Source organism: Solanum verrucosum, unplaced genomic scaffold (assembly GCF_900185275.1).
Source record: "Solanum verrucosum unplaced genomic scaffold, falcon-dt-bn FXZP01000027.1, whole genome shotgun sequence".
Classification (NCBI taxonomy): domain Eukaryota; kingdom Viridiplantae; phylum Streptophyta; class Magnoliopsida; order Solanales; family Solanaceae; genus Solanum; species Solanum verrucosum.
In genome coordinates, this window is record NW_026020214.1 from 624,606 (window position 1) to 768,784 (window position 144,179).

The 144,179-nt window shown below is 35.7% G+C and overlaps 2 protein-coding genes across 3 annotated transcripts; one reads left to right on the forward strand and one right to left on the reverse strand.

Annotated features, from left to right (window-relative positions):
- The first annotated feature begins 16,347 nt into the window (after window positions 1–16,347).
- On the forward strand, window positions 16,348–17,663 carry LOC125830618 (large ribosomal RNA subunit accumulation protein YCED homolog 2, chloroplastic). The gene is made up of 7 exons (XM_049509797.1): window positions 16,348–16,482; window positions 16,576–16,740; window positions 16,813–16,902; window positions 16,973–17,065; window positions 17,136–17,216; window positions 17,300–17,345; window positions 17,434–17,663. Exons 1-7 carry the CDS (start codon window positions 16,375–16,377, stop codon window positions 17,505–17,507), a joined length of 657 nt encoding a protein of 218 aa, XP_049365754.1. The 5' UTR covers window positions 16,348–16,374; the 3' UTR covers window positions 17,508–17,663.
- Window positions 17,664–17,894: 231 nt separating this feature from the next.
- LOC125830616 (uncharacterized) lies at window positions 17,895–67,590 on the reverse strand. Of its 2 annotated transcripts, XM_049509793.1 has the most exons (8): window positions 67,355–67,590; window positions 58,564–58,962; window positions 51,950–52,002; window positions 51,450–51,845; window positions 46,771–48,259; window positions 45,948–46,042; window positions 28,101–28,242; window positions 17,895–18,754 (listed from the first exon to the last, which is right to left on the reverse strand). In XM_049509793.1, the coding sequence occupies exons 1-8, from the start codon at window positions 67,536–67,538 to the stop codon at window positions 18,108–18,110; spliced, it is 3,405 nt and encodes a 1,134-aa protein (XP_049365750.1). In that variant the 5' UTR covers window positions 67,539–67,590; the 3' UTR covers window positions 17,895–18,107. The 2 variants fall into 2 exon arrangements, with proteins under 2 accessions (XP_049365750.1, XP_049365751.1); XM_049509794.1 differs by lacking the exon at window positions 67,355–67,590 and having other exon boundaries at window positions 51,940–52,002; window positions 58,564–58,838.
- Between the last annotated feature and the right edge of the window lie 76,589 nt (window positions 67,591–144,179).

Sequence of the window (144,179 nt, forward strand, 5' to 3'; positions counted from 1 at the left end):
GTGTATTCAATATTTTCATTGATGATCATTTGTTCCACTTCTTCTTGATCACATAGGACAATTGGTTCTCCATGCAAATAGGTTACTGGTTTAAGCTGAATTGGCTTAGTATTTAATGGAGCTGGTCGTAGGGTATTGGTGTATGATACAGTGAAGTTGAAAGATTTATCTGGTGTGTCGACCCTAAAGGCAGGCCACCATCCCTTCAGGAATTAAAATCCTCTCACGTTTCTTTATTACCTCTACTCTCAAACCCACTATCAACAAGCACTAATTCTTTCTCCTTTTGTTCTGTTGTTTTTTTCCATTAATCAACAGGGAAAGAAGAACAAGAAATACTTTGGGATGCATACAATTACTTTGTTTTGTAGTCCTCTTGAGGTTCTGTGAATTTATTTTTCATATTGAAAAATTATATGATAGTTCAAATTATGAGTTTTTTTATATATAATATATTATCATGGCTATCTATATATGATTAGTAACTAGCTTATATTCGATCTCTTATATATATATCAAAGTAAGACACATCCAATCCTCCATTAGTGAAGGAGATTTTCTATATCCAATCAAAGAATACAATACTGGTACAATTATTGGTCTGATGAAACTAACGGTAAGTTATGCTTCTTTGAAAGAATTCTTTTCACGAAAAGCTTACTTTTTATATTACAAATATTTTGAAATTCTAAAATGTTATGTTTCGGATGGTTATCAGTGAATTGAAAATGGGGTGTTGATAGAATGGGTGCGTCCACTATCAGTCAACGGACTAGGTCCCTTGACTCAGCAAGAACAATAATGAAGAGTAAACAATAAAAAGAACATAACACAAGCAGTTTACGTGGAAACCTCCTTGCTCAAGGGAATAAAACCACGACCTGTCTCACAAGATTTTCAACAGTTTCCACTAATCTCTTCAAGCAAAAGTGAAACACAGTTACAACCAAAGTGAGAAGAAGTTATTTTAATCTCACAACTAAGTAATAACTCTATTACTTACTGAGCCTAAGCAGATACCACACTGCCCACTAAGCTATCACCACTAGACAACTTAGAATTCAACTAATACCACACTGGCCACTAAATCAACTAACTCCTAGATGACTTAGAATTTGACTAAGAAGCAAACAATGCTGCCCACTAAATCAGTTATCCGTAACTGATTTAGACTTTTACAAACGAACACAAGATCTGAATCCTTTATAGATTAGGAACAGATTTACAATGTAAGTACAGAAGATATAATCCTAAGACAACTAGACAACTTCCAGCTCTATCAATCCCTGTTGTTCTTGAGGATGATACTTCTCTTGAGTGTTAGTCTTTGCAAGAGTTCTTGAGAGTTTTCAAGTTGCAAAAACTAAAGTTGTGTCTATTGGACATAATCTTTAGGAAGAATAGACTCTACCCTCGAGGCCATTCCATTGGCCGAGGTTTCTGCCACAGTTGGAGACTGTGCACTAACCAATTGTACTTTTTACAGCCTGACATTTGTGTGTATATTGTCACAAGGATCAGGTCCTTTTACAAGGTCCCATAGTTTGTCAAATCATCAAAACTACAAATAACAATTTCCCCTTTTATGATGATGACAAACTTCACGCAAATGCCTTCATTTTTCCATCCCCTCTGTTAATCAGACCCTTATTCATTTATTCATTCATTCAATCAGACCATTAATCATTCCCCCTGTCAATCATACCTTTCGTCAACCTAAGCAACTAATATTTTCCCCCTTTTGGCATCATAAAAAAGAAGTGCAGTAAACCAACAGAACAAATAAGACTAAATAAGACTGCTAAGTAAGATCATAGCCAAGGGAAACACCAACATGGTTATAACAACGCGATTAGACAGAAATTAGTCACAACAAAACAGGAATCAACTTCATTGCACAAAAATCAGCAGTCAATACATTAAATTTAAACTGAAATTGAGAACTCTGGACACTGTCCACACAAAGGAAAGACACAAAAAGGGACGGAGAAGGACTATGAGGAAGGAGGCTGATGAGAGAGGGGCTTTATAACAAGAGTAAGCCTAGCATTTACTTCATCATTATCTTTGATCAATTTCTCTTGTAGGGCAGCATTCTGAGCTAGTAGCGCATCATTTTTCTTCCTCAGCTCGTTGACCTCTGCAGTACCAGGTCCCTCAGACTGCGCTTTGAGTAACTCAGCCTTCAATAAGGCAATCTCCACATCTTTGTTGCTCACACGCACAATCATCTCTTTCAACTCGTGCTTCAACTGATCTTGTTCCATTACCATCTGAGATATCTTGCTTAGTGGACCCGCCTTTCCTTCAATGCACTCACATTCCACCAGAGTAGTCAGAGAGAAGGACTACTTGGCAGCTCCAATTTTACCCTTTCCCATTGGAATGTTCAGATGTTGGAACATCTTGATCAAGAAATAGCCATAACTCATGCCATGCTTACCCCTGTGTTCAATCATTGATTTGTACATATGCTCCATAATTAGGGCTGGAAGGTCTAAGGGTTCGAACTTACATAGTGATTCCATGATGAACAGATCAGTTGCAGAAGCGATTGTCCCCTTTTCTGTCCGAGGAAGAAACACTTTTGTTGACAAATTCAAACAACAACTGGTACTCTCCTTTCATGAGTTTCTTTTGAACCTCCGCATGACGCATGTCAGGGAGTTTGGAACATTCTTTCGTAAACTCCTTAGTGCAAGATTTTTCGACGACAGACCTGATCTCTTCTCTGGGTATTTCCAGTATTTGTCCCAGCAGTTCCTCATCCAGATGTAAACTTTTGTCTCCTACCCTGGTGTTGAGGCTACCATCCTCTGCAAATTCTACATTATAATAGAACTCTCAAAATTCCTCCTCATGTAGAACAAGAGATTTGATCTTGAACAAGTGAGTCCACGACTGAATCTCCACAAGATCATACAAAGAATCCATACCTGGCTTGGTAATGATATCAAGATCAAACACCCGTCCTCCTGGAACCTTCTGTAGATGCAGATTATTAACAATTGATTGTTTGCTTACTGCGTGGTCATCCTTATTCCTTTTGGGACTGGGTCCCTGTGTAGAGTCTTGCTGGAGAACATGAGAAGTTTATCTCTTTCTCATTGATGGCTCCCTCCTATTTTGTGAATTGTTTCCTTTTTCTTTTGTAGGGGTAACCTTCTTGACCGCATATGCCTTATATTTTCTTTTACTGGTCTTCTTCACTTGTTTTCCTTTTTCCTTTCTAACATCACCCAGGGGAGAGTCTTCTCCCACACATTCATGCTCAGAAACTTCAATAGACACATCCACCATATCATCAACAGGCATCTCAAAGATCGCATCACCAAATTTCCTTCTTTTTTGATTTTCTGTCGTAGTTGTTTCATTGGACTTCATAGCATCCCCCATGAGTTTTTGGGAGACGGCTATGATAAAGGGTCTCCTTCTAGGAGTTTCTTCTGTGACCTTTTATTTTCCCTTTGTGGTGACATGGACCATTCTCCTTTGCAAGGACCATTTGAGAGGGACATTGTCCTCATCAGTGTCACTGGAATCAGAAGATGGATAGACACCAACCTCTGGAGTTTGGTCAAATACTGGTTCAGACCTCCAAGTATTTCATCCATAAAACTTCCTCTCTCTTCATTCATTACCCCTTCTCTGATTTGTGCCAGACTCTCGATAACTAGGCTTTCACTGGCGGGAAGAATATTTGACTCAGAGGACTTACTCTTGGGAAGATCACCCTCAAACAGGTGGTCAGATAACATAGCTGAATAGGGACTAGGTTGATGTGAGGGTTCAAGGTTATTAAGATCTATTAGAGACTGGAGTAAGATGACTGGCTTCTGCAATGTTGACCGGAGAGATAGTTGGCATTTTCGACGGAGAAGGAGCATCAGATGATGTATAGAATGCCACTGGATCTATTTCATTTAAGGAGTCTAGCATTTTCTTCGAAGAAGACGGTGACTAAGACATGTTAGAGAAAGGAAAAGAAAGGTATTGGAGAGAGATAAAGATTAGGGCTTTTGGTGGACAACTTTGAGAGAGAGGGAGTTTGAAATGTGAAGAGATGGAGTGGAGGGAAGTTGTATAAAAAGAACTGAAACGATGTGTCAGGTCCCTGAGTAGACGCGTCACTTGGACTTAAAGCGATGGGACAACGGTCAGAATAGCCGATGACTGACACGTGGAGATCTCAATGGTTCTCATTCAACAGTTTAAACAAAATGTAGATAATGCTAACCTTTGAAGAGGACCAAGTCCCGATCTACAGGTGAAATTTGATTCTTGAATGGATCTGACCATTCTTTGCTCTTGTGATTTCCATGAGTGTATACCTGCAACAGGTACATAGTTGATCTCACTTAAACAACGCATTACCAGTAACGAGGATACCTGCCCTCCTGATCATAGCCAAACGAGGATTGGATGCCTTTGGATAGGGTTAGGTCAGGGCATGTGCATCATTCCCAGCTTCAGTCTATTACTCTCAAATTGATCCTTGTTGAGGGCCGTTGTGAAAATATATGCAATTTGATCTTCAGTTCTGCAATATTGCATGATGATGTTCCCTTTTTCAACATTGTCTCTCAAGAAGTGATGCCTGACATCAATGTGCTTTGTTCTCTTGTGCTGAGCCAGATTATTTCCCATGTTGACTGCACTGGTATTGTCACACATGAGAGGAATAGTATGGATGTGTACTCCAAAATCCTCAAGTTGTTGCTTAATCCATAGTAGTTGCACACAACAAGATGCAACAACTACATATTCAGCCTCAGCTGTAGAGAGAACTACTGAATTTTGTTTCTTGATTCCCCAAGATATGAGTGAGGATCCAAGGAAATATGCCATTCCAGAAGTACTCTTCCTGTCAACCTAAGATCCTGCAAAATCAGCATCTGCATACCCTACCAGTTTAAAGGAGTCACCTGCTGGATAGAAGAGGACCAGGTCCCCTATCTTTTTTAGATACCTCTGAATCCGTTTGGCTGCTTTCAGATGCGATTACCTGGGACATGCTTGAAATCTTGCACACATTCTTACATTAAAGACGATGTCAGGTCTACTCGTTGTTAGATACAACAATGATCCAATAATACCCATGTACATGATTTGATTCACTAATGGATCAACCTCATCTGCTCCCATCTTTGAGTTTGTACCTATGGGGGTATCAATAAGCTTAGAGTCAACCATATGAAACTTCTTTAGTAGCTCCTTTGTGTACTTCTCTTGACAAATTGAGGTGCCACTTGAGGTTTACTTGATCTGCAGTCCTAAGAAGAAGTTCAGCTCTCCCATCATGCTCATCTTGAATTCATTCCCTATTAGAGTAGCAAATTCTTCACACAGATATGCAGAGGTAGCTCCAAAAATGATATCATCCACATACACCTGGATGATGAGCAATTCCTGTTTCCTTTTCATTAGAAATAGGGTGTTGTTTATCTTACCCCTTTTGAATCCATTCTTTAGAAGAAACTTGGACAACCTTTCATACCAAGCTCTAGGAGCCTGTTTCAAACCATATAGGCCTTGTTGAGTTTGAACACATGGTTTGGGCAGTCAACATCCTCAAATCCAGGTGGCTATTTCACATACACTTCTTCCTTCAGATCTCCATTTAAGAAGACACTTTTGACATCTATTTGGAAGAGCTTGAATCCCATAAAGGCTGCAAAAGCTGTAAGGATTCTGATAGCCTTCATTCTGGCAACATGAGCAAAATTTTCATCATAATCGATGTTCCTCTTGATTATAACCTTGAACGACCAGTCTAGACTTTTTCCTCGTAATAACTCCATTTTCATCAAACTTATTTCTGAATACCCACCTGGTCCCTATAATGGTTCTGTCTGCAGGTCTAGGGACCAGGTACCACACTTTGCTCCGCTCAAACTGATGTAATTCCTCTTGCATTGAATTAACCCAGTCAGCATCTTTCAAGGCCTCCTTCACATTTTAGGCTCAATGGTTGATATGAATGCTTAGAATGCAACCAGATTTCTAGTCTTGGATCTGGTTTGCATTCCAGAATTCAATGGAGAAATGAGTTTTTCAAAGGGGTGTGATGATTTATGCTTCCTCCCTGATTTAGAGCTCAGGGACTGGGGTTGACCCGTCTGTTTTTCTTCATCTTAAGAATCATCATTTTCAGGGTGAAGAGATTCCTCCTGATCTGCATTGCTAGATGGGCCAGGTCGCTTGGTGGACTTGTCAGCTTCATTAATCTTCCCTGATGGACCAGGACCAACACCATCAGATTATTGACTTCTTTCAGCTTCTAGGCCGTTAACTTCATTACTCTGAATTTTAAACAGTTCTTCAAGATCATCATCATCCTTTGGCTCCAAGTTCTTCAGATCACCACCTTCATAAAAAATCACATGAACACTTTCCTCAATGTATAGTGTTTTTTTATTGAAGATTCTATAAGTTTTGCTGGAAGATGAGTAACCTACGAAAACACCTTCATCACTTCTGGGTCAAACTTTCCCAGATCATCCTTGCCATTGTTCAACACAAAACACTTGCAACCAAAATCCCTTAAATAATTTAGCTTGGGTTTTTGTTGTTGAGCAGCTCATATGGTGTTTTGTTCAGTAGAGACCTGATCAAGCACATGTTAGTCAGCCCAAAAATTTTGAGAAAGATTTGCCTCGATGAGCATGGTTCTGGCAATATCTACTAGAGTTCTGTTCTTCCTTTCAACGACACCATTTTGTTGAGGTGTTCTGGGTCTGAGAAGTTGTGATGAATATCGTTGTCCGCACAGAAGATGTCAAGATTCACATTTTCAAACTCAGTTCCATGGTCGGACCTGATCCCTGCAATTATGCAGTTAAGCTTTGTTTGAATCATTTTGAAGAATATCATCAGCACCTCAGTTGTCTCGATTTTGACTTGAGAAACATAGTTCACGTGAATCTTGAGTAGTCAGCCATCCACAATCACCAGGATGTACTTCTTTCCGCCTCTACTTTGGATTTTCACAAGGCCACACAAATCCATGTGTATCAACTCAAGAACTCTTTATGAGCTTACTTGCTTCTTTGGTTTGAATAAGGATCTGGTTTGTTTCCCTTTGACGCATGCATCACACACTTTGTTGTCACTAAACTTCAATTTTGGCCAACCACGGACCAGGTCCCTAGAGACAAGTTTGTTCAATAGAGAAGAGCTCACATGACCTAGTCTCCTATGCCATAAGTCGGCATTTTCACTTTGAGCACTGAGGCGTGTCAGATCGTCTCCATGGGTCGTGTTCAGGTTTGCCGCATACATATATTTTTGCCTTCTAGCCGTCAGGATGCTGGTGACAATGCATTTGTCTGATAAAAACTTGACCTCGTTTCCCTTATCACATATCTGGGAAACACTAAGAAGACTGTATTTTAACCCACTCACATAGTAGACATTTTCAATAGAGTCTTCAAGTGATTTCCCAATCCCGCCAACTCCAAGAATATACCCCTTCTTTCCATCGCCAAAAGAGACACCTCCACCTTGAAGTGCCTTGAGTGAAAGAAAGTTTTCGGAGTTCCAAGTCATGTGCTTCGAGCATTAACTGTCCATAAACCAACACTAATTGCTACTTCCTTCACTCCCCTGCAACAAAGATCACTTATTAGACTTTGGAATCCATTTTAATTTGAGTTCCCTAGTAGGCTGATAAGGGCGTAATAAGAATGTTTCTTGCCCAATGAGGTAGGTTAGTTATTTTCCTGTTCGAGGACTTAGGATTGGGAGAAGGTCCCTCTTTTTTGTGCTATTTTCTGTCTAGAGTAGACTGTAATTTTTTCTTGTGAGGCTTTCCAATCCATTTTCAGATGACCATTACAACCACAATGAAGACACAATAGATTATCTGACACAGATACATATTTACTGTGGGGATTGTAGGGAGGATTAATGTTCAAGCTACCTAATCCCTTTCTGTTGTAGTTGCTTTGAATGGTGATGTTGGAAAGCAGCTTGATGGAGTTGGTCCATTTTAGAGATTTTTTGAGTTCTTCTCTAAGTCGGACCAGGTCCCTCTCCATCTGATCATTTCTTTCCAAGGCTAGAGTAAGTATGGTCTCAGCAGTGTTTAGACTGGCTTCTAGCTCTATTTGCAGGCTAGTGGCCTCCCCCTTTCCTTTCCCAAATTTCCCATTCATTATTCTCAATTGTTCCTTGAGTTCTAGATTTTCATCTTCTAGAACCGTCACTTATTCCTCAATAACCGACATGTGGACAGTCATCACTGTCTTTTCTTCACTAAGATTATCTAGACTGTTGTTCATAGAGTCCTTTTCAGTCGTTAACTCTATGACATAATCTATCAAAACATTAGCTAGATTTCTCAACCTTCTAACAGAATAAGTATTCAAGTTTTGTTTATGGTCGAGGAGAGTTACCTTTTCTTCATCGTCCTCGTCATCTGATCTTGCCATGAGGGCGAACAGGCCATCAAATATGTTAGCATCATCTTGAACAACCAACATGGATGCATCATCAGGACATTCTGATTCTCCTGACTCACTTGAAGACTCCCCAAACAGCAAGAGCCTTTTTCACGCCATAGTCAACTGCAACTTTTCTTGCATTTTTCTCAGGTACCAGGTCCCTCCTCTTGTCTTTTTCACCTCCAGGTCTTTGATACTCTTTGGTTTCAACTTTCAGCATCGGGCAGTCTCTTATAAAGTGTCCCACCTTTCCGCACTTGTGACATAGGTCACTCGCAGTTGCAGCACGAAGAGGGTTCCCTCATTTTCAAAAACCTCCATGTTTTCTCACAATTTTTTGAAATCTCTTGGTGAGATAAGCCATGTCATCCTCTTCACTGGAGACTCCACCTGGTGAGATCTTGAGTGCTAGAGACTTGTCTTTCTTTGCTTCCTTCTTTGAAATGTCTTGATTTCTATTCATTTCATGAGTTTAAAGATTTCCAATGAGAGCATCCATCGTCAGAACCTTCAAGTACTTTGCTTCAGTGATGGCATCTACTTTACTTGCCCATGACTTGGGAAGAATTCGAAGAATCTTTATGACTTGCTTACTGGAGCTAATAGGTTCTCCCAAACATCGTAGCTCGTTGGTTATGTAGGAGAATCTTGTATGCATGTCATGAATAGTTTCCCCCCTCCCCTTCATTTTGAAGTTCTCATATTGGTGGTTAGTATATCCACCTTCGATTCCTTCACCTGCTCTGTGCCCTCATGAGCTATCCTCAAATAGTCCTAGATTTCCTTTGCTGACTCACACGCAGAGATGCGGTTGTATTCTTCAGCACCTATACCACACACTAGCAGCTTCTTAGCTTTGTAACTTTTCTCGATCTTCTTTCTGTCTGCCTCGTTATAATGTTGGCGATTCTTTGGAACGACTTTTGTGATTTCACCATCTTTCACTTCAGTGGTTGGAATAAAGGGTCCATCCAACACTATATCACATAACTCGCTGTCTTCAGCCATTAGATTGTCGTGCATCCTTTTTTCCACCAGCTATAGAACTGGCTGTTGAAACGAGGTGGCCTTGTTGATGATTGTCCTTCTTCTAGGTTCAACGGAGCAGCCATTCTTTTACATGAATATCTCTCTTTGTGTTAACTAGCTAGAGAGAACCTGCTCTGTTACCAATTGATAGAATGGGTACGTCCACTATCAGTCAACGGACCAGGTCCCTTGACTCAGCAAGAACAATAATGAAGAGTAAACAATAAAGAGAACACAACACAAGCAGTTTACGTGGAAACCTCCTTGCTCAAAGGAATAAAATCACGACCTGTCTCACAGGATTTTCAACTGTTTCCACTAATCTCTTCAAGCAAAAGTGAAACACAGTTACAACCAAAGTGAGAAGAAGTTATTAATCTCACAACTAAGTAATAACTCTATTACTTACTGATCCTAAGCAGATACCACACTGCCCAGTAAATCAACTAACTCTTATATGACTTAGAATTTGACTAAGAAGCAAACAATGTTGCCCACTAAATCAGTTAGCCTTAAGTGATTTAGACTTTTACAAATGAACACAAGATATGAATCCTTTATAGATTAAGAACAAATTTACAATGTAAGTACATAAGATATAATCCTAAGACAACTAGACAGCTTCCAGCTCTATCAGGTCCCTATTGTTCTTGAGGATGATACTTCTCTTGAGTGTTAGCCTTTGCAAGAGTTCTTGAGAGTTTTCAAGTTGCAAAAACTGAAGTTGTGTCTATTGGACATAATATTTATGAAGAATAGACGCAACCTTCGAGGCCATGCCATTGGCCGAGGTTTCTGCCACAGCTGGAGACTGTGCACCAACCAATTGTACTTTTTACAGCCTGACATTTGTGTGTATATTGTCATAAGGATCAGGTCCCTTTACTAGGTTCCATGGTTTTGCCAAATCATCAAAACTGCAAATAACAGGTGTTATTAGCAATGAAGAAGATAAAACAAGGATGTTGATGTCAGGGCCACAAATTCTATGTCAGGAAAGGAAAAAACTAATAAATGGCATCAAACTGCATTATTTCAAGTGAGATTATTTTTTATTTATTTAAATTGAAAAGATTACAGGTAATATTTTAATTGTTCCTTATAATTAACTATGTAAATTATAAGTTGTTTATTCCCAAAAAATTACATTATAGGAAAATTTAATAGGTACCAATTAAAATATGGATTACATTTACATAAATTTAAAAATATTACATATCATAAGTTTTAATTTTATGTAAAACTTCCCACGTTTTATATACATAACTATCCCAATAATGTTAATAAAATTTAGGAATTACAATTTATGTTTATGTTTATATTTACATAAATTTAAAACACAAATCAATTTAGCCTATTTGTCTGTAACTATATTTCCACAATATATCTGACAGAATTGCATTTTCAAATAATGATGCTATAATTTAGGAATTAAAATATTTTTCATGTACAAATAATGATGCTATAGTATAGAATTAAAATATATTTATATAAAATTAAATATATAATAGGAGAAATATTTATATAAAATAATTTAGTAAGGAAATACTTAAATTAAAATCAGAAAAGGAACAAAAAAAATATTTATAATAAAAAAAGGAACAAAAGAAATATTAACTAAGTAATCAACAAAATTAATTTAAAATCTGAGATAAAAAGTAAAAACAATTTAAATGTTAAAATCTTTTTAAAGGAGAAGAATACTTATGCACGATGGAGTTTTTTAAACACAATTCATATTCAATTAACAAAGTTAATTTATAATCTGAAATTAAAAATATTTTAAATCTGAAAAACTTTTTAAATCTTAAAATATTTTCATTTTAAACAACAAAAAAAAGATTTTTTTTTAAAAAAATCTTCCCACGTTTTAAAAAGTAAGACGAATCTCTTCTTCTTTTCCTATTATATATTTTTGTATCTATTGTTTTTAATTTTTTATCGACTTTTAATAATTATATTATAGCATCAGATTTTTGCTCGATGTTGAGATAAAGTAAAAATAGGAGTAACTGGCCTATGAAAGTGAAAAACATCCTTTAAGGTTATGTATCATGGTGAAATTTTTTAGAGAATTAGAAAAAATAAATGTAAGTTTTGATGCATTTGATATTTGTTATATTAGAAAGATAAAGTATAATGAATATTTTATTTAAGTTGAATATTTGAATAAAATAAGTATAATGCCTCTGATTATGATCCGTTAGCATCTCTGAAATAGTTGGAATTGTTACAAAAGATAATAGTTTTGCATCATTTTGGCCAAGAATGACATTCATATTATCTTTTTCCGTTTTCTGAGTGAAAGTTGGGAGGTTTAAATAAAAATATTTGTCAATTAAATTTGTGTTTTTTCAATAGTATTATACTAATTATCATTAAAATAAAAAATTAATTAAAAATCTACATGCATCACAAAAAACCACATGTCATTTTTAGGATAAAATTAGTTGTCATTGTAATTTTAAGTTATTGGTATTATTAAGTGCATAATACATTTTATTAGTTATTTTTAAGTATAAAATTATCATATTTTAATTAATGATCTGCGCAACGCGTGGACCCGTATACTAGTAATAAATAATATAATAAAAGTAAAAAATTAAAAACTGACTGTCAATGAAAAAATAAAAACTGTGGGTTTTCGAAGGGGAAATGGGTAGTGCTTTCTTTTCCTTTTTTAATTTATTAAATCTATCCGGATAACATGCCTATAATAGAAAGAGGAAACTTTCAATTCAAAATAAAATTAAAAACAATTAAATTGCTAATCAAAAAATAATAATCTAAAACTTATTGTCAAAAAAATTTAAAAAATTTAAAAACTGTGGATTTTCATAGGGGAATTGGGTAGTTTTTTCCTTCTTTTTTTTCTAAAAAAAGAGATTATTAAATTCTATCCGGATAGCATGCCTTATTTTTATTTTATTTTTAATAATAGAAAGAAAAAACTTTCAATCCGGATTAATAAACAAAGAACCCACGTCTTAAAAGAAAAGTTCGTCATGATAAGATATTTAAATAATTAATTTAAAATTTGAATTTCAAACAATAACTTACCTTGTCCTTTAAAAACATTTAAACATCGTAAACCTACATCTTTGGAAAATAATTACATATCCACATCTTCTTAAATCAACTCCTCAAAATATGAATCTAAACATGTGTAAAACAAAAGTCACACTCAAACAAAAATCTAATTGCACTTACATAAGATCATAAAAGCATATTTAGATCGTAAAAGTATATTGTGTGTAAATATGCCCTCTCTCTTAATTATTTGATCTGAAATCAGGGGCAGATCTATGGGTACCCGTGGGGTGCCACGGCACCCACTATTCTCGAAAAAAACTTTGTATATATATGTATAAGAAAATTAATATATATTGTCTTTGCCACCCACTAAATAATATAGTGAACAGTCCAATTGGCAAAGCAGGCAATTTGCCACATGGGCTTCGCAGGTTCGAACCTCGTCTGTAGCATTAACTTTTTGGAAGTTTTTTCTTTCTTTCTTTTTTCTTTTGTTTTTTTATCATTTTTATTAACGTGTGAAGGTTTTTTTTTTTCCTTCCTTCGGTTCATTCTTATTTATTTACTAATATTCTTTATTAATTCAAATTGAATCCTATTCACCATAATTAATTCTTAAGTTCTTTTGCTTTCTCTTTCATTAATTACAAATCTCTTGATATGAGTATCACATGTTTATTCTTTATCAATTATTGAGTACTGAATTATAAGCTTGACATAAATATTATATTAAGAATATATTTAAATAGTGGTTTTAAAAAAAAATAATAAGTTTTAAAAATGATGAATATTATTAATATAGTTCTTTTAATTTGAAGGTTCTTTCGATCTTCACCAACGTTCTTGCTAAGTAGGATGACTAGATTGAAACTAAAATTTGTACTCTCTTTGTTATATATTTGCAACAACACATAAAGTTAATGGAATATGAGTATATTAAGTTAACACTATTAGATAGTTTATACAAGCTCAAATTTTAGTGTGAAAAATCTCTTTTTTTCCTCAAAGTTTCAACGAATAAGGCCACTAATTCCTAAAAAGAAATAAAAATTGAATTGCTTAGTTAGCTGTAATCTCATAATATCTAAAAGAAAATATTACTAACATGCATGTTTAATCGATTTGTTTATAAAAATCGAAAAAAGATATATTACTCGATTGTACCGCAAAATTAAAGCTATCGACCCGCTTATCTTATTGAACAATGCGGCACCCAGGACCTCTGAATCCTAGCTCCGCCTCTGTCGAAATTTGATTGATTATGATTGAAGGAAAAGAAAGAAGAAATGTACTAACGACAAAGAAATGGAGGAATTCTGAAGAATTTCATGACAGTGGATCATGTACACCACCTTTTAATATATTTGGTACATAAATTACTACTATGATAATTGTTTCGTCGATTTGGTGGCTTTGCATGGCATTTTTTTTTTCTTCATAAATTAGTCTTTTTCTGTTCTTTTTAATAATAATATATTAAAATTGTCCCTTTTTATGTGATTTATAGGAGAAATACATAGTAATAACTTGGTTATTTGAACAAGATTTGGTTTTTACTATAATAGCAGTTTTGAAGGCGAAGGTGGAGCAACAAATGAAAAGCTTATAACGATAATTTTCTATGTTGGTAATTTGTATAACTCACACTTTTTATAGAAAAAAGTTTGTTTTTTTTTAAAAAAATAAATACATATTACATTACATATGATGCAAAAATAATAATATAGCCAAAATATTGATAAATTTATTATAAAATAATAGTAATGATCTTTTATTTTACAAGTCATGACAACTTCAAGCAATCAATGGGTCCAAACTCTATATAGCAATATTAAAAAGACATTGAATTTCAATGGATCCAAACTCTATATAGCAATACTAAAAAGATATTGAATTTTGATAACAAATCCAATATTTTACACACTCTCTCTCTAATTTGCATGAAATTTTATTTTATATAGTGATTGAAATTATATTTATTGAATTTAAATAATAAAAAATACTAATGTAATAAAAATACAACAAAAATTAAATAAATTTTTAAAAGTAAAAACTATATAATTATTAACATAATATCAAAAGATGTAATGGAAAGGACATAAGTGAAAAAATATATACTTCTAAGAAAACACATGTCCAAAGTTCAACACGATAATGACAGTTAAGAACAATTTTTTTTAAAAAAAACCATATAAATAAATAATTTCCACTGTGAAAATATATTTAAATACGAAATGAGAAAGCATGCTATAAGGAATATTATATTTCCTTTTTGACCAAATGCTATAAGGTATATCATTTGTTTTTTTGGATGCAGAAGGAAGATGTATTAGAGTAACATTTAATTGAGATATTTTTGGCACTTAATGTATATTACATAAACACATAAATAGATTATTAAGGAGGTTTAAATATAAAAGTAAACAGTAAACACACAAAGAAATTAAGAAGAGTCAACCCGTAATACATACATAAAGTTTAAATTTAAATTTATATATAGTTTATTTCTAGCTAAGAGATTAATTTTCTTAACTCTAAAACTATATTAGAGTAAGAACTTATAAGTATCAAAAGTTCATACCAAGTTATTAAATAAAACGTAGAGAAATTAAATTGAAAGCTATACAAATTTAGATAAAAATAATAGATCCTATAATCCCAAAAAATCTATTTCGTTATTTATTTAATTAGCATAAAGATTATGCTTTAAATATTTCTATTTCGCACTTGAATCTTAATCAACTTAAAACTCGAATTTAAAAGTATATCTGCATTTGAGTTTGGGTTTATCAACAAAAAATTTATATTGAAATGATTTTAAAAAGCCAATTAAAAGATTATGGTTTAACATTTAAATTTAATACTAAATAATTTTTGAGTGGATACAACTTTCCCGCTTCGAGACTTATATGCTAAATGAATAAAAAAGAGAGTAATATGCCTTTATTTGATGTGGCTATTAAATAAAATTATCTTTAAAATTCTAATACAACTTGATGCATAGAATTTTCAAAGAAATTGGTGCTATGAATAAACTAGAGTCAAGTGTTCTTTATTTTTACTTATAGGTGGAAGGACACATGAAACAACTGAAAAAACTTCAAAAAATGATTGATATAAAACAATTGTCATTAAATTCGTAGTTTAATTTTTATTATTATAAGAATTTATAAATATTATAATTATGCGACATATTTTTTAAAACCTTTGTAACATAGAAGGATTAAAAAATATTGAATTGAAGGTGGGGAAATATTTTTTCATAATTAAAATCACAAAAGTTATATTTATCTTTAGAATTGTTTAAGTTTCACTTACAAAATCATACTATAATTTGCTACTTGAAAATCTTAGCATTAAATTAATGAGTAGTTTACAAAATCAATTCTCGAAAACATCAAACGAATTCATTAATACACTTTGAATATTATTACTTAAAGCATAAGATTTGACATAATTTTCTATCGAGAAAATATTTTTGAATATTATTAATATACCATTAAGTTAATATGATCATATAAATAGTAATAATGTATTACTATAACTATTTTTAAAAAATTAACAAGTGAATAATGAATTTTATAAATTATTTTTAAATTAAAAATTATGACATTTTAAACATGAATACTAGCTATTATTATACACAAAAATGTATACGCCATAATTAATGTATTATAAAGTTGATATGTGATTTGATGATATATAATCATTAATTTTTAATTTTTAAAAATTCATATAAAGATAATTTAGATTCAATATCATATTTACAACTTTTTCCAATATTAAATATTACATTTTGGGAGGGGCCATATATATATATATATATGGTAAGCTGTAAGTGGTAGAAGATAAGGAGAGAGAGAGGGATATGGCAAGCAGAGGTGGAGGTTGGATATCATCAAGAAGCTGCATAAACACTAGTATTCCACAAAGAGAAAGTAGTAGAAGGGGAAGCAAAGGAAATCACTTGTCATTGGTAAATCACAATTATTATTGTTGTATGTACTTATATATATATATACTCCTAGCTACCAAATAACTCTAGACTACTACTACTACTGTGTTGAAGATAACAAAAAGAAGCAAAAAGCCTTTGGTGAGGATTTCAAGCTCAGATGGAAAATGGAATGGAGAATGGAATTGTGATTACATTTTCACTCTTGGAGACCTTCAACTTGAAGATTTAGCTGAAGAAACTGAAACTCCACTTTCTATTCAACTCTCTATCCACAAGGTACATACAATATATTCCTTTGACCAACTTTTAATTCATGTACTTTTAATTCATGTTCATGTTGATGAGCAGCACGCAGGCTTTGGGCTCTCAGTCGATGGAACAATTATCACATCTTTCACCACAAAATGTAGCAACTGTTCTTCCCCATACTGCAGAGAGGTACGCACATCACATACTTACTAATTTCTCCTCAATAGATATATATAATTTCTTAATTTCTTCCTCTCAGATTCATACAAGCTTTAAAGTTTGGGTATTACCATCAACCAGAGACAAAGGATGTACAGATCAACTTCCACTGCTTGGTTGGGATGATCCATCAGTAAGTAAGATTTCTTTTTATACAAATTAAACTATTTTCTTGTTAATGAACTAACAAGAATTATCCTCAGGTTATCTATGTCAAACCAGGATTTGAAGCTGACCTTGATTCCTTGATACAAGATACCGTTAGACTTGCTACCTCTGTAAAAGTACTTGTCCACTTTCTTTTCTTTATAGGGGAGAAAAAAAGTAGATTATGAACATTGCTTTTTTTTTTTTTTTTTTTTTGCAGGAGACTTGTTCAGAATCATGTGAGAAATCTGAACCTAAATTGCAGCGTAGGAAACTCTTCCTTATATATTTATATTTATAAAAAATATAAAGTATAATAGGAAAATCAATTCATATTTACTTGTTTAATTGCAGCTTTGGGTAAACAAAATGCTGCCTCCATTGATAGGAGGTGGTCCAGATTATTGGAGCTCAAGAAGGAAACTTAACTTTCATCAAAATCTCAATAGCTATGCACCTGGACAACTGTAAAACCAAACAACATATTACTTTCTCCCTCTGATCAAACTGTTATCTTTTCATACACTATATTTATAGCTCAAATGAAAATTAGTTGCAGTAAAGGAAATTCAACTGTTTGCTCATTTTGTTGCTCAAAACACTATTATACAGGATTTGTTTTTCACAGATAAAACTCCCACAACACAAAATTACTACTGTTAAGCTTTTATATCGTTCAGACTATCCAGATATTCCCAAAAAAGACCATATATAATCTATGTATAACTTTGTGTGCGAACCAAACAACCCCTTAACTTTATACGTGAAAAGGGGTACAGACTATAGAGGGGAGAGGGATGGAAGAACGGACAGACAGACTAGACTCATCAAGATGCCATAGGTAAATGAAGTGTATGATACATAAAACAGGCCGCGCTAGGATATTTGAATGTTATTTATCCAACAAAAATGTTACACACTGCCTATTAAAAATCAAATTATAATAATGTTTCTACTCTCACTGGCTCTTGAATGAAATAAATACCAATAATAAATTCAGCAATTTAATATAACGCACAAGATCTAGGTCATCTCCAAGCCCAATCTATTTGTTCCTCATCATGATTTCTTACCATCCAAGCTCCTTCAGCAATTTCGTCAAATAGCTGGCCCCAACCCCAGCTCGATAATCCCAAAAAGAACCACAAGTCATGGATAGACTGGTTTCCTAACCTTAGCTCTTCTATGGTAACTACTGTGGCCCTTTGGTCAAGAAAAAATACATTTGGCAGCACTTCCATTGACTGGTTAAATATATACTTTCTGGAAAACGCAACAAAAGGCATTCCACGTTTCATGACAGGGCCACCAAAAGAAAGAGGAGCCTCCTTCAGAAGCTGTACTCCATCTTCAAGATCATCAAGAGAGTCCCAACTGATATGTTTGTTGACAATCAGACCTTGAAATCCAGTGCTTTGATCCACTTTCACAATAAGTACTTTGGATCCATCAAACGGGTGGACATTTAGAAGCTTCTCTGTAGCAACAAGGATGGAACCAACAACAACACGAGGGGCTGATTTTGCCGAGCTACTAAGAGGAGCTCTAATTTGGTTGAACTGATCATCTAATGTTGATCCTTCTTGAAGTATAATTTCATGTGGTGAGTTCTTAAATGGAGCCTCTGAATTCATGTTATGATTTATCCCTGGTTCACCTCCAGTCCACAGTATACCTGATGTAGGAAAAGGGAAAGACAAACTTAGAAACATGTAAAATTAAAAAAAAGTGTACTATGCAGAGTATAAAAGATAGCTGCCCCAAGAAGCAAATCATCAGAAAAAATTATTGATGATAGGTTTCAACTGGATACAATAGAAATTTTCCTTTAAACAAGTACTCACCATATACTATATGAATAGACTTATTCTTTACTCATTTTACAGGAAGAGGGGAGGAGGGGTTGTTGATACTATGGAATTGGTAATAATTCTATCCTTCTGCCTTCATTGTAAAGCATTTACGTCTCTTCAATGTTTGACATGAAATGCAAACCAGTGACATATGGAATAAGAACAATAGAGGACTGAGTTCTATACTTTTCAAGCATAAGATAAAACAATCTCAAATTTACTACAGGTGCCATTAACTTCCTTTCCAAAACATGGTTGGGAATTTTTAATAAAATTCTTGAAGCTCTGGAAAGTGGTAGTTTTAATTATTCCAAGAATCCATTCCAGTATATGCCTTGGGGCTTAATTCAAGTGGCAAAGGTTGAGGGATTTATGACTTAGATTTCAAGTTCGAGCCCTGCGCCATGGTATGTTAGCACCCCTTAGTCTACCAACGGTTTACACATGGAAGATCTAAGGAAATTAGAAAGTAGAGTACTTTAGCTTATATGTTATTTACTTTTCCTATTTCTGTGTAGTAGTTGTTTGTTTGCTGTAGATTACTACAACTTTCAAGTATTTATTTTTCATTTTCTGTGTAGCAATTGTTGCACTAAGGAGGTTATTCCTCCAATTTCTCATTTCAGTTGTAGTAGGAAGTTATTTCCTTGTTTTCAGATGGGTGGTTAATCCACCAGTGTTGTATTTAGTGTATTTGAATTCAGTGAAATGTTATGCAGAAAATTATTAAGTTTTTGAGTACTTCAAACTCAAGAGATTGCAAGTTCTCTCTTCACGAACTAGCACTATAGGTCGTAGGACGTAAACATTCGATTTCATATTGCAGCTCCCCATAACTAGATCAGGGGACCATAACAACTTGGTATCAGAGACGGGTGTTATGAGAGGTCAAATTCAACATCAACTCGCACAATTGGTGAACTTGTATCAAGAAGAACGTGCAACCAACTTAGCAAGACAGGATGCAATAAATGCTCGCTTAGATACACTTAGCAAAGGATTTAGCGAATTCAAAGGTCGATTCTGAATCAACTGAACATACCAGCCAGAATCAGGGTTGGAAGGGTAAAAGTGGAGTGGCAGGAGGGTCAGGATCAGATGCAGGAGGAAGTTCCATCATTCCTCGGTATACAAAGTTGAATTTTCCATGGTTTACTGGCCAAGGGGACTCTTTGGGATGGCTGAACAAATGTGAACACTTCATTCGACACCAACAAACTCCAGAGGAAGAAGAAGTTGGACTTGCTTCTTTTTCATTTGGAGGGGAATGCACAACTTTGGATTGTACAAGTTTCTTATCCTACAGGTTCTTCGTAGTCAAAATGAAAACAATTTACACCCTCAGATTGTATAGGTTTCTTATCTTTTTTTTGAAACTGGTAACATGTATATATATATATATATATATATATATATATATATATGAATTAGATTTGCACCATGACAATGCTATCTACAATTACAAAAACCCAACCACTCTTATCCTACCAGGCATTAGGTCCAAGCGTAATTTAAGTTTGGATTCTTTATTCTCAAGTTAGAAAACTCAGAGAAATGAGCTAAAAGTAACTTTCAAGTCTTAAATTAAAAAAAGTTGACTTTGACTTGGTCAATCGATATCAAATAAAAATGGTGGTACATATGAACCTAATGACGTAGTAAATAAGGCTTTATTTGATTTACATGAATATGATGATGTTAAAAATTCGGCAGTTGTGAATCCTATACCAAACAAGATTTATGATGCAACTATTACTTTGGTCCGAGAAGGGGTTGTTGGTTTTACAGATGCAGGTCTACAAAGGGAGAAGGAAAAAACAAGCATTGGAATGGCGGCTATAGATAGTTGTGGTCATTTGCTTCATGCCGTTGGTACCCCTATTCAATTTGTAGGGAAGGCCATAACTGCTGAAGCACTAGCAATTCGGGAAGCTGTGGAAAGAGCACTACAAAAGGGTTGGTCAAAGGTTCACATACTGATGCAAAGCATGTCATACAAATGTTGCAAAAGAATTTGATAACATCTTGGGAAATAGAGACCATTTGCGAGGATGTGTTGATGAAGTCTTTTGAAGAAATCGAGATTATATATATTCCTCGAGCATGGAATGTATTAGCTCACAATCTAGCAAAAATTTCTATTTCGTGTATAAATAGGATTGCTTGGGATTCTGCCTTCCCAAGTTGTGTTCTAACGGATGCAATGGTGTCTTATGGACATCTGAAACATATTTTAAAGTAATGCAATAAAGTGTTTTCTTGAGAAAAAAAAATGAAAATGAGTCTGATTAGGGTGATTAAAAACTTTGGGATGAAGATTAAAATTTCGAATTTTTTAAAAAGGCTTCTGATAGACTTTACTGCTGAAATAGAAAATAAGGGAACAAATACTGCTGTTTCACACTAGATTCACTGATATTACAACAAGAAGTCTGAAAACAAAACAATCACACTACTGACATAATAAATCACATCCTAAGACAATAATGAACTTTAGTTATATAATTGTAAAGATCACAACCTTTCTAGACATTCGAGAGGCTAGAAACTCTCCCAGAATTCCCTTTTCTTAATTTTCTGAATGCCTTTGTTTTAACTGCCCTGCCCCTATTTCTACAGAAAAAACCACCCAATATATGTGTAATTGTCTCATGACAGTTACTAAGTTTCTTAATTGCTTATTTTGGCCTCCTGGAATAAGTTTTTATAACTTGAGGCACATCAGCTTCCCTCTTACTTTTGAATTTCAAAAATTAAATTCCTGCCTTCTCTTTACATTTTCATCTTATTTTTCCTTCTTCTCCTTCTTTCTGCCATTCTTCTTCTTTTCTTATTTTATGGACTGTTTGCGTTGGTCACGAGTGTGGAGAAAATTTGAAAATAACATAAAATTCAAACCATTGAAAAAAAACCCTGCAAATCCAACAAATTGTAGAAGTTGTTGTTGCAACAAATTTCAGTAATTACTGCAACTTCAGAATTTAATGCTACAATTACGAAATTTGTTGCAACTCAACAAATACTGAGTTGTTGCACCAACTTTCAATGTTATTAGAACAATTGATCAAAGTTGTTTGATTTTATGCAGAAGGTGCAGGGGTGAAAAGTGAGGCGAAAGAGGTGGAGGAGGATACAGTGCAGGTGGAGAGAGCAGACAATGTGGTGGCGGAGGAGGTAGTGGTGGTGGTGGTGGTGGAGGTTGAGGTGGTGATGATGACGGAGGAGGGGGTGAGGGGAAGGGGAGGGAGAGGGGGAGATAGGAGCTTTGTGTAAATAACAAAATCTGATGGCCTTTAAATTTAGTGCATTAACACTAATCTCAAGAGAGTCACCCCCATCTAATAAAAATAATTTGTGTCAACCTCGATTCTCAACATTAAAGCTTTTAAAGATTTTTAAAATCAGCACCAGAAATCCTATTACAATGCTGTAGTGATTTGCAGACCTTTTCATTTGATAGCCAAAATTATGTGATTGTTCTATCATATTCTAATATTATTTCCTTTTTTGACACATAATTTTGTAGTGATATAGCTGACAATTAAAAAGACAAACTTACAAGGTTCAGTCTAATTTTAGATGGTAATGATGAATTTAAATTAATTATAGGATATTTTTGTGTGCTAAGAGGTAGTTCAGTAAACCAGATAGGTGACTTTTTCAACCTTTCCTTTTTCTTTTATATTATCAAATTCTGTATAATTTTTGGGACCTTCCATCAAAAAATAATCTAATCAACAAAAAAAAAATTTGATAACCAAGAAACCCCCAAACTCAATGGCACACGGTGAAAACTGAATGGATAATGGGCTCATCACTCTACCCTTCTCCACTTGAATATCAGCCTTTTGTCTGTGGGAGGGTTCGAACCCCTGACATGCGCCTAATCCATCTATCAAAATCTATGCTCTTACCCCTAGACCACAGCCCTATGGGCATCTACAATTTTTGTTTTCTGTTACCTCTGTTATAACCATAATTCACTGTGAAGATCCAGTCTTCTGCATTTCCCACAACTAAACCATCTTATCTACAAATGATTTGTCTTGAACATTACTACCATCATGTCTATCGAGACCTTTCATTTTACTTCCCATGGTAAAAATGTTTGAGCTCCTTGTGGTATAAATGATTAAGTGGAGTTTGGAGAGAGTCATATTCTTGGGTGGATTCTTTAGCTTTTAGTATACCGCTTGTATATGGACAGCTTGGTCAAGTTTACAAAAGAAAACACATTTACATGGATCCGAATGTTAAAACTGAGTGACATTCCTATGGATCAGAATGTTAAAACTTAGTGACATTCCTATGGATCCGAATGTTAAAACTCCTTCAAGGATAGGGGGAGCCACTCAGTAGTCCTGAAAGGTATAGACGGTTGGTTGGGAAGTTGAATTATCTCATGGTGACTAGACCTGACATCTTTTTTCCTGTGAGTGTTGTAAGTTTATGACTTTTCCTTGTGATAGTCATTGGGATGCAGTTGTTCGTATTCTGCGACATATAAAGACAGCTCCTGACAAAGGTTTACTCTTCGAGGATCAAGGCCATGAGCATATTAACTGGATATATCGATGTTGATTGGGCAGGATCACCGTTTGACAGACGTTCTACATCCGGATATTCCATTTTAGTAGGAGGTAATTTGGTGTCGTGGAAGAGTAAGAAACAGAGTTTGGTTGCTCGATGTAGTGCAGAAGCAGAATATCGAGCAACAGTTGTAACAACTTGTGAGCTAGTTTGGATCAAACAGTTGTTGAGAGAACTAAAGTTTGGAGAAACCAGTCATATGGAACTTGTGTGTGATAATCAAACGACCCTTCATATCACATCAAATCTAGTGTTTCATGAGAGGACTAAGCTCATTGAGATTGATTGTCACTTTGTCAGAGAAAAATTATTCTCAGGAGATATTGTTACCACATTTGTGAAGTCAAGTGAACAACTTGCAGATATCTTCACCGAGTCCCTCACCGATCCTCGTATTAATTATATTTGTAACAAGCTACGTACATATGATTTGTATGCACTAGATTAAGGGGAAATATTAGAATATGAATAGGTATACACAATCCTACATAGAATAGGAATAGGAATAGGAATAGATATAGTATATTGTATCCTATTTGGAAAAGGATTATAATGTAGTATCCGAGTAGGAAAAGCAGTCTAGTTTAGTGTCAATAAATAGGGTTTCAATGTAATAATGAAGACATACAGTCAATAATATTTCTCTCTCAGCTCTCACAACAACCAAACAAGGAATTAAAGGGTACTCAAAATTTATGTCGGGACTAACTCCTCTTATCCATCACACTGTAACACCCCGGATTCATAAGAGGTAAAATTGCAGCTTTTGGAGAACTGCAGGTGTCATCCACAACCGGCCACCCACGGCCCGTGGACTGACCCACGGACCGTAAGTAAGGTCCGTGGTTGGTCACCCAGCCAAGAGTCAGACTTTAGGTGGTCCTGACCAACGGATCGTCGTTCAGACCACGGTCCGTGGTCGAGGGTCCGTAGGTCCAAGGCCTAGAAAACCCGTCTCTGATCATCGAACCACGACTGACCAGAATAGACCGTAGGTCAGTTGACGGTCTATCGGTCGGAGTTCCGTGGATCGAGAGCTGGCATTGATTTTAGGGGCACATGGCTCTTTTTCGGTTTTAATTAAATTAATGTGGTGTCATTTTGCCTAAACCTAGACTACCTATATAAGTATTTTAGACCCCTAAATTCACTCAATTAAGTCATTCTCTCAATCCCAAAAAGAAAACCCAAAACTCTCTCTCAAATATTCTCTCTCTAGAAAGTGGAAAAAGGAAGAGATTGAAGTTAGGTCAAGTTCAACCCTCCAATCTTCAAGCTTTTTGTGGGCTTTGTGAGGGTATGATGGCTTTTCATCCATGGGATCTTTTATCCCATGGAGTCCCATTAGATTCCCCAATTGTGAAGTCTAAATCTCCAATTCTAGTTAAGGTTTCTTTCAATGTTGTGGGTTATGATGAATGTTGATCCAATTGAGTGGATTATGATTGAATTGATAGAATTACATGTTTTTAGGATGAAATTACGTGTACCCATGCCTATCCTATGATGTTAGGCTAGAATTGATATGTTGGGTTTGATACCATGAGAGGGAAACTCTATGGGTTAGATATCTCCATATAAGATTGATGAATCATGACTAGAATTGCTTGAGATTGAAGCATATATGATGAATATGATGTTAATTGCTTGAGAGTAAAGTATAAATGATGATCATGAGATGTAGTGCTTTAAGAGTAAAGCCTAGACTATGAATTGTTGATTGTAGATGTTGTAGTATGGAAGGGATACTTCCTACAATGAATTGATAAGCATGATTGAATGAATGTGAAAGGTTTACTCACATGAATGATTCTAGGTTGACAACATTGCTCACCTAAATGAATCTAGACTAAAATGCTTAATGAATGATGAGGCTAAAGGCGACTACCCTTGACCCCTATATGTTAAGGATATGGAGTGATTCCCCACGTTCTTATTATGATGAATGGACATAGAGGCGAGTACCCATGATCCTTGTGAAATGATGTGGAGGCGAGTACCCATGATCTTAAAGTAAGTAAGGCAAGAGGCGAATACCCATTAGCCTTTATAAGTTAGACAAAGAGGCGAATCCCAGTCTTTAAAAGTAAGTATGAATGATGTGGATTATGTTATGCATTTGATTAGCTTGGGGTGTTGCTAGATATGTCTTCCATGATGTATGCTTGACTAGAGGCGGATGACCTAAGTCTTGGCAAGGGATGAGCGAGGTTACTTAAGGAAGTAATCCTCTTTCATTATGATGCCTTATGTGGATTGATTATGCTTATGCCCTATGTCTTATGTCGACTAACACTTATGTTTATGTCGATTATGCAAGCTATCATATTTAGTACATGTTTGTACTAACGCATACTCTTGCCTACATTTCTTATCAAAATGTAGGGTCCGACGCTCTTGATTCAAACACTTGTGGCTAGGTTCATATTTGATCAAGCAAGTGAAGATATGGTGAGTCCTCATAACATTCGAGGATTGGATCACCCCTTTCTCTTCCATGTCTTTCTTTTCATGTTGGACTATTGTACGGGCTGCGTCCTAAGATTTTATTCTCTTATGTTAGATGGTTTGAGACAATGTTGTTAGACTTCCGCTCGTTTTATGAAAGACTCTGATTGTTTGAAATGTTTTAAATTTTTGCACTTTTTCTATTACTTTATGTTATGATATGCTAAGTGGCTTGTATGGGGCCTCTCAGGGTCTCATACGCCTTGTTACATCTAGGGGGTACCGCTGGGTCGTGACACACACCACACGACCCCTAAAAGTTTAATTGGTCCCTTTCCCATCCCCCCCTTCACACTCAACAACAAGAAGATATCTAGACCTAGTTTAGTCCCCCTCACATTATAAAGTATAACCCCTCCTCCACCTCAATAGTGCTTAAAAGATATCTCTAGGTGTTACCCCTACAGGTATTTTGAAGGAAACTCACATAAATATACTATATTAAGAAAATATTTACCATTTATAGCAATAACATTTTCTTTTCACTTGATCACTTTTAATACATTTTTAATACATATTACAGAGAACAATTTATAAAACACATATAATACACATTTTATTGATAAATAATATATTTATCACACATTCTAATATACATTTATAATACAATGTGTCAATTTCTTATCAAACAAGCATAATATATTTTAGAACAGTTATAATACATATATATTGCATACATAATTCACTTTTAAGCCTCCAAGGCCTAGCTCGAGTGGCAAAAGGTGGAAGATTTGTGGCTTAGGTCGCAGGTTCAAGCCCACACCATATGAAAAGCGAAGCCCGGTATTTAAGTGGAGAAGGGTAGAGGGGCGGGCCCATTATCCACCGAGTTTAGAAGGTTGTGATTGGTCCAAAGGGGGGGTCACAAACGGATTTCTCGGTTATCAAAAAAATAATAATTCACTTTTAAAATATATTGCAGATTTATCATAGTATTGCTATATATAGCTACAAATGGTAATAAATAAAAAGTATCGCTAAAATCAGTAATTATTTATTAAAAGGTACCTTTTTAAGTAATTTTTCCTATTTTTTGAATATACTTGAGCACGTCAGAAAAATATGAACGAATATTGTATTCTAATCATTTATTTAATTGCGAAGGTATTATACTCAGTTCATTTTCATCCCCCCTAAGCACTTCTTTATGCATCTTACCTCCTTCCTCCCCCCTCCCCCAACCTCTTTTCCTCGTTTAGTTGGGTGATCATTTATGAAGCATGCTCACTTTTTTCTGTTTTCCTAAACGGAATGATATTTTATGATTATGTACTTTGTTGAGCCAAGGGTTCCTCGGAAATAGCCTCTCTACCTCCATGAAATAGGGGTAAGGTCTATGCACACTCTACCTTCCCCAAAACATACTTTGTGGGAGGATTTCACTGCATATCTTGTTTTTGCTCCCAGAAATGCCTCCTGCCTCTAAATAATTGGCATGTATGTCTTATTACTAAATTTACTGCCATTCACTTTACATCACAGTTTCATTTTCCTCACCACTGTTTCATTAATTTAAACCAGTCTTACATTCCAATATAGAAACTAGATTCCATTATAGAAACTATCCCTCGTCATACATTCCAATATAGAAACTAGATTCCATTATAGAAACTATCCCTAGTCATACATTCCAATATAGAAACTAGATTCCATTATAGAAACTATCAAGTGAGATATTTCTAATGAGCAAGGCACATAACATCTAAAATGATATTGACCGATTGAGACAACAGCGATCTATGTAGGTTATCAAACTAGCAAATATGGAAGATAAAGAAAAGAAAATGTATATCAGTGAATCTTGACTATCAACAATTTTCTTTTTTCAAAAGAAAAAATAAAATAAAACAAGAACAACATCCTGGACATATGAAACCTCCATAAAAGATATGTTTAGTTAATCAGATTGACAGCTAAGTGTGAATATACCAATGATAGAAAACATGCACCAAATTTTTTATGAATAATATGGAAAATTAATGATATTTTCCTTCCCGCATCCTCTTTTTTTTCTGCTTCACTCAGATGGGTGGTGTGCAACCACAAATATTTTAAAATCAGGAAACTCACCTTTCTCCTGAGGAAGATCGTAAAAGTGGCTCCCGTGGTGAGCAAGAAAGTTAATGATATTAGATACTGCCATATCTCCACCATAAGGGACAGCTTTCTTCCTCCCAGCTGGAAATAAGAGTAGAGATGGATATAGTTCCCTCTGCAAAATTGCAATGGATAGGCTGGCGGTTTAACACTCACACATATGGACTGCTTAAGTTTAGTCAGGAAGCATTAGAGTTTAGAGACTATAGAAGCTTTTAATTCTCCCACCTGCATTTCACATGCCAGGAAGAAACTTGTAACAAGATTCCGGCACAGAAGTGCATGATTTTCAGCCATTAAATTTTATTTGATTAACAGGATCACCCAACAGCAATGCTCTTTTGAATTGGTCAATTAGTTAAATTTCATTCAAAACATCTGAGCATGAGAAGCACTTATCTTTTTTTTTTATGACCGTAGTGTACGGGGCCAGCTTTCGCACACCTCAACTAATTCCACAGGACACCTCCCACCAACAATAGGTACCAGGTAACTCTGTCCACCAAGGCAATGACAGTTGGGAAGAAATCACCTAGTGTTTTTTTTTTTTTTTTGTCTCTGCTGGGTTTTGAACCCAAGACCTAATGGTTCTCAACCTACTTCATTTGACCACTAGGCCACACCCTTGGACGCAACATGGGAAGCACTTATCTTGGCAGATCCCTAACTATACAAAGAGGATCTCAGCCCAAGCGTGTGAAATAGTAAAAGTAGTGGGATCTCTTTGCAAAAGGGTGAAAAGAAGGATCAGAAACGAGATTGCAGATAGTTGCTGCGTGCCTTTGAGCCCAACCATTTGGCAACCATCTAAGTATGCTAAGTTGCTAATGGAATCTAATACTTCTACAAGTAATCAGCTGAAAAGGCTGTCTTGGGAAGTCAAAGTGTATTGCATACAGGAAAAGTTCTTCGATCATGGGAATCCGTTTTTCCCCTTTTCTAGGTCCATGAATTCTAAGAGAAGTACTTATCAACTCGCATTAAAGTAACTTGTAAAAGTTGGTCGTTAATAGGACGGAAATGTTTTTTCACATGGCGACTAATTGGCTATCAACACTACAAAAGCCAAACCTTTTGTCTCATAAAAAATTTGCAGATCATTCTCCAAAAAAAAATAAAAATTGCAGATCAATGTAAGAGTTTAACCAAGTGAATGGGGCAACCAGAAACCGTAGAAATTTCAAGAAAAATCATCAGTTCCTAGATTTCCTTGTCTAATGAGGATCCCTTCAAGATTTTTTTTTAATCAAGTAAATGTATTTTCATTCATAAACATGGTATATAGCCGGAAGAAGTAAGAACCCCAACCCAAATTAAAACTTGAGCGAATAATCCAATGTCATTCATCTCCACAACAGGAAAATCTCACACTTCCTGAAATTAATTTTAAGGCCTAAAATCAAATGAGAACTTGGCCTAAATAATCCAGTTTGGTCTCAACTACATAAAAAAACAAACAAAGATATCATCCGTGAACAACACTGAAAGGCCAATGGAAGTGGAAAAGCCTAGGTTTTAACCTAAGATGGTGGAGTATGGTGCTGAGATGCCTTCCAAACACCATGAAAATCAAAGAAACTTGGATCAAAGTCGTGGGTGTTCCTATACACCTTTGGAAGCACCAAGTTTTCGAGGAAATTGGACAACTCTGTGGTGGAGAAAGAGTTGAAGAACCACATGAAGTGGGTGAGGATTTCAGTTGCAAATGATGCAGAAGCATACCACAAGAGGGTAATACAAAGTAATGCCAATCTCTGTGGCTCAGTACAAAAATCCCTATGAACATGTGGGGAAGGTACAGATGGAACCTGGAAAGGGGGATTTAAATAAGTCATGTGAAAGCCACATGGCTTCTTCAATGAAGAGCTCTGGATTGGGCTTAGAGAGGCCCTGGGGAAGGTAATTAATTGAAGTGGAAAATGGGCCTGATCAGGCTAGCGTAGTTATTTTTAACAAAATAACAAATTCATCTCGGTCCATACTCAATAGAGATATACTTCATGAAGACATGGAATCCCGCATCTCTCTTCCAGTCAAGCAAGACACATAATAACAGAACACTGTGCAGGAGATGATAGTGGTAAATCTAAGTGAGGAATTGGTGGAAGATTCTATGCAACTCGCGGAAGAGACAGTTACATAAGAAGTTTTTGAGGGGGGAGATGAGGAGGGGAGGGGGGGGGAGGGGTGGAAGAAGCCCATGCACAATTGCTGGTACAGATCATTGACCTCTAACAAAGAATGGGAGATCGAAGAGGCAGAGCCTTTGCACACACAACAACAATTAATTACGGAAAAGGAGAAGGAGGTGTCTATGTGGGTGAAGCAGAACATGCTGAAACTGGGAAAATTATTGGGGGCTGATTTTTTTTTGGGGAGGGGGGTGGAAGAAGCCCATGCACAATTGCTGGTACAGATCATTGACCTCTAACAAAGAATGGGAGATCGAAGAGGCAGAGCCTTTGCACACACAACAACAATTAATTACTGAAAAGGAGAAGGAGGTGTCTATGTGGGTGAAGCAGAACACGCTGAAACTGGGAAAATTATTGGGGGCTGACTTGGGGGGGGGGGGGGGGGGGCGGGTGTGTGCAGATAAGGGAAGGAACATCCTAACTATTACATGATGCAATTCAAACTAGTATCATGGAATGTAAGGGGTTTAAATAGCAGGGATAAAAGGAGGGTAGTCAAGAACATTATGGGGGATTGGAAAGCTGATATTATCTGTCTACAATAAACTAAATTAGAGGGGGTTATCACAGGATTGATAATGCAACTATGGGGGCGTAGATGGATTAAAATGGCATGTTTGGAGGCAAGTGGAACTAGAAGAGGGATAATGATGCTATGGGATAATAGAATCTGGAAAGGAGGAATACTAGAGATATGTACATACACACTAACTTGTAAATTTCAAGCACAACTGTAGGACTTCACCTGCCATATAAAAAGGGGTGTATGCTCCTAATTGCTATTTGGAAAGAAGATTAGTATGAGAGGAAAATGGCTCTATCAGAAGATTAATAGAAGGTCCCTAAGCAGTCTTTGGAGACTTCAACGTGGCCAGATATGTCTCAGGGAAAGGGAACTATGTCAGAAGAACAAAGGGCATGAGGAGGTTTTCTGATTTGATTGAAGATATGAATCTAATTGACCTCCATTTTGGGAAATGCTAATTTCACTTTGTTTAAAGGGGATAAGGGGGAGATAGCCTCGAGAATTGACAGGATTTTGGTGTCTCAAGAATGGGATGACTGTTTCATTAATCTGAAACAAATTGCAATCCAAAGAATAATGTCAGACCGTTCTCTATTTTTTTCATTTTTTTTAGGGAAAAAGGACAAATATACCCCCGAACTATCATAAAAGGTATGTCAATACCCTCCGTTATACTTTAAGGATGTATATGCCCTTACTGTCATTCTTTTGGGTTGTATACTTAGTTGCGCGGACTCTTCACTTTTGATGCCGCACCCGTCTCGGATTCTTCAAAAATACACTACTTTTGGCGAATCCGACACGCACCAGTTGGCATTTTTGAAGAGTCCGAGCAACATAGGTTGTATATATCCTTGAAACTAACGGACGGACACGTGGCATCATCTAAATGATTTACCCTATTTTATTTATCTTTTTACCCAAAAATTAAAAATCCACCCGACCCACAACCAAAATGGGTGGTGCCAAAATCCACTCTTCATTTTCATCAAAAACCATCCCTTTATTCTTCTCAACCCACCATAACCATGGAATCAAGAACTCATTTTTCAAGGAAGAAGATGTCTTGTTCACAAAAACTACTCTTTTCTTCACTTTCACTTCAAACATTGTACCTTCCATATTCCATTCAGCTTCAATATGAAACATCCCCTGCAAGTTATGTCAATCGTGTGTCTTTCGAATTCTTCAAATTTGTAGCTTTATGCTTGCTAGGAAAAAGAAAAATAAAAAATCTTCATCTTCATTTAGCACAGTAGGAATCTAGGTTATTGGGTGTTTTGTACATCATCTATTTCAAAATTATTTTCAACACCTTTCAATAATAACAAATCGATTTGAGCTTGAAATTTTTGATTTGATTATAGACCCACTTTAAAGCTTGAAGCTTTGTCCATCAATGGTGGTAGTTTTTCTCAAATCCTTTCAACAATAACAAATCGATGAGCTTGAAATTTTCGATTTGAATGTAGACCTACTTTAAAGCTTGAAGTCCATCAATGGTGGTAGTATTTTCTAAACCCCTTTCAACAAATAATAAATTGATTTGAAAAAAAAATGAAATTGGTTTTCTTGATTTTGATTGAAATAATATGCTTCTGGGTTTTTGTTTGTGAGATTTGGAAAATGAATTGAAGAACATTTTTCCTTTTATTTGATTTTTAATGAAGATGAAAAGCTATGTTTTTTTTTTAATTTTTAGTTTTAAATGTCATGGTATTTTAATTTGGGCCATAGGTGGGTTAATTATAGAAAATGGGTGGGTTTTCAATTTTTTTGGATAAATAAATAAATAAATAAATCAGGTTAATTATTTAGATGATGTCATGTGTCAATCTGTTAGTCTTACGGGTATATACAACCTTAAAGTATAACGGAGAGCATACCATTTATGATAGTTCGGGGGTATATTGTCCTTTTTCCCTTTTTTTTTATAACCGAGAAATCCGTCTGTGACCCGCCCTTTGGACCAATCAAAGCCTTCTAAACTCGGTGTATAATGGACCCGCCCCTCTACCCTTCTCCACTTAAATATCGAGCTTCGCTTTGCATGGCGTGGGGCTTGAACCTGTGACCTAAGCCACAAATCCTCCACCTTTTGCCACTCAAGCTAGGCCTTGGGGGGCAGACTGTTCTCTAATTGCAATTGAAGAAACCAGGGGCTTTGTTATGGATCTGCTAGAGAAGATGGGATTTGGTCACAAATGGAATGAGTGGATTAAATTTTGCATTTCAAAAGTGAACTTCTCTATACTTATTAATAGTTTAACATCAGGTTACTTTAATTCACAGAGGGGCCTAAGACAATGTGATCCGTTATCACCTTTTTTGTTCCTCTTACTCATGGAGGGACTGACTGAACAACATGACTAAGATAGCATACAGAGAAGGTTGGTTAAGAGGATTTGAGGTTGCCAAAGCTACAAGAGATACTTGATAATAACTCAACTTCAATATGCAGATGACACACTTCTATTATAAGATGCTGAAGAGGAGCATCTCAAAATACTGAGATTCATCTTGGTAATGTTTGAAGGAATGTTAGGTTTACATTGTTAATTGGAGGTAAAGCTTCCTATACCCAATTAATGAAGTGCCAAATAAGGAAATCTTAAAAGACAATCTTAGGGGGTGAAGTGGCTTGGATTGGCTTTGGGGGTAACTCTTAAGTCTATGGAAATTTAGAATGGGTGATTTAGAAATGTGAGAAAAAGTTAGAAAGGTGGAAGCCGATACTCATTGGGCAGAAGATTGACTTTGATAAACTTTGTGATTGATGCACTCCCATTCTCCCAATATATCTGACATCATTATTTCTTGTCCCAATAAGAATCATCGATAGATTGGATAGCATGAGGAGGAAAATTCTATGGCAGGGGAACAAAGATAGAAAGGGTTACCACCTAGTCAAATGGAAGACAGTGATCAATGAGAAGAGATTTAGGGAAATAGAAATGTTCAAATGAAAAATAGAATCTATGGGGCATAGTAATCAAAGCTGAATATGAGGAGATTGATAACTGGATGACAAAGGAGGTCAGTACGCACTGCTCCTTATGGTGTTAGCTAAAGGAAATCAATCAAAAAAAATTGTGGAATGAATTCAAAGATAACACCATAATCAAAGTGGCAGATGGAGTTAAAACTATATCCTGGAAAGATGATTGACATTAAGCAAGCTACAGAGAGACACTATTCCTAAATATTTGCAGAGTACAATATCAAAACTGTGGACACCACAAGGGTGGAATTTTGTGTTCAGGAGACACCTCAATGAATGGGAGATACCAAGAGTAACAGAATTCTTCAACACCATTGACCAATTTAGTGGTTTGAAGTCAAGACTAGACATCTTACTGTGGCAGTGAAATAGTAAAGGGACTTTTAAAGTAAATGCAACCTATAGGAAGATGAACCAACCAAATCAGCAAATACTCCAATGACCTTGGAAACACATTTGGAAAGCCAAAATCACACACAAAGTAGCTTGATTTGTTTGGTTATTGGCTAAGGAAACTGTGCTGACACAAGATAACTTGATGAAGAGGGGGATCCCTTTATGTCTCAAATCTTTTTTGAATGTAGAGTTAGTGGTCCATCTATTCTTACATTGCAAGGTCACAAGTTAACTGCGGAGATTATTCTAAGTCTCAAAAACATATCTTGGTCCATGCCTGGGAAAATCACAGAAGCATTACATAGTTGGGAAGAAGCAGAGTACAGGAACAATTGGAGAACTGTACCTACAACTATATGGTGGACAATATGGAAGGAGAGGAACATTATGGGTAACCAGTAGAGTGTATTAGCAAAAATAACTCTATGTATTAGTAATATCTTGTTAGGTACACCTTTTTATGCTGAATTAGTTATGCACTCTATCGTGTGTTAAGGTGTGCATTACTAATACCATGGATTTCTAGGTATTAGTAAGGCTTAACCCATCGGTAACCCCCTAAAGTTGGCACCATGTTTCACTTAGACACCTCAATTGGTCGATATTCATTTTAGACACTTTATGTAGGGTTCCGCTGTGTCATTTTGACAGTTTTGGCTTACATGGCATAATGAGTGTGATACACTCATTGACCGGCACGTGAATGGTTCTTTAGTTAATTTTTAATTATTTATTTTCTTCTTCTTCCCCATTTTTCGGCCACCATTTTGCCCAAGTTAAATTTCATCCATTGTGAATGAAGGTTTCAGCAAAATGACGGAGCTAAAAAATTTCTTTGAACTAACAAATATCTCCCATTCTCTATCAAGCTATGTTTTAGGCAGAAAAAAAAGGGAGAAAGTGATCTTAATTTTTTTGTAAGGGCAAAAACATTACAATGGTGCGCAAATTTAGTATTTGGAGAAGACAAGGGGGAGCGTCTGTATGAGGATTGGGAGGGGGGACCCTACATGAGGTGTCTAAAATGAACATTGTCCAATTAAGGTGTCTAAGTGAAACATTGTGTCAATTTCAGGAGGCCACTGGTGGTTAGGCTTATTAGTAATGCAAAGGTTTTAATGCATGCATTAGCATGGTTAAAGACCTCATTGCCCTCAAAATGTTTTTTACATCTTTTCCACTATAATTGATGGATATCTTTGAAATAAATATTTTTATGCAACATGCTATTTTTAATAGGCCAAACCCATCGGTAGGCCCCTAAAGTTGGCACCAATTTTCACTTAGACACCTTAACTAGACTTTGTTCATTTTAGACACCTCACATAAGTTTTCGTTGTGTCATTTTGACACTTTTGGCAGACTCGTCATAGAGAGTGATCCACTCGTTTATTGCGCATGAAAAGCTTTTTAAATCAATTTTTAATTTTTTTTCTTCTTCTTCTTCCCCATTTTTAGCCTCTATTTTTCAAGCTCAACTCCATCCATGGCGAAAGTTTTAAAATTTTAAGAAAAGACCTATTTCAAGATTTAAATATTAAAATAATCATGAAATTCTTTTTTGGAGGAATTTACTATTGTAATATGGAAGTGGATTTGATTTTTCCTCTTCCTTCAATGACCTTCAAAGTTTGCTTTCACGGTAAGTGCTTTCTTATTTTTGTTCCAGTTAATTTTAATTATTTCTATTCAATTTTACTATTTTGTTATTGATTAAGAAGAATGTGCGTTTCTGCAAAATAGTTATTTTGGAGAAGATAATGAGAAGGTTGCAAAATATTTTTTGTTAATTGGTTAAATGTTTTTTTAAAATTATGTGGCCAAAAATGCCACATGTCATCGATTCATTGGCTACATTTTGTTTTTCTCAAAATTCATTATTTAAGAATGATTTTAGGCACAAATGTCGTCATTTAATTGAACACTTTACACGTTATTCGCGAGTGCATTACACACACATCACATATTTTTGTTGATTGTAAAGAAAGTGTCAAAATGACACAACAAGACCTTACCCACCGATGGGCCTACCTTTTTAATACACTAAATCAAACAATGTTGTTAGAACAACATATGTGTATATATAGTTGGTAGTTTGATTTACTCCTATTTTAATTAGGTATTGATTTGTATTGATTGGATATGATTTCTTTAGGACATGCATACTTGGTTATATAAACTCCAATAGCTTGTGAAAAGAATCAAAGCTTAGTTCTCTCTCAAACTCGTTTTCTCTCACGTGGTATAAAAACTTTCTTTAGTGAGAAAACAAGAATAAAAGAAGAGAACAAAATTGCTACGCATTTTTCTAGCAAAAGCTCCATGTTCCACGATTTTGACACTCTCAGGGGTATAGTGCATATACCAATACCACCATTACGATCGGAATCCTTGTATGGTGTTTTTCGAAAGATTTTTTTCGTTAACTTTTCCAACGAGACAGCAAGCAGTTTTTCCGATTTATTCTTCAGGTTTTTCCCGAATTTATTTTAATTTTGGACACTAATAGATCTGTTTTCATGTCCCTCGGATCCGATATGTTTAGCACTAAATCTGTGGGCTCCAACACCAATCAACTATTCTTTTTGTTTGAGGTAGACTTTCTGTAGTATCAAGAGAGTAAGCAGACAACTTCATCAATAGCTTTGGTTGCCAAGATTCGTAATCTTTTTGCTTGTATCTCATAGTTCACCACACTTGGCCCTTGGATCATGGACTCGGGTGCTTCTGACCACATTTCTGCTAACAAATCTTTTGACTAATATTACTGACTTTCAATCCCTTCCCACTGTTACATTAGCAAATGGCTCTCAGACCATGGCAACTGGAGTTAGTTAAGCCAATCCCTTACCTTCCTGGACTCTAAATAATGTTCTTTTGTCCCTAATTGTCCCTTTAGCCTCCTATCAATAAGGCGTTTGGCTAAGGCTTTAAATTGTTTCGTCTCATTCCTTAGTGACTTCTTTGTTATACATGACCTCCATACGAGAAGGATAATTGGCAATGGGCAAGAGTCAAATAGACTTTTTCATCTCATTTCTCACAAATCCAGTATGGTTTGTTTAATCTCCGACATTCCAGATTTAATCCACAAATGATTGGGACACCTTAGTTTATCCAAACTTCAACCCTTCAGGGTGGCCCAGTGGTTTGGGCTTGGGACTTCCATGTTGGAGGTCTCAAGTTCGAAACCCCTTGCCAGCGAAAGCAAGAGGTTTGTCTTCTGGGTCGAGCTCGTCGTACCGGGCTTGCCTAGTGCAGGTTACTTCTCCTATGTGGTTTGCGAGTTATTGCATAGGAGTGGGGGTTTTATCCTGTGTGCACCCAAAGGGTAGCGGCTACGGGTTACCCTTGTCATCAAAAAAAAAGTTTATCCAAACTTCAAAAGATAGTACCTAGCTTGTCCAAATTGTCTAAGTTAGATTGTGTCAATTAGGGAAGCACACCCGAGATACTTTTCCACTTAGTCCCAATAATCGTGCAAAGTCTCTCTTTCATTTAGTTCATTCTGATATTTGGGGTCCTAGTAGAGTTAATTCTACATTGGGTTTTAAGTATTTTGTTACTTTCATTGATGATCACTCAAGGTGCAATTGGATGTTCTTAATGAAAGATCGTTTTGAATTTTTTTTTTTTTTTGATAATGCTAACTGTATATTCACACCAAAAGACCCATTAGGTGAAAACTGATGGGGTGCGATTTACAAACCCGGGGGTATCATCAAGACCAAAAACTAGACATGAGACTCTACAATTGTCCTATGAAATCGACTAAACTATCTATCTCTCCCACTATATCCTGTTTACACCAAAAATACAAAAGACTAAGGTACCTCATCTTGATATTCTAGAAACTGCTGGCTATTCCATCATGACCTCTTTCATTTCTTTCTCTCCATAATGTCCACCAAATACATGCTGGAATGCTCCCCCACCAGTCTTCCTGTGACCCTCTTCTCCCCATTCCTTCCCAATTTTTCAGCAAATCAAAGGAGGTTCTGGGCATCACCCAATTTATGCCTAGTACACAAAAGAACATGTTCCACAGATTCGCAGCTGTCCGGCATTACAAGAACAAGTGACTATTTATCTCTGCCTTTTTCTCACACATAAAACACCTTGAGCAAATTTGTATACCTCTTCTCTATAGTACTTCGTGGGTTAAGCAGGCTCTCCTGATCGCCAGCCAGATGAAGCATGAAAATTGAGAGGGATTTTGACCTTCCAGACCAGTTTCCAAGGCCAGATAGTTGTCGTTGTGCGACTGTAATTCAGTCTCCAGTAGCATGATTTCACAGTAAAGGACCCCTTGTTGTGCAATTTCCAGACTGGCAAATCAGGACCTGCATTTACTCCTGGGGAAACATTTAGGACCTGCAGCAATTCAGCCACTCTGTCTATCTCCCAGTCATTTAAGGCCCTCCTAAAAATCAAGTTCCACCCTTGAGGACTCCATACTTGTGCCACTTTGTCCATCTGTTACAAGCTCAAAATATACATATCTGGGAAGGTAGTCTTCAGGTTTTCTTCCCCAATCCACAATTCATTTAAGAAATTAGGCTTTTCCCCATTACCAATTTTGTACTTCAGATTATTAGTGAAAGAGAGCCACAGTCTTCTAATTGTTTTCCACACAGAACATTCAAATGTCCCCGTCACCTCCTCAGTAATCCAGCTATTCAAGAGCCCATAATTCTGTGAAATGAATCTCCGTGCCATATCTTCACAGCAAAATCTCCACAACCATTTCTTCAATAAACTTTCTTTGTGTGCACGTAGCTTCTTTATGCCTAGACCACCCTACTCTTTGCTAAGGATCACCTTATCCCATTTGACTAGATTGTACCCCTTCTTCTCTTTGTTGCCCTGCCATAGAAATACTCTTCTTACCTTGTTAAGTTTTTTCTCTATGCTGACTGGTGGAGGGAACAAACTCATCATATAGGTAGGTTGGCCATACATGACTGATTTTATAAGAGTTAGTCTACCGCCCAAAGACAGATATTGACTTTTCCATCTTGCTAGCTCACTTCGTTGCAGAATCTCATTCCACACTTCCAGCTCCTTATTCTTTGCTCTGAGAGGCATACCTAGGTATTTAGTAGGTAGGGAAGCCACTTGACACCCTAGGTTCTCTGCTAGGATCTGCATATTAGGCACTTGGTTGACTGGGTAGAGACAACTTTTCTGCCAGTTAACATGGATCCCTGAAACGCCTTCAAAAATGGTTAGGATAGCTCTCAAATGTCTTATTTGTGTAACTTCAGCTTCATAAAATACTAGGGAATCATATGCATAAAGTAGATGAGATATCTCCATAGCATTGCCCATAATTCATTTTAAATTATTTTTCATATTTCAAAATTTTGTGTTAAAATAAAAAATCAATTCTTGTGTTTCTGTTCCCACTTTTCGTAGTGATAATGCACTTGAATATTTATCATCTCAATTTAAACAATTTATGTTTTCCCATGAAATTCTTCAGCAAACATCTTGTCCTTGCACTACACAACAAAATGGTACTGTAGAGAGAAAAAATAGGCATATTGTTAAGGCTGCACGCACTCTTCTCATACAAGCAAATGTTCCATTGAGTTTTTGGGGGGATGCAGTCCTTCCTCTACTATTCAAAATCAAGTACCGCACTCTGTTTTGTTTCCCCGTCAACCATATTCTCTCTTCCACCACTCGTCTTTAGAAGAACATGCTTTGTCCATATACTCACTACGAGAAAAGACAAATTCACTCCTCGTGCTCTTAAATGTGTCTTTTTCAGTTATTCAAGGATACAAAAGGGATAGAGATGCTTCTCACTTGACCTCTAGTGATACCTTATGTCCATTGATGTTACCTTTTTTTGAAGGTCAGACCTACTTTACATCCTCTTCTGTTGAACAATTAGGCATTTTTCTGAGGTTCTACCAGTTCCATCTTTTGGGGATCCCGCCATAGTCTATCCTTCCACATCATCTCCTACGACTACATCTTCCTCCTCTGCATCTCCACTACTATTAACCTATCATCGTCGTCCTCATCCAAATGATTCACCCCCTCCATCGGAATCCTTTCCTGATGAGGACTTGTCTACACAGTGTCCTTCCATTGCCACTCGGAAATGCAATCACTCTACTCGTAACCTCATCCTATCTATACTTGTTTGAGCTATCATTGTTTGTCACAAGCCCATTCTGCCTTTGTATCATCACTATCATCTATGTATATTCTTAAGACTGGAGTGAAGCTCTTTCTCATCCAGGCTGGCAACAAGTTATGATTATGAAGAGATGTTTGCCTTACACTCTAGTACTTGGGAGCTTGTTCCTCTACCACTAGATAAATCTACATTTAGTTGTCGATGGGTATAACAGTGAAGGTTGGCCCCCGATGGATAGATTTTTGGTCTTGACTATGGTGATACTTTCTATCCTGTGGCCAAGATTGCTTCACTCCGTCTCTTTTTATCCATGGTTGCGGTTTGCTATTGACCTCTCTGTCAATTAGTTATTATTAAAAATGTATTTCTTCATGGAGATCTCGAACATGAGGTATATATAGAGCAACCACCTGGTTTTATTGCTCAAGGGGAGTTTAGTAACATGATGTACAGACTACGACAAACACTCTATGGCTTGAAGCAGTCTCCTAGAGCATGGTTATTCAAGAGTTTGGCATGGTACAAAGTGAAGCTAATCATTATGTGTTCTATTGTCACTCTGCTCCAGGTTTGTGCATGCATTTGGTAGTGTATGTTGATGACATAGTTATCAAAAGCAATGATGATGAGGGAATTACCGAATTGAAACATCATCTTTTCCAACACTTTCAGACTAAGGATCTTGATCGATTGAGGTATTTCTTGGGCATTGAGGTTTCTCAATCCAAAACAGGATTTGTCATTTCGCAAAGGAAGTATGCAGTTGATATTCTTGAAAAGACAGGGATGACAAATTGTAGGCCTATTGACAATGGATTCAAATGTTAAGCTCATATCAAGTCAAGGGGAGCCTCTTAGCAATTCAGGAGGATATAGAAGGTTAGTAGGGAAGTTGAATTATCTCACAGTGACTCGACCTGATATTACCTTACCGATTAGTGTTGTAAGTTCGTTCATGAATTCTCCTTGTGATCAGTGTTGTCAAAGGCGCGCTTTAAGCGCACTTAAGCCCTGAAGTGAGGCTCAAAACGTGTTGAGGGCTTCGACTCACTTTATGTGCGCTTCAGTATCATCATCAAGGTTCTAAGGTAAACTTTTCTTTGCAAATGAGCCTCTTCGGAAAAAGTGACACTAAGCAATTGATATTTCACTTTATCATAAAAAAAAAATTCAATTTCTATGGTCATATATTTGTCATACATGTTTATGATTGTTAGCCTTAGACTAAACATATATATTTGTATATTTTGTCCCCTTGTGCTTTTTTTAATTAAAGCCACACTTTATTTGCGCTTAAAGCCCCAACAGACCTTAGAGCTTTTTTGCGCTTTTCGCCTTTGATAGCATTGTTTGTGATAGTCATTGGAATGTAGTTATTTACATTCTTCGATACATGAAAACATGGTTGGATATTCAGATGCAGATTGGGCAAGGTCACTCTAACAAACAATGCACTTCTGGATATTGTGTTCTAGTTGGGAGAAATTTGGTGTCTTGGAAATGTAAGAAACAAAATGTGGTTGCTAGATCTAGTGCAGATACAGAATATCGGGTTATGGCAATGGCAACATGCGAACTCATGGATCAAGCAACTACTAAAGGAGTTGAAATTTGGAGATACTAAAGGAATGGAACTTGTGTTTTTCAAATTAAGTTGCACTTCACATTGCATCAAATCCAGTATTTCACGAGAGGACCAAGCACATAGAGAGATTATCATTTTGTCAAAGAAAGATATTGTCAGGAGACATCGTCACAAGGTTCGTGCAGTCAAGTGATCAGTTTGCGTACATATTCACAAAGTCCCAGCTAGTCCCAAAACAAGTTATGTATGTAACAAGCTTAATGAATATAATTTGTATGCACCAGTTTGAGGGGGAGTGTTAGAATCCTAGGAATATTCTATAGCATATGTGTAAATATAGTAGATAGCTTTATTTACTCTTAGATTTACTCCTATTTTAGTTGGGTATTAATTTGAAATGATTAGATATTGATTTCCTTTCCTTTTTAGGGCATGTACACTTAGGGGTCGTTTGGTAGAGTGTATAAAAATAATACCCAATAGAGTGTATTAGTAATGCAAGCATTAGTAATGCATGTATTAGTTATACTTGTATTAGTTATGCATAAATTATTTGTTATGCATTGTTTGGTTTGGTGTATTAAAATTAGTGTGCATTGTATAAAAATATTTATTTACAAAAGTATCCTTCAATTATGGTGGAAACTGTGTAAAAGTACTTTTGAGGGGGTAATTGGGTCTTTAATCATATTAATACATGTATTAAATCCTTTGCATTGCTAATACCTAGAAATCCATGGTATTAGTAATACACTCCTCAATACACAATAGAGTGTATAACCAATGCAAGCATTAGTTATACATAGCATGAAAAAATGCACCAAACAAGGGATTACCTAATACATAAAATTAATGCATGCATTATTTTTGCTAATACACTCTACCAAACGACCCCTTGGTTATTTAAACCCAATAGCTTGTGGGAATAATCAAGTTGAGTTCTCTCTCAAACTCTTGCCCTCTCACAAATGCATAAGAAATAATCTACGTATAATTAATGAGCATATTAATACAAGCATTACTAAGTAATACACTCTATTTAGCATTATTCTTATATACTCTGCCAAACGACCCCTTAGAGTTCTTGAGAATAGTATACAACAAGTCAATGTGAATATGTATTTTGACTTTATGCTTTTGGTGTAACCAGATATACTCTAGTGATATTATCTCTATCATTGATGTCTTAGACCCATTATAGGGTAATTTTTTGAGATCTTTTGTAAACATGGATTCAGTTCAACCCATGTACTGTGTTACAAAAATAGAAGTAGCTACCAATGTCAAAAAAAGAAGAAGATGAGTTGGCATCAGAATTCCAAATCAAAGACTTGGGACCTTTGAGATACTTTCTTGGCATGAAAGTGGCTAGATCAAAGGAGGGCATGATGGTGTCTCAAAGAAAATGTGTATTGGACCAGTCAAAAGAAACAGGGATGAGTGGGCGCCGACCAGCAGAAATTCCTCTTGATACAAAAATTAAGTTTGAGAATAATGAAGATCAAAAATCCAATATCAGATATTGGTAGGGAAGTTAATCTACCTATCATACACTAATCCTGACATTACTCTTGCAGTAAGTTAGATCAGTCAGTTTATGCTTCTCCCCAAAGAGAACATCAAGAAGTTGTTCACCGAATTTTGAGATACTTGTAAGGCTCACTTGAAAAGGGTTGTTATTCAAAAACAGTGATCAAAGGAGTGTCGAGGCATACACACATGCAGATAGGGCAGGGTCCTCTATTGACAGAAAGTCTACTTCTTGGTATTGTACAGTTATTTGGGAAAATCTAGTGACAGGAAGAATAAAAATCTTAGGGGAAGTTTGGTACAAAGATTAATAATGCAGGGATTAGTAATGTTGGGATTAATAGTGCAGGGATTAATATTATTTTTACCAAGTGTTTGGTTCATTGTTTAACACCTCATCTTGTGTTTGGATTAAAACTTGATAAAAAACTTCTTTCCAATTATACCCTTGAATTATTATGTAATTGGATTGAGGTAAATAATTGTCAAACAATATTATTTTTTTATGGCCTTCTAACTAGCTAATTTTGTTGTCATGTTTACCTTTTATTTTCACTTAAATGATTTGAGGATAAATAATTGTCATCTTAGTAAATTGATCACTTACAAAATGTCAATTTTCAATTTAAAAAACAAAGAAGATAAACTATCAACTTTTAAAATTGAAAAGCCGGTAAACAATAGTAAAATTGAATAAAACATCTACATTTACACATAAAAATTGCAATTGCAAGTTGTAATTTTAATATGTATGCAATTTTATAAATTGTTCAAAATACAAATAATTAGAGAACCACACAAATATATATATATATATATATACATACATATCAACAAATTATACATTCAATTAAGATCACAACCGTTATGTGGTGATATATTTGCCCTTTTAATTAGTTAATGTTAAACAACTCACATTTCAAATATTGTATTAATTTGTATTGGATTTATTTAGCAACAAACAACTCTCTCTAAACAATTTGTAAGCTAATTTATTTAAATAAATTTACTAGTACAAATATAAAACATAAAATGAAGAAAATAAACAAAATAATCAAAATGATTTGAGGGATATTTTGTCTTTACATAGACTTATCCCATGGTATTATATCCATGTATTACTAATACCTCCAAATGGAAGGTATTAGTAATACATCCTATAATACCATGTAGGAGGTTATACATAGGCTCAAATTCCTACCATAGTACTAAATAATACCATACATAATACATGGACTATTTGTTTTAATGCGGCCTATTAAAAGACCCCTAAGTGTTGTGACACAAAGCAGTGCAAAAGCAGAGTACGGATCTATGGCTCATGGAATCTGTGAGATGATTTGGCTTAAGAAAATAGAGGAACTAAGAAGACCTATGACTCCACTGATGAAGCTATATTGCGCCAATAAAGCTGTCATAAGCATTGCCCACAATCCAATTCAATACGATAGAACAAAATATATTGAAGTGGATAGACATTTCATCAAGGAGAAGCTCAAAGAAGGAAGCCTGGGTTTTCCATTTGTGCTGACTGATCAGCAAACAGCCGATGATTTTATTGTGTGGTTGTTTGAACCGAGATTTGAAGGTCTTGTAGGTAAGTTAGGCATGTTAGATATCTACATGCCAACTTGAGGGGGAGTGTTGAGTTGTATTATCTGATTATGATCACATGGAATCAAATCAGATCAGATCAGATAAGTTGAAAAGTTTCAGATCTTTTAGGGATTACTTTAGATTAGAATTGTCCCTTAGTTCTGGACTACCTAGAATCGAGGATTATTTCATTTTTTATTGATTTATTTTCTCCTATAATTTGTACACTCTTCGAATGAATAGAATGTACTATTCTGATGCCAAAACGTTCAGTATTTCAAATGTACAAATCAATTTTTAATACCCTCAAACACTCTCCTATTTCTCTGCCTCCATCCCATTCCCTTTGTCTGGCCTCTGCATCTCCTTGATATCTTCTTATCAAATACTCCCTCCATATCAAAATAAGTGGTGTTTTTACTTTTCACTATGTTTCAAAATAGTGGTGTCTCACAATATCAAGATGGCATTGATTTTTTTCTTCCAATTTTACCGTTACTTAAATAAATGCAATTTTACATTACCAAGAAACCAGTAAAGAGATACTCTTTTTCAATACAATTGATTAAGAGTAAATTAGTAAAAACACTTCTTATATTCTAGGAGTGAGTAATTTTCTTAAGGGTGTGCCTGAACTAAAAACACCAGCTATTACGAAACGGAGGGAGTACTGCCTCTTGTTTACTGTTCAAGAGAAATAAGAATGTTCAAGAAATGAAGCATGACATAATTACTCTAAATATGATCTTAGAATGATATACTTGGTAATTACTAGGAGTACAAACATAACAAGCAAACACTGCCAAAATGACAATTTCAATTCGTAATTAGTCACACCTGAAGCACTGATTTCAGGATTAAGCCGCAGTCATTTAATGTACAATCCATCAAGTAAATCACTGGAAACTTCAGGATCGCATTTCTCACCTCATCTGCCATAAATTTAACCACTCATCAATAAAACAAAGGATACTTAAGTAAAGCAAACCCAAGCATGTTGCCACAATAATTAATCAACATTGCTTTTTACCGCAACCAAGATTTCGGCAAAGATGTGCACAATAACACTGAAAGGATGAGATATAGCCAAGCTTTTGCACTAACTTGATTAATTTGTAATGCAGGATATCACCTGAACAAACTAAAATTGGTTTGTTCCGATTTTATGTTTATTATTTTCTTTCATCTGGCCTAAGAGCGAGGATAGACATGGATACAAATAGCTTCTCAACTTTAAAGAAGTATGTATCACACTAGTTTAGTAACTTCTAGTAGAAAATAGGTCTTTTCTACGATGAGACGAAATCATGCGGATTTTATGTTTTTTTTTTTTTTTTGATGACAAGGGAAACCCGCAGCCGCTACCCTTTGGGTGCGCACAGGGTAAAACCACCGCTCCTATGCAATAGCTCGCAAACCACATAGGAGAGGCAACCCGCACTAGGCAAGCCCGGTGCGACGAGCTCGTTTATGTTTTAAATGATATGATAAGTTAAAACAACTTCTTTTTTGATAAAAGTGTTTAGAACTTTAACATTATACATGCTTACAATCATAATCTTAGACCTAGTTTTATATAAAAATAGAGCATCTTATAAAAAATTAGATTATAAGTTGGCTGGAAACCCAAAGAAGAGCAGATATGGGCTGAACTTCTTACCCCCATTCAACGACGGTTTCTGAGTCTTAAACCTATTCCTCAGGGTTCTATTATACCCCTTGATTGCACGGTATACTTCACGAACAACCAGTTCCATCCTCTGGCAAAAACCACACCACCTATTGCTGAAAAGAACTAAAATATCCCTATCTCGAGAACTACCAGAATTTTTGGAAGCAGACTGATTATAAAGGACCAGCTCATTGAACATATGCCCCGTCACTCGAGGGATAGAATCAGCCTCATGAAAATCCAGATTAACAAATGGTGGAATTGGAGCCTCCCTAATGGTTGGAACTACATGCTCAGACTGTTTATATGGGTTAAGACTTCCATTGAGAAAGCTATCAAGAAATTCAGATAGCAAAGTGCAGCTGAAATCTTCTTGCTCACTTAAAACATAGTGTTGTGGTGAAGCGGGATCAATAAGTACCACAGATGGTATTTTTGAACCTGATGTCAGAGCTATAAGACGTCTATAGTGACCATCGAGATAGAAGAAGGAACCTCTGAAGTTTTTATTTTCCTTCTGCTCATTCAGCTCCTTGATTGTTTCCTCTATAGTAGGGCTATTAGCAACCTTCTTCATATCATCATAACCAAATTTTACAGATATTTGTGAACTTTCATATTCAAGGAAATTCTTCTCGTCATGTTGCTGAGGCAATTCAGTATTAATAGGGTTTGATTGTTTGATGTGCTTCTCGTCCTCAACATGCAGCATCCGATCCGTACCTGAATCAGTAGGTTCTTCTGGAATACCTTCTAAAGGACAATGTTGATCTGACTGAAGTTCTGTGAGCACCAATATAGTCTCAGAATACTTTGGGCAAACATGAGAAGACTTGGCTTCATTTGATTCAGATTGTTCATTGTATTGCTTCCCCAAAAAGGTATCTCCAAGCAACATTATTTTTCTATCTGGATCAATGATACCTTCAGAAACACCTTCCATAAGGATCTCTGAAACCTTGTTTGACTGAAATTCTGTTTGACCTGGTAAAGCTTCAGCAGTTTTGATGTCAAAATCTTCAGATAAAAGTTGAAATCCTGCTTCTTTCGCAAGAGAGCTCAATTTCACTTCCTTCTTTTGCTGAAGTGCATATGTCAAGATTTCATGCAATGTACTGCCTTCTAAACCTGAAACCAGATCTTTTAGGATGACTTGTTTCCCCTGATTCACTACAACAATAGACATCTTGTCTTTGATATTTATCTTTTGAGATGCTGTCAACATCCCCACTTTAGGGTGTCTGGAGGTACTACTTGATGCTTGAAAAGCCTTAAGAGATGTCTTTTGTGATCTGAATGCTTTTGGTTCACTCATTTCATTTGACATCTGAACTTTCAGGGCAAACTCTCTAAAAGAATCAAGAGCCTTCCTGCTTTTTTCTCTAATCTTCAACGAGTCAGATAATCTATCAATAAAAAGAACAACAGATGGCTTATTTGCTGGAAGAGCATTCTCAAGATCATCATCATCCTCCAGCTGCATAGTAGGATATCAATGAATCAATATAGAATGATAGATAAATGAACTGACAGAGCAACCACATCAGCACAAAGAAAATTATCTGATCATCTATACATATAAAAAAACTGATGCCAAGCATTATCTGCTTGGACCATGACTTAAGTAGTTTCTCCTTACATTAATTTGTTAGCTGTGATGATTGACTAGAATTCAACAGATCATTAATACCCATAGTTCTATCCAAAAGAAAGTTAATATCCATAGTTCTATAGTTTCTAGTTTTTCGTTGGGCTTCCCTCAATCTTCCTTTCCAACTATAGCCTTGCTAGTCAAAACTTCATCTCTCTGCAACACTGTCCTCCGTTCTTTCCCAGAATTGTCTCCTCCTCCTTTTTCTTTTTCTTTTTTTGAGAAGGTAACATATTATAAAAACAAGAAACTACACCAAAGGTGTATTCCAGTAATTATTACAATAGCAGTCAATAAAGCAAAACCTACCACCTATCTACTCATAAGTAATTTAAAACACAAGGAGTGTCCTCAGCTTCTAAAGGATATTCATTTTTACACCTAAAGTAGAAAAGCCCTAGACTGTTCATCTTTAAGATCTGAAAAGTACAACTCTTATCCTCAAAACACCTCTGATTCCACTCCCTCCAATTAGTCCACCATATGCAATCTGGGACGATCTTCATCTATTAGATAAATAATTTGTTTCCTTCTCCTATTAGGTAAATAATTAGTTGATTATGGGAAGATCTCTACATACAAGCAATATATCAAAAAGTAAACAATCTACAACATAATATGATTTTCTACGAATGACATTCAATCTTCTGTACAAACCGAGTGCTACTGTACATAGACGTTCTCTATTCCGTCGAAGTTCTCCTATTTCTTTCCTTCCACAAGATCCACATGAGTGCCAATGGTGCAAGATCCCACAGTCTTCGACTACTCTTCCTTCTTCTAAATTCTAACTAGAGATTGCCTCCTTCACTGAGCCTGGCATTGCCCATTGCAACCCAAACCATCTCAAATCTCACATCACAAACAAGTTGCTACCTGACAATGTAGGAGGAGGGTGATCCAAATATTCACCAAAACATCTGCACACAAAGCACCAGCTAACATGTGTAATCTTCCTTTTTGTCAAATTCTCAGCTATCAAGATTGCTCCTTTGCTCTAGTCAAGTGAAAAAGCTCTGGGATCCAAACCGATAAGTCAGGGAAAGTCATTTCTTCCCTCACCAAGAGCTTATGATAATATGATTGTACTAATAATGATCCATATCTTCCCATCCCATCATCCTCTCCTCCCATCAATTTTCATCTTATAGTCTTTGGAGTTGTTTCAAGTATTGGAACACCAACTTGTGATTATAATTTATATCTAACTGATTTGCTCTTCTTTTTTCTTATGAATCCCCAAGTGGAGAAGCTTAAACACCAAGACAACATATTCCAAGCTGCTTGTGTCCTGAAAATTAAGGCATGTTGATTACACAAAATGAAACACTCTATCTTCTAACTCAAGGTTCTATCCAATTTATTAGCCGAGCGTTTTTTGATGTTTGGGACTACTTTTAGCCACATTTTTTCAGTCTTCTCCTTGATACAGAGTGATAAAGGATGCACTTATAAGACAACTCACACGTCCACAACTTAGCCTTCTCTTAAACTGTTGAAGCTTTTCTAACAAAACTAACAAAAAGGTAGCATACAGCCCCCTGTACTTTCAAGAATAAGTGTTTTACATGTGCAAATGTTACATAGACATAATTGGGCTCCAACAAAGTTGTCTCCATGCCCACCTACAACGGTACTAAATAATAAGTATATGATTGGAAAATAGATTTTTTAGCTGTTCAGGAAATGAATGAAAAAGCACTTTTTTCTTACATTACATATATATGTGTATTTTTTTCTTCTTTGCACCTTTTTTAACTAAAGTCCGGTTCTTTGTGGTTAAAGCCCAATAGATTTGGAGCACTTTTTAATGTTTTTCACTTTAACAACACTGTTTTCAAACCCCACATCCTCTACCCACCTCCCCAAGCGATTCTCTAGGAAATTCCAAGTCACCCACATTCGTAGTAGTTCAAGTCACATATTCCCATAATCCATTTTCTCTTCACAAAATTCCCTTCGAGCTGGCACAAAAGCAAGAAATCGGCTTTTATGTTATCAATATCTCTACGTGTGATTCGGTGAGACCTAAAATCTCTCCATATTCTTTTCTTTCTAGAAACAAGGATAAAAAGATTTGATTGACTATATATATTTTAATTTTTCTTCAGCATTTGAGTTGATGAACTAAACCAGATTAATGGAAATTCCGTAACTATTCCGAAAATGGAAAGTTCCACAAAACTGCTATTTATTTTTTTGGACATTGGAAGCAGTTACTAATTCATGATCTGGCATGTACATAAGAAAGGAAATTTGTGATTCGACTTTTCTAAATGAGAACTGTTGAAGATATAACTAACTAAATAAGTGTGTCCTCTGTAGCCACTTAAACTTTTAGAGAAGATGGTAGAGGTCCTGCAATCAAATCTGATTGCCAACTTTCATTGATAGAATTTTAATGTGCTTGGTTCAACAAACAATTAGGCCCGCACATGTGAGGACATGTTAGAGATATATTTAAGTAAATAAAAGTATATCCTCTAAAACAACTTAAGCTTTTAAATGAGATGGTCACACATTTCCACAAAAAACACATTAATTGATTAAAAAGAGATTTCCCAAACATAGGAAGTAGACGAATCAATCTCACTAAAGTACGAGTAAAAGGCTACCAATGTAGCTCGGCGTTGTGTAAAATTTGAACATAAAGGACAAAAGTAGAGAGGAAATTTTTATGCCAAATTTCAGAGAAAAAAAATACTTCCCCAATTAAAAGAAAAAAAATCAAATGAGATCTTGAAGATTTAATAGTTTGACAGGAAACCTCTTCATAAAGGATGTACAAGTATGGTAGAGAATCCACATGGGAAAAGCGAACAATTAACTAGAGTATCATGAGTAATACCCCCACTAAAGGAAAATTCAAATGTGTAACTAGGAAAATCTAGAGAGTGCGATTTTATAAAAAGTAATCAAGAATCCAAAACACAATTTTCCAATCATTTACGCAAAGCCAAATGATCCATTAAATTGCTGGATCAACATAAGGACAAAGGAAACAACAAAAACTTGCCTCTGCAACTGGCCAAGCTTGAATCTTGGCAAAAGCTTTGACATCATCACCTTCTTTGAGAACCTTCAAACAACTGGGGCATCCAGCAAAATGCAATGTCACCAACCATGATCCAGAATCCTTAACGTTCAATGATGAAAGCAACACTCTATCAGGAACCACACCAAATTTTAGCCTTTCAGGAGGAAGAAATAAGTCTCTCGAAACTGTCAAAAACTTTGATAAGAATGATTCAAAACGTTGGAATTCATCAATTTTACAGGAATCCCCACTATTAAGACTTGTATTATCAGCCCCAAGGAAAGCACTACGGTTTACTGAGGTAAACTCACTAAGCCAAGGCATGTCACTACACAGATTGTCAACACCACAATCCATCTTCGCATTTTCCATCCCCTATTATTAGAAACAAAAAAGGCAAAGTCATTAAGTAATATGTATTTCACCAAGTCAAACAACAGTTTTGTAGTCATAAGCAATAAGAAGCTACCATCTGCCACCTGATTTTCAGTCTCTTTAGCTGCAATTGTTCCATTAAACTGTTCGTGAAATCCTGTTTCAGAATAAGAGTGTTATGTTATTGATGCATTCATCAGGAGACAATATTACAGATACGAGAATTAATACGACAGATAATGATTAATATTTTCTGAATTATTTTGTTAGTCGAATAGAACTTCCCCCAGTGGATTAGGGATTCATATTATTTCAGTTTTATAGGACTTTTGTTATTTCTGAATTAATTCTTGCTACTGTAGACCTCCATTTAAGAGAGTTGACGTTACTAATTGTGAGAAATATAGGAGAAGAATATTATTGAATTGTTGTCGTGTCTACATTATTACATTGAGATCCTATTTATAGACACTAGAATACAATCATTTACCAAGTAGGATACTATTTACTATTCTTATTCCTATTTGTATTCCTATTCCTATTCTAAATAGGATTGTATAAAACTATTCCTATTCTAATAGGATTGTGTAAACCTATTCCTATTCTAATAGGATTGTGGGTATTCATGTTCTAATAGGATTGTATAAACCTATTCATGTTCTAACACTCCCCCTAAAGTGCATACAATTCATGTACCTAGCTTGTTACATATGTAATTAACACGAGGACCAACGAGGGGCTTGGTGCGATATCTGCAAGTTGATCAGTCGACTTCACAAAATTGACAGTCAATCTCAATGTGCTTGTCTTCTCATTAAATACTGGATTTGATGCATAATGTCAGTCAATCTCAATGTGCTTAATCTTCTCATGAAATATTGAATTTGATGCATAATGTCAGTCAATCTCAATGTGCTTAATCTTCTCATGAAATACCGAATTTGATGCATAATGTCGATAAAACACCGAGTGATAAAATTACAGTGTTGGAACTTCCCAAACCAAGCTTGCAAAGACTATTTCAAACCATACAGTGACTTACGTAATCAACATACAAGGCTACTAAACTCCCCCCGAGCAACAAAATTAGGTGGTTGCTTCATATAGACTTCTTCACAATGCACCGGTGGTTGTAAGTGCTCAAAATCTAGTATAAAGTATATGGATCATGTTGGAATCAATAGATGAGTCGATATTAAACAAGTCACTGAAAAACAGGCGTAAACTATGCACTCTACTAATAGTTGTAAATTGTAATTTGTAATACAAATTTAAATAAATTGGAATATTGGATTTATATTTTTTTAATTTGTGACTTTGTGTCATTGTTTTATCCTTATTTTTATTTAATTTTTTAAAATTACAAACTTAAGCTATTTAAATTATAAGTTATAAATATAACTTATAAGTTATAACATATTAATAAGTAATAACTTATAAACTTCAAAAGATTCAAATCTTGAAAACTTAAGCTCAAAAACATTTTTTTTTAAAAAAAACTTTATTAAACTTAACTTGCATACTTCAAAAGATTCAAATATTTAAAACTAAGCTCAAAAACATTTTTTTTTTAAAAACTTTATTAAACTTAACTTGCAAACTTAATAAGTAAAAATTAAAAAAAATATCTTTAAAATAAACTTAAGTAAAACTACATTATAAATTTCAAAACTATTAATTTAAACTTAGAAAAATAAAAAAATATTAATATTTTTTTATTTCAAAAAATTAAAATAACTAAATTTTTTTTTATCATTTTTTGAAATAGCTAGATGTGTCGTTCCGTTTATCCTATCCCGTTCCATTCCGGTTCCATCCCGGTATATAGTGGGACGGGATGGAACCGTGTATCCGTACCGGTAATTCCGGTCCGGTTCATCCCGGTACCGGTCAACAAACCGGTCAACCCATCCCGTTCCGGTCCGATACCGGTTCATTCCGGTCCGGTGCCCAGTCTTAGCTGCGTAGAAAGGCAATGTGGAGGAGGGGGAATCATCAGAGATCAAGAAGGGAACTTCATTTTTGCCTACACTATATCCCTAGGGGCAAGAACTAGCAACATTGCAGAAGCTGAGGCAATGATTTTTAGACTGAAATGGTGTGATAGGCAAAGGTTTTGATATGGCTATGGGTGAAACTGATTCCCTGCTACTAGCCAAGTGTTCCAGAAAAGAGTAGAAACCTCCTTGGAATATCTACAACCAAATAAAAGAGATCCAAAAGATGATTGAAGATCATGACTTCAATATCAACCATTGTTCCAGAGAAGCTAATAGATCGGCGGACAGTCTAGCAACGCTAAGTCATAAAGTTGTAGGAGTGAAGACCTTCAATCTCTTCTTTGAACTTCCCAGTAACATAAGGGGTCTGGTCCATACGGACAAATGGAGCTTACCAACATTTAGGAGTAAATCGGCAAAACTTGCCAACATCATATATGATCCTCTTTGATCTCTAAATCCATTATTACCTTTTTTTCTGTAGGAACAAAGTGTTAGTCTCATCTCAATGATCATATACAAAGTTTGGTATGTCAAGCTCAAATTGTAACTTTTTGCACATCAATGATCAATGGAGACTTTTTTTTTTTAAAAAAAAAGGCCTGCAATTCCCTGAATGAATTGCAAAATTGAGCAATCATAGGCAAGTCAAGGAACAAGAACAAGGGCTTAGACAATTAGACCTAAGTGTTGGGACTTGGGCCTGACTTTCCAGTTAATCGTCCAACAACTCGATGCAAAACTTGAGACCTTAACAGTCTATTTAGAACTTTCCAAGCTATCCTTCAAGAGCTAAATAGAAAAAAGAAAAATTGCAAAGAGAAATAACCATATTAGTAAATGTTTATCCACACAATTGTTCAATCCCCGCTTAATCGTATATTATTTGCATTTCACAGGAGCAATTTCTAGTTACTAAGCAAGAATGATACAAACAATCACATACAAACATCTACAATATTCTAGAAACAATGGATTCTGCAAAGTGTTATACCACCCCAGACAAAGACATCTTTTCACTTCAAGGCACACAAAGACTTACCATACTAGGAAATTGAAGGAATGGAGCAAGAATAGTAGGAGCAACTGGAAACAACAAAAGGAAGCAATCCTTGACAATTTGGCCAAATGGGAGATCCTTCAGGAGCAAGGAGCAAAGAGCACTTACAGATGATGAATTAATGCAAAAACAAATTTGGCAATGTCTTTTGAAGAAGTTGCCAAAAATGAAGAGATAAGGTGGAGACAAAGATCCAGAATACAATGGTTGAAGCAGGGGGATAAGAACACAGTTTTTTCATAAAATAGCTACATCTCGCAAAAGATACAACACCATAGAATCTTTAAAGGTGGAGGGGAAGCAATGTCACTGATCCTACTGTTATCAAGGAGGCCATCAAGAATTTCTACGAAAATTTGTACAAGGAGACAGAAGTTCGGAGGCCAGAATCACAATTGTAGGGGATTACTTGTATTAATGAGGATGAAAAGGAAGAGTTACAGAAACAAATTGAGGAGGAGGAGATTCTATAATGCATTAAACTTTGTGCGATGGAGAAAGCTCCTGGGCCCGATGGTTTCCCCGTGTCCTTTTATCTTATATGCTGGGAAGTACTGGAAGAAGACATCAAAGGTATGATGCACAAGTTCTATAATAATCAGAAGACTGAGAGGAGTTTCAATGCAACTTTTGTGGCTCTCATCCCCAAGAAAGTAGGTGTTTCTGAATTGAAGGACTTCAGACCTATAAGTCTAATCACAGGCATATACAAAGTGTTAGCAAAGATACTAGATGAGAGACTGAAAAAGGTGGTGGATAAGTTGGTCAACAAGCATTGATCTAGAGTTGGCTGTTGTGGTGTTCGCTTTGAAAAAATGGCTGGAGACGGATAATGGATGCTGCACTTATAGCTAGTGAATGTGTGGATTCAAGATTGAAAGGTGTTGAGCCTGGTGTAATGTGCAAATTGGACATTGAAAAGCCATATGATCATGTAAATTGGAAGTTCTTGCTGAACACCCTTAGACAAATGGGCTTTGGAGAAAAGTGGTTGGGTTGGATGCATTTTTGCATCAGCACTGTCCTTTTTCCTGTTCTGGTGAATGGTGAACCAGTGGGTTCTTCCCTTCAGAAAGGGGACTTAGACAAGGTGAACCCACTGGGTTCTTCCCTTCAGAAAGGGGACTTAGACAAGGTGACCCCTTAACCCTCCTATTTATCTTGCCAATGGAAGGTTTTGATAGTTTGATGAGAATAGCAATACAAAACAGATGGATCAAAGGTTTTCAGATACATGGTAGCAATGGACAAGTTAAAGAAATTTGTCATTTGCTATATGCATCTGACACTATCATTTTTTGTGAACCTCAAGAGGACCTAATAAGATTCTACAATCTTACTGTTTTTTGAAGCTTCCTCGGGTCTGAATGTGACTTGGGGGAAAAGTAATTTATTTCCAATCAAGGAGGTGGCCAACATTTTGAATTTGGCAGATATTTTGGGGTGCAAAGTGGAGAATACGCCAACAGTTTACTTAGGTATGCCTTTGGGCAATGAACACGAGCATAAAAATTTGGGATGGCATTGTGGAGATAGAAAGGAGATTAGCAAGATGGAAGGCTCAATATTTGTCTATGGGAGGCGGACACACTCTCATCAATTCAGTGCTAGACTCCCTTCCTACTTATGCAATGTCACTATTTCCATTACCCCCTAAAGTTTTGAAGAAGCTGGACAAACTAAGGAGGGACTTCCTTTGGAATGGATGCAAAGAAATTGAAGGCTATAACCTAGTCAAATGGGAGATAACCTTGAAAAGCAGAGACAAAGGGGGTATGGGTAATAGAGATTTAAGGAAACAAAACAATAGTCTTTTGATGAAGTGGTTATGGAAGTATAATGGAGAGGAGCAAGCCTTATGGAAGGATGTCATTGGATCCAAGTATGGTGAGTACAATCCTTGGTGCAGTAATGTTAGTGTTGATGCCTATAGGGTGGTGGTCTGGAGAACTATCAGAAACTTATGGCAAAAACTTGAAGCTACTACGTACATTGAAGTGGGAGATGGCAGGAGAACTAAGTTTTGGACAGATGCATGGAACAAACAGATTCCTCTAAAAGAATCCTTTCCAGATCTCTTCTTACTATGTAGTAATCTAGATGCAAATATCAATGAATGTTGGACAGCACAAGGGTGGGGTGGGATCTGATCTTCAGAAGGTTTTTGAATGACTGGGAAGTGGAGAGAGTGGCCAAATTGCTAGAGCTATTAGAAAAATTCTCTGGCATCACCAATGCTCTTGATTCTTTGAGATGGAAACATAGTAAAGATCGGGTTTTCATGGTTAGCAGGGAATACAAAATGGAAAGTCCCCAGCAACGCAACTCTAAGCAGAGTTTGTGGAGAAAGGTATGGAGAACCTTAGCACCAACTAAGATAAAATGCTTTACATGGTTGGTTGCTAGAAGGGCTTGCCTGACACATGAAGTGCTGAGGAGAAAAGGAAAGATTATAGTATCTTGGTGTTCACTATGCGGGAACACAGCGGAGACCAACCAGCATCTATTCTTGCATTGCAACTTTACAACACAAATTTGGGCCATCTTCCTTAGTCTCACAAAGACAAACTGGACCATGCCCGAGCATACTGCAAACTTGTTGAGTTGTTGAATAAGAAGAGGGGGGAGCAAGAGGCAAAAGGCATGGTGGAGGATAATTCCACATTGCATTTGGTGGACAGTATGGAAAGAAAGAAATAGTAGAAACTTTGAAGATAGGTCCAATTCCATTCAGAAGGTTAGATGGGATTGATTTGTATCCTTTTATTTTTGGTGCAAAGAGGAAGGTTTAGAGGAAACAGAACAGAATGTAGAATTATTAGGATCCTTGTAAGTATTTTTTTTTTCTTCCTCTTCTTTTGTTCCCCTCTGTTTGCAGGTCACCAGCATATCCTTAATGCTGAAGAATACAACATTACCATTTTCAAAAAAAAAAAAAGACTTACCATACTAAAAGCTATAAGAAGATGATCCCTTCTGGTGTCCCCCATCCAATAGTTCTAGATGCAGGAGATTTTAGCATGTTCATAAGTAGGTGGTAGATATAGAGGATGCAATAGGATAGCAACTTCAATCACAACATTGCAGGAAATCAAATTATTTCCCAAATTTAGAACACCCCGGCAAGGACACATGTCCTTTCAGAACCTAAATACTTAGACATAGAAATGTGTACACTTGAGAATGTTACTTTATTGCTCCCCTGACCAACTAAGCTCCCATTGAGATGTAAATATGTAATGACTACTAGACTTTTAAACTATAACAATATATTAATAATGATGACAGAAGAATCTTTTACATTAGGATGTCAATGACTCCCCCACCTTTATTAAAGTATAACTAGGACCTGTCAATCATACTATGTCATTGTAGAACAGTTTTCTGTGGATGCTCAACTATGGACAGAACCAATCGTTCAGTTGAAATTTCAGAGAACACGGTTTGCTAAATGCTACACATTGTTAAGTCAAGTAAGAACTTTGAAATTATTAGAAAGGACAATAAAATCATTTCAGACTATGACTCTACTACTTATCTTCGATGAGGAAATTTCACTTTTGTGTTTTTTCTTCTATTTTTAAATATTAAAACATTATTCACCTTTCATTTACTGGAAATAAAGCAACAAAAACCTGTACTGAAGTTCATAAGTTACCAAAATCACATTCGCTGCTGTTATTGCCACCTTTTGCAAGCAATTTCTGGGTCCATCCACAAAATTCAGAAAGAATCAAAGCCTTGTCGGTTGAACCAAGGAAACTTTTCAAGTCTTCAGGTGTTTTTAGAATTTTGAAGGGAAGCTCTTCTGGCAACAGAGACATAACATAATGGACAGATGACAATATATTCTGCACACGAAGTCTTCCCATATACTTGTAGGAGTGTGAGTGATGATAATAAAATATTGTTATTCCCTCATCAGCTCCAACTGCATCTGCCAGCATTCTCTCACTGCTTCTATATAAAACCATCAGCTTCAGTGAAGCAAATCTTCCTTGATCATGAGAAACTGCGCCAGTCAACTCCTTCATAAGGGACCGAGACTCACCCGACCCTAATCAATAAGCAAACTCATCAGACAATATATAGAAGTGCATAAGAATCTAATGGAATATGGTTGCACCCACGTGTCCCAATTACCATGTCTCCAACAAAATAAACCCTAATCAGCTTTCTGTATTATTAGAGCTAAAGGATGGGATAGAGGAGCAACGCATTAAACTAAAAAAAATAGAAAAAGGAAAATTGTACAATTGTAACAAAAATAGTCTAACATGGAAGCAATCACTAATTTTAAATCAACTCAAAACAAATAGTAGCAGAATGGTGACAACCAACTGAACCATGGGTGTTAAGCTGGAAGGTAATAAAGTCATACGTAGCTAATGAAAAATCGGGTGCCCCCCTTTAGAACCTTAAATTGTCTAGTGATGACAGATTAAACCTAAAAAGGATATTAAGGATTCGACAGGTTATCGTGTTATACTCCGGCCCACATTTGATACTGATAGATGATTCAAATGGTTTGTAGCTCTTAAGGTCCTTTTCTGTGACAACTTGAGCTTAAGTTTCACTTTTTAGGTATACTCTAGCCCACATTTGATACTGATAGATGATTCAAATGGTTTGTAGCTCCTCAGGTCCTTTTGTCTGACAACTTGAGATTAAGTTTCACTTTTTAGGAAATAGAGGATGAAAGCATATCTTAAGCCGAGGGTCTATCGCAAACAAACTCTCTACCTCCAAAGGCAGGGGTAAGGTATGCATACACACTACCCTCCCCAGACCCTATTTGTGAGATAACACTGGGTATGTTGTTATTATTGTTGTTGTTGTTGTTGTTGTATAGGATGAAAGCATACAAGATTTTTGCACCTATAGCTGGACCCAAGTGACAACCAGAAGGCCATTAAAGAAATTAAAAATAAGGAACAATGACAACCTGATTTCTAGCACTATACTCAATTTCATCGCAAAGTAGCCACCCTGCACACCTCTCAAAACTTCTTATCTTTACTGAACCAAAAGCATAAAGCTTGAGTAGACAAAGTCCCTTATAATGTCCAGAAGTAAAGCTGAATAGCATTCTGCACAATCCTTTTCGAATAATTTTTTTATTAAAGAATAGCATCTAGACTGTGCAATAGATGAGTAGTACAACCCCAGTAATATGCACCTTAGTACACTAGCTACACGTGAAAAGAACTATAGAAATTAACCATCCTATCTACTTGCTGTACATTCTACTTCTTAAACCAAAAGGCTATGAGAGCTAAATATCTATGTTTTGAGGTACAAATATTTTATTTTATTTTTAAAAAATTGGTAACTTGTGTGTATAATAGACAAACCAGTACATAGGTTGTATTGATACCATATTTAGTTATTTACAAATGCACTTCAGGTATTCAAAGCTAAGTTGTAACATGGGTGCTTTTTTTTGTTTTCACCACTGCAGGGCAGTCACGCAACTCTGCACAACTTCGGCCACACACACACAATCTTCTAGGAACTTGGAAAAATTCAAAGGCATGAGCGAACAGCAAGAACACAAAGTTTACAGGATGAATCCCAACCTTTTTATTATCTCTCTGATATATACAAGTGGAATTTCGAAATTTAGAAGGCTTACAACTGAATAATGCCTTAGCCAAATTTCTGCCAACAAAAAAAATCTGCCTGGTGACAATTACAAAGGGGAGGAGCGTGCCTGGCACATGTCAGCTACACAAAATCAGGAACAATATTCTAATACTAAAAATCTTCCTACACCAATAATTACACATATTTGAATTTTGGCTCACCTGCCCCATGTGCCGTGCACACTAATGTAACCAATGCACATGCCGCGAAAATGGCCAGCCGACCCCATGCCATGCACATGTTCTTTGCTCAGTTGAATTTCCTCTTCCAACACTTAAAATAGTTTCCACATATCTTCCAGCCCATGCCATGCCCATTGCCTACGAGCTTTGCCTTGCACCCGTCTAGCTCATGCCAACACACCTGCCTAGCCGAGTCATCCAACTACTTGCACGCATGCTAAACTCATTCAAGGTTGCCTTGACTTAGCCGTGTACCATGTCATAGGCATAAAACCTCTGACATTGCTTACGAAGCTCACAAATGCCCGTGCAAAGGGGCAATGCACAAGCCCTTGACAAGTATCTACCGACATCAGTCATGTTCGAACCTTGGGGTCTAACAAACCACCGCCACCAGTTGAACTCGCCGTCCTCATCGATGTTGTTTTAAGATAGACCCCAACCTACTCTTTGAACTGCCAAAGCTTTGTACTCTTACTCCCAAATCAAATCTCCCTCGAACTTGCCATTCCTTGTGTGTGCACCTATATTGCTCGAACTCTTCAAAAAGGTCGACGGGTGCAAGTTAGATCCTCCAAAAATGGTGTATTTTAAGGAATCGAAACAAGTGCAACAGCATTTTTGGAAAGTACGAGTACCTTAGGTATGCACCACAGGAGGAGCCCTCTTCATTTTATGCCTACCCGAATCCTCAGCATCTTCAATATAAGGCTCAAGAAAACTAACATGAAAACTATGGTGTACCTTCATCCTTTCCGACAACTTCAATTCACAGGCCGTAAGATATGGCACCTAGGTCTAACTCAACCTCTAAAGCTAGCTCACGATGGCAGGATTGCCCAAGTCCGTATAGGCAAATCACCCGTCAATTCCCCAACCAAAATGGGACTATAACCCACTCTAATATAAGCAACTTCACCTATCCTCTCAACGACTTCAAACGGTCCATCATACTTGGGAATCAATCCACTATGCCTCTATTTACTCACAACTTGTTTCCACTTCTTCATGCATTTTTTGAGCCTTATGCAAATTGTCTTACACCTCAACAAGCATCTCATGCTTGTCCTTTGCATAACAGTAAGTAGTTCGACACTTCTCTTGCCTCTTTTGATTAGCGACATCTAGTGTCTAATAGATTGTCTGCCTAAGACTAACTCAAACGGACTCATCTTTGTTGCCGATGAATTATGTAGATTGTACCAAAATTGTGCCATATCTAACAAGTCCACCTAGATTTGTTGACTTGCTATCACAAATGCCTCAAGTATTCCTTCAACAAGTGATTAATTCTTTCTGTTTGGCAATTAATTTAGGGATGATTGGTCATTGAAAACTTCAAATGAGTTCCCATCAAGTTGAACAATGTTGTTTGAAACAGACCCGTGAACTGCACATCCCTATCACTCACAATATCACTTGGCACCCTAAATAACTTGACTACATGTTTATAGAACAAATATGCAGAAACTTTCAATGAGTATACAATTGATAACAATGAAGATAGATTACTTTGAGAATCTGTCTACTACCACCATTATAGATGACTTACCGTCAACCTTCGGAGACCCACTAATAAAGTCCATGAAAACGGACATCCATGACCTTTCTGGAATAGGAAGAGGCTGCAACAAACCTGCCTCCTTCTTACATTCAGTCTTGTCCATTTGACACACAAGACAAGTCTTCACATAAGCTTCAATGTTGTCCTCCATCTTTGGCCAGAAATAAACACAAGATAGCAAGACTAGCATCCGTTCTACACCCAGTGCCCAGCCCAAGTTGTATTTCTGAAACTGACAAGTTAAACATCACTATAATGTACTTGACGGGTGATGCAAAACTGTGGTGGGGGATCAGGAACGCAGACGCTGAGATGGCTGGCAATTTTTTAGCATTTGGATAGTGTTCTTGATTTCCTGTAGCTGACATGTGCCAGGAACGCCCCTCCCCTTTGTAACTGCCGATAGGCAGATTCCTTTCTGTAGGCGAAAAAATTGGCCAAGGCATTATTTATTTTTTTGAGACGGTTTGGCCAAGGCATTATTTAGTTGTAAGCCTTCCAAATTTTTAAAATCCCTTTGTATATATTTGAGAGATAATAAAAAATTTGAGATTCATCGTAAACATTGTATTCTTGTTGTTCATTGTTGCCTTTAAATTATTCTAAGTCCCTTGACGATTGTGTGTGTGGCTGAAGTTGTGCAGAGTTGCGTGACCTCCATCCTAAATACAACTCAGAACATCTATAATATTAACTGAATCTTTTGAGTAGGTTTGTATACACCAAAAAATAAAAATTCAAAAGATAATTCAGCTTGATCGTTAAAGGAGTTGCCAACATCCTCAAAGCATCTGGAATTTATTTCCTTCGAATTGTCCACCAAATACTTACTAGGACAGTTCTCCATCTATCCCTATATATTGCCTGAGAACCTGATTCCTCCCAGCTGTTTAGAACATCAATAATCCTTTCGGGCATTGTCCAAAATATCCCTCTAAGGTCGATGAACATTCTCCAAAGTTATTATGTAATGTTTTTGCAATGTAAGAATAGATGATTAATTATCCCTGCTTTCTCACCACATAGATAGCATCGGGAGCATAAAGAGATCTTTCTTTTCGCCAAATTCTGAAAAGACTCTCTGGCCAGCAGCCAAAAAAAACAAGAAACTTTGTGTGGGATTTAGTCTTCCAAATGTGTTTCCATGGCTAGTTTGTCACCTGATGGATGGTCTGATTCATTAAGCTATATGCAATGCCACCTTAAATGAGGCCCTGTTGTGTCCCAGCCACCATGATTTATCAGACTCCTCCAGTAGGCCACTGAAGAGTTCTAGTGCCTTGTAAAATTTTGTCATCTTCTGAATCTTCCATTCGTTTAGCAATTTTCTTAAGGTAAGAAGATCCCATCCTTGGTCTGGACTAAGTTCTGCAATATTCTTCTACTAGTGAAAAAATTAGGACGGAGCTCTCTTGTAAGCTACCATTCCCAAGCCTGATGTCCTTCCAGATTTATACTCTAACAGATATATTGTTCTTCAATTCAGGATATAGAGCCCTTATGGATCTCCATTCTCCACAGACTAACTCCATGAGGTGTATTTACATCTTTGGTCATCCATATCTTCCTCCCCATACTTTGCTTCAATGACTCTTCCCCATAGTTCTGAATCTCATAGTCACTTCATTTTAAGAATTTTGTTCTGAATTTTCACAATTCTAATACCCAATCCTCTCGGATTTTTGCCAATGATAACAACTTTCCACTTAAGCAGGTGAAAGCCTCTCTTTTCCTTATTTCCTAGCCATAGAAATGTCCTGATTTTATCAAGTCTATTGATGCCACAAAAATGTGGAAGTGCATCTAACACAAAATTGATAAGAGTGAGCCTACCTCCCACAAATAGGTATTGTGACTTCCATCTAGTCAGCTTACTTTCACATTTTTCTATAACATTGTTCCAAATCACCTTCGATTTTGACTTAGCTCCCAATGGCATTTCCAAGTAGATAGCAGGTATAGAGTCAACATCACCACCTAGGATTGTGGCCAGTTGGGCAATATCAGGCACTTCATTGATAGGATAAATGCAACTCTTCCTCTAGTTAATGTGAAGCACAGATATTCCTTCAAATAACACTAAAATTACTCTCAAGTACTCTAATTGCTTTCTATTAGCATCACAAAAGATTAGCATATTATCAACATGTTGTAGATGAGTGACTCCTAACTTGCTACTGTTATTCCCGTTCATCTCAAATCCTTTTATCCAACCATAGGAGCTTGTAGTCTTAATCGAATTCTTAAGACTCTCCATTGCCAAAATAAATAGTAAGGGAGACAAGACCTTACCTAAGATCTCTAGGAGCTCCACGTGATGAGAACGAGAAAATGACATAAATAGTCCCTTAACTATAGGAGTAGGTCTAAAATGTCCCTTAATTATACACTTAACGGATATAGTCCTTTAACTATTCAAAAATTTATCAGCTTTGGTCCCTTAACTATACACTTACCAGTTTTAGTCCCTTAACTATAAACTTGCCGATTTTAGTCCTTTAAGTATTCAAAAACTTATCAGCTTTGGTCTTTGTCAATTTTTTTTAATACAAATAGCTTAGGTTTATATTAACAGAATCCATGTCTCAAGAATTTAAATCCTTTAGCAGTTTTTTCTATTGTTTCTCTCTCTCCGCTACTTTTCTTCAAATTAACCTTATGCAAAGAACCTTAACCTCAACGATTTAAAATAAAATTCACGAGGAAAGAAAATATAAGTCATAATTTTATTCAACGGACGATAAAATGAAGCATATTATTGCTACTAATGACTTGAATATGCTAAACTTTATTATAAGAAGAAAAACATTATTACCCGTTAAATCCAAAGTTTGTACTCTAACGACTTCATTGAATAATTTTTTCAGAAATTGAAATTTATAAAATGATAGATTTGTAATTTTTTTATTTTTTTTTAAATTGATCAATTTTATTTCTCTATTCATTTTATTTTACGTATGGAAATTTGAGTAAATTAAATAAAATCCGCACTGATCAGCATATTCAAGTGCGGATTCAAGTCATTAACAACAATTATATGCTTAATTTTATCCTTGTTGAATAAAATTAGAACTTATATCTTCTTTCCGCATTTATTTTATTTTGAATCGTTTACGTTATTGTTCTTTTCATAAGAATAGTTTGAAGAAAAAATGGTGGGGATTAGAAACAACTTAAAAAATGGGTTAAAGATTTAATTTCACGAATATTTCTGTTAATATAAACCTAAGTTATTTGTATTTAAAAAATGGGCAAAGACCAAACTTGATAAGTCTTTGAATACTTAAAGGACAAAAATCGGTAAGTTTATAATTAAGGGACTAAAACCGGTAAGTGTATAGTTAAGGGACCAAAATTGATAAGTTTTTGAATAGTTAGGGGACTAAATCTGTTAAGTGTATAATTTTGGGACCATTTTAGACCTACCCCTATAGTTAAGGGACTATTTATGTCATTTTCTCTGATGAGAACAGAGAAGCTCAAAATTGAGATACAAGGTTCAACCTATTTGATCCATTTGGATCCAAAACCCATCCTTTCCATCATATAAACTAGGAAAAATACAACTAAAATGATCATATGCTTTTTCAATATCCAGTTTGCAAAGGAATCCAGGCTTATTTAGTGTGATCCTAGAGTCAACTGCTTCTTTTTTTTGAAACTGGTAAGGTTGAATTCTTCAGCATTAAGGGTATGCTGGCTACCTCCAAAAAGGGATAATTACAGGTTTCCTATCAAATCTATAAGCTGGTCTATATCATCTATACAAAGTTGTTTACACCAAAAAAGTAGAGATACTATACAATTCCATTTAACTTTGTGAACGGAATTGGATCTATCTTCAAAACATCTTCCATTTCTTTCTTTCCAGATTGACCACCATACACATGCTGGTATTAGCTTCCACCATCTCTTTTAACTCTTACTGCCTCCCCTCCTAATCCAGCAGCTCAACAGATCTAATGTATGTTCTGGCATTGTCCAGTTCATGCTTGTGATGTTGAGAAACAAGTTCCAAATTTGAGCAGTAAACTTACAATGCAGGAAGAGATGGTTATTTGTTTCCCCTGTCAAGTTGCACAAAAAACACCTAGGAACCAGTTGTCTGCCTTTCTTTTGTAGAACTTCTTCTGTTAAACATGCTCTCTTTATCACTAACCAGGTGAAACATTTTACTGTTGTAGGAATGTCACTCTTCCAAAAGTAGTTCCAATTATATTTTGGGGACCACCAAGACAACATCCAGGACCTTTCATCCTTAAATGAAAGTCATTTGTTGAGAATCCACAAGCTTTGATGCTACCCCTTCTAATCTTTCGGTTAGTGCTTTTGCAAATAGCTTGTAAACACTACCTATCAGATTGATAAGCCTAAAATCTCCCAATTCCTTGGCACCTTTCTTCTTTGGAATTCATGCTATGAATGTTGCATTAAACTTCTTTCGAAAAATTTCCTTATTGGCTTCAAAGTATCTCTTTCTTCTCTTCCACATAATCCACCATTAGGATTGGTGTAGGGTTCCCGTTCCACAAATTTCTTTCCTTCTAACTCATGACATAGGCCCTACCCACACATGGCATGACGCATCCTTATTACTGAACCAAAGCTTTGAGGAATCACCTCACAAACTTACTATCTTTTTTTCCAAAAGAATATGACAAATCTATCTATCACTACTTTAAAAGCTCACTTGAGTATAATATTTATAAGAATAAAGCTTCAATTTGCTTACTATCCATGTGGTCCACTAGTTCATTAGTAACACAAAGAACATTTAACATTGCAGCACTATATGTTCACAAAGTACATTTAACAAAATATCTTAAGCGAATGGACGCTAAATCACTTCTAAAGAACCTTTGTGTCAGCGCCTCTTTTAACCATAACAACTATACAAACATCTAAGCATAAATGATATCAATTTTGATTTGATTCAAAATAGAGGTGGGTCTGTCTTGTAGAAAAATCCTCAATTTTCAGAACAGTTCTATTTCAGGAGACAAGTAAGGTAAAAAATAATTTCAATGTAAAAGAAGATTAAAGGGAAGTGGGATTACAAGGGACAGTAACCAAAAGAAGAAGATAGGGATGGAGGCGAATCTGGGAAGAGTAGTTTAGCTTCGAGATGATCTGCCATTGGACTAACGAGTTGCTGCTGCCGGCTTCAGCACCATCGGCAAGAAGAAACGCCGCCGACGCCAATATTAGCAGTAGAAGCAGGATTCTAATATTCGTCCTCATTTTCCGACGAGAAATATCTCAGGTTTCCAACCACCTCATTTTTACTTACATTCACTAGGTGACCTTCGGATCGGCCCACCAATTTTTGAGCTACATAAATTTTAGGTAAATTACATAAATTTCATAGTTTTAATATGAAATTACAATCTATCCCTAATAAGTTTCTAATTATATTAATTCTTAAAAATTAAAAAAATCGGATACAATAATTGAAGCTCGAATACATTAAATATGTACTTCGGATACACTAAATAGTCTATGATACATTAATATGTAGCTCGAAATACATAATAGGTAGCTCGAATACATTAAATACTGGCTCGGATACATTAATATATAGCTCGGATAGATTAAAGAAATAAGGGATTTTGGAGATTTTTAAAAGTAATAGGGGATAATGGAAATAAGTGAAACAAAAGGTGTGTATTTCTGTAATTTGTCCTAAATTTTATTCATACTTTTTTCTATTTTACAAAAATTCCTTAAAATACAAGTCATTTAGATATATAAGTTTTATTTGGATACATTAGGTTTGACACATTGTGAAAGCTGGTTGTTGCGCATAATAAGGAAAATAGATGGATGTTGCGCTTAATAAGGAAAATTAATCTAAAATTGATTCTAATTTCCACAATTCACGCATAAGTAATTGTTATTAATTCATCTCAATCTGTAACAGATTCACAAATTTCAAAATTTAAATTTTCATCATTTTTATCAAGCTGTCATCGCAGCCCAAATCGTGAAGAATTCAAATTACTCGACAAAATTGGTTGATACAATATAAATATATCGATTTTGTTGAGACATTCAGAAATATGGGTAAGCGAGATGAGTTATGAAGGTTACAAAATACATTATGTATTGGAGTGGTACTAAAATGTGATTATTATTGTGAGAACCTCCATATTTATGTTTCACCCTTTTCTTCCTATATGAAGGCATTCACATATAAATATGTACACTCAGTTTCATGAATCTGTCAGTCTAGTTGCACGACCAACAACTATTTGATGCAGTTTGGTCTTGTGGTTTGTTAATTATGTGGTAGGGATTGATGCTAAATGAGAAGTGGTTTTGTCTTTGAAAAGATTGCATGAGTATTAAGTTGATACATCGTGAATATCTCTATTTGTTGAGACATTCAAGAATACGGAAAAGTGAGGTGAGATATAAACAATATAGAAGTGATGAAATAGTTGTTGGACAAAATATTTCTTTTGTGAATGTTGCATCAACCATTGCAGCTTGGAGATCGATGAGTTGAGGAAAATCTGGAGATCTGATACATTACAGAGACTAGTGTTGTTTTATCCCTATACAATTATTTGAAGATTTTTTATTCAAAATTGTCAAAAAAAATTGAGATTCAAAATTCTTCTCGTAGTTCATCGAAGATCCTTTTAATTTTGATTCAAAATTATCGAAAAAAATTGAGATTCAAAAATTTTCTCCAGTTCATCGAAGATCCTTTCGATTTTGATTCAAAATTATCGGAAAAAATTTGAGATTCAAAATTCTTCTTCCAGTTCATCCAAGATCCTTTCAATTTTGATTCATAATTATCGAAATTTTTGAGAAGATACATCATGAATATCTTCGTGAGTCTGTACTTGGTGGTGAAGAAACATGAGCCGAAATTTGCGATGTATGTACTATGCATTGACATGACACACAGAAAGGTGGAGAAATATTGTGTAGACGATTTTTTTATTTCTGATCTCCAGATGGATATATTACTCATGATACATTGCTATTTTTTAAAATATTTAGTAAATTGTTAAGTATTGTAATCCTACATGATACATTCAAGTAGTAAAGGTTGCCTATAAGGTGTTTGGTTTTAGATTGATACATTACCATGTGGTAGTTACTACGTATCAGATACATGTAGTGTTAATTTTTATGAATGAATCATGACCAAAGTTTTTTTGATTTGTTTTTTCGAGATAGATATATTACTCATGATACATTATTATTCCTAAAATATTTAGTATTTTGCTAAGTATTGCAATCGTACAGATACATTAGAGAAGTAAAGATTGTTTGTAAAGTGTTTGGTATTATATCGAAACATTACTATGTGATAGATATTAAGTATCAAATACATGTAGTGTTAGTTTATATGAATGTATCATTGCAAAATAATGGGTATTTAATAGTAATATGTATAAATGTATCATGGCAATTAATGTGTATCAGATACATGTGATTGAAAAATTGTATATCCTATACAACCAAATTGCATATCTTGTACGAAGGAAATCAAATTAAAGATCACTTAATAGAATTGGAAAATATTACTGATACATTATAGAGCTTGATATATGGCAAATGATACATTATGCATTACTACGTATCAAGTACGTTTGAATTGAACATGAAACCTACTAGTCGAATTATCAACAACATTAGGTTATGTATCAGTAAAATAAATATAAATATGATACATTGCATAAAAATCACTAGTCGAATTATCACCAACATTAGGTTATGTATCGGTATAATAACTTTAAACATGATATATTGCATAAAATTCACTAATCGAAGTATCAACAATATTATGTTATGTATCAGTATAATAAGTATAAACTTGATACATTGCATAAAACTCACTAGTCAAAGTACTAGCAATATTAGGTTATATATAAGTATAATTAATATAAACATGTTACATTGCATAAAACACACTTATTGTATCAGAAAGCTAAATTACGAAACAAAATAAATTAGATACATTGAGACTATGAACATTTGGTAACGATGTGCGTGATAATCCAGATCCAATCGTTTTCTATTTTTTTTGGAAGTTTTTTCCACAATCGATTTAGAGGCCGAAGATAAATCCTTCTTCGTTTTTAACTTCTCTAATCTAAGAGTATTCATGAATAATGGATTGTCTGATACAATGAGAACTTGTACCTTTAAGAATCAATATAAATGAGATACATTGAAATTTTTTGTCTTTGCTAGAGACGAACGCGACAAGGCAGATCCGACTTTTTTTTCCTTTTTGAGCATTTTTTCACACTAGATTTAGAAGTCGAAATTCTTCTTCAACTTTGATTTCTCCAACTCCGGATTCTTCATGAATAATGGACCGTTTATTTGTTTAGATCTATTTTCAACAAAATATTCATCGTCACAATCAAAGATACAACATACATTATCTTGAGTAGTTGAAACTAATTGGGTGATCCCAATGCTGAAAGAGGGAACATCATTTATATGTATCCGAATTTTGTAGACCAAAAAACAAACTTTTTTTAATAAAAACGATGATGATGATGAAATGGAAAGAAAAAATGAATTAAGAAGAACTATCTCTTGCTTGAAATCAATTAATTGGAAAAAGAAAATATTTGAAATTCAAAAATGTAGTGATAAAAGGTAACTAGTGATATAGTGGAGTGATTATAGGCGTGAAAAAGGAAAGAAAATCGTGGAGTTGGAAAATTGGAAATTATGTATCCGAAAAAGAGAGAATTTGAGAAAAGGAAGGGTTTTTTGTAATTTTTTTGAATGATAGGGAATAATAGAAAATAAGGAAAAAAGATGTGTAGTTAGGTAGTTTATCCAATTTTGCGGTTCGTTTCACTATGAATTTGCTGGTATGTTAATACCAACACCAAATTCTATTTAGGCCTCATTTGTTATCATTACATGTCTGAATCGTCCAATCTATGCTCTTGGGTTATTGAACAAAATTCTTTCAATTACTCCATCTCCCACTAGAAGAGAAAGTAGTATTCAAACTCCCTAGGACTTGAGAATTGAAAAAACTAAGTTCTAGCTATGTTTCTTACATGTATGATTAATATGTTATCTTTAGATTTGAATAATGAATGATTAAAATGATTTATTTTAAACATATGAATATGTATAACTGTCACGACCCAAAATCTCATTAGGTACATACCCCTCCCTGTAGGCGAAGCCCCTTCCTTTATTAACCATTTAATAATTTAAATAATGCGGAAATTATATAGATAAGTCAACTCAAACTATCCCAAGACCTGGTGACACTAGTACACATGCAATTATGAATACAAAACAAATTTGAAAACTAAAATAACTGTCTAGAAGGAAATAAGACAGAAAATAATAGTCTCTAGAATTCAGTACTACTGCAACATATAGGGTGTCAAAAGAATATGAAAAACCGACTGAACCAAATTGATTTATGTCATTTTTTCAATAATCTGTGTAATTTTATTTAAGTGTATAACCGTCCCGAACAATTGAAATAGTCTTTTTAATTTATGAAAAAATTTAAAAACTCCCGAACCAAACCGAATAATCTTACTTGTGTATCTAAATATATTTTATATATTAACAATATGTTAAATTCAATATATAAATATATTTTATATATTAACCATATGTTAAATTTAATATATAAATATATTTTATAACATTTTTCAAATATAAATATAACCTAGGTCCTAGGCATCTAGTGACTGGACGACTTTGGGCCTTTACTCTTTAATTAGTCTTTAAATAATGAAATTTAAAATTAAAAGATACTATAATAGATACTCTATCAAACATTACAACAATACCTATGCAAGAACAACTATTAAATGTTTAAGATCAAACAATATGGCAACAATGATTTACATTCTTGACTTCTCGGTGAAGAATTGAAGTGTTTCTTCAAAAACATATTTGCAAACGATTTTTTTATAGTAATAGTATATTTGTGGTGATATTATAAAAGTAAAAAAAAACAAAAATTAATTGCACTGTGCTGATATCAGAAAGAAACTGATATGATTGGGATGATTTTTAAAAAAAAATCTAATTTTGGTTAACATTGTAAAATATGTGTAGTCAACAAGCTTTGATTAATAACCCTTCTTAGAAGTGATAACGAGGTGTATTCTCAAAAATTATTTTTTTAAAGTATAATTACTTCATAAAATAAATCACCTCAATATATGAATTAAAACGTATATTGTTCTAAAACTATTAGTTACACTACATATGATAACAAAAGATGTCTCAGATGTATCAAGTCAAATCATCTCAACAACTCGACACCAAATCAATATAAAATGCAATGTAGATGAAAGATAATACAATGCAGTCACTAGCCAAAAATAGGTGTACGGGTGCTTCCTCTGTCAGATAGTTGGGACCCAAGGGGACTCATGAGATCCATAAATTTGTCGGAACCATTTCCCATTAGAACTACAAGACTTACAGGAACCACGCATTTTCCATCGGCACAATAACACTCACCAAAATTATTTTCCATCGACACCATACCACTTACTGAAACCATTTCCCATCGACTTTGCATGATGTCACTTGACGAAACCATTTCCCATTTGCATAATAAGAATACGAATCTCACAAATAACTTAATGAACAATATCAACCAATAATTATCATGCAACAATAAGAGTGGTATGAATATGTGTGAACAAATATATAATATTAGTTCATCAATCGACCCTACCACTAAGGATCATCAATCACAATCAAGTTTACATAATTCACATGTCTCAACGATTCAATCATATCACAACTTACGGGATACTATCAACCAATATTTAATTTCATGTACATTAACTCATATTATAACACTGGTACCCGTATAAATGCTCGTTATCTTATTTATATGGGACCCCTTATTTGTTACCATTATATAAATTTATTTCATAAAACTAACTAACACTTCAAAGAAGAAATAGATCTCTACTTGCCTCAAACCGAAGCTCAAATATTAATTATGAATTTTCCCTTCCATAACACTTAGGAACGATCAAATATTTTTCAAATGCGTAATCTCCATAAGAATACAAATCCAATGACACCCATATTGCTATATTTATTTTTAGCTCAAAAATCGGGTAAAAAAAGGCATCTTGAACTCCCAAATTTGAATATGAATTTCTCTTTCAGAATATGTTCATCCATAATAAAACAAACTCGCATGTCAAATTTTAGCTAAAATAGATCGTTATTCGACCCACAATTCAAGATTTTGTTCTAAGAACCCTAGGGTTATGTTTTCTAGTTTAGTATAATTTCTACACATTATTACCCTAAAAATATGTTCATAAACTTATAAAACTTTAATGGAAAGGATGAGAGTTATTACCTTAACGCTTTATAATGAAATTCCTATTTTCCTCTTCTCTTTTTCCTTTTTTTCTCCCTTTCTTTTTTTTCTTCACTACGTTTTTGTTTTTTGTTTGTGCAATTTTTTTGTGTTTTTTTTCCTTTTTTGCCGCTAGCTGCTAGGCAGTGTTCCTTTTCTAATTTTCCTCATTTACTTTCAATTGGGCTTTGCCCTTTATTTTCTTTTCTATTTTCTATTTAATTTTTTCTTATAGTTTTTAATAAAAATAAAATAAAATCACATTTAAATAAATTTGAAAATTGTGTCACTTTTTCCCGCAAGTCATAAATCACATATAAAAGCTAAGAGATTGATCAAAATGGATAAAACAAGTAAAATTTACAAGATTTCTAGAAGGGTCATTACATCATCTACCACTAAAATACACGTCCATCCTTGAACATAAAAATAAAGAAAGCGCTTGAACTGTCTAATAAATTATGATATTTACTCCAGACGTTGGACTCAACTTCCCAAGTGGCTTTTTCCATAAGGCAATGCCTTCGCTACACGTTTACAAATGTTATGCCTTTGGATATCAATTTAATCTTCATATACAACATAATTGTAGACTCTTCCTCAAATGACAAATTTTGGTCTAACTACACTGAGTCCTATTGAATCACATGAGAACTGTGACCATGATACTTCTTCAACATCAGAACATGAAATACTGGATGAATATCTAATAAATCTTGTGGCTTATACAATATAAAAAGGTGACCTCACCAATATGTCGAAGGATCAAACAAACCAATGAACCTACTAATAAACTTGTCCTTCTTCCCTAACTTCAAAACACCCTTCATAGGTAGTACTTTCAACAAAACTTTCTCCCCAACCATGAACTCTAGATCACGAACCTTCTAATCAATATAACTTCTTTTTCAACTCTAGACTGTGAGAAGTTATCTAATGAATCTCATAACATATCATTACTCAAAGGTCTGACCTCGAAGGCATCAAACTATTTCAGCAAAGAACGACATATCCTACCAAACAAATCTCAAAAGGAACTGACCAAGTGTTAACTATTATTATAAGGAACTCCAATACTAACAATAATTAGGACTATGAACTCCCAAATCGATCACACACATCTATAACATATCCTCTAACACTTGAATAGTCCACTTGGATTGATCATCAATCTGTGGATGAAAAGTTGTACTAAAATTTATCCTTGTACCCAATTTCTTCTACATAGGCTTTCAAAAATTGAATGTGAACTAATTGCCCCGATTTGAAATGATGGGATATGGACACACCATGCAAACATACTATCTCCCGGATATCAATCAATCTCTCTACATGTTTGAAGTCTGAATTAACACAAGGTGAGAAGATTTAGTCAATCCATCTAAATAACATCAAAATTCTCAAAAGTTTGTGGGAATGCTACCAAAAAATCCATGAAAATCCGCCCCCTCTTTCATTCACAAACATGCATCATACCATATAATCTCTAGTGTCCATACTTCTCATGCTAGCAATTCAAACATCGAGACACATATTTTACAATGTTTCTCTTCATTCGACATCACCAATAAGGCTTCAAACTGTAACATATTTTCTCTCTTTATCGATGAATACTGTTTAGAGCTATAAGTCTCTTTCATATTCGACTAGATCGAATAATCAATTCCTACAACACAAATATGATCCTTAAATTTAAAAACACCCTTGAAATCCAATATTTCTTCCTTATATTCGTTGAGCGGGGATAGACATGCCCAATTGGCGAGCATTTAAATTACATCCTATTTTGTAACCAAGCTTGGTGTTTGTCCGGGTGTCGATTCTAAACACGAATCTAGTCAACTAATATGCAAGAAAGGTCAAGCTTTTTTTATTCTTTGGCCTATCTATCTCTTCGTCTCCCAAGTCCAAGACTAGACAATATATTTATTTCTATGGTGACCAAGTATAAAATACTAAAAAAAGAATACAATAGTAATTTAAGCGATAATCAATATTAATTCAAAACAATTGATGTTCGACAATTAACCGTAGCCACAACCTAGAACAAGGGTCTTTTGCTACTAATGTCTAAGAAAAGAAGAAGAAGAATCCTAAAAAGTATTGAAGACTTTTTTTTACGAAGTATCTTCCAGTTTTCTAATAAATATTCTCATGAGCTATTTATAAATCTTAAGAAAAACCCCAAGCAACATAATTGAGTCCAAAACAAACTGGAAAACCAAAACCAAACAGAATTGAATTTCCTAATTATACGCGTATTCTGTAACCACCTCAACATTTCATTAGTTGCCACGTGGCAGAAGTCATATTCTCACTTCAATTTCCAAGTGAATGTGTGTATTATATATTATTATATTCAATTTAATCTATTAAGTTGTTTGCTTGATTTCCTTCAATAATTTTCCATCATTAATTCGTTTTAGCTCCAAACTTCTTCATCCTTACACCAATTTACTCTTACAAATAAAATACACTATTAAACACAATTAATAAAATTTATGCTCAAAAAGGACAAATACAAATAATAAATGTGAGAAAAATAATAATTAACAATATATATTTTTGACCTCACATCAACACCCCACAGTTAAAACTTTTTCTCGTCCTCGAGCAAGCATTAAAGCTCATCTCAAAAATTTAAACTAGGAATGCCCTCACTTTGGTTGATATAATCAATTAGGCCATATACAAATTTCAAAACATCAAGTACAATTTCCGATTATTATGCAAGATATAAATAATCAACAAACCTCTAACCACCTAACCTCAAAGGAGGACTTTGAACTCATCAAATTTAAATTTGCTCACCTATTCTTATCAAAGAAAACTAATAACATCACCTATCTATCATGAAACAAGATCCCTCACAAAAAGAAATAGTTCACACACTCAATTCAAAAGATTGAATATATATTAAGGAGTTCACATCAAAGAACAACTCTCACACTCACAAATAAATTTCACATGTATGCACAAAGAATCATAGGCTTGCCCATGATGTACATCTTCACTAATTAAGCATGCTTGAATATAATTAAATAGTACTTTAACAGGTTGCAATGTAGGCTAGGGGACGAGCAGGAAAACTATATAATAGTGACTTACACTTCCCTAAACACTTTGCACTTTTAGACTTCATCAGCCATTATTTTTTTTCCTTTTTATTTTCAGCCCTTTCTAATTATTTCACAAGTAATTATCATCATATCAAGAATGCTTCAACCATTTTATTTTATTTTTCAAAGAATTTTATTTTTTTCTCTTTTTTTTTCTCTTTCACTTCTCATTCTTTCAAAGAGAGCTTTTTCATCACTTTGTAGCTATCATTGATGACCTTTTTTACTCAACTATCCCTTTTCTTGAGATTTAATAATTATAATAATTTTATGTTATAGTGCTCAAGGAAGCAAGGTGCAAAAACTAGGGATTCAACATAATAGTTAAGGGCAAAATATGGCTACCAACAAAAGGTTACTAGCTCAAGAGGGCTAACTAGTGATATAATATCTGAAAAAGCTAAAACTTACCAGACAAATCAAAGAAAGCCTATTATCATCTTCTAAACAGAGCAACACTTTTTATTTCGCTTCAATAACATGCATGACAAGTTCTAAACTAAGATGCAAAACACGGAATTAACAAATTCTCACCACACATGACACAAGTATCAATCAAGATGGATCAATTCCACTACTAAGAGAGACATGATTATAACAAACTATAAAATAAAATAAGTTATATACAAAGCCACAACCATGAGCCAAGGTGTCAAAGCGTCTGCAATTTCCTTATCAATCAAGCATTCACAAGAAAGTACTACTCAAAATCAGGCCTAAATAGCAAGTATCATTCAACTAAAAAATGGACTTTTCTTTTCTATAAAATAATAATAAATAAATAAAAATACTCGATTCAGAGGGACTATCCTCAGGTGAAGAAACTAAAAAGTCAAGGAACCCATCCTAAAACAAGAATAGACCCAATAAAATAGTAAAAACTAGGAATTCATTCCTCCACCCCACACTTAAAAAGATGCTATGTCCCCAAAGCATCAAATAAAATTTAAAACAAGGGTTAGGAAAACTTCCTGAGACCTTTTAGGCCTAGCTACTATCATGTTCTCTCAATTTTCATCAAGGGTCGTACACACCCACACTTAAGCTCAAATGTGCAACTTTGCTTCAAATTGTTGGGTACTCAAACTTTCCCTAATCTGCAAAAATAACAAACAATGACACTAAAAAAAAATTTAAAAAAACAGGAGCTACACTATAAATTGGGTTGTCTCCCAATAAGCGCCTAATTTAATGTCACGGCACGACACAAGTAAATTCACTACTTTTCTTTCCACTTTGAACTTATGAATCAACATTTCTTCTCCTCTCAAGGGGCGGTGGTATAAAGATAAATGAACCAAGTAATAGATGTCACATCTTGCATTTCTTGGCACTTAAGTGAGGAATATCATTTTGTCTACGTGGACGATTTTTTTTTGGGATGTAGGGGCCTTGTTCCTCATCTTTACACTCATCCATTAATTCAGATGACTTTGAATTTCATGTCGCCATCTAAGCATAATATAGAAAAGTGTTTTGAATGAGATTCAAGATGCCTCAACTCCAAAGCAACATTTTTTACAACATTCTCACTTTTATACTCTTTCTCAACATTGACATTAAGGACTTATAACACCCCGGATTCAAAAGAGGGAAGCCTAGCAAAATTTCAAAACTTACAGGTGCAATCCACGCAGGCTAGCCACGACCCGTGGGTTGAACCATAGACCGTAGGTAGGCCCATTGAAAGGCCACCAATAAGTTGTCCAGGCCATGGACCACGACTGGACTTACAGACTGTTGATGGGACCACAATTTGTGGTCCAGGGACCGTAGGTCAGGACAAAAGTCTCTGACCACCACCAACGAGTGTGCAGGATGGACCATTGGTCAGTCCACTGTCCATCAATGGTGGGTTGTGGGTCAGGGTTCGACAGTTAATGTCAGGGGCAGCTGGGTCTTTTCCTAATTAGATAGTTCCTATACTACGTCATTTTACCCTTTACTGAGACCCATATATAAGATTTTTTCAACCCCCAAATTAACCCATTCACTTCATTCTTCCAAATTCACAAAAGAAAATCAAATCTCCTCTCCAAATATTTCTCTCTCTAGAAACTTGAAGAAGAAGATTCAACCTAGGGTTTCAAGTCAAGGTCTCAATTCCTCCATTGAAGGCTAGCTTCTGGATTCAAGGTATGATAGTTTTCATCTATGGAGTTCCCAAATTCTTATATTTCGAAAGGTAGAATTCCCCAATTGAGTTAGGATTTTCTTCAATTATCATGGGTTCTTTTCATTATTTTTAAATGATTGAATTATGATTTCCTATACATGAATTTATTAAATATGATGATTTTATGATGATTTCCCCATGAACCTATGTAATCCCTATGTTTTCAAGTTATGAATCATATGATGTGGGATTTTGGTCTTCAAGGAATAATTTTATGAAATTAAGTATATATTGAAAGCTTTACATGTATTTATGATGAAATCCATATCTAACCCATGTTTTCTAAGTATCGATGTTTGAAAGTGGGTTTTGACCTCAAGAGGTAAATTATGGACTTGTGCATTTTCTTATGAAATCTATGCAAATGTTTTAAGGGTGCTTTAAGAGTAAAGTACCAATGATGATGTTGTGTTGTGAAAGGATATTCTCATAAACACATAATAGCATGATGTGAAAGGTTTTCTCACATAGAAAGTATTCCTAGGTTGAAAGTCTTTCTTACCTAATTGAATCAAAGAGTAGGAGTTATCTTAATGAAACTATCTTGGTTTGGTTGTCCAAGGGCACCTTTCCATGAATAATGAAGTCAAGTAAGAAATGTTTAATCCACGGGATTTATGCTTAGCGCCGAGTGGATATTGATGATGGGATGGAAGCTCTATCCTATATGATGTATGAATATCAAGAAAATAGGGTTGAATCTTGAAGAAAACCTTGATGGCTATGAATGAAGGTTTTCAATTGGTGAGTAGTCTTCTATTGAATTGTTGATCCACTTATGGTGGAGATGTTTACTTATCATGTATCCTTTGTATGAATAGTTTGATCCACTTATGGTGGAGGTGCTTACTTGTTAGTATGAATTGTAGTTTTGAGACAAGATCCCTCTTCCCTACAACCCAAGATATGACTAAGTATGATATGTTATGAATATGAATGAGATGTTATGTACATGGTATGGTCTATATGTTGAATTGTATGAGGTTCTATTGTGGAAGGACCCTACCCACATAACCCCCTTTATGAATGTATGATTCTATACATGCCATGAATGGCTTACTTGAATTATGAATGTATCCATGTTTATTATAATGAAGGTTAGGAATGTGGTTTAGGATCCTTAAATGCAATATATGTGAATTGTGCATGACTTGGGATATTATGAATGTGTTGTGATCCCTTTTGAAGGGAAGTTCCTATGATGACAATGTTGTTGTTATTGTGCCATTGTGAGGACAATTATGTACACACACACACTCCATGCATAAACATGAATATGATGTGTCTATGGTGTCAATTGAAAGGCTAGTTCTCATATGCACCTTTACATACTATTATGCATGAAATGTACATGACCATGATGATGTAACTAAGTGTGTTATTCTATGAATAAATAGGATATGATTGTGTTGATTGGAAGGGTATTCTTATGAAATCACTATGAATGTATGTGAAAGGATTTGTCACATGTATATTAGGATTCAGAAGGGTGAAAGGTAGTTCTCACCTTATTGAATCAATGAGCTATGTTATGAGTAGTGTTGAATGATAGGAAAAGTACTCCTACATATATGTAAATGCAATTCACACTAGCTATGTATAAGTTTGGGAATAATGCTTAGCACCGAGCGGATATGGCAATGAGGTAGTGACTCTCCCAATAGTTAGGCCGGGTTTTCTACATATGCTCTCATGGGATGGAAACTCTCCCACTAGTTAGGCCAGGTTTCTAGAAGCAATCTCTCTATCCCATAACTACGTGCCCCCGTAGGCCTTAGCTAGTGGATCCACATAGATGCTATTATGTATGTTCTACCTTGGCAAGTAGGACACTCTCTTTTCGGTGTGAGAGTAGTACACCGGATTCCATGTAGCTCACATGGTCTATGTCGGTTATGGCTAATGTCCCTATATGTTAAGAAAATGAATCAAGATATGAATATGAACTATGAATTATGATTTTTGCATGTGAACTACACTTTTGACCTCTTGTTGGGTTTGCTTAATATATGTGGGGGTATGGATCTTGATGTGTACATTGAACAAGTGAACTTGTGAAGGGGTTATGAGGGTGGTTTATTTATGATATGAACTATATAAAATATGACTAATATGTATGATATGAATATGTTGCATGAATTATGACTAATGACTTCTCAAGGATATCTACTTAGTATGAGGCGTATTATGGATGCCACTCATACATGGCACAAGTAGACTTCTAAAGTAGCCATGGTGTAGTTCCATTCTATCATGAGGGTTATGAGTAATGTATGCTTCAATTTAATTAGCGTTATGATTGACTTTACTTATTACAAGTTATGATCATGAATGCCTCCCTTCTTATGTACATTGGCTATGAATAAGTTAAATTTAAGATATGTATTATGTTGGTGATCTAAATGTAATACTTAGCATTTGGTAGAGTTATGGGGCTTCACATTTGCATTGCACTAGTATGATTTTGGGTTGCTTACGTGTTAGTATGAACTTATGTCAAGTATGATCATGGTGACACTTAGTGTAGGTAGGACTATGGACCCTACCTATGCATTGCACAAGTAGAAGCTTAAGGTTACGTATATAGTTGTTCTATTATGATGTTATGATTTGATATGTGACTATGCAAGTGTATTATGCTTTGTACTAGATGGTATGTGCATTATGACTATGTTTTGAGACTATGCCTTGGTGATGTTGTTATCCTTGTGCTCTGATGAACTATATGTGAGATGTCTATGGCTTATGTTCTCCAACTCTTTTAAACAATGATGTTCAAAAAGTGCATAAGCATGGTTTCAACTAAATGTCCCTTTTAAAGCATGTTTTAATGGTTTTTATGCATGGCTTCCATATTTAGTACTTTTTGTGCTAACCCCTTTTTCTACATTTTCTACAAAGTGTAGGGTTTGGAGGTGTGGCGTCTTATTCTTGGAAGATAGGTTTCTAAGGAGCTTGGAGTTGAAGACTTGGGGAGTCCTCATAGTTTCAAGGACAAACCCACCTTGTACACTTATGTCTTTACTTTATGTTTTTAGATTTATGTAAGGGTCGTGTCCCTAAGTTTGTATTAAAAGAGATTTAAGTCTTAATGTTATAGATGGTTTGAGACATAGTGTCATATATACTCTCTCATTTTATAAAGACTTCGATTGTAAAGAAAAGTTTTAAATTTTCCACATTTTCCTATGTTCTTTTGTCATGATATGCTTAGGGCTTGTATGAGACCCCTTCAGGGTCAAGTACGACGTGTCACATCTAGGGAGTAGTCTCGGGTCGTGACAAATATGGTATCAGAGCATAAGTTGTTGGGATGGTTTTAGGATCTCTCAAACCACGTCTAGTAGAGTCTTGTTCATCGGTGTGAGTCGCAACACATTTATGAGTGAGAGGCTATTATCATTAGGAAACTTCACTTCTTCATTCTCTAGTCGGTGGTCTTCCAGATGTGACTACTGGAAGGGCTCTTGTTACAAGAAGCAAGGGAGAAGATGTTTGTTGAAATGCCAATTATGGCAATGTGACTTGATAGGACTTGATATGTTAGATTTAGGTGTCATCCTTAGGATGGATTGGTAGAGTTATTGTTATGCTCCTATGTGATGTTAGAACCTGTATAGTCAAGTTGTTAGTCCCCAAATGAGCTTATCCGAGAGTGTAAGGGGGAAAGATCTATGCCGTAAGTTTGGATTGTGTTTTGTCTTAAAGTTGACCTTGAGGGTTGCATGTACCACTTAGTTAAGGTTAAGAAGAAGAAGTGTAAGTGTTGACCAACTTCAAAGAGTTAGTTATTTTATGGTCATTTTGAGTAGGGTGTTTAAAAAATACCTAGGTTTAATTGGTGGGTAGATCCCACCAAAGGTGAGGACATGAGTTTCTTGATAGGTTTTGCCTTCAGAAAATGAGAGATTGCCCGGTGCCTAAGGCTAGAGGAAGAGAGGATAAGGAAGTTCCTCCTAATGGTTTCGGTATGCGTTATGCTTTATTAGGTTTTGGTATTACTTGTCTTTTGTGACTTGATAAGCTAGACCTTGATGTTGTCCTTAGTGTGAATAGGCTTTATAGTTGTTTCATGATATTGTGGGTAGAACTCTACTTGACCATTTTTGAGTTTTAGTAGGTTGTAAAGTTTGATGAAAGAGGGTGTTTGAGTAATGCCTATATGTGTTGAGTAAATAGAATCCCCTAAAAAGGATAGAAGTATAATTCACTATGGTCTAGAATCACCTTGTATGATGGATGTGAATACTTAGTGATGGCTTGCCCGACCTTAGAGTTGAAGGAAATGGTGCTTAGAAAAGTCCGTATAAGTTTACTCCCATGCGTAAGATGATGTTCTTAGATGGTAAGGTCATTGAGTGTCCTTGAGGTCCATGATTTAGATTGTCTTGGAATGCTCACCTTGAGAAGTGCATTGAGTTTGGGAATTTTAGTCCCGGTATTGTAGGCTCATATGAAATCTTGAGTGAAGTTGGTAAAGCTGGGATGCATTGTTGATAGACTTCTATTGATTTTGAAGCCAACTTGGCCATTATGAGTTTGTGATGGGTTGGAGGATTTGATGAATAATGGTATATAAGTGGTGCTTAGAGAATGTTGAGGGTGGTATTTTAGTAAGGGTTATAGTTGAAGGTGCTTATTTGGGAGGCCAACGGCCAATGAGATGTCCCAATAACCTTATGTTCCCTTTTCTTCCTCTTCTAGCTCCTTATGATAAGTCCTCCTTGACTCATTTTATGATAATGGAGTCTTGCATGTTATGTGTGTCCTATGATTCCCTTGTCCCTTAGAGTTACTCTTGTTAACCTTGGTAGGGTTTGGAAGAATGATCATTAGACCTCTATTATTTTTAGAACCTGGTAAGGTTATAATGAATCTTGGTAATGCTTTGGGTTTGTTGAAAGGAGTAGTATTTGAGGTTTTAGTAAAGGAGCTTACTCCCAAGGGGGAGATCATGTGCTTGGATAGAAAAGTTTATTGAGAAGTTCCGATATCCTCATCCCTTTCTTCTATTCCTATTCAAGCTTGAGACCAAGAGTTTCTTTTTGAACTTGTTCCATGTCTAGGAGTCATGAGTAATTTAGAGATTTCCACGATCTCTTTATAATATGCATGTTTTTGAAAGATTCTTATTTCATATAAAGTTAGTTTTTCATGATTTACATATTTCTCATGTTGTTGTGCATCTTAGTATGGTGATTGCATATTTGACTTTATGAGATGATGAGATGAACATGCTTGTTAATTTTTTGTGAAAATGGCACATTGGCTCCATAATGTTGTATTGATCTTGCTTATAGTGGGGGAAATGATAGTTCCTCCTATGAGTATGTGATTGGTATTGTTTGGAAGTGTTGGTGATGGCTCATTCCCAAGGAGGAGATGGTGTGCTTAGCTAACATTGTGTTATGTGCTTATGTGTTGCCTTGACTTCCTTATATAATGCATGTTCATGGAAACTTGTGTTTTGAAAGTAAATGAGTTCATGGGAATTGCTTTCCTAAAAATCATAATGCATTGAGTATGAATTGCCTATTGAACTTCATGAGAATGAGAAGATGAATGAGCATGTTTTGTTAGGAGTTGAGAATTCTTCCTTAAATGAAATGCTCTTTGTGAAGTATATGCATATGAGCTCCATGAGAGCATGTTGAAGAATGTTATGACTAGGAGAAGGTAGTTCCTCCTTGAACATAACTAAACACGATAATGTCATGCAAATGGAATGATAAATGTAGTTCCTACTTCTTTATATTTGCATTGACTATGATGAATTGGAGTTTAAGTCCCTCCTTTTGAAATGATGCTCATTGTGTGTGGTGTATTTTTGAGTTGTACATCACTTTGATGATTATATGCTTGTTAGGCTACTAGTTTGAGTTTTTGATTTCTTTATGATGTTTTAAGTGTCATTCGAGGACGAATGTTCCCAAGGAAGGGATATTGTTACACCCCGTACGAAATAGTAAGACCTAGCTAAGGCTTGACTAAATCTAGTAGGTTGAACTAGAGACTCACATGTTAGTTTATAGTTGAAAACTTGTTTAAATGATGAAAAATGGCTATTGAAGTTAGTTTGGTGATTTAGAGGTCAAACGTCAAGAAATAACCATCACATCCGGAAACTAGTAGACTAAACGAGGGCTATGTTTGAGGGTTAGAGCCAAGGAAGAGGACTAAGGAAGTCCACTCTTTCATGGACACTTCCTCACCTTCCACAACCACCACCACGGCTCGTGGTAGGCTAGGCAGTGGCTAAACAAAGGCTGCCCAAAAACAGCCCGTCCACACGAGCCACTTCCGGCTCTTGGTGATGACCACGGCTCATGGGAAGGCTCGTGGTGGTGCCCTAGATTTTTAGGGGTTAAGGGGAAGGTTTCCTAGATACTGTATCATGACCACGAGAGGCACCACGGCTCGTGGAGCCTCACGTGAAGGGCTTTCCATCAGACTTAGAGTATAGGATCAACTTCAAATGGTCATATCCCTTAGCTCAAAACGAATTAGGTGTTCCATCACCTATAGAATCAAAGGTCTCTGAGTCCTCTTTCCAACGCCACCAAGTTTTCCCAATTCCGATCTTGGAGTAAAAAGTTATGCCCGAAATAGTGAAGCACTGTCAGGCTGAAAAATCTTCACGACCAGTTTCACGGGCCGTGGTGATGATCACGGTCTGTGAAGGCTTCAGTGATGCCATTTCGGCAGTTTCCAGCAAGTAACTTACTGGGTCTTTTCCCAATTGTTTTAACTCAAGGATATCTCATTTTTCCCAAACCTAGGACCCCTATTTAAGTCATTTTAACCCCAAAACTCACCCTCCCAAAAATCTTCTCTCTCAAAAACTTCCATTGAAGAACATAGAAGGAGATCAACTAGGGCTAGGAGATGGAAGCTTTTCATCACGAAAATTTTGGGATTCTAACGCTAAGGTATGGGAGTTCTTTATTCTTGGTTAGCTATCACCAAGAAGCCCTTTCAACTATGTTTTCAAAGTTCCCCAATTTCTAGGTTTTCAATCAAATTCGTGGGTCTCTTTCTAAAATCGATTCCATTGATCTATAATGGTTATTTATGATTACACATGAATGTTTGTGGATGAATTCATGTAATTGTTATGGTTTCTGAACAATTTCCCACAAGATCCATGATTTCCCTTCTTTCTCAAAGCTAAACCCTAGTATGTCTTGAATGATGAATGAAGGATGAGAATCTAGTATGTTTTCATATATTTAATTATTGTATTGTGATTTTATCCTATATGATGTATGAATATCAAGAAAATAGGGTTGAATCTTGAAGAAAGACTTGATGGTTATGAATGAAGGTTTTCAATTGGTGAGTAGTCTTCTATTGAAATGTTGATCCACTTATGGTGGAGATGTTTACTTATCATGTATCCTTTGTATGAATAGTTTGATCCACTTTTGGTGGAGGTGCTTACTTGTTAGTATGAATTGTAGTTTTGAGACAAGATCCCTCTTCCCTACAACCCAAGATATGACTAAGTATGGTATGTTATGAATATGAATGAGATGTTATGTACATGGTATGGTCTATATGTTGAATTGTATGAGGTTCTATTGTGGAAGGACCCTACCCACATAACCCCCTATATGAATGTATGATTCTATACATGCCATGAATGGCCTACTTGAATGATGAATGTATCCATGTCTATTATAATGAAGGTTAGGAATGTGGTTTAGGATCCTTAAATGCAATATATGTGAATTGTGCATGACTTGGGATATTATGAATGTGTTGTGATCCCTTTTGAAGGGAAGTTCCTATGATGACAATGTTGTTGTTATTGTGCCATTGTGAGGACAATTATGTACACACACACTCCATGCATAAACATGAATATGATGTGTCTATGGTGTCAATTGAAAGGCTAGTTCTCATATGCACCTTTACATACTATTATGCATGAAATGTACATGACCATGATGATGTAACTAAGTGTGTTATTCTATGAATAAATAGGATATGATTGTGTTGATTGAAAGGGTATTCTTATGAAATCACTATGAATGTATGTGAAAGGATTTGTCACATGTATATTAGGATTCAGAAGGGTGAAAGGTAGTTCTCACCTTATTGAATCAATGAGCTATGTTATGAGTAGTGTTGAATGATAGGAAAAGTACTCCTGTATATGTAAATGCAATTCACACTAACTATGTATAAGTTTGGGAATAATGCTTAGCACCGAGCGGATATGGCAATGAGGTAGTGACTCTCCCAATAGTTAGGCCGGGTTTTCTACATATGCTCTCATGGGATGGAAACTCTCCCACTAGTTAGGCCAGGTTTCTAGAAGCAATCTCTCTATCCCATAACTACGTGCCCCCGTAGGTCTTAGCTAGTGGATCCACATAGATGCTATTATGTATGTTCTACCTTGGCAAGTAGGACACTCTCTTTTCGGTGTGGGAGTAGTACACCGGATTTCATGTAGCTCACATGGTCTCATTACAACAAATTAGATTATGAGGGACAAATAATTTCGTCATCTATAAATCATGTTTCGTCACTAAAAATTTTGTGTGACGAAAAAAATTTCGTCAATCAGTCATCACTAAACGTGTGTCACTAAAAGTATACAAAGACGATTTAGTGCCTCGTCACTAAAACTAATATATTAACTACAAAAAGAAAAATCGTCCCCAAATGCATAAACATTTGTGACGAATTTATTTGTCATAAAAATTGTAACTTTTTTTTGTAGTTAATAGTATGTTTTGTCACTAAAAAGGTTATTACTACCGACAAAACTATATCGTCGCTAATTATTTAGTTCTCAGGGACGACATCAATTGTCTCTAAAGTTATATGTATTTCGTAGTTGAAAAAATATAATATCGTCACTAAAGACTATTTTTTATATACAAAAAAATATTTTGTCCTTAAATGTATAAATTAGGGACAAATTTATTATTATAAAAAAGGTTAATAATTTTGTGATTAAATCTATCATTTTGTCACTAAAAGTGTTGCTTTTACCGACGGCATATATTGTCACTAAATATTACCATAAGTAGTGACATTTACAATTGTCACAAAATAAAAAAGTTTATTCCTATTCAACAAAAAAGGGTACTATGACAATACATTTTTTGTCACTGAAAGTAATCAAGTTGTGATGAATTAATTTATTTAATGACAAAAATATTTGTATCAAAATTCACCCATGATCATATAATAAAATAACTAAAATTATACCAAAGAATGATATCTCATTACAAACTCCTTAAATAAAAGTAAAATATGTCCAATGACAAGAAAATCTAACTAAAATATATCAAATATTAAACAAAGACATATAAGTAAAAATTCCTTCCAAAGTATCAATAATGTGGTGACACATAGCTTGCAATCAATCTTGCTTCAATTCTCACCTTTTATACCTGTAAAAAGAAAGAGAAAATAAAACAAAGATTTAAATTGAGCTATTCATATTAGAGTCAAAAGTAAAATATGTAACATAATTTGTCTTTCATATGTTGTAATGCCCAATTTTATAAGTAATTTTTAATTTACAATATAAATTTTATCATTACAAATTTAACACAAGTGAAAGGTTATGAAGTATATCATCACAAACTACTTTATATGGCAACATAAACTTCATCATTCATGAAACTGCTAACTATTAAAACATAATGTAAAACTACAATCCAGTAAAATTGTAAGTGCAAAATGAACAAAAAAACATAAAAACCACATAAAACCATAAAAATAGTACCAAGTTCATACCTTTAACAATTGGTCTCCTAAATAAATAAAAAATAAAAAAGAAGACTAAGTTGTGATTAGGCCTTATATGGTATAGTCTCCGGTCAATTACTAAACCACAGAGTGTGAAAAATGATAATAAAACATAGTAAATAAAAGTTAGATCTACATATTCATTAAAGATTAACCAGTGATTATGTAAATATAGGGTTAAAGAATATGGAATACAAAGAAAAGACCTTTCTTGTTGATTTCTTTTCAATTTTTGTTTTCATTTCTCTCTATATATTTGTTTTAAAGTTGAACGTGGGAGATGAGAAAGGAAAGGAAGATGAAGAAGATAAAGAAGAAAAAGAAGATTTTTTTCTCTTTTCTGTATCAGTGTGATTGAACCACCTGAATAGAAAGTTTTTTTTTTATGTTTCCTATTTTGATTCTTTTAATTTTTTTCCTTTTTAAAATTAATTAATTGTCTTTGAAGATTAAAAAAAAAAAAGAACCATCAAAATCGATGACTGAAAACCAGCAATGCAAATTGTCATGGGGTCCACCTTATAAGATACTAGAAAAAATATATATAAAAACAATTACACTTCCACTATTTATTGACAAGTGATACTCTATTGTTAAAGTAAATTTAAGCAAGTGTAAAACCTATAATGTAGCAATACTTTTCATTTCAAATTGATAGTCTTACTTTTAAAAAAAATATTTCTCACTTTTTAGCAACCTTTTAACTTTTTAAAGTCACAAAAATTAAAGATTTATCTATATATCTTATCGAAATGAGAATCATATATACGTAACTTATGAAGCTTTAAATATGAAATAAGTGGGTCTTTTTTGGTGTTTTTCATATAAAGAAAAAATATTTTCAAAAATTTTAAGTTAGGGCAAACTTTCTAACTCTTAGGCATATTTTGTGAAAATACAATTTAAAAAATATAGAATCTAAATCATTCAAGAATGTGTGTAACTTTCTTTTAAGACTGAAATGGTTATGAGATTTTGAATTATAATAGATTTTCTATTTAGTTATTTCTTGATTATTTAAAATTTAATTTTATTCTATTAATATCAAAATAAGATAGTAGAGATATTGGTTTGGGTGGGGGTGGGGGAGGGTTTGGGCAAGGGCGTGTGTGGTTTCCCCCCTATCCCCCCCCCCCCCCCCTTTTTTAATTTCTCTTCTTCTTTTATTCTTTTTATTTTTTAACAAAATTAATATAATGAAAAAAAATATGTTTTGATTCAATAAGAACACAAAATAAAAATAAATTAAAATAATATTTCTTCCCATACAAATTTTACACATCTTACATTAGTATAAACATGTTATGAATTATGGACACCTAAATTTTTTATTTTTTTTTAGTTATTAAAATGAAAAGAAAAATCTACTAATTAAAATTAATATCTTACATAATAAATATTTGTTATTAATTATTCTCATCATTTCAGTTTGTTAAGCCATAAATACATGTATCATCTTAAGAGAATCAAAATATAAAAGCAAGAATAAACGTAGACAATAGTTTTACTTAAACTTGAAATAAATCATGGGTTGTTTAAACCTGAAATAAAATAAGGTTTGTTATAACAATTTCGCACTAAGTCTAATGATATAAAATATCTAAACATAAAGTTGATATGAAAGATTTGAACATTCTTCATATTATAACATCAACGAATATTAATGGTTTAAACACATATAAAATTTAACAATTTCAATATATTGCAACCAATGATTGTATAATCATGACATTAAATTATATAAAAAGGATTAAGTGTTACCTCTTGTGAAAATTAATTCACAAAGAAAAGATCACAACTGGAACCACAAATTAGAAATCACGAATAAAAACCCCAAACTCAACTTTTCTTTTGTCGCTGAACGATTTTTGTTTTTGTTTTTGTTAGTATTGCTGGAAGGAAAGAGTGTGTGTTTTGGAATTTGGGTGCGTGAGTTTTTGTATGTTTTTTTGATTGTTTTCTCTTTTTTTTTTTTAATCTTTCTATAATTGTGTTTTGTGCATGTGTCGTGTGTGTATAGTGTGAGGGGGTAATGGGAGAAGTGGGGTGAGATGTGGGTGAGTGGGGTAGTGTAGGATAGTATTAGCTTCTTTTTTCTATATATTTTTTTTATTAATATAATATAGAAAAAAAACATTTAGTAACAGTGGGTCCCATATGTTTCCTTAACAGTGTATCTACTGTTGATGAACAATGTTTCTACTGTTGGTGTCGGGTTATGACGGCTCTACTGTAGAGGCGGCTTCACTGTTTGTCTTTTTCTTTTAATTTGTGGAGGAAATCTTCTGCATTTTCAAAGTATCTTCTGATATAGTCTGGACGATCCCTGGGATGATCTTCCCCTTGTATTATTACTTTTACCTCTGCCCTTGGTAATCAAAGGAGGGTCTATCCTGCACACATAACATTTTGCTTTATTCGGATATATCGTAATAATCACTATAATAATTATCACTATCGATATCCTTGGGGCTATCTTATTCATAATCATATATAGAGAAATCTTCTCTAATAATATCATTAATAATTTTACATATTATAAATTCCTGCAAGTGTCCACTGTGGCATATGGTCCTGTATATTTTAATACTCAGCCTAATTTGCAATTATTTTAACTAATGTTAATATTCTTGATGCTTTAACATTAAATGTTAAAACGCATGGTTATAATTATGCACTTGGATCTTAATTAATATGTTTATCATATAGAATTTATTTTAAATTGCTATCTACGTGACAGGCCCCTTGCTTGGATAAAAGGATACATCCTTCCATACAATCATAAAACTATATAAATTTGTATATATTTCGATTCGGATTTATAATATAATATAATATAATATAATATAATATAATATAATATAATGATAAGAATATTATTTAAATATTTTTAAACTAACAAGAATTAAGTATCTAATAATAAATTATAATTAAGAAATGCTAGTTTATTTATTAAAACTTAAATAAAAATAAACATTTTTTTATAAATTTCTTTTCTTTAAAATTAATCTACATTAAAATGTGACTCTATTTTTTTGTCATTTTCAAATATTTTTAAATAAATTTACTAAAGTAAGATACATCCATAAATTTAAATTTTAAAAATATTTAAGTACTTAAAATGATATAAAACTTTAAATTCGGTCAAAATTTACGTGTCTACATCTTTGACAAAAGATAAATGTAATATTAGTTATAAATACCTATAAAAAAAAATCAATAATCTATAATAATAATAGAAAAAAAAAATCAATCAAGAAATTATATATACCTTGACGATTTGGTAAAACCTCTTCATATATTTTGATTTTACATCGTACTTGTTTATTTCTCAAATATTTATTTCGCATTTATGAAATTATTTGTATACATCATCTCTTTAAAATTGCAGATTCGTTATTTACATATGAAACAAAAATTAAATATAAAATTAATTGTGAATAACAAATAATAATAACAAAACAATAATAAAATAATAATAATAATAATAATAATAATAATAATAATAATAATAATAAAAGTTATAATAACAAATAATTATAACAAATAATAATAATAAAAAATAATAACAAACAATAATAACAAAAAATAACAATAATAATGTCAATACTAACAATAAATATTAGGCCAAACACATATACAACCCCTCTAACTTGTCCACATTTTTCATTTTGACACTTTATCTTAGCCTTGTTCCATTTTAACCCTTGAACTCCATTTTTTATGTTTCATTTTAACACGAAATACTATTTTTATGATTTATTTATTTTAATATATATTCTTCAATTGCAACTTTTTTTTAAAATCGACATGTGTCATTTAATTTTAGTTAAAAAATAAAAAATTAACAAAAAATAATTCTTTTTAAAAAATAATAATTTCTTTTTAAGAGTGTTATGTATTTTTGTGTAAAAAATAACCGACGAAATTGTGTTAGTTTTCTTTCTTTAAAATCACCGACAACCTAACAAAGTCAGTCGAGTTTTAACATTGTTTAGTAGTGTTATTAGCAATGAACAAGAGTCTTTTTTTAGTAGTGTTATTAACAAAGTCAGTCGAGTCTTTTTGAAGATGGGTTTTTTTATTCGTATTGATTTATATTAAAAATTAAAAGTGAGTATTTGCGTTAAATTTAGATAGCCTAGATGATAAGAAAAAAAAAAGTAGTGTTATTTAATTTAATTGAATGTTTAAGAAAGAAATCAAAGAACTTTCGTCAATTTATTTTCAGGCAAAAATACAGAGAAATATCAAAAAAATAATATTATTGTTTGAAATTTTTTATGTTCGTTCACAAATGTTTAATTTTTTTAATTAACAGGCACACGTCTATTTTTTTAAAATAAGAAATTGCAATTAAAGAACATAAATAAAAAAAAATCATAAAAATTAGTATAAGTGTTTAAATGGTACAGAAAAAATGGAGTTTAAGGGTTAAAATGGAATAAGGCTAAGTTGGAGTGCCAAAATGAAAAATGAAGACAAGTTTGAGGGGCAGTATATGTGTTTGGCCTAATAATAATGATGATGATGATGATAATGATAATAATAATAATAATAATAATAATAATAATAATGCTAATAATAAAAATAACAATAATAACAATATAAATAATAATACTAATAATAATAATAATAATAACAACAAATAATAATAAGAATAATAATAGTAATAATAATAATAACAACAACACCAACAACAACACCAATAATAATAATAATAATAATAAATAATAACACGAATAATAATAAAAATAATAATAACAATATTAATATTAGCAACAACAACAACAAATAGTCGAACCAAATAACAACAACAACAATATCAATAACAACAACAATAATAATAAAAAAAAACTAGAAATAGCTGAATCAAATAATAATAAAAAACTAAAAATAGTCTAACCAAATCAATATCAAATGGCATTATATTTATCACGAAAAAGTAAAACATCAAGATTTTCAAAGTTATTAATATGCTTGGTAGAACCTTGCTAAAGCTTTTGTTTTGGTTCAAAACATTTGATTTTATGAGAAGACGTCTAAAATAATTTATTAAGAACAATTTATTTTCTACTGTTAAAACTAAAACAATGTATATTTGAAAAGATAGGACTTCAATATCATATTATTCAGTACAATTATGATATTAAAAAATTATTCAGTACAATTATAAATTTATATAAAATTAAATTTTCAATTTTACTATAAGAAATCTAATACTTGGTTCGATTCGATGAGTTAATCAATTTTTTTAAAAAATATTGACACTCACAACTATAGTACTTTATCATAATATATTCAAAATCTTAGTTGGTTAATTTCTTTCATTTGTGCTTTCATTTTTTTAGTTTATTTCAATTTTCACACGGATGAAAAAGGTTAATAGAATCCATGAAATATTTCACATCTTTGCAAAGTCTAAGTCGATAGTATCTCTATATAATTGTTCTACGTACGTGGAATCACTACGAATTATGTATGTATTTTTAGACAGAAGCAAATCAATCGACTTAGTCTGTATTGTTTACCCACCACAAAATCGATAGGCACACACAAAAATAAGCATCAAAGTTTGAGAAATTATTTTTCTATACTCTTTATCGATGAAAGTGTATAAGATAAAAAATGAAATGTCTTAAGCCAAAAAATATTTATGATGTAGTGGTAGAATACTACCCACTCACAATACTTATAATCTAGATTGTGTTTTTCAAATGATGTATTTTATAATTGCGTAATTTAGGAAAATTGATGAATTGAATATTTTTATTTTTACAAAATCGACCGATAAATGTATTGTTAAGGGACTATTTTAGACCTACTTCAATAGTTCAAGGACCATTTATGAAATTCTCTAATTATGAACAATCATAGCCAAATAAAATTTTGTATATAGCTATGAATTTTTTCGTAGCAAATAGTTGAATTATTCAACTACAAATTCTAAGTCATCACTATTTAACACCTTACATATTTTGTGACATTTTTTTGTTGTCACTAAATCATAGGTTGATTAGAGACAATAAAATTATTGTCACCAATTGTTCATATTATTAGTGACGAAAATAAATGTCACAATTAAATCTAATTTTATAGCTAAAACTTATAATATTTAACTACAAACTCTTATTTGTTGCTATTGTAACAACATATTTTTTGAGACGAAATTATTTTGTGTCCAAAAATAAATTAATTTTAAGACAAAAAATAATTTGTTACGAATTAGATACATCATTTGTGACGAAATAATGTGTCACCGGTAACTTTAAATTCGTGACTGACAGTACTCAATAAATGGCGTCAATTCATTTTTTGGTGGAAAATTTTAGTGGATAAAACTTTGCCACAAACTTTTATGTTTCGTCACTAAAAGTATATGTCTCATATATTTAAGCACAAAAAGTAATTTTTGTCACTAAAAATAAATAATTAGTGACGAATTTTATGTCGTAGCTAATAATTTCGTAGCTATATATCATCTTTGTTATAGTGTCTATGTTGGTTATGGCTAATGTCCCTATATGATAAGAAAATGAATCAAGATATGAATTATGATTTTGCATGTGAACTACACTTATGACCTCTTGATGGGTTTGCTTAGTATATGTGGGGGTATGGGTCTTCATGTGTACATTGCACAAGTGAACTTTTGAAGGGGTTATGAGGGTGGTTTATTTATGATATGAACTATATGAAATATGACTAAGATGTATGATATGAATATGTTGCATGAATTTTGACTAATGACTCCTTTAGGATATCTACTTAGTATTAGGGGTATTATGGGATGCCACTCATACATGGCACAAATACACTTCTAAAGTAGCCATGCTGTAGTTCCATTCTATCATGAGTGTTATGAGTAATGTATGCTTCAATTTAATTAGCATTACGATTGACTTTACTTATTACAAGTTATGATCATGAATGCCTCCCTTCTTTTGTATGTTGGCTATGAATGAATCAAATGTAAGATATGTATGATGTTGGTGATCTAAATGTAATACTTAGCATTTTGTAGAGTTATGGGGCTTCACCTTTGCATTGCACTAGTATGATTTTGGGTTGCTTACGTGTTAGTATGAACTTATGTCAAGTATGATCATGGTGACACTTAGTGTAGGTAGGACTATGGACCCTACCTATGCATTGCACAAGTAGAAGCTTAAGGTTACTTATATGGTTGTTCTATTATGATGTTGTGATCTTTATATGTGACTATGCAAGTGTATTATGCTTTGTACTAGATGGTATGTGCATTATGACTATGTTTTGAGACTATGCCTTGGTGATGTTGTTATCCTTGTGCTCTGATGAACTATATGTGAGATGTCTATGACTTATGTTCTCCAACTCTTTTAAACAATGAGGTTCAGAAAGTGCATAAGCATGGTTTCAACTGAATGTCCTTTTTCAGGCATGTTTTAATTGTTTTTATGCATGGCTTTCATACTTAGTACTTTTTGTGCTAACCCCTTTTTCTACATTTTCTACAAAGTGTAGGGTTTGGAGGTGTGGCGTCTTATTCTTGGAAGATAGGTTTCTAAGGAGCTTGGAGTTGAAGACTTGGGGAGTCCTCATAGTTTCAAGGACAAACCCACCTTGTACACTTATGTCTTTACTTTATGTTTTTAAATTTATGTAAGGGTTGTGTCCCTAAGTTTGTATTAAAAGAGATATAAGTTTTAATGTTATAGAGGGTTTGAGACATAGTGTCATATATACTCTCTCATTTTATAAAGACTAAGATGTAAATAAAAGTTTTAAATTTTCTGCATTTTCCTATGTTCTTATGTCATGATATGCTAAGGGTTTTTATAAGACCCCTTCGGGGTCAAGTACACGTCTAGGAGGTAGTCTCGGGTCGTGATAGAGTTGGCTCCGGTTCACCCGGTGTTTCACGTTTCCATGCTCAGGAAATGCATTGGTGATCCGGTATCCATCCTTCCTTTAGAAGGTTTAGGAGTTGATGAGAACCTTTCTTATGAAGAAGTCCCGGTTGAGATTTTGGACCGGCAAGTGAAGAGATTGAGAAATAAAGAAGTAGCTTCCGTTAAAGTTCTATGGAGGAATCACTTAGTTGAGGGTGCTACATGGGAGGCCGAAATCGATATGATGTTCCGTTATCCTCATCTTTTTCATTCTACTCCTATCCAAACTTGAGGTAAGTAATTCCTCTTGAGTTTTAGTGTTTTGGCAGTTATGTGTACTGTATGAGTTTTCCATGATTTCCTTATTTGTGCATGTCCTTGTGAGAATTAATGTTTATCATATGTTGAGTTTCATGATTTATATATCCCTCATGATGATTTGCAATTTAGTATGATGATTGCATTTGAACTTCATGAGGTAAATTGATGGACATGCTTAGTTATGTTTTAATGAATGGCTTATTGGCTCCATATTGATGTATTGAGCTTACTTGGGTTGGAGAAGGTAGTTCCTCTCATGTTTATGTGAATTGATGAATTTTGTGCATATTGGTTTGGTAGATGTAGTTCCTACCTCCTTGAGTTGCATTGATTTTGTCTTGTGACATGGAGTTAAAGTTTCCTCCTTTTGAATAGTGCATAAGGTGAATAGTGCATTTGTAAGTTTTGCGCATTTGTGATGTTTTATGCATAATGGGCTGCTAGTCTAGAGTTTCCAATTAGGTTGGTGTCTAGATCATCATTCGGGGATGAATGTTCCAAGGGGAGGGATAATGTAACACCCTGGAAATGTAATGACCTAAGCTAAAGCCTAATGTGTGGTCTAGTGTCCTAAAAAGGGTTAACGTCAAGATAATAGTCTTAAAATGACCTCCCTAACTTAGTACTAATGTTATAGTCCCTAGACGTCAAGGCATAGCCCCCCCAAGGACCCCCCAAGTGTCCTTCAGGAGGACCAATGGGGCTGCCTAAAAACTTTCATAAAGACAGCACCACTTACGAAATGCAACCTACGAGTCGTAGGTTGACCACCCACTTTTTGAGAGGTCTTCGATGCATATGCGCCACATGTTTGCTTCACCCTATGTTTTGCTTTTGATTTTTGTGTATTGGGGACAATTGCACCTTATTTTGTTGGGGGTGGGGTGAATGGATTGTGAGTGATAGGGTGAAGTCTGAGTAACCCAACTCATAATCCTCTCTTGGGGTTTTCTTGCATGTGTTCTTTTCCCCCAAGATACTGTTTTACTTTATGTTGAACCGACATGTTTTAGGAATGTATGTGTAGAAGTAAGTAGAAGAATGAAAGCATGATGGCATAAAAACATGTAAAGTTGATACCCGTCCAAAAAAGTTTTAAATGTGCTAGATCTTTAGGCTTGATGATTTGAATGTGCTGGATCTCAATGTGACATGATAAGGAACTGATTTTACCACATGACTTAAGCTAAAACTTGAACTGGGTAATCTAATAATCTGATAATGAAACAATGTTCCAAGTGTGTGTGAGAAAAGTTTGAATGTTCATACAGTGTGTGCCAATCTAGAACTTGCCCCGTTGGTCCTGCTAAGATAATCTAGGCTAGAAGTTGGGAAATGATCATAGACCCTTGTTTAAATAAGTCCACTCAAGCCTAAATGATTCAACCAAAAAAAATAAATGTTCCCTTTAATCCAAATGTTTGTGCCTAATGTAGACCACTTCTTTCAATACACCTAATTCACCTTCCCTTAAATTATTTTCTTGGCCCTGGTCCCTCCCTGGACATGTTCACCTTGACTTAGGCCAAAAGCCTAAGTTGAGGGTGGCTAATTCAAAAAGTTACCTAGATCTTGGCCCTGATCCGACATCGAATATTGTGCACCTTAACGCATGCAAAATACATAAGTTGAGGGTCGCTATGAAAAAGGAAAACCAAAAGAAAAAGGGTATGAAAAGAGTTTTGTTTTGAAGAGAGAAAAAAAAAGATAGAAAAATATGTGACTTTGTGCAAAAGAAGCAAAAAGATGAATAACAAAAGTACTGAAAGAAATAAAGAAAAAAAAAGTGAAAAAAAAGAAAGTGAAAAATAAGAGCAATAAAATCAAAAGTCACATCTGTGTGAAAAAGAATCAAGGGAAAGAGCAGAAAAATAAAAAGATGTCAAGAATTGGTTGTGAAGAGAGGTAAAAAGCCAATGTAATGTCAATGAGAGCAGAAAGTCAATAAAAGTACCCAAATGTACCCTACCTGTCCCTGAGCCTACGTTACAAGCTAAGAAAGTCCTAGAGTGATCCTAGCACCTAGTTTGGAGAGTCTATGCAGTGAAAATAAGGGCAAGCCTATGGTATTGAGCACTAACTGTACTTGAAGTCACTTCTAAGCGTGAGTGTTGAATGAATCCTAAAACTTGAAAGTCATACCTATTGTGTGTGAAAAAAGATTTATTTTGAAGTGAGGGCACTAGTTACATAGTTAGAGAATTGATACCTTGGTGATTGTGAAAAGGTGTGTGTTGTGATGTCTATTGGCCGATCTATGTCATGTTTTGATCCGTATGATTTAGCTTGTTGAGTCTAAATGATAAGATTTGCACTAAAGAAATGAAATGGATTGAAAAGGCCATGTGATTGCTTGAGTTTGTATGTCTGCTTCTACATAAGTGTCGTTTAGAGTTTTAGTGTGTGCTTGAGGACAAACAACAAGTTTAAGTTAAGGGTGTTGATATAACGTGAGCTTACGGTATTTTTGTTGCATTTCACTTAGAAGTTGTGTGTATAGGGCTATATTGTATTAGAAATAATGTTTTATGTATTATGTTTGCGGCAAATAGGCTTGGAGGCGGTTGATGAAGATGTGGAGCTTAAAAGTGCAGAAGTACCCACCAACTGAGCCACCCACGGTTCGTAGGTCGATCAAAGGGCGGTGGATGGTTAGTCGTTAGTCATGGTCTGAAAAATTGAGTTCCAGTATTCAAGCCACTGAATTCCAAGATGGACCGTGGGTGAGGCATTGTAGGTGGAACATCAGGGAAGTCTGACAAGTGTGGAACCACATAACAAGACGACAGACCGTAGGTCGACCGACGGTCCATCCTGCACGTCCTACAGTGATAATCTACAAGTTGAAGGTTCCAGTACCTGATGAAAAGTTCTAAGTGTTGAACCACGGAGGGTGACCTACGGACTGTAGGTCGTGTCGTCGACATAAGCCGCGTCCAGACAACTTATTCCCTTATTTTGTTACTTTTTTATTTAGGACTTGTTTTCTATAAATAGGAGTCATAAACATCATTTTTAGGAGTTAGACATTATTGTAAACTCTTAGTTTTGGTGTTTTTGGGGAATTAACTTGCAAACTTTAGCAATTTGATTTCCAGATTTCATTTTATAAGATTTTCACTTTGCAATTCAATTGAAGATTTCAGGTTTCATCTATTCTAATTGTAAGTTCATGAATTCTTTCTTCTCAAACATGAATGTGAACTCTCAAACATGAGTAGCTAAATCTACAACTAGGGTTGTGGGAACCATGATCAATTAACAAATTATGAATAATAATTAAGTAATTCTTGAATAGTGTTTATGCATGTATTGTTAATTCTTTCTCTTAGAAGTCTTTTTAACGAGTGCACGCGTTAGAACTCGCCTTGTTGCTACTTGCTGGACCAATGAGGTAGTTAATGAGAAAAGAATTAACAATAGAGATTTAGTGGATGCTATCTAATAGTCTAATGTCAATTGGTGCGAGGGTGAAAACTAAGCCATACATTGATGTGATGTCTAATATGGGGTAAAATTAAGGGTTACTAAAGGATACACCTATAGCCGGAACAAGGTGCGAGGTGAAATTCCCTATTTGGAGGACCAATTACTTAGGGATACCTAACTTACCAACTTTGCATGTAAAACACTAGGAAAAGATTACTATTATTCGGATTATTGTGTTAAGAGCTTGTGGGGAACACATATACCCTAGTTTCTCTCGCATATTGATAACTCAAAGTTTGAATTTAGCTTGCTTGTTACTTAATTAACAATCTACTACTTGCTTAAAAAACCCCCATTTTATTTACTTGTCTCGGAAATAGTTTGACTAAACAGATATAATAGTGAGTTAAGTTTAAGTATGAACCATATTCCTCGTAGGATCGACCCCTAACTACAAGTTGAGTTCTTTATTTGACAACGATCTCTTATACAACTTTAGGGAGATGTAATTTGAGCGTATCAACCGCGTATGAACTAAATGGTGTGGCTCAAATATGGTATAACCAATGGAAGGAAGAGAGATCGGAAGATGCGGGTCTTTTTGATTGGGAAAATTTTAACGCCGCTTTTCTTGATAGGTTCTATCCCCTTGAGATGAGGGAAGCCAAGGTGCTTGAGTTCATTAACTTTCGAAAATAAGGTATGAGTGCTAGGGAATATGCTTTAAAGTTCACTCAATTGTCTAAGTATGCTCCATCAATGGTTGCAGATTCGAGGGCTAAGATGAGTAAGTTTTTGTCGGGTGTGTCCGAAATGGTGGTGAAAGAGTGCTGAACCACCATGCTCATTAATGACATGGACATCTCTCATCTCATAGTGCATGCACAACTAATTGAGGAGGAGAAACTCAAGGAAAAGTCTAGAGAGGTAAAAAGGGCAAAGACTAGAGATGGAAATTTTTCTAATGCAAGGCCCGATGGACAAGGTCGTCCTAGATTTCGACCAAAGTTTTCCGGTCAAGGTTCCTCCAATGCTCCTGCTAAGTTCAACCAAGATAGGGTGTCTAACCCTAAGACTTAAGGAGGTAATGCTAGTGGATCTTCATTGCCTAGGCCTAATTGTACTAAGTGTGGAAGGAAGCACGAGGGTAAGTGCGTAGCCGACACAAATGGTTGCTTTGGTTGTGGTAAGAGTGGTCACAAAATGAGGGATTTCCCAATGCTTACGACTAAAGGAAGAGAGGACAAGCAAGATACTACTAGTGGTGCGGGTTCCAATACTCCTAAGAAAACCGCTTCTATGCACTTCAGACTCGAGGTGAACAAGAGGGTTCTCCCGATGTGGTTACCGGTATGTTGAAGGTTTTCCAACTTGATGTTTATGCTTTACTTGATCCCGGTGCTACCTTGTCTTTTGTCACACCATATGTGGTTTTGAGGTTTGATGTCTTTCGAATGTGTTGTTAGAACCTTTTTCTGTCTCTACTCTTGTTGGTGATTCTATTCTGGCTAAGAGCATCTACCAAAAATGTCCCGTTTCCTTGTCCCATAGAGTTACTCTTGTTGACTTAGTAGAGCTTGATATGTTAGCTTTTTATGTTATCTTGGGTATGGACTGGCTTTACTCATGCTATGCTTCTATTGATTGTAGAACCCGTGTAGTCAACTTTTAGTTCCCGAATGAGCCTATCCTAGAGTGGAAGGGGGGAAATTCTATCCCTAAGGGTCAGTTTGTTTCTTACCTTTAAGCAAGAAAGATGATTTCTAAGGGTTTCTTTTACCATCTAGTAGGGTGAGGGATGTAGATTCTGAAATCCCTTCTTTCAAGTCGATCCCCATTGTTAATGATTTTCCAGAAGTGTTACCAAATGATTTACCCAGTATTCCTCCTGAGTGGGAAATAAACTTCAGTATTGACCTTTTCCTAGAAACGCAACCTATCTCTATTCCTCTTTATCATATGGCTTCGACAAAACTTAAGGAGTTGAAGGAACAATTAAAGGATTTGTTGGATAAGGGTTTCATCTGACCGAGTATCTCTCCATGGGGTGCTCTAGTTTTGTTTGTTAGAAAGAAAGATGGTTCTCTTCGTATGTGTATCAATTATCGACAGTTGAACAATGTGACCATTAGGAATAAGTATCCTCTTCCAAAGATAGATGATTTATTTGATCAACTTCAAGGAGCGATTTATTTATCTATTATTGATCTCTGATCGGGTTATCACCAATTGACGGTGAAAGATGATGACATTCCAAAGGCTACTTTTCGAACTCGGTATGGTTGTTATAAGTTTTTGGTAGTGTCGTTTGGGTTGACTAATGCTCCAACGACATTTATGGATTTGATGAATAGGGTGCATAGACAATTCCTTGACATGTTTGTGATTGTGTTCATTGATGATATTTTGATCTACTCAAGGAGTGAGGATGAGCATATTGATCATTTGAGGATCGTGTTGCAAATTCTCAAGGACCAACAACTTTTCACAAAGTTTAGAAAATGTGAATTTTGGTTAAGGTCCATATTTTTTCTTGGCAATATTGTTTCGAGTAAGGGTATTGAGGTAGATCCTAAGAAGACGGATGCGGTCAAGAGTTGGCCTAGACCTCTAACTCCTTTGAATATTAGAAGTTTCTTGGGTTTATCCGGTTACTATAGAAGGTTTGTTGCGGATTTCTCTTCAATTGCCTCTCCTTTAACGGCTTTGACTCAAAAAAGGCTAAGTTCATATGGTACAAAGTGTGCTAAAAGAGTTGAAGGATAGAGTTACTTCTGCTTTGGTGTTGACCTTACCGGAAGGGACAAATGGTTTTGTGGTTTATTGTGATGCCGTAAGAATTGGGCTACGTTGTGTGCTTATGAAAAATGGGAAAGTTATTGCCTATGCCTCAAGGCAACTTAAAATCCATGAGAAGAATTATCCTACTCATGACCTTGAATTAGTGGCGGTCGCATTTGCCTTAAAGATTTGGAGACACTATTTGTATGGAGTTTATGTAGATGTGTTTACCGACCACAAGAGTTTGCAATATGTGTTTAATCAAAATGATTTGAATCTTTTCCAAAGGAGTTGGCTTGAGTGGTTGAAGGATTATGACATGAGTGTTCTTTATCACCCCGGTAAAGCTAATGTGGTAGCGGATGCTCTTAGTAAGTTATCTATGGGTAGTGTTTCTCATATTGAAGAAGAAAAGAAAGTGTTGGTTTGAGATGTTCATAGATTTGCTCGATTAGATGTTCAATTAGTGGACTCCACCAAGGGTGGTGTTATGGTTCACAGTGGTTTCGAATCGTCTTTTGTGGCGGATGTGAAAGCCAAGCAAGGTCTTGATCCAATTTTGGTAGAATTGAAAAAGGCGGTGCTTAAGAAATCCATTGAGGCTTTCTCCCAAGGGGAAGATGGTGTACTTAGATACCAAAGTTGTTTATCTGTTCCAATTATGGATGACTTGAGGGAACAAATTTTGATAGAAGCCCATAGTTCGCGGTATTCCATTCACCCGGGAGCCACCAAGATGTATTGTGATTTACGGGAGGTCTATTGGTGGAATGGAATGAAGAAGGATATTGCGGGATTTGTTGCTAAGTTTCCAAATTGCTAACAAGTGAAGGTTGAGCATAAGAAACTGGAAGGTTTATCCCAAGACATTAGCATTCGGAAGTGGGAAAACTTGAATATTGACTTTATAGTTGGTTTGCCTCGCAGTAGGTGACAACATGACTCGATTTGGGTGATAGTAGATCAGATGACGAAATCGGCTCATTTCCTTCCCGTCAAGGTTTTCTATTCGGCGAAGGACAATGCCAAGATGTACTTGAGAGAAATGGTAAAGTTGCATGGAGTGCCCTTGTCCATTATTTCCAATCGTGGTACCCAATTCACTTCCTAGTTTTGGAAGTCATTCTGAAAGGTTCTCGGCACTAAGGTTAAGCTTAGCACGACTTTTAATCCTCAAACCGATGGGAAAGCGGATTTTACTATTCAAACTTTGGAAGATATGTTAAGGGCTTGTGTGATCGATTTTAAGGGTAATTAGGACGACCATTTGCCATTGATTAAGTTTGCTTACAACAACAGTTATCACTCAAATATCGATATGGATCCATTTGAGGCCTTATATGGTAGGATGTGTAGATCTCCTATAGGCTTGTTTGAGGTTGGTGAAGTTGCCCTAATAGGTCCTGAATTGGTATAAGAGGCCAAGGAGAAAGTTCGACTTATAAGGGAAAAGTTGAAAATGGTTCAAAGTCGGCAAAAGTCCTATGCTAATGTGAGAAAAAGGGATATAGAGTTTGATCTTAATGATTGGGTTTACTTGAAAATCTCACCCATGAAGGGTGTAATTAGGTTTGGTAAGAAGGGGAAAGTTAGTCTCCGATATGTAGGCCCATATCAGATTTTGTGGCGTGTTGGTAATGTTGCTTATGAGTTAGACTTGCTGAATAAGTTGGCGTCAGTGCATCCTGTTTTCCATGTCTCTATGCTTAAGAAGTGTGATGGAGACCCGACATCCATAGTTCCCTTAGAAGGGTTGGGAGTTACCGAGAGTCTTTGTTACGACCTAGAAATCTAGTAGGTGAAACTAGAGCCTAACGAGTTTGTTTTTGAGTTTGACGTGGGGTTTGAGGTTGTAGAATGATGTCCCGAGCTTAGGTTGATGGGTTTAGGGGTTAAACGTCAAGGTACGACCCCCCAAGGACTAACCAAGGGTCCATGATGAGGAACCTAAAGCCTAACCCCCAAAGCTCCCCAAATCTGCCCATGTTGCAAAAAATTCATGACCTACGGATGGGACCTACCGGGTGTAGGTCCATCCACACCTCGTGGGGGTGGTCCGTAGGTCAAGGTCCAAAATGGTGACCCTCTGACCCAAACCATGGACCTGCAGGATGGGGCGTCACCCACCTACGGTCCGTAGGTGGTCTAGGGGGGTAGGTCACCACCTGTAAGCTGTCCGATTCGGCTTAGTTAGGGGTAAGGTGGTAGATTGCTAATTAGTTAGTTATGGGTTAGGGACGATTATTATTGATAAATTAAAGTATTTTAAGGCTTTTAAAAGTATTAAAGACCCTTTTTTCAATTCATTATTTCAAAACACAAAATTAGAAACTACCCTCCTCTCCAAATATTCTCTATCTAGAAACCACCATTGGAGAAGAAGGAGACAAGCTTTGAAGCTCAAGATTTCACTTTTCTAACTCAATTTTCGTGGAGTTTCTTCCCTAAAGGTATGGTAGTCTTCATCCTTGATTATGTTTTATTCAAGGAGCCCTCTCAAAAGATGATTTCAAGTTTCCAAAATCCCCCCAAAACCTAGGGTTTCAATCTATGCATGGGTTTAATTCCAAAACGTTTTAAAAGGTTTATATATGATGAATTATGAATGGATTGTTGAATTAATGATGAATTATGATGAATTTACCCTATGAACGCATGTTTTTCCCAAAATACTAAATTGAAAGTTTGTGATTTGGGTTGATTGATCATGGAAGTATGTCGAATTGCTTATGTCAATATTGAATTAGTTATTGAATCATGTAATGACTGTTATCTAGTGTAGTATTCTAGAGGTTTTGGTTGAGATTGATTCATATCCTTGGAAGGCAATTTCATGAAGATTTTATGTATGATTATAATGTGAAGTATATGTGTGTGATCTCAATGAAAGTGTTATGATCATGTCTAGAATGTAATTGCGTTATGATTGAAATATTATTCTCAAATAATACTCATGCTTGATGATGATAGAATGTGAAAGGTTTCTTCTTTGTAATGTATCTTGAATTGGTAGGCTTAGGCATCCATTTCTTGTATAAATGAAAGTAATGTGAATGTTGTATCTTGAATAGGTAGGCTTAGGCATACTCTTCTTGTATAAATTGAAGTAATGTGATTGTGGTATCTTGAATTGGTAGAATTAGGCATCCTCTTCTTGTGTAATGAATGTGTCTTGAATTAATGAATATGAATCGATAGGCCTATGACATTCCTTTCATAAATGAATTAATGTAATGACGACTCTTGAATCGATAGGCCTATGGCATTCCTTTCATAAATGAATTAATGTAATGACGACTCTTGAATCGATAGGCCTATGGCATTCCTTTCCTAATGAGTAAATGAACTAATGTACAATGAATCGATAGGCCAATGACATTCCTTTCATGTGTATAATAATGTAATGATCAACCATGAATCGATAGGCTTATGACATTCCTTTATGAGGATTCAAGAGCTATCCTAATAATGTACCATGAATCGATAGGCTTATCGCATTCCTTTCTTATGTAGTGATGTACTTCGGGTCGATAGGCCAATGGCATTCCTCTGAAGTACGATAATGTAATGTGAATGAACTACTCTATGGGAATGGAGGTTAAGTACCGAGTGGATATGGTAAGATAGAAGTTCTCCCTACGTTAGGCTTGGGTTTCAATGAAGGTCTTTCTTATCCCATAACTATGTGCTCACATAGGTTATTAACTAGTGGATCCACCTAAGCTAAAATGTTACCGGTCCTACCTTAGGAAAGTAGACCAACCCTTTACGGTGTGGGATAAACACTAGATTCCATGTTAAGCTCACATGGTCTATGTCGGTTAAACGCTTATTCCCATCATCTGAGATACGTTCTATAGTTACTTGAGAGATTCTATGAAGTGTGGGTGGAAGTATGGGATGCCATCCATGCATTGCACAAGTAGGCTTTGAGAGGTTATGGTGTGATTTTCCAATGTCTTATGGTCTAAGGCATGAATGTTCTCTTAATGAAGCTAATAAAGAATGTTGACTTAAATGCTCAGTGAAAGGATGCATGCTTTATTTGGATTGTTTTATGAGTTACTTCCTTGTCATGACTTATGAAATGTTTATGTTCCTTATGTATGAGTATTGCTTAAACATGAAAATGAGGAATGGTAAGTTCACTTTTGGTGGCCTTAATGTGGTACTTAGTGTGGATGGTGGTATGGGACGCTACTCATACATTGCACAAAGTATAGCTTGGGGGTTACTTAAGGTGAAAGCTTAATGTTATGAAATGGCTTGTATGTTGGTTATGTTGTATCTTATGCCTTTTATACTTATGTTCCTGAAGTTTTTCTCAAAATTGGCATGTAGCATGATTTTCAAATAAAATGTCCTTTTTACGCATGGTTTTTGCATCTCTATCATACTTAGTACATTCAATGTGCTAACCTATATTCTTCTATTTTCTACAAAGTGTAGGTTCCGGCATTTGAGTTAATTATCTCTAGTTCAAGGGTTTGGATTGAGTTCTTCCAAGGCTAGTGGTATGTCCTCATGGATCCAAGGACAAGTACTTTTGATGTTTCATGTTTTTCATTGTAATAGACTCTTTTTAGACTTTCTATTGTAAAGGGCCGTGACCCTACTTTTAATTCAAAGATGTTTTTAGATGGCCATGTGAGACTAGTAGACTTCCTCTGTTTTAAATGATTTTTGATTGTTTCGATTTACAGAAAATTTTTAAATTCCGTATTATTTCTATTATCTTATGTGATGACATGCAATGAGGCTTGTATGAGACTTTTCAGAGTCTTGTATGCCGTGTCACGTCTGGGATGTAGGCTCGGGTCGTGACAAGCATGGTATCAGTGCATAAGATTTTGGAATGGTTTGTAGGATTGATGTCTCACAAGCTACGTCGAGTAGAGTCTTGTTCATGGGTGTGAATCGCGACATATTTATGAATGAGAGGCTATAAGACGTTAGGAAACTACACTTCTTTCATTACCCTTAAAGTCGTGCCATAAAGTTTAGCTCTTTAAAAGTCCTTTTCCTAACCCTTCTATTGTGTTTAAAGGATATGAATACAAGAAGGGTGACATCAAGAAGGATGGAAGAGGAGAATGTGAATGAGGGAGTTCCTTCCCAAGGTCCACAAGGTGACCAAGTTCCTCAAGGCAATCAAGTTCCGATTGATCCTCCGGCTATATCCAATGAAGAAGTTAGGTCGGCTCTTTTGATGATGGCTCAAGCCGTAACTACTCAAGCCCTAGCCATGACGGCCCAAGCTACTAAGGGTATTGAAACTCATGTGAAGCTTATTGTGAGTACTATGTCTTCTAGGTTGAGACACTTTGTGAGGATGAATCTTTCGGTATTTCATGGTTCCAAGGTGGGAGAGGATCCCCAAGAGTTTGTGGATGAGGTGTATAAGGTAGTCAATGCTATGGGGTGACTTCTATAGAAAAAGCGGAACTAGCCGCTTATCAATTGAAGGATGTTGCCCAAGTTTGGTTTACTCAATGGAAGAGGAATAGGCCGGTAAGAGCGGGTCTTATAGAGTGAGAGGTGTTTAAGAAAGAATTACTTGATAGGTTATTTCCCCATGAAAAGAGGGAGGCTAAGGTGAAGGAGTGTATCAACCTTAGGCAAGGTAGCATGAGTGTGCAAAAGTACTCCTTGAAATTTACCCTATTGTCTAAGTATGCTACATCTATGGTGTCTAACCTAAGGGATGAGATGAGTAGATATGTGACGGGGTGTGTCCGACCTAGTTGAGGAAGAGTGCCGTACAACAATGCTCCATGATGACATGAATATCTCTAGGCTTATGGTGTTTTCTCAACAAATTGAGGAGTTTAAAATTAAGAAAAAGATAGGGAGATGAAGAGGTCTAGGTCAGATGAGCAAAGTCAACCAAGGTTCAAAAAGAGGGCTTTTAACCAAGATTCTTAAAGCACTACTAGGGTTAACCAAGATAAAGGTAGTGGGTCTCCATTTCCTAAACGTATTTGCACCAATTATGGAAAGAAACACTATGGGAAAAGCCTAGCTGGTACGGATGGTTGCTATGGTTGTGGAAAGAATGATCATCAAGTGAAAAATTGCCCTACTCTTACGGCCAAAGGAAGGGAGGCCAAGCAAGCTTCTCTTAATGGTACAGTTCCTATACCTCCAAATTATGGTCGTTTCTATGCAATCCGGTCTAAAAAGGACAACTTCCAGATGAAAACACCGGTATGTTGATGGTTTCTTAGAGTTGTGAATGTCTTGTTAAGGTTCCTAAGTTATTTTCATGTTAAGCCTTAGTATGGGTTTACTCCCAAGGGGGAGATAGTATGTTGAATAGTAAGGTTGTTGATAGTTCCGATATCCTTATCTCTTTCCTTCTATTCCTATTCAAGCTTGAGACCAAGAGTTCCTTCTAACTTGTTTCATATTTTGGAGTTGTAATGACTCGTAAAACGAATAAGTGAAATAAGAGCCTAACTAGTGAGAGTGTGAGTTTGTCATGAGGTTTGAGGTGGTTTGATGTTATCCCGAGGTATGGTTGAGGGATTTAGGGGTTAAACGTCAAGGTACGACTCCCCAAGGACCACCCTAGGGGACCTTGAGAAGGACCCTAAATCCTAACCCCCAGGACCCCAAGATCACCAAAAGCTGGAAATTTAAGGTGACCTACGGATGGGGTTCACGACCAGTAGGTCCATCCACGCCCTGTGGATGGCCTCCGTAGGTCTGGGGTTGAAACTCGGAAAAAAGGGGGTTTGACCTTTCTTGTATCATGAATGTGTATTGACATGCTGACGATGAATTGACAGGCCTATGGAATTCCTTTCAATATACAACCAATGAATGTGTCTTGACTTAATGAACATGAATCGGTAAACTTAGTGTTGGTAACCCTTGCTTGATGACTCTTTGACCTATTCTAATGTTGTGTGTTAGGATCGGTAGGCTAGTGGCACCCTTCCATAAATGAATGAGTGATAAACCTTGAATCGGTAGACCCAAATTATTGTAACGACCCTAAAAATGAATAAGTGAAACTAGAGCCTATGGACTTTGTGTTGGGTTTGTAATGAGGTTTCATGTTGTGTAATGTTGTCCCGAGCCTTGTTTGATGGAGTTTAGCGAATCAACGTCAAGGTACGTGATAGACTCCGTAGAGGAAAGGTCCTTTTTAATGTTGGTTAAGAATTGGAAGGGAAAGTGCCAAGCCAAGGGGGGAAGGCCTAAGCCAAAGGCCAGGGGTGCCCCTTAGCCAAGCACTGTCCTAAGTCCACGGAGCACTTCACGGTCAGTGGCCTTGACCACGGTGCGTAGAAGTGGCCGTGAATGTCACTTGGTGGCAAGACAAATAAGGCAACTTGACCAAGCTATTGCCTCAAGACCACAGGCCACTTCACGTCCAGTGGTCATGACCATGGTCCTTAGAAGTGGCCGTGAAGATGACTTGGCCATGTGGAGGTTTAGCAAGGTCAAGGGAGCTACTTCCTAGAGGACCACAGGCACCACCACGGGCTGTGGTCCCCTTTCACGGTCTGTAGAAGTGGACTTGGTCCTTGACGGGGCTGCCCAAGTGAGGGGTTTTTAAGTAATTTTGTTTTAATGTTTTATTATGTGGGGTTGATTTTAAACGGTTTCTATCATAAATATAAATAGTTTCAAGTCTTAAAACACTTCATTTACCCAAATCAAAACCCCAAAGTTCTTCCTCTCTCAATATTTCTCTCTCTAACTCAAGGAAGAAGAAGAAGAAGTGAGAGCTAGGGTTTTGATTAATGGTGTTTCTTCATCAAATTTCTTGGGAATTCTTAGTTAAGGTATGGTGATCCTTCATCTAGGGTTAGTTTTCACCCTAGAGTCAATTTCAAAGAAGTTTTCAAAGTTCATGAAAAAAACCAAGGGTTTTACTCAATCTCTTGAGTTCTTTCTCCAAACAATTTCAAATGGTTTCTAATGTCATATATTGATTGTTGTGATGTTTAATTGATGGTTTATGATGAAAATATTCTATGAACCCATTATTTCTCTTGATTCCTAAATTGTGCCTTTATGAAGTGGGTTTATTGATTAAGAAAGCTTGTGATGGTAATATGTCCAAATTGCCTTGGGTTATTGAATTGTATCATCATCTATGCCTTTATTATGGTAGATTGTTGGTGTGTTGATGATTTGAGATTTATCGCCTTGAAGGCAAGTTTTGACTAAATTACATGTTGATGTAGAATTGTGCTAGAGGTGTTGATCCACATGAAAGGTGGATGTGTTTACTTACTAAGTATATGAATGTGAAGTCAATGAGGTTGAGGTAATCATGTCTTGAAGGTAATTGTGTTGTTATTAAAAGGCTAATTCTCAATTTGACACTTATGTATGATGATGATGTAATGTGAAGTGTTGTCTTCTATATAATGTATATCTTGGATTGGTAGGCTTAGGCATCCTTTCTTAGGTAATGAATGTGTCTTGACTTGATGAATATGAATTGATAGGCAATGGCATTCCTTTCATATATGAGTGATGAATGTGTCTTGGCTTGATGGTTATGAATTGATAGGTTTTAGGCATTCTTTTCATAAATGATCTAATGTAATGAAGATTCTAGAATTGATAGGCTAGTGGCATTCGTTTCAGGAGGACCCTAGAACTATCATTGAATATACCACGGCTCGATAGGCTTATAGCATTCCTTCCTTGGTAATGATGTATCTTGGGTCGATAGGTTATGGCATTCCTCCATAGTATACAATGTAATGTGAACGAATTAATCTATGGAAATGTAGGCTAAGCACCGAGTGGATATGGTTGGATGGAAACTCTCCCAATGTTAGGTTAGAGTTCCAAGGAACATCTTCGCATCCCATGACTATATGCCCATATAGGATATTAGCAAGAGGATTTCATCCAAACTAAGGATTCATCCGAGCTAGTGTTATCGTTCTACCTTAGGCAAGTGGAACACCTCTTTGCGGGGTGAGGCTATATGACACCGGATTCCATGTCTAGCTTGGATGGTCTATGTCGGTTAAATGCTTATTCCCATCATATGAGATGTGCATTATGGTTTCCTGAGAGGTTCTATGAAGTGTAGGTAGTAGTATGGGATGCCATCTATGCATTGCACAAATATGCTTTGATAGGATCATAGTGAGTTCTCTAAGTCTTAATGACTAATGTATGAAAATCCCGTAAATGGAGCAATCGAAGAATGTTGACTCTTAGATGCTTAATCTGATTTGCATGCCATAATTGGGTTATATTATGAGTTATTTTCCTTTTCATGCCTTATGCAATGTTATGTCTCTTTTATATGGATATGGTGTAAAGATGAAAAGGAAGGGATGGTAAGTTCACTTTTGGGTGACCTTAATTTGGTGCCTTGGTGTGGATGGTGGTATGAGACTGTACCGACCCATCCGAAATAATAGAAGCCAATAACTCACGAGATTTTTATGCATATATTGTACTAACACTAGAACAAAAAAATGACATAAAAAAATATTACCAACTTCCAAGTACCCAAACTAGGTGGTACATGTTTCACACATTCATTCAAAATTAGTGGTAAATTTAATATATTACAAGACTTGGGCTTACACACCCCAAAAGAACAAAACATAGAGCCATACTTAGATTACAACCCATGGTGACATGATCATATTAGTCCTCAAAATTCCATGTAAATATACAACACATATCATGTACAAATCCCAAGGTTTATACAAAATATAGATGTCTATATGCAAATGTGATCTTCTTTAAGGCTCTCAAAATTTCCCTCTCCAATGGCCAACTTCATGCATCCACTCGCTCATTCCCTACGATAGAAACAATTATCGCTAAGCATATAGCTTAGTGGTGTAAAACTATAGGTTCGGAGCCATCAAATTCACAAAACTACCTTTCTCAAGTCATGGGCAGCATAATTGAACATAAGAAATAAATCAAGTAAACAATATATCAAAAGTATCAAGTTCGATATTTAGAAGTCCAATTGTCAAGAACGCTCATAGAACTATTTTCCAAGAGATTCAATAACAAGGCTCGCCCAATATGTACATCATATCTTCATACCAAGCACAAACAAGTATCAAGAAGGACCGACGTCCTGTATCAAGAAGGGTCAAAGCCCAATAATCAAGAGAACCAAGAACCATATTAAAAATGGCTTTCTAATTCATACTTAAAATGGAAAATTTCCATACTTAAGACGAATTAAAAATCTAGAGTCAAGATGGCAAATGATCCGAATCAAGAGGCATGCCAATAGTGACAAAGTCACAGCCACAAGAAGGACAAGGTCTCAAACAATCCATACAAGTGGGCGAGTTGCACAGGCGTCTTTAACTTCTCAAAGGATACCAATACAACAATGCAAAGTGACAAGAGTAACCAAGGTACCAAGATCAAATTTCAGATATACTAGCAGTTAAAAGAGTGCAAATACAAGTTTATACACAAACCTCAGTGCTTTAGCAAAGAAACAGTCCAATACAACTTCAAGAGTTCAAACCGTAGACCACAACGTATTAAGGTCCTCAACTTGTTCACAAGTATATACAACCTTAAAAAATACAATTAAATAACTTCTTTAATTCCCAGTAGCTCAATAATATTAATGTAAAACAAAATTTTCATCACAAGTAAGCTTAGCCTGTACAAACACGACTATGCTCCCAAAACAATGATTCTGGCCAGTCTAGTACCTTATGTCGCAACTTAGATTTGAAAAGGAAAACGGCAAAACTATACTTTATAACCTTCATGAAAGATGTAGCTACACCTCTTACGGTTGCAAAAAACAAGAATCACCATAAAATATATATTTTTTTAAAAGATATATTCAAAACACTAACAGCTGTCCATACAGGATTTCAAATTTCAAAATCTGGAAAGAACTTGTTGTATGTTGCGTCCCATATTTCGATTCCATAACAGCTAAATCAGGGTTTGACATAAACATAAACGTTGTAGGTCTACGAATTAGCTTTCCAAATCATATTTATTCACTGTAAACGGAGTTCTAGAGGACGAGATATGCATAAATTACCAACCACTACCCAGCTCATGAACAAATTTCGTCACTTACCAAAAAGAAGTGCGTGTCTCGAATTCCAGCCAAAAGAACCAAGTTTTCTCTTGTAATTTTGAAGAACAATCTGTTTAGATATGTTTCTAAGGTTCTAAGGCTTGAGGAAAACGAAATTACTAAGGGAGGGTGAAAATATATAGTCAAACAAGTGATGTTTATCCCTTGGGCAGCTGTCCTTCAAAGGTGCTGCCCAAAATGCATACATATACACCTCTATATATATATATATCCCTCATCTCCTTTTAAAGTTATACATAATTCTAATTAGAATATTACCTAAACACCCCATCACAATCCCTTAAATTACGATCACAATTTATGTTAAGCAAGTTAGCAATTATCACAACATTTCAAGTTCCTAAAATGAGAGTAAAACATATTGTAGTAATTAAGCAATGGTAAATCGACATGCGACTCTTGGTCAATATTTAGAGGTGTTACAACTCTCTCCCCCTTAAAGAAATTTCGTCTCGAAATTTACCTTACTCTTGTCCCGGAACAAGTTCGGATACTGGGTCCTCATGTCCTCTTCTCTTTCCCAAGTAGCTTATTTTCCAGAATGGTTCCTCCAAAGCACCTTTACTAAGGGGATTCTCTTGTTTCTAAGTTGCTTTACTTCTTGAGCTTCAATTCGGATAGGTTCATCAATATAAGTCAAGTCAGAATTAACCTCAATAGATTCAACTGAAAGAACATGCGATGGATCAGAACGATATCTTCTGAGCATAGAAACATGAAAGACATTGTGGATCTTCTCCAACTCCGGTGGCAAAGCTATTTTATATGCAACTGGTCCAACCCTTTCAAGTATCTCATAAGGTCCAATAAATCGGGGACTAAGCTTTCCCTTCTGGCCAAATCTCATAATCTTTTTCCATGGAGACACCTTTAAGAATACTTTATCTCCCACTTGATATTCAATGTCATGCCTTTTAAGATCAGCGTACGACTTTTGTCTATCCGAAGAAATCTTTAGACGATCCTTGATAATTTTTACCTTGTCCTCTGTTTGTTGCACAATCTCAGGACCAATAAGCTTTCTTTCCCCAACTTCACTCCAACAAAGAGGGGTCCGACATTTCCTTCCGTGTAGAGTTTCATAAGGAGGCATTCCAATACTCGATTGGTAGCTATTATTATAAGCAAATTTTATCAAAGCCAAGTGTTTGTCCCAACTACCCTCAAACTCCATAATGCAAGCTCGAAGCATATCCTCCAAAATTTGTATCACTCTTTCCGACTCGCCGTCTGTTTGAGGATGGAACGAAGTGCTAAATTTCAGCTTAGTACCCAAAGCTTCCTGCAAGCTACACCAAAATCTAGATGTAAACCTTGGGTCTCGGTCAGAAACAATAGACATAGGGATACCATGTAGTCTTACAATCTCATTAATGTACAATTCGGCTAAACGCTCAAGTGAGTAATCCATCCTGATTGCTAAGAAGTGAGCACTCTTGGTTAGCCTGTCCACAATCACCCATATTGCATCATGATTTCTTTGGGTGCGAGGAAGTCCAGAAACAAAGTCCATAGTTAATCTCTCCCATTTCCATTCCGGCATCGACAAGGGGTGTAGTAAACCAACTAGGACCTAATGTTCTGCCTTTACTTGTTGACAAACCTAACATTTGGAAATGAACTCCACAATATTTCTCTTCATACCATTCCACCAATAATGTTCTTTGATGGTCTGATACATCTTTGTACCTCCAGGATGCATTGCATATGGTGAAGTATGTGCTTCATTCAGTATTTTTCCCCTCAAGTTGTCATCATTAGGGACGCATAACCTGTTCTGATAAAATAAGACACCATCCTCTGTTAATGTAAAATCAAGCTTTTCCTCATTTTGAACTTTTCTGGTCAATTTTACTAGTTTCTCATCTATCTTTTGTCCTTCTTTCACCTATTCAAGTAATATTGGCTTTACTTGCAAATTAGCAATAATTGAATCGTTTGAATCAGGTGTAAAACAAACAGTCATGGCTCTTAACTCAAGAACCAAGGGTAAAGGACTCAAACAAATGCTTGCAACAGATTTTCGACTTAAAGCATCTTCAACCACATTGGCTTTACCTGGATGATAATCAATCGTGCAGTCGTAATCCTTGATGAGTTCAAGCCATCTACGTTGTCGAAGGTTTAGCTCCTTCTGAGTACCCAAGTACTTTAAGCTCTTGTGATCAGTGAATATATGACATTTCTCTCCATACAAATAATGCCGCCATATTTTGAAAGCAAACACTATAGTAGCAAGTTCAAGATCGTGAGTAGGATAATTCAATTCATGCAGTTTTAATTTTCCAGAGGCATAAGAAATAACCTTCCCTTCTTGCATCAAAACGCATGCTAGACCATTGTGAGAAGCATCACTGTATACTACATACTCTTCCCCTTTAATGGGTAGAGTAAGTATAGGCGCTTGAGTCAACAAGGATTTGAGAGTTTCAAAGCTCTTTTGGCATTTGTCATCCCAAATAAACTTTACTTCCTTTTGCAAGAGTTTAGTCAAAGGAGAGGCGATAATGGAAAAGCCTTTCGCAAATCTTTTGTAGTATCCTGCTAAGCCTAAGAAACTTCTTACCTCGGTTGGACTTTTGGGAGGTCTCCATTCCACAACTGCTTGTATCTTACTAGGATCCACCTTCACGCCTTCGGATGATACAACATGTCCTAGAAACGTCACTTTATCAAGCCAAAATTCACACTTGGAAAGTTTAGCATAAAGTTCCTTCTCCTTCAAAATTTGCAAAATAATCCGGAGGTGTTTATCATGGTCTTCACTACTTCTGGAAAATATTAAAATATCATCTATAAAAACAACCACAAACTGATCAAGATAAGTCTTGAATACTCGATTCATTAGATCCATGAATACCGCAGGAGCATTTGTCAATCCGAATGGCATCGCCAAAAATTCATAATGACCATACTGAGTTCTAAAAGCAGTTTTAGGAATATCTTCTGCTCTAAGATGCAGTTGGTGATATCCAGACCTTAAATCAATATTTGAGAATACTTTAGCACTCTTCAGTTGGTCAAACAAATCATCTATCCTCGGTAGTGGATATCTATTCTTGATTGTTATTCTGTTCAATTGTATATAGTCAATGCAAAGCCTAAGAGTGACATCTTTCATCTTGACGAACAAAACAGGGGCTCCCCAAGGAGAAACACTAGGTCGAATAAAACCTTTCTCAAGAAGTTCTTGCAATTGAGATTTCAATTCTCTTAATTCCGTCGGAGCCATTCGATAAGGAGTGATAGAAATAGGGGTAGATCCAGGTATAAGCTCGATTGGAAATTCAACCTCTCTTTTCGGGGGCAATCCAGGAAGGTTTTCTGAGAAGACTTCTGGAAAATTACATACAACCAGTATGTCCTTGATACAAGGACTCTCCAACCGTGTATCAACTATGTGAGCAAGGTATGCCCCACATCCTTGACACATCAATTTTCTTGCTAAGGCCGCAGAAATAATACTAGCTGTCAATGATCTTTCACCTTGTACAATGATGTGTAACAATGAAGGATCTTTAAAGGTCACATGCTTTGACCTACAATCTACCACTGCATGATATTTATGAAGCCAATCCATCCCGATAATAACATCAAAATCTTTGAAGGGCATTTCAATCAAATCAGCAAGGAAGACCAAGCTTTGAATCACGAAGGGACAATCACGATAAATTCGATTACACACAACCTGATAACCCAAAGGACTTTCAACCAACACATCATAATTAAGTCTCATATATTTCACATTTTCAGGAAGAACAAGTGATGAACAAATATAGGAATGTGTAGAACCAGGATCAAACAGTGTAAACACACATAAGCCAAATAAGTGAAATTTACCGACAACCACGTCTTGTCCATCTTGATCATCCCTCTGCCTCATAGCATAAGCACGTGCAGTAGCCCTTTGTCCACTAGCTTGATTAGCTCTACTTGTACCTGCTGCTTGGGTGTTTTTACGTCTTGCACCTCTATTAGTTTGAGAAGGATTAATAGAAGGCTTATGAACTGAGCCTTCAGTTCTCAAGGAAGGAGCATTATTAGGATTAGGACAATCCTTCACTTTATGATCAAAGCTCCCACAATTGAAACATGCACCAGAAGCTCTCCTGCAAGTACCATAGTGATTCTTCCCACATTGTAGACAAGTGGGAACGTGAGGCTTGCCTTGGCCATAATTTGGAGTGCTAGCTGTAGAAAAATCTGATCTGGTCTAGGTTGGTAGTGGCCTGTTATCACTACCAACCTTAGAGTTATCAAACCTTCCCCTTTTTGATGAACCCCTAAAATCTGGTCTAGGCTTTCGAAATTTGTTTTCATTTATACTAGCTTCTTCTTTATCAAGTCGCTCCCAAGTAAAAGCAGCTAACACTAACTTACAAAAGTTCTCATGTTGCAGGATCACCACATTTTTTCTAATGGAATCATTTAAACCATCTTCAAACTTCCTACACTTGTCTTTTTCCTCTTTAATAATACCTCCAGCATAACAAGAGAGCCTTAGAAACTTCTGTTGGTACTCAGCAATAGACATGCCTCGTTGCCTTAAATTCAAAAACTCTTTTCTCTTTGCATCACAATAAGTAGGTGGGACATACTTCATACGAAATTCCCTAAGAAAATCATCCCAAGTAAGAACATGAGGTTTTAACTTGGCATTTGGAACACTTACCCACCAATCGTAAGCATCTTTTTGTAATAGTGAAATAGCATACTTAAATTTGGCAACATCTGAACACTCTAACTGCTCAAATACCCTCTCCATGGGCTCCAGCCATTGTTCAGCATCTGTGGGATCAACGGTGCCTTCAAACTCCACTCCACCCAATTTCCTCATTGTCTCAAAGTTAATCACATTGGGATCATGCATCGCTTCAGCCATGTGGTGGAAGAATTCAGCCATTTGATGAAAATGAGGATTTATGGCTTGAGTACCACGACTCATGTAAGGATGTGAACCAACTCTTACACCCTGATGGTTTCCCACTTCAGACCCACTAGTGTGGGGAACGTATTGATTCGAGAAAGGTTCTCCAACCTCTTCTAGTGCATGAGGTTGGGGAACAGAGGTACCCAAACCTTCCCGAGCAGCTTCCATAGGTGTCAGAAGAAGAGGCCATAGCTTAATTCCTTCAAAAGGGAAAATCACATTGCATTAGGGACATATACATGATGCATGTGCACTCTACATGCGATAGAAATACTACAAACCATGTAAGTGAACACATAATCCAAATAGAACCTTTTTCAAATGCGAACAAGGATACAAGTAATTCACAGCAAAAGTCCTAGAACCACAAATCGAAGCTCTGATACCAACACTTGTAGCGACCCTTCAGAAATAATAAAAGCCAATAACTCACGAGATTTTTATCCATATATTGTACTCACACTAGAACAAAAAAATGACATAAAAAAATATTACCAACTTCCAAGTACCCAAACTAGGTGGTTCATGCTTCACACATTCATTCAAAATTAGTGGTAAATTTAATATATTACAAGACTTGGGCTTACACACCCCAAAAGAACAAAACATAGAGCCATACTTAGATTACAACCCATGGTGACATGATCAAATTAGTCCTCAAAATTCCATGTAAATATACAACACATAGATCATGTACAAATCCCAAGGTTTATATAAAATATAGATGCCTATATGCAAATGTGATCTTCCTTAAGGCTCTCAAAATTTCCCTCTCCAATGGCCAGCTTCATGCATCCACTCGCTCATTCCCTACGATAGAAACAACTATCGCTAAGCATATAGCTTAGTGGTGTAAAACTATAGGTTCGGAGCCATCAAATTCACAAAACTACCTTTCTCAAGTCATGGGCAGCATAATCGAACATAATAAATAAATCAAGTAAACAATATATCAAAAGTATCAAGTTCGATATTTAGAGGTCCAATTGTCAAGAACGCTCATAGCACCTTTTTTCAAGAGATTAAATAACAAGGCTCGCCCAATATGTACATCATGTCTTCACACCAAGCACAAACAAGTATCAAGAAGGGCCGACGCCCTGTATCAAGAAGGGTCAAATCCTAATAATCAAGAGAACCAAGAACCATATTAAAAATGGCTTTCTAATTCGTACTTAAAATGGACAACTTCCATACTTAAGACGAACTAAAAATCCAGAGTCAAGATGACAAATGATTCGAATCAAGAGACATGCCAATAGTGACAAAGTCACAGCCACAAGAAGGACAAGGTCCCAACAAGAGTGCCAGGTGATCAAACAATCCATACAAGTGGGCGAGTTACACAGGCGTCTTTAACTTCTCAAAGGATACCAATACAACAATGCAAAGTGACAAGAGTAACCAAGGTACCAAGATCAAATTTCAGATATACTAGCAGTTAAAAGAGTGCAAATACAAGTTTATACACAAACCTCAGTGCTTTAGCAAAGAAACAGTCCAATACAACTTTAAGAGTTCAAACTGTAGACCACAACGTATTAAGGTCCTCAATTTGTTCACGAGTATATACAACCTTAAAAAATACAATTACATAACTTCTTTAATTCCCAGCAGCTCAATAATATTAATGTAAAACAAAATTTTCATCACAAGTAAGCTTAGCCTGTACAAACACGATTATGCTCCCAAAACAATGATTCTAGCCAGTCTAGTACCTTATGTCGCAACTTAGATTTGAAAAGGAAAACGGCAAAACTAGACTTTATAACCTTCATGAAAGATGTAGCTACACCTCTTACGGTTGCAAAAAACAAGAATCACCATAAAATATATTTTTTATAACAAGATATATTCAAAACACTAACAGCTGTCCATACAGGATTTCAAATTTCAAAATCTGAAAAGAACCTGTCGTATGTTGCGTCCCATATTTCGATTCCATAACAGCTAAATCAGAGTTTTACATAAACATAAACGTTGTAGGTCTACGAATTAGTTTTCCAAATCATATTTATTCACTTTAAATGGAGTTTTAGAGGACGAGATATGCATAAATTACCAACCACTACCCAGCTCATGAGCAAATTTCGTCACTTACCAAAAAGAAGTGTGTGTCTCGAATTCCAGCCAAAAGAACCAAGTTTTCTCTTGCGATTTTGAAGAACAATCTGTTTAGATATGTTTCTAAGGTTCTAAGGCTTGAGGAAAACGAAATTACTAAGGGAGGGTGAAAATATATAGTCAAACAAGTGATGTTTATCCCTTGGGCAGTTGTCCTTCAAAGGTGCTGCCCAAAATGCATACATATACACCTCTCTCTCTATATATATATATCCCTCATCTCCTTTTAAAGTTATACATAATTCTAATTAGAATATTACCTAAACAACCCATCACAATCCCTTAAATTACGATCACAATTTATGTTAAGCAAGTTAGCAATTATCACAACATTTCAAGTTCCTAAAATGAGAGTAAAACATATTGTAGTAATTAAGCAATGGTAAATCGACATGCGACTCTTGGTTAATATTTAGGGGTGTTACAGGTACGCTTTCCATACATTGCACAAGGTATAGTATGAGGGTTGCTTGACGTGATGGTCTAAGGTAAAGGTAATGGTTTACATGATGATATTTTCTAAATGTGGTATTATGACTTGAATGATGATTATACTTGTATAGTATGTCTCTTATTCTATTGTACATGTTATTTCCAAAAAGTAGCATAATGCATGGTTTCCAACCAAAATGTCCCTTTTTAAAGCATATTTTTGCATGGTCATCATACTTAGTATATTTTTGTGTGGTAACCATATTTTCCTATTTCTACTACAAGTGTAGGTTCCAGCAAGTGATTGATTCTTGCTAGGATTGAAGTGCTTGGATAGAGTTTTCCTCCAAGACTTGGTATGTCCTCATTGGTTGAGGACAAGGACTCTTATTGTTTTCTAGTTCTTTCTTATTTTGAGCCTATTGTTTAGACGTCAATTGTAAAGGGCCGTGACCCTGTCTTGTTAAAGTTTTGTCTAAGAAGGCTATCTGAGACTTATACTTCCGCTTTGTCTTTTCTAAGTTTTCTATGAGTATTGAATGTTTTGAATCGTATGGTTTTAAATATAAAGTTTTAATTCCACATTATTTTCCTTACTGAATGCAATGAATGACTATGAGGCTTGTATAAGACCCCTTCGGGGTCGAATACGTCGTGTTACGACTAGGGGGTGCTCTCGGGTCGTGACAATCATGGGATCAGAGCATAAGTTTTTGGAAATGGTTTTTAGGATCAAAGTTTCACAAGCCACGACTAGTAGAGTCTTGTTCATCGGTGTGAGTCGCGACACATCTATGAGCGAGAGTCTATAGGACATTAGAAAGTTACACTTCTTTCATATTCTTGAAGTCGTGCTTTAGAGTTTAGTTTTATAAATGTTCTTTTTGTAACCCTTCTCTTGTGTTTATTGGTTATGAATACAAGGGCTAACCCAAGAAGGATGGAAGAAGAGATAGGGAATGAGGGAGTTCCTCCCAAAGGTTTTCAAGGTGACCAAGTGCCTCAAAAGAATCAAGTTCCGGTGGCTCCCCCGGCCATGACCAATGAAGAGATTAGGGCAGATTTTCTAACCCTAGCTCAAGCCATGATGGATAAAGCTAACCGAGATGTGGGGCCTAGGGTGAATTCTAATAAGAGTACCGTGGCCTCAAGGTTGATAGACTTTGTGAGGATTAATCCTTTGATATTTCTTGATTCTAGAGTAGGAAAGGATCCCCAAAAATTCTTGGATGAGGTATATGAGATAGTCAATGCTATGGGGTATCTTCTAGGGAGAAAGTGGAGTTGGCTTCCTATCAATTGAAGGAAGTGGACGAAGTGTGGTTCACTCAATGGAAAAGCAATAGGCCTTTAGAAATGGGTCCGATAAAATGGGAGGAGTTTAAGAGAGTTTTCTTTGGTAGGTACTTTCCCTGTGATAAGAGGGAGTGTAAGGTTGAGGAGTTTATCAATCTTAAGCAAGGTAGCATGATTGTGGAAGAGTACTCCTTGAAATTTACTCTCTTGTCTAAGTATGCTCAATCCTTAGCGTCTAACCCTAGGGATGAGATGAGTAGGTATTTGACGGGTATATCCGACCTAGTTGAGGAAGAGTGTTGTACAACGATGCTCCATAATGATATGGATATTTCTAGACTTCTGGTGTATGCTCAATCTATTGAGGAGTCCAAACTTAAGAGGAAGGGTAGGGAGTTGAAAAGGGGTAGGTCGGACGAGCAAGGTCAACCTAAGTTCAAGAAGAGAGCTCCTAACTAAGATTCTTCAAGTGCTCCTAAGGCCAATGAGGAGAAAGGTGGTGGATCTCAATTTTCTAAAACTCTTTGCACCACTTGTGGGAAGAGGCATCATGGGAAGTGCCTAGCCGGTACTAGTGGGTGCTATGGTTGTGGAAAGCATGATCACCAAGTGAGAAATTATCCTACTCTTACGGCTAGAAGAAGGGAGGCCAAACAAGCTTCTTATGTTAGTCCAAATCCTAATGCTCCAAAGAAGAACCGTTTCTATGCTCCTGGAGTTAACAAGGACAAATGAGCTAATCCGGATGTAGGTACCGGTAAGTTATAGTTCCTTTTTATTGTGAGAGGTTCTTTGTGTTGTTGTTCATGTTATCCTTAGTTGGGTTTTCTCCTAGGTAGGGGATGGTATCTTTAATAGTAGGTTGTGGTGAGTTTTGATATCCTTATCTCTTTCCTTCTATTCTTATTCAAGCTTGAGACCAAGAGTTCCTAGTAGCTTGTTTCATGTTTTGGAGTCTTGTGTGAATATGAGTTTCCATGGTCTCCTTATGAAATACATGTTTCGATGAAGTTTATGTTCATATGAAAAAAATGAGTTTTTAATGATTGTGTTCCTCATATTAATATGCATCTATAATGAGTTGCTTAAATGCTTCATGAGTTGACTTGTTGAGCATGCTTAAATGTGTTCTTGAAAAGAGTTGCATAAATTGCCTTATGATGTTGTAATGAGCATGATGTGAATGGGAGAAGGAAGTTCCTCCAATGACATGAGAAATGTGAAATTGATGCATAATGATTTTGTGGATGTAGTTCCTACCTTCTTGTTTGTGTTAAGCCTTTTTGATGTGGAGTTGATGTTTCCTCTTATGTTTATGCATTTATATTGATGTGTCATGATTATGGGCTTCTAGTCTTGAGTCGTTACCCTTTAATGTGTTTAAAGTGTCATTCGAGGATGAATGTTCCTAAGTGGGGATAATGTAACGACCCTAAAAATGAATAAGTGAAACTAGAGCCTACGGACTTTGTGTTGGGTTTGTAATGAGGTTTCATGTTGTGGAGTGTTGTCCCGAGCCTTATTTGATGGAGTTTAGTGAGTCAATGTCAAGGTATGTGATCGACTCCGTAGTGGGAAGATCCTTTCTAATGTTGGTTAAGGGTTGGAAGGGAAAGTGCCAAGCCAAGGAGGCAAGGCCTAAGCCAAAGGCCAAGGCTGCCCAACCTTGGCCAAGCACTGCCCCAAGTCCACAGACCACTTCACGGTCAGTGGCCTTGACCACAGTCCGTAGAAGTGTCCGTGAAGGTCACTTGGTGGCAAGGAAAGCAAGGCAACTTGGCCAAGCCACTGCCTCAAGTCCACGACCCCCTTCACGGCCAGTAGTCATGACCATCGTTTGTAGAAGTGGCCGTGAAGATGACTTGGCCAGGTGGAGGTTAATAAAGGTCAAGGTAGCTACTTCCTAGAGGACCATAGGCACCACCACGGGCTGGTGTCCCCTTTCACGGTCCGTAGACGTGGACTTGGTCCCTTACGGGGTTACCCAATTGTGGGGTTTTTAAGTAATTTTGTTTTAATATTTTATTATGTGGGGTTGATTTTAAATGGTTTCTATCATAAATATAAATAGTTTCAAGTCTTAAAACACTTCATTTACTCATTTATTCAAAACACCCAAATCAAAACCCCAAAGTTCTTCCTCTCTCAATATTTCTCTCTCTAACTCAAGGAAGAAGAAGAAGAAGTGGGAGCTAGGTTTGGATTCAAGGCGTTTCTTCATTAAATTTCTTGGGAATTCTTAGTAAAGGTATGGTGATCCTTCATCTATGGTTAATTTTCACCCTAGATTCAATTTCAAAGAAGTTTTCAAAATTCATGAAAAAAACCAAGGGTTTTACTCAATCTCATGGGTTCTTTCTCCAAATGATTTCAAATGGTTTCTAATGTCATATATTGATTGAATTGATGTTTAATTGATGGTTTATGATAAAAATATTCTATGAACCCATGATTTCTCTTGATTCCTAAATTGTGTCATTATGAAATGGGTTTATTGATTAAGAAAGCTTGTGATGGCAATATGTCTAAATTGCCTTGGGTTATTGAATTGTATCATTATCTATGCCTTATTTATGGTAGATTGTTGGTGTGTTGATGATTTGAGATTTATGGCCTTGAAGGCAAGTTTTGACTAAATTACATGTTGAAGAAGAATTGTGCAGAGGTGTTGATCCACTTGAAAGGTGGAGGTGTTTACTTACTAAGTATATGACTGTGAATTCAATGAGGTTGAGTTAATCATGTCTTAAAGGTAATTGCGTTGTTATTGAAAGGCTAATTCTCCATTTGATACTCATGTATGATGATGATGTAATTGGAAATGTTGTCTTCTATATATTGTATATCTTGGATTGGTAGGCTTAAGCATCCTTTCTTGGGTAATGAATGTGTCTTGACTTGATGAATATGAATCGATAGGCTATGTCATTCCTTTTATATATGAGTGATGAGTGTGTCTTAACTTGATGGTTATGAATTGATAGGCTTTAGGCATTCTTTTCATAAATGATCTAATCTAATGAAGACTCTAGAATCGATAGGCTAGTGGCATTCCTTTCTTAGTAAGTCAATGTACCATGAATCGATAGGCTAGTAGTATTCCTTTCATGAGTATAAGAATGAAATGAGGGGTCATTAATCGATAGGCTAGTGGCATTCTTTTCATGAGGACCCTGGAGTTGTCCTTGAATGTATCATGGATCGATAGGCTTATAGCATTATTACCTTGGTAATGATGTATCATGGGTCGATAGGCTTATGGCATTCCTCTCTAGTATACTAATGTAATGTGAATGAATTAGTCTATGGGAATGTAGGCTAAGCACCGAGCGGATATGGTTAGATGGAAACTCTCCCAATGTTAGGTTAGAGTTCCAAGGAACATCTTCCTATCCCATAACTATGTGCCCACATAGGATATTAGCCAACGGATTTCATCCAAACTAAGGATTCATCCGAGCTAATGTTATCGTTCTACCTTAGGCAAGTGGAACACCTCTTTGCGGTGTGGGGCTATATGACACCAGATTTCATGTTTCGCTTGAATGGTCTATGTCAGTTAAATGCTTATTCCCATCATGTGAGAAGTGCATTATGGTTTCTTGAGAGGTTCTATGAAGTGTAGGTGGTAGTATGGGATCCCATCTATGCATTGCACTAGTAGTCTTTGATTGGTTCATAGTGAGTTCGCTCAGTCTTAATGACTAATGTATGAAAATCCTCTAAATGGAGCAATCGAAGAATGTTGACTCTTAAATGCTTAATGTGATTTGCATGCCATACTTGGGTTATATTATGAGATATTTTCCCTTGTCATGCCTTATGAAATGTTATGTCTCTTTTAAATGGATATGGTGTAAAGGTGAAAAGGAAGTGATCGTAAGTTCACTTTTGGGTGACCTTAAGTGGTGCCTTGGTGTGGATGGTGGTATGGGATGCTATCCATACATTGCACAAGGTATAACATGAGGATTACTTGAAGTGAAGGTCTAAGGTAAAGGTAATGGTTTACATGATGATATTGTCTAAATGTGGTATTATGACTTGAATGATGATTATACTTGTATAGTATGTCTCTTATGCTATTGTACATGATATTTCCAAAAAGTGGCATAATGCATGGTTTCCAACCAAAATGTCCCTTTTTAAAGTATTTTTTTGCATGGTCATCATACTTAGTACATTTTTGTGTGCTAACCCATATTTTCCTATTTCTACTACAAGTGTAGGTTCCGACAAGTGATTGATTCTAGCTAGGGTTGAAGTGCTTGGATAGAGTTTTCCTCCAAGACTTGGTATGTCCTCATAGGTCGAGGACAAGGACTCCTATTGTTTTCTAGTTCTTTCTTATTTTGACACTATTATTAAGACTTCAATTGTAAAGGGTCGTGACCCTATCTTGTTAAAGTTCAGTCTAAGATGGACATGTGAGACTTAGACTTCCGCTGTGTCTTTTTAAAGTTTTCTATGAGTATTGAATGTTTTGAATCGTATGGTTTTAAATATAAAGCTTTAATTCCGCATTATTTTCATTATTGAACGCAATGAATGACTATAAGGCTTGTATAAGACCCCTTCAGGGTCGAATACATTGTGTTACAACTAGTGGGTGCTCTCGAGTCGTGACAATGATGGTAGCCCTTTCATATGTGAGATGATGACCCTTGTATCGGTAAACCGAATGATGATGGCACCCTTCATGGGAGGTCAATGAGTTACCCTTAATGTACCTTGAATTGGTAGACCTAGCGATAGTGGCCCTTTCTTGTGTAATGTACTTTGGGTCGGTAGACTTAGTGTTGGTAGCCCTCTCAAGTACAATGATGTTAATGTGAATGAACTAATCTATGGGAATTGATGCTAAGCATCGAGTGTATATGGTAAGATGGAAACTCTCCCAATGTTAGGCTAGGGTTCCAATGAACATCTTCCTATCCCATAACTATGTGCCCACATATGATATATATTAGCCAGTGGTCTTCTTACCAAAGCTAAGATATTACCTAGTTCTACCTTAGGCAAGTAGAACACCTTTGTTCGGTGTGGGGTCATGTGACACCGGGTTCTATGACTTAGCTCTCATTGTCTATGACAGTTAAACGCCTATTACCATCATGTGAGATGTGCATTATAATTTCTTGAGACTTATATGAAGTGTGGGTAGTAGTATGTGATGTTATCTTTACATGACACGAGTAGGCTTCAAGAGGGATATATTGAGTTCTCTAAGTCCTAATGACTAATGATTGAAAGTCCTCTAAATGAAGTTATTGAAGAATGTTGACACTTAAATGCTTAAGTGATGATGCATGCTATACTTGGGTTATATTATGAGTTAGTTTCCCTTGTCATATCTTATGAAATGTTATGTCTCTTATGTGTGGATATTGCACAAAGGTGAAAAAAGAAGGAATGGTAAGTTCACTTTTGGTGACCTTAATGTGGTGCCTTAGTGTGGATGGTGGTATGGGATGCTATCCATACATTGCACAAGGTATAGCATGAGGGTTACTTGAGGTGAAGGTCTAAGGTGAAGGTAATGACTTACATGTTGATATTGTTCAAATGTGATGTTATGACTTGTATGAGTATTTGATGTTTCTTATGCTATTGTTCGTGATATTTCTAACAAGTGGCATAATGCATGGTTTCCAACCAAAATGTCCCTTTTAAAGTATGTTTTTGCATGATCATCATACTTAGTACATTTTTGTGTGCTAACCCATTCTTCTATGTTTTTACTACAAGTGTAGGTTCCGGCAAGTGATTGCTTCTAGCTAGATTGAAGTGCTTGGATTGAGATTTTTCCTCCAAGGCTAAAGTGGTACGCTCTTATAGATCGAGGACAGAGTCTTTTTGAAGTTTCTTTCCTTCTTCATGTAATAGATAATTCTAGTCTTTTCAATTGTAAAGAGATGTGTCCCTAATTTTGTTCAAGATTGCGTCTAAGATGGCCATGTGAGACATAGACTTCCGCTTGCGTTTTAATGTTTTTTAATGTTAGATTGTATGGTTTTGAATAAAAAATTTTAAATTCCGTACTATTTCTATTTCTTATGCAATGAATGAGCTATGCGGCTAGTATAAGACCCCTTCGGGGTCGAGTACGTCGTGTCGCATCTAGGGGCTAACCTTGGGTCGTGACAAGAGTCATGTGTGATTATGTGTTACCATGGTCTCCTTATGTTATGCATGTTCTTGATGAATTCATGTCTAAATGAGAAAATGAGTTTTTATGATTTATATTCCTCGTGTTGATGTGCATTTAGTATGAGTTGCCTGTATGCTTCATGAGGTGAATTATTGAACATGCCTAAACGTGCTTTTAAGAGTAATTACATATTGTGCCTAATGATGTTATGATGAGCATGATTTGAGTTGGAGAAGGTAATTCCTCTAATTAAATGAGAAATGTTGATGTTATCATGCATAATGAGTTTGTAGATGTAGTTCCTACTTTCTTGTGTTGCATGGAGTATGTTAGAGATGGAGTTGATGTTTCCTCCTAGTGTATTTATTATGATGTTTCATGCATGATGGGCTGCTAGTCTTGACTCTTTAATTCCCTAAAGTGTTTAAAGTGTCATTCGAGGACGAATATTCCCAAAGGGGAGATAATGTTACGAACCAAAAATCTAGTAGGTGAAATTAGAGCCTAACAAGTTTGTTTTTGTGTTTGATGTGGGGTTTGAGGTTGTAAAATGATGTCCCGAGCTTAGGTTGAGGGGTTTCGGGGTTAAATGTCAAGGTATGACCCCCCAAGGACCAACCAAGGATCCTTGAGGAGGACCCTAAAGCCTAACCCCCAAAGCTCCCCAAATCAGCCCATATTGCCAAAAATTCATGACCTACGGATGGGACCTACGAGGCGTAGATCCATCCACGTCTCGTGGGGGTGGTCAGTAGGACAAGGACCCAAATGGCGACCCTCAGACCCAAACCACGGACCTGCAGTATGCGGTGTCACCCCACCTACGGTTCGTAGGTCTAAGGGCATAGGTCACCACCTGCAAGCTATCCAATTCGGCTTAGTTAGGGGCAATGTGGTAAATTGCTAATTAGTTAGTAATGGGTTGGGGACGGTTATTATTGATTAATTAAAGTATTTTAAGGATTTTAAAAGTATTAAAGATCCTCTTTTCAATTCATTATTTCAAAACACAAAATTAGAAACTACCCTCCTCTCCAAATATTCTCTCTCTAGAAACCACCTTTGGAGAAGAAGGAGACAAGCTTTGAAGCTCAAGATTTCACTTTTCTCACTCAATTTTCGTGGAGTTTCTTCCCTAAAGGTATGGTAGTCTTAAAAAAGAAAGTACAAATAGGGTCAAAGCCCTTTACATCAATAAAGTCTCAAAAATAGAAAGTACAATAGAAGCTAGAAAACAATAACATCTTGTACTCGAACCATGAGGACTCACCAAGCCTAGGAACCCAAGCTTCACTTGAAAGAAGTAGTACGTCTCAACGACCGGAACCTACACTCATAGAAAATGTCGAAAATATGGGTTAGCAGAAATAATGTACTAAGCATGGAAGCCATGCATAAAAATCCTTAAAACATGCATAAAAGGGACATTTAGTTGAAATCATGCCTTTATCAAGTTTAAAAGCCATTATGCATATTTATGAAGAAACATAAGTCAAACCATCATATAAGCAACCCAAAGCCACACTAGTGCCATGCAAAGGTAAGATCCCATAACCCTACCAAATGATAAGTATCACATTTAGGCCACCAACAACATACATATCTTACTTTTGCCTTATCCATAATCAACATACATAAGTAAGGAGTCAATCATGTTCATAACTTGTAACAAGTAAAGTCAACCTTAACATTCATACATATCTTACATACATAATCCATAAGTCTTCATAACACAAGAGGACCTCACCATAACCCCTTTAAAGTGTACTTGTGCAATGAATAAGTGAAGTCCCATACCCCTACTCATACTAAGTAGTACCTCTTAAGAAGTCATAATTAAAGTCAATGTTCTTATCATAGTTCATATTCGTATTATATAGGGAAAATAACATTAACCGACATAGACCATGTGAGATACATGGAATCCGGTGTCCTACCCCCACACCAAAAAGAGGTGTCCTACTTGCCTAAGGTATAGCTTACATAATAGCTTTTAGATGGATCCACTAGCTAAAGACCTACGTGGGCACATAGTTATGGGATAAGAAGATTGCTTCTAGAAACCCTAACTACTAACGTGGAGGTTTCCATCTCACGAGATAACCATATTGGGAACCCAACTACTAGCATGAAGGAACCTATCTCATACTCATATTCGCTCGGTGCTAAGCATAATTCCCTTTAAAAGTCATATTAAGTCTTTACTTAAGTTCATGTTCATGAAAGAATGCACTAGGCACTGAAACCAATATACATCATAATAGCTCATAGATTCATTAGGTGAGGATGTCCTTTCAACCTTAGAATCGTCAACATGTGAGTTAACCTTTCACATCATATTCATAGTGGTTAATGAGAATGACCTTTCAATCAACACAACAAGCTTATCATAAACATACATATATAGTTTATGCATAATCAAGTGTAAGGGTATAGGGAAGAAGGATCTTTCATCAATACCAAAATTACATAATAGTCATAGGATCATCGCTATATAAGTGAATCATGAGTTCATATTCAATCCTCATCAACATATACAAATCCTAGTTATTTCCCTTCAAGGTTAGGAATCAAGATCAACCATAACTTGTAGAATTATCACATTAGATAGAGTGATTTCATGATTCAACAACTTAATACATGTAAACATAATCAATTGTCAAGCTTCCATGATCAATCAAATCACACCTTAGTTCACAATTAAGGAAGAAGGGGGAAATCATAGGTCCACATGAGATTTTCATCAAAATCCAACAATATTCCATTAATTCAACCATAAATAATCATAATCAATCATAATAAACCATAATTAAACAATTGAAATCGTTTTGGAAGGAGACCCATAACATATAATGAAACCCTAGGTTTTTGGAAGTCTTAAAAGATAGTTTGAAGGGGCTCCTTGGGTGATAGCTACCCAAGGATTAAAGCATCCATACCATAGCTTTATTTCCACAATAAATTGGAGAGGAAAGGCTGTTTCTTTAACCCCTAGCTTGACCTTGACCTTGCTCTTCAATGGAGTCCTAGAGAGAGAATTTTTGGAGAGGGAAATTGGTTTCTAATTTGGGTCTTGTGAGTTATGAGGTGTTAAATACTTGGTTAATAGTTAAAAAGTACTTATATATGTCTAAAATAACTAATAGCAACCGTCCCTACCCTTAATTAATTAATTTGGAAATTACTAACCTACCCCTTAATTGGCCGAACGTAGCCAAGGCAACAAGTGTGATACGTGGTTTGGTTCAGAGAGTGTCCATCTTGAGGGAAGTCTCAACCTTGACCCACGACCCCCACCTACGGGGCGTGGGTCCACCCACGGCTCGTGGGTGCCCTATCCGTAGACCAAGCTATTTTTGACAGCTTTTTGGTCCTTCTCTTGGGTCCTCCTCAAGGACCCTTGGGGGGTCCTTGGGGGTCATTCCTTGACGTTTAGGTCCTAAAGCATTAGTACTAAGTAGGGGAGGTTATTTTATGACTCTTATCTTTACGTTTAACCCCATTAAGGCTACTAGTTTACATGTTAGGCCCAAGCTTAAGTCATTAGATTTTCGGGGTGTTACACTTGTGTGATCAATTTCAAGGGCAGTTGGGATGGTAACCTACTCCTCATAGAGTTCACCTATAATAATAGCTTCCATTCCAATATTTAGATGGCCCCGTATGAGGCACTATATGGGCGTAGATACATATCCTCAATTGGTTGGTTTGAAGTAGGTGAAGCCACTTTGATTGGGCTAGATTCGGTTCATGACGCTATGGAGAAATTCAACTCATTAGATATAGATTAAAGATAACCCAGAGTCGGCAAAAGTCCTATGCAGATGTGAGGAGAAGGGACTTAAAGTTTGAAATCAATGATTGGGTTTTCCTAAAGGTGTCACCTATGAAGGGGGTGATGAGATTTGGCAAGAAAGGGAAGCTCAGTCCTAGGTATGTGGGTCCTTACAAAATCCTAAAAAGGGTTGCTAATGTGGCTTATGAGTTTGAGTTGTCAGCAGAACTAGCAGCGGTTCATCCAGCCTTTCACATTTCCTTGTTGAAGAAGTGTGTGGGTGATCCGACATCAATAGTACCATTAGAGAGTGTGGTTGTCATTGATAGTCTCACTTATGAAGAGGTGATAGTTGAGATTCTTGACCATCAGATTCATAGGTTGATAAATAAAGAAGTCACTTTAGTGAAGGTTTTGTGAAGGAGTCAGTCTGTAGAGGGGGCTACTTGGGAAGCAGAAGCAGCTATGAAGGCTAAGTATCCTCATCTCTTTCCTTCTGATTCCGTTTCAGCTTGAGGTAATAGTTCCTCTCGAGTCTCTCAGTTTACTCTTGCGTTAATTCAATCTTAGTATCGTGTTCCTTCTATTTTTCTTGCATTTCAGCATATTTGCATGCCCTTGGAACTCAGTTCAGTTAGATATCAATTTCTAGTACTTAGTGGTAGGGATTGCGGCTCCTTCCCTCCATACTCAGTTAGTTTAGACTTCATTCGAGAATGAATGTTCCCAAGGGGAAGATAATGTAACACCTCGAATTCGAGAAACCAAAGTGCAGATTTTCAGAAATTACATGTGCCATCGACGGAGGCCAAACCACGTCCCGTGGCTTGGACCACGGACCGATGGTAGGGTCCGTGGGTTGGCCACCCAGAATTCCTAGAAAAATTACGACACACGGCCGGACCTACGGACCGTAGGTGGGCCTACGGTTTGTGGTCTAGGTCCGTGGATCGTGCCCCTCAGAAACAAGTCCCAAACGCCAAACGATGCCCTGCCAGGACGAACCGTGTGTCAGTCCACGGTCCGTCAGTCAAGTCTGTCGATGGCTTTGTCAGCTTTTAAGACAGGGTCGTTTTAGTCTTTTCCCATATGCTTTGGGCACTTAAACTACACTATTATACGCAGTTTAAGCCTAATAACCTAGTTAGAAGATAACCAAAATCATTATTCACCAAAATTCATCAAAATTAGAGACAAAAAGGAGAGAAAAGTCGAAAGCCCTCTCAAAAACACGCAACATGCCCTCTCCAAGTTTCAACCTCTAAAGCGAAGGATTTCTCTATAGATTTCGTCACCAGGTATGTGGGATTTCACTAGTGGGTTCCATTCATCCACTAGGTCCCTAGAATTTAGTCAGATCCTTGATTCTCCATATCTTGTTTACACCTAGGGTTTGTAAAATCTGAGGAGATTGTTATGATTTCAGTTGTTATGGTATCTATAATCTAAATAACATGTTTCTTGGAAGGATTGTTCAATTCCTTGTGTGAAACTCAGAAACCCTAATTGTGTAGATTCTCTTAGTTCATGAATTGTACATGCTAGGTCAGTTAAACAGCTAATCATGCTCCAGTTTCGAATGTTCTCAGTATATAAATGTTGCATTCTCAGATTTGCATGTCAGTATTTGAGCTATTCAATATGTCAGTATTTTAGTTACATTTCAGTCATATACTTATTTAGTTGGAGTAGACTTAACACCGAGTTGGACTAGGGTTCATCGTACCCTCATAGTCACAGAACTACGTGCCCCCATAGTATTATAAGTCCCTGTCACGCCCCGAGCCTACACCTTGGGCGGGATTGGTACTCAGAACCATTGCTGGCCCCAAGCGAACCCTTGGCCTGACTTACTTACTCAACGGAAGACTATATTCAATAAGAAAGGAATTCAAATGCTAAACAACTTAACTGTCTCAAATTGAACTCATAATGTTTTGACAATAAACATTTAACTTAGCCAAAATGGCAACTCAAATGTGCACATAAGTCAATAACAAAATGATGACGAATGAACTAACATCTGACTAACTATCTATGAAACCTCTAAAACAACAGAGATGGATGTCGGGATAGGCCCACGACATCCTAATGAACTATCTAATACTGAAAGTAAATATAAGGGATCCTCCGGAATGCAAAGAGGCTCACCAACAGACTCTGAACTGCTCACTGGATCAACGATGCGCTGGGTGCCAATCCTAGTTACTGCGTCTGCATCATAATACGATGCAGGCCAACTGTCATCAGTACATTGAATGTACGAGTATGCGAGTTGGAATGCTAAAACAAGATATATGCTTGAAAGGATTCTGAAAGGAAACACTTAGCTGACTCTTCTCAATTTCTGGATAACTTAACTCAAATAAAAAAAAAACAATGAAGCACATGCAATATATATAAAGCTTATAAAACAGTTGGAACCAATTTAGTTCGTTTAAAATAAAGCAATAACAGACTTAAATTTACTCATATAAGAAAATAATATGGTTTATGTGGGAGATTCTCTAACCGACAACCACCACTCTCAGCCTAAGTGGTGATACAACGTTCTTACCATCACGCTGCCAGACTGTCCTATACTTTGCCGTCATATTAAACTACTTAACTTAGTGGATCCACTAGCTTAACTTATGTGATAATCTAAAAAGTATGACCTATTAATACCCATGATGGCTACATAGTTTATGGAGACTTGAGTTAATATGAACTCGCATCCCCATATTGGTGCTCAATACTACTCCCAAAAATATACTTAGTTCATATGTTTTAAAACAACTTCTTTCTTTGGTTTGAGATAATTACTCAAAACTTAGCTTAAAAGCTCTCTTGGAATCGATGTTCCCTTTTCTTTCTCAAAATGTGAAAACATTTTCATACTTCTGGGGAATACTTACTTCCCATATACTTCTTTGAAGAATTGAAACTTCAAATCTTTACTCTTTGCTTAACTTGAACTTAAGCCTTAAAACAAAGTTAAAATGTTTGTGGAAGACTTTTGAAAACTTTAAGAACTTATCTTGACTTCTTGACTTGACTCTTAACTGATTCTTGAATTGAATTATGGATTCAAGAATCGTGATTTGTGATAGGAAAGATCTCATGATGTTTAGGAATGATTTTAGATGGCTAAACATGAGAAAAAACCGAAGTATCAAAATATGAGGGTGGGTCCGTGACACGGAGGCATATTTAATTTTTGGTTTCGGAGACAACTTTTTAGACAGAACACTCCATGTCAGCTCCGCGACGCAAAATAGAAATTTCCGAATCTGGGAACCTGCTCCGCAACGTGCCCCTAGTGTCAAATTTTGTCTGACGAAATTTCTTATTAGTTTTCCAGCCCCAGGATTATTTTTCTCAAATTCCTTTTAGATACAGATACAGATACCCATCAAATGTACCTAAGAACCCAACTCAAAATGACTCTATAATACGACGTAATGATCTCCCATATCAACCAAATTCAAGAACAACATCAAAATCAAGAATAGATATTAAGAACTTCAACTTTCAAACTCTTCTAGGACGAATCCATGCTGAAATAGATATGTTTGACACATGGGAGAACGATCCCAATGTTATGAAAGCCTCACATACCTGGTAGGAATAAATCCTTGGCGAAAACCACAACTAAATGGATCGATCTTGATGAATCTTGCCCTTTCTTCTTCTTTCTCCTCTTTTCTCTCTTTTCTAATCCCTAGCGTAAATTTCCAATTTCTAAAACTGACTAAACTATGATTTGACCCATATTAAACACCCAAAAACGGATTAAAATAATAGGGCAAGGAAAAGACTAAAATACCCCTTAAAAATCCGGATTGGACATTTTCTTATTTGAACAACCCAACTTCGAAAGGGCATATTTCACTCATACGAACTCGAAATTGCGCAAACTTGCCGGCGTTAGAAAGATAATTCCAAGAGATTTCCAACCATATCTAGAAGTACACATAAATCATCATGTGATAGGAGTTATGTCCGTTTGAAGTTGACCAAAAACTCACTTTTCCTCACTTAAACAAAATTTCCAGATTTGTCACTATTTCCAAAAATGATTATTTCAAGTTCTTAGCTTCTTCCTAGCTATTTCAAATTGCGAGATGTTACAGTCCCCCTCTATTGGGCATCATGTTTAGTGATCACGCCAGTCATGCCTTTATACCCCTGGCAAGGTATATCGGGTCCTCTCGATGGGGCGTATACATCGGACTCCACGTTTAGCTCACATGGTTTCATGTCGATTAATAGTAGCTCCCACAGTCAGACTCTTAGTGCATTTGACTAAGTTTTCAATATATACTTCAGTGTTTAGTTCAGCATATCATGTTCATGATTAGCACTTGGTCATTACATTCAGTTTTTCTTTTCAGTATTTACATTCTTGCTCAGTTTATGGTATTACTCAGTTGTGCCTTGTTTCAACTTATATATGTTTGTTTAGCTTAGTATCTATATCCTGCATGATCAGTACATTCTAAGTACTGGCTCATACTCTGTGCTACATCCTTTCATGATGTAGGTTCATGTACTTAGCATTCAGACCACGCTTAGATCGATTCTCGGTCAGCATTCAGCAGCTTCATTGGTGAGTCCTTATATTTCGAGGACAATAGACATGCTTTCATTTTAGTCTTTACATTTCAGTTTTAGTTTTGTTAGAGTTAGTTGGGGGGCATGTCCCAACAACTCAACTCAGTTAGAGGCTTTTCAGACATAGTAGTAGAATTAGCTTGAATTGTTGAGTTTATCTTTCAGTTGTTATTAAACTCTTAGTATGGTTTATACATTCAGACGGTATTCCCTATTTTTCAAATAACCTTTGTTTAGCTTCCGCATAGTTCCTATCTTACTTAGTTATTTCCAGTATACTTATGATATGTCAGACACAGGGTTAACTTGGGGTCACTCGTGATCCTAGGTCCCGGGTTACGCCAAAGGGGTAGCCTCGGGGCATCACAATTTCTCTCTTTAGAAACTTGAAGAAGAAGAAGATTCAACCTAGGGGTTCAAGTCAAGGTCTCAATTCCTCCGTTGAAGTCTAGCTTTTGGATTCAAGGTGTGATAGTTTTCATCCATGGATTCCTTTCATCCATGGAGTTCCCAAATTCCTATATTTTAAAAGGTAGAATTCCCCAATTGAGTTAGGGTTTTCTTTAATTATCATGAGTTCTTTTCATTATTGATTATAATGATTGAATTATGATCTCTTATGCATGAATTGGTGAAATATGATGATTTTAGGATGATTTTCCCATGAACCTATGTAATCCCCAGGTTTTCAACTTATGAATCATATGATGTGGGATTTTGATCTTCAAGGAAGAGTTTTATAAAATTAAGCATGTATTGCAAGCTTTACATTTTGATGATGAAATCCATATCTAACCCATGTTTTCTAAGTATTGATGATTGAAAGTGGGTTTTGACCTCAAGAGGTAAATTATGGATTATGCATTTTCTTATGACATCTATGCAAATGTTTTAAGGGTGCTTTGAGAGTAGGTACCAATGATGATGTTGTGTTGTGAAAGGATATTCTCATAAACACATAATAGCATGATGTGAAAGGTTTTCTCAAATAGAAAGGATTTTTAGGTTGAAAGACTGCCTCACCAAATTGAATCAAAGAGTAAGAGATATATTAATGAAACTAACTTGATTTGGTTGTCCAAGGGCACCTTTCCATGAATAATGAAGTCAAGTAAGAAATGACTATTCCATGGGTTTTATGCTTAGCACCGAGTGGATATTAATGATGGGATGGAAGCTCTCTCGTAGTAGAGGCCGGGTTTTTAAAAGCAATCTCATGAGATGGAAGCTCCCCCGTTAGGAGAGGCCGGGTTTCTAGTAGCAATCTTCTTATCCCTTAACTTTGTGCCTCCATAGGTTGATTAGTTAGTGGATCCACTTAAGCTAGAAGTTCTTGGTTCTACCTTGGCAAGTAGGACAACCCTTTTCGGTGTCGAAGACACTGGGAATCATGTTATAGCTCACATGGTCTCTATATCGGTTAAGGCTAATTCCCCACAAGTAATAATAGACTAAGGTTACTTCAAGAAGTATTTTATATGAGTTCAAATGTTTTAAAGATGAATTTGGCTTGAATTGACCATGATGTTATGACTTATGTTTTCTAACTCTTTTATATCATGTTTTAGCTTGGTCAATTGCATGTCATTAAATGAAATGTCCTTTTTAGCATGATTTAAATGCTTTTATGCATGTCTATCATACTTGGTACATTGTTTTGTACTAACACATACTCTTGCCTACATTTCCCCAAATGTAGGGTCCGGCAGTCAGGGTCATCAGTTTCGTGGCTAGAGGTTGACTTGAGACGGTTCCAACCTTTTACGAGTCATTAATGCTTCGAGGATGGAGTCTTATTGTTTTCAGTTTCTTTCATGTATTTCTATTTTGGACTTGATGTATGGGCTAGGCCCAATTTCATTCTCTTATATTAGATGGCTATGATGAGACAAGTGTTTTAGACTTCCGCTTTGATTTTGTAAAATGTTTTGGACTTGAACTATTGTTATACTCTTATTGTTCTATTTCTCATGTTATGAGAGCTAAGTTGCTTGTATGGAGTCCTTCGGGGTTCTATATGTCATGTTACATCTAGGGGGTACCCCTGGGTCGTGACAAGAATAAGGTATATTTGAATGGTTGGAATTCCTCTTTTTGTTCCACTAGTTGATCATCATCCACGACAATTGGTAATTAGACATCAGACACCTAAATATTTTCGTTCAAGTGATCCTCCAAGTTATAAATATCTGAGCCAAATTGATCTATTTCTTGTGTGAGCTCAACTCTTCCTTCTATTAGTTGGGTTGTTATGTATGCCAGACTATCACTGATAGACTCTTGAAACTTTAGAAGTTGAGTTTGTTCTTGTAGCCAAGATTGGCTCACTATCTCTGCTTCTTCACAACTTTCTTCTTGTTGGGATTCAACCTCTTCCTGTAATTGAGTATTAGCTAGGTCTGTAACTCACAATTGATTAGCACAACCTTAGCTTGTAGTTCCATGATTATTGCCCGCATTTCCATGTTTTTTCTTTGTTGTTCCATCATTATTGATTCTAGTTTCGTGAGTTTTGAATTATTTTTGTACATCATGTCCATAAATTGCTTTAAAAATATGTTGTGCATCTCTCTTTCAGCATTCTCCACTTCATCACCCCTACCAACATCACAAATGACAGAAGAATTATAATAGGGGTTCGGGGGAGGGAAATAAGAGTTAGGACCACCGTTCCAATGAACATATTGGCCACCACGTAAATGATATATTGTGCACTCGATCTCTATGTGGTGTTTATTAAAATAATTACAAGGATATTTATAAGAATACTCCTCACCCAACCACGATTTATCACAATCATCCATATGAATAAGAGTACCAAATTATTTAATGAAAAAAAATATTTGTTCAGAAAAAGCTGGAAAAATTTAAAACTTAAATAAATAAAAAGAAAGAGTATAACCTAGAATAATAGTTAATTACTTAGTCCCTGGCAGCGGGGCCAAAAACTTGTTGCTCCCAATTGAACCCGCAAGTGTACGTGGTCGCGCAAGTAATACAATGGCTCTAAATAGCTAGATTATAGAACCCAAATGGACTTGTATATTAACTATTTTTTTACTAAATTATACTAGTCTAATTATTTATTCAAGTGTGGCAAAAGAATTTGATTTTTAATTCTAAACAAAAAGAATGTAAGAATGAAACAATAAAATTACTTACAACGTTTGGGACAATTCCAGGGATGCAACATGCTTAATGTTTCATGTATCACATCTCATGTAATAAATTAACTACAGTTATCAAATTACTGATTTACAAGGATAATTTTATGATCATGATCTCCCGACCTCTAATCGCCTACTCCAATTGACTGTCTAACGACATCGTTGATCGGAGATAGACGTGCCCAATTGGTGAGCATTTAAATTCATCATGTTTCATAACCAAGCTTGGTGTTCATTCGGGTGTCAAACCTAAATGCGAATCTAATCAAGTGATATGCAAGAAAGATCACGCCTTTTGTATTCTTTGGTCTATCTATCTCTTCGTCTTCCGAGTCCAAGACTAGACAATATGTTTATTTCTATGGTGATCAAGAAAGAAATACTAAAACAAGAATACAAAAGTAATTTAAGTGATATCCAACATTAGTTCAAAATAATTGATGTTCAACAATTACCCGTAGCCACAACCCCAAAACAAGGGTCTTTAGCTACTAATGTCTAAGAAAAGAAGAAGAAGAAGTACCCTATAAAGTATTGACGACTTTTCTTTTACAAAGTATCTTCCCGTCTTCTAATAATTATTCTCATGGGCTATTTATCGATCTTAAGAAAAACCCCAAGTAACATAATTGAGTCCAAACAAATTTGAAAATCAAAACCAAACGAAATTGAATTTCCTAATTGTACACATATTCTGTAACTGCCTTAGCATTTGAAGGTCCTTCCTTAGTTTCCACATTGCATTGTCATATTCTCCCTTCAGTTTCCAATTGAATGTGCACTTTGCCGCATATACATATTATATATCATTATATTCAATATAATCTATTAAGTTGCCTGTTGATTTCCTTCTATAATCTTCCCTCATTAATTCGTTTTAACTCCAAACTTCTTCATCTTTACACCAATTTACTCCTACAAATAAAATACACTATTATGCACAATTTATAAAATTATGTACAAACAATAAATGTGAGACAAATAATGATTAAAAATTTATATATTTTGCCTCACATCACTCATTCTCCATGTGACATTGTTCCTACCTCGAACGTGTATATGAATCACCAAATCTTCAATCATCACCTCTGAATGGAATGGTCTCCTTTGAAATTGAGTATAGTTCCTAGCTTTCCACAACATGTTCACAACCAGTGCAAAAACACAATGTTTTTTTTATTTCCACTAGGCCTGCTCTTTTCTTTGAAATTTGGCTCATCCATTGCACTTTATCATCCCAACTCATGGTTTTCCCACCCACTGTAGTACTCGACTCCAAATGTTGCTGGTAACTCTACATTAAAAAATAAGTGGGCAAAGGTCTCCAATTGTTGTCCACAAAAAGCACAATTAGAAGGTATAGTAATTCCAAACTTCATCGGTCTCTCAAAAGTTGCAAGTCTCTTTTATATGGCCAACCACATAATAAATCTATGTCTAGGATGTATTCACTCTTCAACACCTTGTCTTGAATTATATTCAACTTCTCAACTTCGAACGGTCTGGCATTGATTTGATCCACTAGAAGGGAGTGTACCTTAATATGAGCATGAACTCTATTAGTCTCCGAAATATCAAATCTCACAAATCTATTAGATAAGGATTAAACTTCCACTCGTTACATAATCAAGTTGCTCATACTAACTGACTTCTGACTCAACACATTTACTACAACATTTACTTTGCTTAAGTGATGTAATATAGTGATGTTATAATCCTTAAGTAACTTTAGCCATCTCACCGGCCTAGAAATTAGATATCTTTGACTAGAAATTTATTGAATACTGCGATAATTGGTGAGCATCTCTCAATGCTTTCAAAGTAAATAATGCCTCCAAGGTTTAAAAAAAAATCATCATTAGCACCTCTAAATAATAAATATTGTAGTGATTTTCCTACACATTCAATTGTCTCAAAGTATACTTTATTTTCTTGCTTTTATACATCAAAACAATCTCAAGATAAACTTGTTAAGCATTACAATACTCCTTGAACCCTTCATCTTTCATCGGCAAGGTAAAAATTGAGTTTGAAGTCAACAATGCCTTATATTTTTGAAAGCTCTCCTCACGCTCCTTGAATTATTGGAAAGCCAAATTCTTATGAGTTAGTTTTGTCAATAAAGACACAATAAAAGAGAAGTCATCAAAATCCCTTCTGTAGTAACCGGTCAAACACACAAAGCTCTGTATCTCAAAAGGTGAAGTACACCTATCCCAATATCTACTTGTCTTAACACTCTTCTCATATGCCATAATATCATTCTTAGTCATATGCCCAAAGATGTCATGAAGCTGAGATAGAACTCATATTTAGAAATTTTTGCATAAAGTCACTTTTTCTTCAAATTATAGAGAACGATTCTCAAAGGCTATTCATGTTTCTCTATGCTAAGATAGTAGATATAAATATTGTCAATGAAGATTATAACAAATAAATTCAAATAGGGCATGAACACTTGTCACGACCCGAGAGCACCCCCTAGTCGTAACCGGCGTACTCAACCTCTCGGAGGTCTAATACACGCCTCTTAGTATTCATTCATCGTATAGACACTAAAAACCATAAGGAATTTAAAACTTTGTTCACACACGAAGATACTTTTATTAAATAACAATCGGAAGACTTTCTAGACTTTATACACGATGTCTCAAAACTATCTAATACTTGAATACAACATTAAGACTAAGCCCACTCAAAACTTAAACAAAACTACAAAGCATAAAGGAACATATTGGGTTTTGACCTCGAATCTATGAGGACTCACCAATTCTTCATCTTCAAGCACCTTAGGAACCTATCCATCAACCATAGAACAACAACATCTCCAATCCCTACACTTCAGTAAGAAGAGGGGAAGAAAGGGGTTAGCACAATTAAGTGCTAAGTATAGAAACCATGCAAAAATATGCTAAAAAGAACATTTATTGGAGAAATATGCTTTTATGCCATTTGGTAAAACTTCATGAAAATATAAGTATAAGAGTCACAATACTCAACCATAACCAACATACAAGTCATTAACCACTTTAGCACATACTCCACACACAACCCATTCCTTCTTCTTAAACCATCCACGTCAAGTAACCCTTGGACAAAACTTTGTGCAATGTATGGATAGCGTCACATACCACCATCCACACTAAAACATCATCCTAAGGCCAGCAAACGTGAACTTACCACTTATCATGATTCATATCACAAGCTATCCTGCACAACTAGTATTAATATTTAACACGCTTGTTCTTTGGATTGCTAGATCATCATGCCAAACATGAGGGGAAGACGGGCCTGATCACCGGAAGAGCCACCCACCAATGGTGAGCTCCATGATGCACTCACCATGCTTGCACAAGTGGTAGCTAACCAAGTGCAACAAGGAGCCCAAGCTCCTCGAACTACCACCCCGGGGGAAAGGGTGAGAGATTTCATGAGGATGAACCCTCCGGTCTTCCATGGTTCAAAGGTGGATGAGGACCCGCAAGAGTTCATCGATGAGGTATG

Coding starts and splice junctions, on each gene's coding strand:
- LOC125830618 (XM_049509797.1), top strand. CDS start 16,375: ATGGCAAGCAGAGGTGGAGGTTGGATATCATCAAGAAGCTGCATAAAC. Junction 16,483..16,575: donor AAGGAAATCACTTGTCATTG/GTAAATCACAAT, acceptor ACTGTGTTGAAG/ATAACAAAAAGAAGCAAAAA. Junction 16,741..16,812: donor TTCAACTCTCTATCCACAAG/GTACATACAATA, acceptor GTTGATGAGCAG/CACGCAGGCTTTGGGCTCTC.
- LOC125830616 (XM_049509793.1), bottom strand. CDS start 67,538: ATGAGGACGAATATTAGAATCCTGCTTCTACTGCTAATATTGGCGTCG. Junction 51,846..51,949: donor CTAAAGAGACTGAAAATCAG/GTGGCAGATGGT, acceptor TTCTAATAATAG/GGGATGGAAAATGCGAAGAT. Junction 28,243..45,947: donor TCCTGAAATCAGTGCTTCAG/GTGTGACTAATT, acceptor GCAATTTTGCAG/AGGGAACTATATCCATCTCT.